A 144179-nucleotide genomic window follows, 5' to 3' on the forward strand; every position below is an offset into this window, starting at 1 on the left:
AGCTAGTATCCTAGGGGTTACACATATCTTTGTTTCCACTGGGATGGGTTCCCCCCTGTTGGCTGGGTTCCCTGATAAGTAAGCGAACACTTAATACAGCGAATGCTGTTTAATAGACAGTTAAATGTCGAAATGGCAAAATCCCGAAGAAACGGAACAGCAATATTTTTCCCAGGGAAGAAAAACACTAGGCTGTTCTTGGAACTTTGCAGTTTCCTCTACTGTGGTGCGATCTCAAAGTTGGTATATTTAAAATGTGTGTGTGTGTGGGGGGGAGCACAGCCCTCCACTTTATTTTGTGTTTGGGTTTTTTTTTACGGACCAGCGATTTTTTTTCTCAGAAAAAAAAATCGCTGTTCTGTTTATTCAGAATTTTGTGTTTTCCATTTTTTTGGGGTCAGTTATATAGCATTCACTATTTTAAGCATTTGATGTTATAATATAGACCCATTGGCTGTGGGTCTGAGCTGTGGGTGGCAGAGCTTGGTGAGTTCTTGTAGTATGTCCCTGTCCACCCTTTAGCACTCTATAATCTCCAGCTCATGTAGCCCCTGGAAGGTTACCCTGGGCCTGAGCACTGTTCTCCTTCTCAGTCTAGGCCTATTGTCAGCAGCAGCATCAGTACTGACCTCAGCATCTACCATATACAGATGTAGCAGAGCTGCAGCAACCCCTAGCATTGCTTTAGTTAAAAATCCCATGTTTGTACTCCACTGGTGCAGAGTATGGGGGTGAAATCAGATTGTTGGATGTATGCAACTTTTCTAGTGCTCGGCTATAGGTACAGCCTGTGTGATTGGCTACCTATGATGCATTCCACATGCCAAGTACATCATTATCAGTGTTTTAATGCCCCAGTTTAAGTGGTACAGGGGTCATCAATAATTTATATATGACTGGCTTTTCCAGACAATTTTTTTAAACAACCTTCCCTGCTAAGCACTGTGGCAGGGCACACAAACCCACGCCACAGATATAAACAATGCTCATCACTCAGTGGGCACACCTCCATAGACGGGTATGTTCAGCAAACATAGTGGCATGCCGTGCAAACATGCTCAAACTAGCTAAAACACATGGCCCAAAGGTAAACAAAGCTTAGCAGTCACTGGACACGCCCCTCTGCTCAGCTTAGTGGTGCAGCATGCAAACAGGCACTACTGAGCTCCAATGTGCTTAAAGAAATACAGACACACCCACTTTTGATGTCAGCTACTGCTTCTGTAGACACCAACATGGTTCTGGGGATACATGGATGTGATCTGCGGGCACGGATACCCATTTTTGCTATTCAGTAACCCCAGCTCTCATTTGCATATAGATCCATGCACCCAGCCAGGAAACCACACTATTCCAGACCCTGCTTCCTTAGCAGCCACAGAAATCTACCATTGTACATACTCCATGCAAGGCTCTATAATACATTATTGTCACATAGTTTATTTTTTTCATTTTTACACTTTTAAATGTTTTCTTTTTGCATAATGGCCATGCCACACAAACATGAGTATTAAAAAAACATTTTACATTATTTTCCATTACTTTTTGGATGCACAGGGCATAGTTCTGCACATATATGTGTCTGCTATTTTTCTGTCCTTCTAACCTGGCTTTTACAGCCTCTATTCACTTTTTTATTTCCTGTACACAGAATTTTTCCATGTACACGTCGGACACCAACACGGGGTCTGCACTAAAGCCTATCTGCTTGCTGGATTGCTCCAACACCCTTATTTGCATGCATTCCTCCTGCTTATGAAGTAATTTGCATGTCACAGACACTTCCGTGTTTGCATGCTCGTGCACGCCCCTCAGCTCCATTTACTGGATCACATGGATGCTTACTTCCATGTAAGCTCTGTGCCATTATGCCTACATGGAAAATGAATCCATGTAGCCTTTTTTGAGCTCCCCCCTTGGTGTCAGAAGCGGCATATCTAATGGCCAGAAAGAACTCCAGTTTCTCTACTTTGACTTTGAGAGGTATAGACAGAAGTGGACTGTTCTTGCTACATGTATAATCTGCAAAAAAACAGGTCAGAAATGAATTTCTAATGTTAAAACTTGCTCAAACTATTTCTTATTTGATAAATATGAAATAAAGCATATAGACTTATAGATTAGTACTAAGCTAACTGCCCTTGCAAGCCCTAGCCAATTATCCCTTGTGGGACTCAAACCCCGCACCTTGTGGTTGTAAGGCAAACACCTTAACCATTAGGCCAGCCTCCCACTCTGAATGATATCAAAATAAGTTGAAATGTCCGATATTGCTAGAATTATTCAAATTACTACAGAAAATGTTTGAAATAAAGTCTGAATTGCTTAAAATGAATAAAATAAGAGAAACAACTGCATTTTCTTGCTAAGCATATACTTTTTCATATTTACTGAGGCTATCCGAGTTATCAGAACTGTATGAAGTGCTCACATGTTTGTGCAGTGTTACAGTAAAGGTATTTCACAAATACAGCCATTTCAGAGCATATTTCACAAAGTATTGTATTTCAAAGAGTTTATTGTGCATTTGAGTGTTATTGCGAGCTGCAAAGGCAACTTATTCATACATAATTACAAGGACCATATTTTCAGTGTGTATTGGTTGGCATGGCTGAACGATTTCAAAAAACAGGCCCACTAGTGTTTGATAATAATATTGCTGAAAACTGGAGAGTGTTTGAGCAGCAGTAAGATATTTTCATACATGCTGCATTTTCTGATAAAATGACTGTACAAAGGCATTTATTCTACTTAATTTAGCTGGATCAGAAGCCACTGAAAGGGAATATTCATTTGTGTATACACCTGGTATCTTTGCAGGATAGGGAGGAAACCATCATATTATTGTACAGGCTGAGTCAAGGGAGGACCGAGAGTGCTTAAAATGTAAATTTAGAGAAATATGTAACCCTCAAACAAATGTCACAATGGAAAAGCACTTATTTTACACAAGGGATCAAAAGCCAGGTGAAACTTTTGCTGCATATATAACTAACTTGGGAAACAAAGCTCAAACATGCAGACTTGGTGATTTAAGGGGTGAGTTAATAAAGAATAGACTTTGTGGTATTGATAATGCTGTGAGAAAGATTTTGCTTTGTGACAGTGATTTAACTTTGAATAATGCCACTGAGATTTGTCAGATATATGAGGTCACAGATAAGCACATCGATATGCTTACAAATGAGAGAGGCATGTTTCCAATAACTTCTAAGCCTCACGTTGATGGTATGCAGCACATGGTTAAAAGAAACAGGCCCAAACACATGTCAGCTATGGGGTTTACCAGAGACTGCTGCAGGTCTCCCCAGAGCTTTCTAGCAAGTTCTTGAAACTGCACAGTCTCAGTGAAAAATAAGAGTGAGTCAGCAAACTCAAAGCATGGGCCCCAACCTAGTTTCATTGTTAACTGTTGTAATTGTGGTAAGAGTCATGAATCTAAAAGAGAAAAATGCTTAGCTTTTGGTCAACAATGCCACAAATGTAATAAATGGAATAATTTCAAAAGATTTTGTAAATCAAAGGACACACATTCTTTTACTAAAAGGGATCATTTTAAGAAATGAGTTGATCAGTTAGACAGTAGTAATGTAGTATCTCCTACTCTTTATGTTAATGGTATGTCAGTGCTTAATGAGACAGTCAGTGCAGTAGATTTATGAGCCAATGTGATGCCCCTGCACTGGCCCAGTAATCAAGGAGCATCATTACTCACCACTGGCAACAGTGGGAGATGTAGTTACCGGGAGGATGACAAGTGCACACACAGTAAAGTACAATTTCCCTTAACAGCACACAGAGATCACAGTCAGTCTGCAGCTGGTTTCTCCCTCTTTCTCCAGATCCCCTATAAGACTCCCACTGGCACAGCTATAGGGTTGAGAACTCAGCTGAGTAGCCAAACCAAGATCACCAGTACCCTCTCTGTCCAACCAGTGCTTCATGCCCCTGCCCAAGTAGCTGATACACAAACTCTTTGAGATTTGATTTATATACAAACACACACACACACACACACACACACACACACACACACACACACACACACACACACACACACACACACACACTCCTGGGAAAGGCTGCCACAGGGTACTAGTTATGCCCTTCTGCCCAGAGTATAAGGTAGTTTCTACTGCCACCAGACACTACTTATCAGCTACTTTAAGGCCCTTAACAAAGGGTGTCCAATCCTACTGTGTAATGTTACTATTAATCCAAATGGTGGTCTGACCAAGAGCAAGGCTATTTAGGAGTGGCCTGTACGGTGTCACCAAATAGTTATGCAAGTACTCTGAAAGCTTAAATATTCTAAAGAGACCAGCCACAGTTAAAAAGTTTAAATATATTTAGTAATAAATAATAAAAGAACAAAACAATACTCAGTAAGTAATCAGTCACATCAGAGTTTAAAATTAAATGAAATATTTATAATATTATTTATAATATTTAAAAACAACATTGCAGGACAGTCTCAAATAAGTAAAGAAATCATGTAAGCTACACTTTACTATATTCTTATCTGAATCTAAAAGAGTTACTATGCCCTAAAAGCTTACTTACAGCAAGGCAAATACAGAAGTGAATAGATATTTCTAGCTGATGTTCTTAGGTCAAAGACAAAATGCAAAATGCCCTGTGTCTCTCTGAGAGAGTTCTTAAATTAATATCAAATATTACTGCAGGGTTAGTTTAGATGACATCCCTTTTTGTCACCTGACTTTAGTTCCCAAATTAAACTTCTTTTATCAAAAACGAACAGAATTTTAGTGTTTATTTATTTATTTATTGACATTTGTTAACCAGGTTAGTCCAATTGGGCCAGTATCCTATTTTCAGTGGTGACCCAAGGAGAAAAGCTCCAGTTACAAACAATTTATAGTTTATAAAATAAAAAAATCACACTCAAGCAGTTACAGTATATAAACATTCACACACCAATCTAGTAAGAATAGTAAATACAACAGATCAAAAAATATAAAGTAAGAAAAATACACATAGCAATATACAAGTAGCAATTGTACAAAAATATACATCAAAATATAAGCTTTCAGTTTTGTGAGGATGAGTTAACAAGGTAAATACCTACTGGATTACTAGGTGAAATAGGGAGAGACTATTATAAATACAAATATGGTGGGAATATGACACAAAAGCATGGTGAAGTTAAGTTGAGTCATGGCAGGGGCAAGTTTTGGTGATAAGCAGGTGAAGTTTAAGTTCTTTTTTTGAAGTGTAATGGATGGATAATGGAGCGTATGTGTATAGGAAGTTTGTTCCAAGCTTGGGCCACAGAGCGTTTATAAAGACGTTTGCCCATGTTTTTCTTTGGTTGGTAGATATCCAAAAGTTGCTGGTTTGAGGTGTGGAGGGTCTGTGATGGGGAATAGGTGGATACCAGGGAGGAGAGAGCTTGGCAGGAAGATGGTTTGTATAATATAGAGTGCATTATTTGAAATTGCGATAGAAGGAGTTGTTGGAGGAGTTCAAGCCATTGTAGAGAGTTAAGTGCAAGGCAGTGGTGTAAGGTGTAAAGAGAGTTCATAATGAATCTAGCTATTTTGTGGTATGTTTGTTAAAGTTTAGTCAAGGTTGTGGAATGAATGTTGGTTCGAACTGGGGCAGCATATAGAAGGGAGAGGAGAAGTAGTGCCTGTGCCAGGGAGAGTCTAGCACTGGAGGTTAGAATTTTTTTGTTGCGAAAAAGCAAGCCTAGTTTCTGGTGAGTTTTTTTATACATTGGAGTATGTGTAGGTTAAACTTAAGTTCATCATCAATAATGACACCTAGGAGCTTATTGTAGGGTTCGGGTTTTAAGATAGTGCTATTGGAGGATGTTATATCAAAGGTTGTTTTATGATGAGAGAGAGAACATGGGAGAAGGAGTAAGAGTTTGATCTTTTTAGGGTTAAGGATAAACAGATTATTAGACAGCCACTTTTCAGTGGATAGAAAGGTATCTTGGATTAGGGTATGGAGTTCTGAGATATTGCTGGAGGTGAAGATGAGAGTTGAGTCATCTGCATATTGGATGAGGGAGGATTGTTTGCAGGATGTGTATAGTTCATTAGTGAAAATGTTAAACAGGAGGGGACCCAAGATAGAACCTTGTGGAACCCCTGATGGGACTGGAATGTATGGAGAACAGGATGAGAGCCATCTGCAGATTGCTGTCTACAAGAGAGGTAGCTGGAGAACCAGGCTAGAGAAGTAGCAGATAGGTTGAGATTAGAAAGTTTAGATAACAGTATGGGGTGGGAGACAGAGTCAAAAGCTTTGTACAGGTAAGAAAGAGACAGGATATGAGATGGTTGTTATCACGGGCCTCAGTGATACTATGAGTAAATAATAGGAGAGCTGTAGCTGTGTTATGGTTGGGCCAGAAACTATGCTGAGTGGAAGTGAGAAGGTTATTTTGGAGGAGATAGTTGAGAAGCTCCAAGTGAATGCATTCTTTGAGTATTTTAAATGGGCCTATAGATAGCTGGATCAGTTGAGTTTCATCCTTTATGCAGAGGAATGGTGAAGAAGGATTTCCAAATGAAAGTAATTGTAACTTCTTGAATTGATCTATTGATAAGAATGGATAAAGGCTAGGCTATAGATTCAGCAGCTAATTTGAGGAAGATAGACGGGAGATTATCTGTAGAAGGAGAGCAGGGTTTAAACTTCAGAAAAAGTATTTTTATGTATGAAGTGGCAACAGGTTGAAAGGAGAAAGGGTTTTTGTTGAGTGGGTTTGGAAGGGTAGGGGGAGTAGTTGTGTTAGAGTTGGAGGGTGAGCGTTTTTGGATTGTGTCACTGAAGTGTTTATTGAGGAGGATAGAGGTTTCCAGATATTTATTTGGGAAAGGGGAGGGGTTGGCAGGGCAACCTGGAGAAAGAATTTTGTTTAGGGCAGACCAGAACTTACGTGGGTTGTATTTGCTATTTAGATGGGCAGAGTTATAGTAGGATTTTTTTGTTCTTATTGATTTGTTTCTTGACAAGATTTCATACTTCTCTGTTATTATGCAGGAGGGGTAGTTCTTTTGTTTTATCCCAGGCTTTCCAAACACTATTTCTTTTGTGCATTAGGGATCTAGTGTCTTTAGAATGCCAGGGAATGTAATTTGGTTTGATTCTAATTCTCCTGGAGGGGGCAAGGAAGTTGAGGGTGCTCAGGAAGATGCTATTAAATTTACTCACTGTGTCATTGAGAGGGATCTGCCAAAGGATGGACCAGTCAATACTAGAGAGTATGGAGTTGAATTGGCTGATATTAAAATTAATGAGTTTACGATAGTTTCCGTAAAGTTGTGATTTTGCTGGTTGGGTAGCATGTCTTAGAATAGTGGTTGGAAGATGATCGCTTATGAAGTCTAGTAGGGTAGTTGGGCTATGGTAGAGGTTGGGGAACTTAGTCAGAATCCAGTTAATAGTAGAGCTGGAAGATGTGGTTTTATGGAAGTGGGTGAGAGATATTATCAGTTGATGGAAACCTTATAGGTTTATACTAACTTGTGGAAAGTCAGTTGTAAGTTTGCACCAATCTATATTGACATCTTCAAGGATGAGGGATTCCTAGTGTATGCTGTAGGAAAACCAGGATAAGATACTTTCTAGGGTGGGATATTATTTCCGGGGGGATGGATATATATGGAAGCTATAGCAAATTTTTTGTGTGGGTTAAGGTGGCAATTTAGGATGATTAGTTCAGCTGGGTGGAAGTCAGGGATAGGGATGGAGACAGGTGAGAGATTTAGGCCATCACAGTAGAGGATGGCTACATCACTTCCTTTTTTGGAAACCTGTCAGAGCGGTAAATGTTACAGACAGGAGGGAGTATTTTGTTGTTAGTGATGTGTGGTTTGTGCCACATTTCAGATAAGGATAGAATGTGAGGGGAGGTATGTGCTATCCAGGTATGTAGCTCAATGATTTTGTTACTGAGGCTTTGAATATTTAGTGAGTAGTTAGGTGTTTGTGTAAAAATGTGCATTGATTGGCAATATGAGGATGGTGTGAAGCATGCAGGGAGGTGGAAGGAGTCTTGTGGGGTATGTCACTGTGGGGAGAGGAGATAGGGCCTGGGTTGGGGTGGACATCACCAGAGAGGAGTATATTATTAGCAAAAAGAGTGAGAGGAGTAAATGGTAAGAGATGGTTGTAAAATTTAGATTTGGATTTGCAGCTGAGTGGGTAGCTCTGAAGTATAGTTAGTTTATGAAGAGAGTTTGTGGTGAAGAAGAGAGATGAGGAAATAATAAAGGAGCAAGTAGTGTGCAGAGTTTCAGAGATGCATGATGTAGGGGTGTACATATAAGGGTGGGAAAGGTGGGAGTGATAAGAGGTTAAAACAGAGAGAAGTATAAGAAGTGGAGTGGTAAAGAAAAGGAGTTGCATATTAGAGAGGGAAGAGACGTTGTGGAATGGGCAGAGTAGTTGAAAGTAGGAAGTGATATATTCCAAAAAGGCTTGTGTAAGGCTGGGAGTGGTTTTAAGTAGGAAGAGTGTTGTGCGTGGATGAATAGACAGGAAGGGGAGGGAATGGAGAATATAAAAGTAATTAAAATAGGGGTGGGTGAGAATGGGGGTAGGGTATGAGAGAGAAGTGAGCCCAAGCACGGCAAGGGTGAATAGAACGGGGCTACACCCATGGATAAATTGAAGAAAAGAATCAGTTAACTAGGCAAGTTTGACAGAGTGGGAGAAGGAGAGGCACAGGGAGGTGTAGAACAGTTCAGAGAGATAGTCTAAGTAAATCTGTAAGAAAGGGCTCAGTAAGATAGAGTACAGAAACAGGAGATGGGCAAAAGGATAGAGAAATGCAGCAGGGACAGTTCAGAGTAGGAGAGACCAGAGAATGAGCAGAGGGGTGCACATCAGACACACAGCAGACAGAGAGCTTTAGGAGAATAAATAGTAGGGGAGTGGGGGAGCAGGGTAGATGAAGAAACAGGGAGCAGCCCGGAGATGTGCAAGAGAATAGCCTACACAGGAGTAACAGTTCAGGTATCAACTAGAGCAGTTAGCAGGACATACTTATACAGTCTCTAAAAATGGAGGGAGGTACTCACAAAGGGACACAACTGCAGGTGGTTCCAGACAGGGTCAATCAGTGGGCTTTGTTAATGTGGAGTTATTGCTAACTTATACAGTTTCTAAAAATGGAGGGATGCACCCACAAAGGGACTTGACTACAGGTGGTTCCAGGCAGGGTCAGTCAGTGGGCATTGTTAATGTGGAGTTATTGCTAACTTATACAGTCTGCAAAAATGGAGGGAGGCACCCACAAAGAGACTTGACAGCAGGTGGTTCCAGATAGGGTCAGTCAGTGGTCTTTGTTGATGTGAAGTTATTGCTAACTTATACAGTCTCTAAAAATGGAGAGAGGCGCCCACAAAGAGACATGACTGCAGGTGGGTCCAGGCATGGTCTGTTAGTGGGCTTTGTTGATGTGGAATTATTGCTAACTTACACAGTCTGTAAAATGGAGGGAGGCACCCACAAAGGGACATGACTGCAGTTGGTTCCAAGCAGGATCAGTCAGTGGGCTTTGTTGATGTGGAGTTATTGCTAACTTAGGTTCATAAGTTCATAGGTAGGTACTAGGCTATCGGCCCAAGGGCCTATGTAAGCCTAGCCAACAAGTTTCCCTGGCTTACGCCACCCAACAAAGTTATTTTCCTGTGCCATTGTCGAGCAGAGACACAGAAGTGATCCCCGGGGTGTATTTCCTATTTCCCACCCACTCATCAAAATTTTTCTTGAAGAGTGCTAATGAAGAACTTTGCTTGATATAGATGGGTAGCCTGCTCCAGAGTATGGGAAGTCTCTGGGACAGGAATCTATCCCTCCAGCATGTCCTGTTTATTGTGGTGACAAGGTTTAGGCCCCTAGAGCATGTAGCTCTGAGGGATTGGTATTTCTTTAGGTGTAGCATGTCCAACAGCTCTGGGTTTGACATGGCTTTATATGTTAGGCAGAGATCACTTCAGAGCAGGTGATATGCTATGGAGTAAAGCTGGAGTTTTTTGAGACGGTCAGTGTAGGGCATTTGTTTGAGGCCAGTAGTCCTCTTTGTGAGGTACTTTTGTGACCTTTCCAGCTGCTGCAGATGTCTTGTGAGGTACATTCCAAAAGGGACATTGTACTCTATAATGGGTCTGAGTGTCGAGTAGAGGGGAACAATTACCTCTTTTTTCCTGGATGAGAACCCTTTTATGATGAGGTGTGCCACGTAGAAGGACTTCCTGACTACTGTGGTGATGTGACTATCAAAAGAGAGACTACTGTCCACCTGGGTCTCAAGGTCTTTTATCACACATTCAGTGTTAAATAGCTTTCTGCCTATGTGTTAGTTCATGGGTACAGAGTTTTTACCAAAGGGGATGACACTGCACTTTTTGGCATTGAGCTTGAGGCCATGGCTTTAACACCAGGCATCTGTCTCAGAGAGGCCCTTCTGTAGGATGTCCACATCATTTGGGGACTTGACTATAGCTTTTAGTTTGCCATCATCTGTGAACTTCATTAGCCAGAGGCCTTCTGTGTTAGCCTGTACTTTAGAGAAGTAGATACCAAGCAGGAGAGGTCCCAGGACGGAACCCTGTGGTACTCCATTTGTCACTGCTTTGAGGTCAGATTTGGAGTCTGCAGCTTTTACAGTGTGGGTTCTGTCAGTGAGCCAGTTGGCAATCCATCTTGTGATGTAGGGATTTATACCTAGTTTTGTGAGTTTAGCTATAATTCCGGCATGGGGGATGATGTTGAAAGCCTTGGCGAGGTCAAGATAGGCTGTGTGAACCACCTTACCCTCATCTATGGCTTTGGTGACTGCCTCAAAGAAGTCAATCAGGTTCAGCAAGCATGATCTGCCTTTCACAAACCTGAACTGGGTGGGATCCAGTGTTTGGAGGTTGCCAATGTCTTTGTTTATGAGTTCCATGATGATACGTTCCATGGCCTTGCAGACCAGGCTCATCACGCTAATAGGTCGATAGTTCCCGGAATCAGTGGTGGCTCCCCCTTTGTGGAGTGGGATAACTGTTTCTGTGCACCATTCAGTGGGCATGAAGCCTGATGCAAGGCTATTATTGAACATGGTGCTTAAGTGGGGAGCCAGTTCGTTCTGAAGTTCATGTAAAACGCAGCCTGGGATGTTGTCCAGTCCAATGAATGCTGTGTTTTTGGCTTTAGAGAGTGTAGCTTTTGCCTGCGTAGTTGTGATTACAGGGACTCCACATTCTTCCTGTATAGAAATGGGCCCATTAGGGGGTGGGGGGGTAAAGTTAGCACTGAACCTATCTGCCAGGATGTTGGCAATATCAGTTGGTTCTGTAATTTTCATGCCGTTGTGCTGTAATTCAGAGCAGATCTGGGTATTGCCATCGAGATTCTTGACATAGCTATAGAATGCTTTATGGCTGTCCTTAGAATTAATGGCGATTTTGTTTTCATAGCTAGATTTGGAGGATCTTATAAGGGATCTCAGCTTCTTACTGAGGCTGACCAGGGATCTCCTCCACTCATGGGATTTTACTCTCTTTTGCAACAGTTTCTCCCTTCTGTTTTACAGTTTGTTTATGGCAGGTGACCACCAGATTGGCTTCCTTTTTTTTGGAGGATAGTGTCTTGGTTCTGTTTGGGATAGCACGATCCATATCCATGCACTCGTGTAAGTGCTTATAGAGTGCATTTGTGTAGGATTCAGCAGTCGTAACTGTATTGTCCATCTGCATGGGTGTTATAAAGTTCACCACTTCTGTCTTAAGAACCATGAAGTTGGCTTTGGAGAAACTGTTTATTGTGGTTTCCTTAATGGGGGGGATGTGGATATCAAGGGTGATTAGCTTATGGTCGGATCGGACCAACGAGGAGTTGACTTCAGGTGTGGACACTGGTCATTCATGTTGGCAATAACTAGGTCTAGGATATTGTTGCCCATGGTGGATGTGTGGATAAGATGATCCAGGGCATTGGGGTTTATGAATTCCAGAAAGCGTTGATGTAAGGAGTTGGTATATGAGTGGTTTTCCCAGTTAATGGTGGGGTAGTTGAAGTCGCCCATTATTAGGGTGTTTGGTTGAACCCTAATATTTTCCAGTACATCAAGAAAAGAGGAGTGGGAATCGTGGGGCATGGTGGGGGATCTGTAGCAAGCTATAATTTGGATTGCAGTTTTGCCCAGAGTTAGTTGCACTTGGATAACTTTGGATGCATTATGCTGAGCAGCTAGCCTGGAGGTGTGGATATCCTTAATGAATATGGAAACACCTCCGCCTTTGGTTTTTCAGTCCAGGTTACATGGCCAAAAAGTGTGGTATGAGTTATAGCCTGGTAGTGCAGGGGTGCTCTCTGGAGCCTTGAATCAGGTCTCAGTCACTGCACAGATATCGATGTTCTCTATTTTAAGGAGTGCCTCGAGTGGGTGCATCTTGAGATTTAGAATTCTAGGATTGAGTAGTATTACCCTCAGTTTTTGCTTGCCTGTTCCTGTTACTGTGGTGAATTTGTCATTTGAACCATGCCTAAAAAAGGCACTACAGGGGCAGCAAGAGTCTTAGCCAGTATCCGGAATCCCAGGGGCGACAGGTGCAGGCCATCTGTGGCAAAGCATCGTGGTCTGTCAACCATGTCATCCCAAGCAGACAGATACTGGATCCCCTTAGAATGACACCAGAAGCTTAGCCAATTGTTGAAGTCAATCATTTTGTCCTTGTACTGTGGTATCATTCTCTGAGATGGCAGAATTCTACTCAGGGCTAGGGTCATATCTGCCTGGGCTACAAGATTGGAGAGCTCTTCCATGTCTCTTTTCATGTAGTCCAGGGCAGTATGTCTCAGGTCATTCACACCAACATGGACAATGACAGAGTCATATTTGCACTTGTTGTGGAGTGACCTGAGTGCGTGGGTTATGTGGTGGATCCTGGCACCCAACAGGCAGCTGACAGTAACCTTCTCCTTGTTTAGCCTGGTGAGTGGGACATCAGTGTGCCTGACTATAGAGTCACTTATAACTTGTGTGCTGGGTATGTTGTTTTGCCTTATTGACTGTGATTGAGTGGCACACTGAGTCTGTAGTCTATGTGTAATTTGGGTTGTGTTGGAGGATGGAAGTTGCTTGCGTTTCTTCTTTGGATGTCTCTGTTGCTTAGACAGATTATTATTGAAAGCCTCTGCAAATGTTTTGTGGTAGCATGTGTGGATTTTGGTGGTGTAGATTTAGTGAGACTATGTGATGAGTGTGGTGTGGTCCAAATGTTTACCTTCTCCTCATGACTGTCAAGTTCAGTCTTGGTTGGAGAGAGCTTTACCTCCAGTTTGGCTAGATAAGTGCATCTCTGACAGGTTGTAGTGTTGGGGGTGGTAGGAGGAGAGGGTTGTCTGTGTACATGAGGTAATTTCTACATTGCCTCAAGATGCCCAGATTAATCAGATAGACAGGAGAGAACACTCGGAGCTGACCCTTGGACATGCCTGAATAAAAAAACTATTTTCCCCTAGATAGGTGAGGAAAGTGAGTACAAGAGCTGTTTTTCTCTAAGCAAGTGAGAAACGTATGTACAAAAACTGTTTTCCTCTAGGTAATGAGGAAGGCTGAGTACTATAGTAATTAATAGCTTATTTAGTGCTTAGAAGTTCTTAACAAGTGCTGGGCACGATAAAGCAAATTTAAGTGCTAAAACTAAGAATCTGCATATGCACTAGATGAGTTACAGGACAGAAACAAATGCAAATGCAGGCTTTCAAATCAGAAAGATGAGAGAGACTTATATAGTTTCTAAAATGGAGAGAGGCATCCTCAAAGGGTCTGATTGCAGGTGGTTCCAGGCAGGATCGGACAGTGGGCTTTGTTGCAGTGGAGTTATTGCTAACTTATACAGTCTCTAAAATTGGAGGGAGGCACCCACAAAGGGATTTTACTGCAGGTGGTTCCAGGCAGAGTCAGTCAGTGGGCTTTGTGGATGTCGAGATTGCTAACTTATACAGTTTGTAAAAATGGAGGGAGGCACCCACAAAGGGACTTAACTGCAGGTGGTTCCAGACAGAGTCAGTCAGTCGGCTTTATTAATATGCAGTTATAGCTAACTCATACAGTCTCTAAAAATGGAGGGAGGCACCCACAAAGGGACTTGACTGCAGGTGGTTCCAGGCAGGGGCGGTCAATGGACTTTATTGATGTGGAGTTATTGCTAACCTGAGTTGGCCACAGCATGTTATGGGACTGCCTGTTGATTGAGGGGATAGAGTGAGGAAAATGTGAAAAATACATATTTCTTAGAAGTTTGCAGATCCTGAAAGTCATAAAACAATAAAACACTTCTACATCTCAAACCTAGTAATTACTTCTCTTTCAAGACTATACAAAAAAAAACTCTAGCTCTTGACATTGTGTCTGCTATTGCACTGAATCCTAGAGATAACATCTCTTTTATTATGTGGTTATGAAACAATTTAATTTGAACTATTTTCTCTGAATTTTTTTCAAGTTAACCTCCTGTGTTCCACTTTCCATTAAACGTATACATCTAAACTGTCACAATAGTGCAGGTACATTCCTATAAAACAGGGCATGCTGTGGTTACATTTTAACTCAGTATTTTACACACACTTCTATATAAATCATATCAATATTCACAAATGACATAGAATTATTTACAAAATTCTAGACATCTAGGCTGGCAGTATTTCCCTTTGCCACACAGTTTGTAAAAATGGAGGGAGGCACCCGCAAAGGGACTTGACTGAAGGTGGTTCCAGGCACGGTTGGTCAGTGGGCTTTGCTGATGTGGCATTATTGCTGATTTATACAGTCTCTAAAAATGGAGGGAGGCACCCACAAAAGGATTTGACTGCAGGTGGTTCCAGACAGGGTCAGTCAGTGGGCTTTGTTGCTGTGGAGTTATTGTTAACTTATACAGTCTCTAAAATGGAGGGAGGCTCCCGCAAAGGGACTTGACTGAAGGTGGTTCCAGGCAGGGTCAGTCAGTGGGCTTTGTTGATGTGGAGTTATTGCTAACTTATACAGTCTGTAAAAATGGAGGGAGACACCCACAAAGGGACTTGACTAAAGGTGGTTCCAGGCAAGGTTGGTCAGTGGGGTTTTTTGATGTGGAGTTACTGCTAACTTATACATTCTCTAAAAATAGAGGGAGGCACCAACAAAGGGATTTGAGTACAGGTGGTTCCAGGCAGGGTCAGTCAGTGGGCTTTGTTAATGTGGATTTATTGCTAACTTATAGAGTCTCTATAAATGGAGGGAGGCACCCACAAAGAGACTTAACTGCAGGAGGTTTCAGGCAGGGTTGGTCATTGGTCTTTTTTGATCTGGAGTTATTGCTATTTTATTCAGTCTCTAAAAATGGAGGGAGGCACCCAAAAAGAGACTTGACTGCAGGTGGTTTCAGTGCAGGGTCGGTTAGTGGGTTTTGTTGGTGTGGAGTTATTGCTAACTTATACAGTCTCTAAAATTGGAGAGAGGCACCCACAAAGGGACTTGACTGCAGGTGGTTCCAGACAGGGTCGGTCAGTGGGCTTTGTTGATGTGGTGTTATTGTAACTTATACAGTCTCTAAAAATGGAGGGAGGCACCCACAAAGGGACTTTACTGCAGGTGGTTCCAGACAGAGTCATTCAGTGGGCTTTGCTGATTTGGAGTTATTGCTAACTTATACAGTCTCTAAAAATGGAGGGAGGCACCAACAAATTGACTTGACTGCAGGTGGTTCCAGGCAGGGTTGGTCAGTGGGCTTTGCTGATGGGGAGTTATTGCTAACTTATAAAGTCTCTAAAAATGGAGGGAGGCACCTACAAAGCGACTTGACTGCAGGTTGTTCCAGGCTGGGTTGACCAGTGGACTTTGTTGCTGTGGAGTTATTGCTAACCTGTGTTGGCCAAAACATGTTACGGGACTGCTTGTTGACTTGAGGTGATAGAGAGAGGAAAAATGTAAAAAATACATAACTCTTAGATGTTTTCAGATCCTGGAAGTCATAAAACACTAAAACACTTCTACATCTCAAACCTAGTAATTGCTTCTCTTTCAAGACAATACAAAACCATTTTTAGCTGTAGACATTGTGCTGCCACTGCACTGAAACTGAGAGATAACATCTCTTTTATTATGTGGTTATGAAACAATTTAATTTGAACTATTTTCTCTGAATACATTTTAACTTAACCTCCTGTGTTCCACTTTCCATTAAAAGTATACATCTGAACTGTTACAATAGTGCAGGTAAATTCCTGCTCTATTCCAACAAGACATGCTGTGGTTACATTTTAGCTCAGTACCTTACACACACTTCTGTATAAATCATAGAAACAGCAAGAAATAACTGGCAAATACACACCAAAGCATCCCAAAAATGAAGTCCTTGTAGTAAAATGGAAAAATAAGACGCTGATGGCTGTAGTATCCAAAAAGGCCTTTACTAGTGCAGAAACACAAGCACTTTCACAAACGAGCTTCTTCAGGTGTACTTCAAGCACTACAGATACACACCTTTTATACTATCAAACATATCATATGACCTTAATCCTTAATTACAATATTTAAAAACACATGACATGCTTAAAATGAGGAATAAAAAACTCCAGTACGTAGCTATAAAAATGCTACATTAATACTTTTAATACATATATCAAAAACTAAAAACAACATATCAACAGACAAAAAGCAAAAAACTATCTTTTCAATGGCCTTCTTCTTAATCTAGGTCGTAAGGGGATACATCCATTGAGACCATGCCCTTCTGTACTCCTCAACTTAGTGATCCACACTGCTTCTAAGTTTTCAGTCCTATTATGAATGTCACCTTGCCTTAAGCTCTCTTGAATTAAACTAATAACTCTGAAGCTAAAAACATGTGTCTGATCAGTATTAGTGACATGTTTGGCAAGTGCATTGGTGGTGCTACCTTTCCTGATGTTGTAAATGTGTTCACTAATACGTTCTCTAAGATGTCTATCCATCTTGCCAACGTAAAACATAAAGCATGTCTTACAGCTGGCAAGATAAACAACATGTCTGGTGTCGCAGGTAGCGGAAACATGAAAAAAATATTCCTTCCCTTGATCAGGGTGATTAAAAGACAGACTACTGTCTATATATCCGCACCAGTTGCAGGATCCACACTGGCTGGTGCCAGAGTGTTCTCTACCTAGTACATTCTCCCTGGGATAGCATAATCGCCACTTGATGGATCTATCATTCCTAAAGCTAATCCTGGGGACAGTGTCAATGATGTCAGCTATGCTACTATCTGTCAACAAAACCTGCCAATGTTTCTTAATAATCTCAGTCTATCTATTAACATCAGATGTGTATTTCAAACACATTCTAAGTGGATTACTTGTAAGAGCTCCCTTGGGCTTATCTGTGTGATGTCTCCTCTGAGAGAAGTAAGGCGTTGCTTCTCTACCTCGCTTCTGGACAGCCACAGGTACGTGTTGTGTTAAGATCTTATCATCATAGCCTCGCTCTCTTAAATAGCCAGTGACTTTGCTTAATTCACAGTCAAAATCTACTTCTCTGACACTAAGTCTAGAGGCCCTCATAACTTGATTAGTGACAACATTCCTAAAAATATGAGGGGGGTGTGCACTATTGCGATGTAGGAGATGATTGACATGGCAATCCTTCCTGTGTAATTTCGTATAGACTGACCCTGTCTCATCTCTAACAACAGCCACATCTAAAAAGTCCAACTCCTCATAGGACATCCTATGCGTAAAATGTAAAAAAGTTGTGGACTCATTAATAGATGATAAAAAACTACAAAGACTGTCTTCATCTCCATCCCATAAAATAAAGACATTGTCCACAAACCTACGGTAAAATAGAATGTACTGTGTAAAAGGGCCTTTAAAAACGTGATCCTCTTCCCAGACTACCATGACTGCATTGGCGTAGCTATTGGCACAGGATGTGCCCATAGCCACGCCATTGCACTGTCTGAAGAACTGATGTCCAGAAAGGAAAATATCGTGTTCCAAAACTAGCTCTAAGAGAACAATCAATAAATCAACTAGTTCTACATTATAAGATGCATAATCACTCAAAAACTGCCGCACTAAACTAACCCCAGCTCCATTGGGTATCACAGTGAATATAGAGACTACATCAAGGCTGACAAACATAAAACCACGGTCTACACCTTTGGATAAAAAATCGTATAGATCCCTTAGGAAATGTTCAGTATCCCTAAGCACATGCTGTATGTCATTCAAAAGTGGTCTCAGATATGTATTAAAAGTATTAATGTAGCATTTTTATAGCTACGTACTAGAGATTTTTATTCCTCATTTTAAGCATGTCATGTGTTTTTAAATATTGTGATTAAGGATTAAGGTCATGTGATATGTTTGATAGTATAAAAGGTGTGTATCTGTAGTGCTTGAAGTACACCTGAAGAAGCTCGTTTGTGAAAGCGCTTGTGTTTCTGCACTAGTAAAGGCCTTTTTGGATACTACAGCCAACAGCATCTTATTTTTCCATTTTACTACAAGGACTTCATTTTTGTGATGCTTTGGTGTGTATTTGCCAGTTATTTCTTGCTGTTTCTAGTTCATCTTTGTTTTCTGGCATTTACATGCAGATGGCTGAAGAGATCACATAATTGGATTCTTCTGTTTTCCTGACACATTCTGATACTGGTAACTTGAGACTGCAACATTATCTGTTGAATGTTTCTGCAACTGTAAATCCCTTGGTCAATTGCAATGACACACCAATGTATGTGAGGGATGACAATTTTGATGTAATTGCATTAAAAACAAAGTTATTTAATCTTGAGAAGGAGTTGTATAAGCTTAAGAGAAGTCGATATCAGAAATATCACCTTGAAGTTTGCCTGTCTGAACAAATTATACCTCGTGGGTTACGCATTTTGAAAATGCCATCATTCCATAATGGTGATGCACTCCTGTTAATGGAGTGGCAAAAGCTGAATTTAAACAGTAGCTTCGAATACTTACGTCTACTTATATCAGCAGCAGAGAGGGAGATGGCAAATTTAACTAGTAACATCAACAAAATGTACAATGAACTGATAAAGCAATTTTCTGTCGACACCATTGACTATCATATAGAGGACATGTTAAATTTGCTCACTCTTCATGACAGTAAGCTGCAAAAGATGAAAATCGCCAAGATATTGAGGGACAGAGCCGATTTTTGCACTGGGAACATCTTCACCTGGCCCAGAGATGAGAGCATGCAGGCAGGACCACATTTGCGGAGCACAGGGATGACTGAGGGAGCAGCAACATCGTCTGCAGGGTTGTCGGAGGTTCCTATGACATCAGGAGGAGATAATGGAGGTGAACTTGATTCAGCGACGATAGAGGCAGCAGATTTCCCTGTTGCTGCCGCAGTAGATGTGCTGCCATTGGCAGGAGAGTCCAATGGGGCTTTGGTCACTGCCAAACCGGTGAGCTCATCTTCGAGAGATGTGGTGACGAGGAGAAAGACTTTCACAGTCACAGTGCAAGTGCACAGTCATGGATTAGATTCCCTAGATGCTTTCGATAAGGAATCTAGCAATTTTTTACAAAAGCACCATATAACATTCCCTTTACCTATGAAAGAGAACACACAGAGGAGAGACCAGTCGAGAGGCAGGAGCCAGACAAGGGGAAAACGGAAGTGGGACAGTGCGTCGAGTAACCAGCTAAGTATAAAAAAAGTGTTTTTGAACACACAGAGGGATTGATTTTTAATTTATCTAGTGTTTCTTTAACGTTGCATCAATTGGCAGTCCTTGAGAAGGGACTGTCTTTCATACCCATGAGCCGTTCTTGTTTTGCTGATGTAATTCTAGACATAAAGACGTTTACAAGGAATTTAACACTGAAACTGATGTATAAGGGGAATGAATGTTGTGCTAGTACAAATGTATTTGTTAGACCTAGTTCTTTCATTCCCAATGTTAACCCTATTGTCAATGCTTTTGAGAAATTATGCATCAGGGATATATATGATGCATGTACGACTATAGATACCCACTCCAGAAGAAACGGATATTCCAATTTGAGTAAACAGGAAATTAAAGCTTTAAAGGAATTGGAGAATGATCAGTGTCTTGTTTTCAGACCAGCTGACAAAGGTGGACTCATTGTTGTACTTGATAAATGGTGGTATGAGAAGAAAATGTTGGACAGTCTAACAGATAGCTTATTTTATGAAGAGTTAACCCTTCTACAAGTGAATAGTCATATAGAAAAAGTTATGGGATGTATTAAATCTCTTTTTCAACAATGTTTGATTGACAGGAAGTTGTTTGATTATTTTTTGACTGCTAAACCACTGATACCTATTTTACAAGGTCTACCCAAGGTGCACAAATCCCGTCTAGATCCACCTATGAGACCTATTGTCTCAGGTAGGGGATGGTGCACTGAGTCCATTTCTATATTCATTGAGAAACATCTGAGACCACTTTTGAATGACATACAGCATGTGCTTAGGGATACTGAACATTTCCTAAGGGATATATACGATTTTTTATCCAAAGGTGTAGACCGTGGTTTTATGTTTGTCAGCCTTGATGTAGTCTCTTTATTCACTGTGATACCCAATGGAGCTGGGGTTAGTTTAGTGCGGCAGTTTTTGAGTGATTATGCATCTTATAATGTAGAACTAGTTGATTTATTGATTGTTCTTTTAGAGCTAGTTTTGGAACACAATATTTTCCCTTTTGGACATCAGTTTTTCAGACAGTGCAATGGCGTGGCTATGGGCACATCCTGTGCCAATAGCTACGCCAATGCAGTCATGGTAGTCTGGGAAGAGGATCACATTTTTAAAGGCCCTTTTACACAGTACATTCGATTTTACCGTAGGTTTGTGGACGATGTCTTTATTTTATGGGAGGGAGATGAAGACAGTCTTTGTAGTTTTTTATCATCTATTAATGAGTCCACAACTTTTTTACATTTTACGCATAGGATGTCCTATGAGGAGTTGGACTTTTTAGATGTGGCTGTTGTTAGAGATGAGACAGGGTCAGTCTATACAAAATTACACAGGAAGGATTGCCATGTCAATCATCTACATCGCAATAGTGCACACCCCCCTCATATTTTTAGGAATGTTGTCACTAATCAAGTTATGAGGGCCTCTAGACTTAGTGTCAGAGAAGTAGATTTTGACTGTGAATTAAGCAAAGTCACTGGCTATTTAAGAGAACGAGGCTATGATGATAAGATCTTAACACAACACGTACCTGTGGCTGTCCAGAAGCGAGGTAGAGAAGCAACGCCTTACTTCTCTCAGAGGAGACATCACACAGATAAGCCCAAAGGGAGCTCTTACAAGTAATCCACTTAGAATGTGTTTGAAATACACATCTGATGTTAATAGATAGACTGAGATTATTAAGAAACATTGGCAGGTTTTGTTGACAGATAGTAGCATAGCTGACATCACTTGACACTGTCCCCAGGATTAGCTTTAGGAATGATAGATCCATCAAGAGGCGATTATGCTATCCCAGGGAGAATGTACTAGGTAGAGAACACTCTGGCACCAGCCAGTGTGGATCCTGCAACTGGTGCGATATATAGACAGTAGTCTGTCTTTTAATCACCCTGATCAAGGGAAGGAATATCTTTTTCATGTTTCCGCTACCTGCGACACCAGACATGTTGTTTATCTTGCCAGCTGTAAGACATGCTTTATGTTTTACGTTGGCAAGACGGATAGACATCTTAGAGAACGTATTAGGGAACACATTTACAACATCAGGAAAGGTAGCACCACCAATGCACTTGCCAAACATGTCACTAATACTGATCAGACACATGTTTTTAGCTTCAGAGTTATTAGTTTAATTCAAGAGAGCTTAAGGCAAGGTGACAGTCATAATAGGACTGAAAACTTAGAAGCAGTGTGGATCACTAAGTTGAGGAGTACAGAAGGGCATGGTCTCAATGAATGTATCCCCTTAAGATCTAGATTAAGAAGAAGGCCATTGAAAAGATAGTTTTTTGCTTTTTGTCTGTTGATATGTTGTTTTTAGTTTTTGATATATGTATTAAAAGTATTAATGTAGCATTTTTATAGCTACATACTGGAGTTTTTTATTCCTCATTTTAAGCATGTCATGTGTTTTTAAATATTGTAATTAAGGATTAAGGTCATGTGATATGTTTGATAGTATAAAAGGTGTGTATCTGTAGTGCTTGAAGTACACCTGAAGAAGCTCGTTTGTGAAAGCGCTTGTGTTTCTGCACTAGTAAAGGCCTTTTTGGATACTACAGCCATCAGCGTCTTATTTTTCTGTATAAATCATATCAATATTCACAAATGACTTAGAATTATTTATAAAATTCCAGACATCTGGGATGGAAGTATTTCCCCTTGTCACACAGTCTGCAAAAATGGAGGAATGCATCCACAAAGGGACTTGAATACAGGTCATTCCAGGCAGATTGGGTCAGTGGGCTTTGTTGACGTGGAGTTATTGCTAACTTATACAGTCTGTAAAAATGGAGGGAGGCACCCACAAAGAGACTTGACTGCAGGTAGTTCCAGGAAGGGTTGGTCAGTGGGCTTTGTTGATGTGGGGTTATTGCTAATTTATACAGTCTCTAAAAATGAAGGGAGGCACCCACAAAGGGACTTGACTGCAGGTTGTTCCAGGCAGGGTCGGTCAGTGGGCTTTGTTGATGTGGAGTTATTGCTAACTTATGCAGTCTCTAAAATGAAGGGAGGCACCCACAAAGGGACTTGCCTAAAGATGGTTCCAGGCAGGGTTAGTCAGTGGGCTTTGTTGATGGGGATGTATTGCTAACTTATAGAGACTCTAAAAATGGAGGGAGGTACCCACAAAGAGACTTAACTGCAGGAGGTTCCAGGCAGGGTTGTTTCATGGGCTTTTTTGATCTGGAGTTACTGCTAACTTATTCAGTCTGTAAAAATGGAGGGAGGCGCCCAAAAAGAGACTTGACTGCAGGTGGTTTCAGACAGGGTCAGTTAGTGGGCTTTGTTGCTATGGAGTTATTGCTAACTTATACAGTCTCTAAATATGGAGATAGTCACCCACAAAGGGACTTTACTGTAGGTGGTTCCAGGCAGGATCATTCAGTCGGCTTTGCTGATATGGAGTTATTGCTAACTTATGCAGTCTCTAAAAATGGGAGGGAGGCACCCATAAAGGGACTTGACTGCAGGTGGTTTCAGACAGGGTTGACCAGTGGACTTTGTTGATTTGGAGTTATTGCTAACCTGTGTTGGCCAAAGCATGTTATGGGACTGCTTGTTGATTGAGGTGATAGAGAGAGGAAAATGTGAAAAGTACATATCTCTTAGATGTCTGCAGATCCTGGAAGTCATGAAACAATAAAACACTTCTACATCTCAAACCTAATAATTACTTCTCTTTCAAGACAATACAAAATTCTTTCTAGCTGTAGACATTGTGTCTGCTACTGCACTAAAACTGAGAGATAACAGCTCTTTTATTATGTGGTTATGAGACAATTTAATTTGAACAATTTTCTCTGATTTTTCTACAAGTTAACCTCCCGTGTTCCAGTTTCCATTAAACATATACATCTAAACTGTCACAATAGTGCAGGTAAATTCCTGTTCTATTCCAAAAAGACATGCCGTGGTTACATTTAACTCAGTACCTTACACACACTTCTTTATAAATCATATTGGGCTGGATTCACGAAGACTTGCATGGAGTCTAAGAGTAGAGTAAGACTCCAGATAGCCAATATGTCTGCCGAGCGATCCAGGAACAGCCGGCAGGGGCATGCATGACAGCTCCTAAAACGACTCTTGCACGGAAAGTGTTAGGTTATGCAAATTACCTCATTTGCTGCTGAAATCTATGCAAATGAGGTAAATTTGTGATCCAGGAAACACTAACCTGTCAAGTAAGAGTAGTGTTATTTGCAGAAATGTATTCCGTTGGTAACTGAGTACCATTCTGCAAATAGCAAAACGGAACTATGACAGCTCCAAATAAAGGATGCATCCAGTTGAGGAAGCATGCCAATGGCCAAATATAAGGCCATTGGCATTATTATGTGTTGCAAAATAATAAAAAACAATTTTTCCCCCAATCTTCAATGTTTAAGTGTAGCGCAGCACCATGCAAACGTGCAGCGCTCTAAAAACCAGAAAAAAAAAATCCAAAAATAGGCATTTTATTAAATATATTCATCTGCCATGCAGGTGAATGGCAGGCTGAAGACAACATGGCTACTGAGTAGTGGTTGCTAAGGGGGGAAGCTCAGTCTGAGAGATGTAACCAAGCATTAGTAGGCAATCCTATGCAAATGAGTATAAGGATAGTGAATCCCAATTTTCCCTGCCATGTGAACCATGTCCCTAGAGTGTAAGAGTAGGATTAGGGGAGTAACAGAGTAGAAGATAGGTGACATCATGAGGGGGGTATGTATCAAAGACTGTAAGCTTATTGAAGCAGAGTGGCATGTGTTTGCTGTGAGTTACTCAAGACTGGAAGAGACGTGTCTACAGTTGTCTGAACTGAAACCCAGAAACCGAAGGTGTACGTCATGGCTATCACTAAAGTTTCTTGCAAAGATGCTTACACTGTGTGCGCGCGTGCACACCTGTAAACCCGTCTAAGCCTGTGTGTGCAGATGTGCACCCGCCTAAGCCTGTGTAAGCCTATGTAAGGCTGTGTGCATGCGTGTGAGCTCATCTTTGCTTGTTTGTGCTTCACTGCCCCCTGTGGAAACAGAAATGGAAAAGGAAGGAAAAGAAGTAGTAGGAAGTTAACCAAGGAGAACTAGCAGAGCTGCCAAGTGAAATCAATCAGAATCAGCCAATTACACAGGCAGTACACTAGCCCATCCCAGCCCAGCATTTAAAACTCTGCAAACAACATTCATCCATGTTTTTTTCTCAGAAACACTGCAACATTGCAGTCTACAAAGAGAAGTGAAAACTTAAAAAGCTTAACTGAGACAAAAAAATGTTAGGGGCTGCCATTGCTATTATAAGGCAACATGTGCAAGATGCTGAGGGTGGTGCCATTGCAAATGCTGCTGAGCAACCCACAGTGAGGAGACGGAGAAGAGTGTACAGACCCAGGGTAGCCTACCAGGGTCTACATGAGCTGGAGATAGTAGAGCGCTATAGAGTGGATAGAGACCTCCTGCAGCAAATTGTTGAGCTGTGCAGGCCACGCCTCACACATAGAACCAACAGAGGGGGAACCCATCCCAGTGGAAACCGAGGTATGTGTTGGCCTAAGAATACTAGCAACAGTTACCTTCCAGAGACCAACTGGTGATATGATGGGGATTTCACAGGCATCAGCATCCAGGGTACTGCACCAGTTCCTGAATGCCATGTCAGCACATGTCGGTGATCATGTATATTTCCCCAATTCCCGTGAGGTATTGGCCAGCAATATGCTTCTCTTCCAGCAAATAGCGGAATACCCTGAGGTAGTGGATGCAATTGACTGCATGCATATACACATCAAAGCACCAGCCGGTGAGCAGGGTAGGGCCTACATCGACCGCAAGGGTTTCCACTCCATCAACTGGCAGGTCATGTGCGATGCCCAGGGCATAATACTGAATGTGTGTGCTGGCTGCCCTGAAGCTACCACGATTCCCATATCTGGCATCTGATGCAGCTGTACCAGACATTTGCCAATGGGGACATCCCTGACGGTCACCTAGTGGGGGATGCTGGATACACACTGGAGCCGTGGCTGATGACACCCATCAGAAATGCACACACACACCTGAACAAGAACTCCATAATGAGGCACACGCACAAACACGAAATGTAATTGAGTGTGTGTTTGGGATGCTCAAGTCACGGTTCCGGTGCCTGGACACATCTGGTGGAGCCTTGCAGTACTCACCAACTACATGTACCCAAATTGTCATGGTATGTGCCATGCTACACAATATGATCCTGTGAAAACATCCGCAGCAGGAACAACATGGGGCAGGGTCACACAGCCCCCCACCATTGCCAAGGCCTGCACAGGCACAGCATGACTCAGAGGAGGAACAACCTGAGCCTGCCCCAGTAGGCAGAAGGAGGCATGCCCAGTATGCCTTGGCCTTGGCAAAGAGGCAATGCATAGCACATACACTGGCTCAGTAGGAACCCTGGAAATTATACCTCTCTCTGACTCGCACATAAAATAAAAGGGATGCCTAACTTGACACTACCTGTTTCCAAACATGTATAGGGAGTGTAGTATGTGCATCCGACATAGGTAGACCTGCAGCACCACCTGAGGCATGATTGCCATGTTTTAAGCAATATAAAGCAGTGCTAAGCAGCATTTACCAATATTTAGTATATGTAAACACAATTGCCCATGTTATCTAGCGCAATGTTGGGCAATGTTGGGCAATGTTGGGCAAGGTTGGGCAAAGTCGTGCAAAGTTGAGCAAAGTCAGGTAAACATGTTCATATTTGCTTTACTGTTCCTTAAGCAGTCTGATCTGCCCAGCATGAAAATAAAAAGCAGTGACAAGGCTCGAATCCAGGATACTGTGCACTATAGTCACAGTACTGAACCACTAAGCCATGATAGCATTTCAGTGGCACAGACACAGCAGGACAATTGTACACTAATACAAACACAAAGAAATGCTGTATCATGCCCCTAAAGAGCCTTTTGGGTAACCTCCCCCACAGGCCTATGCAGACAGAGAACATCAGGCCAGGCGGTGTGATGTGGGTTGTGTAGGCTATGAAGTCGCAATCTAATATATGTGACATTGGACGCTAGGATCTGTAGCACGGTAGTATACCTCAAGCCAGTATAATAGGCAACGGTACAGACTGAAATGGTGTACCATACATAGCAGTGCAGGTATAGCAAGTGTGTATAAGTGTCAGGTGAAACCCTCATCCTATGTACACCCACAGTAACAATCAGGTGTGCCCCTGGGTAGAAATGTACAAAGAATAGCTGCCCCCCCCCGTATGTAGAAATGTTGATAAGTCTATGCAAAGTGTCTCATGGAAGCCCTGCAGGCACAACATGATCCCTGTTGATCTATGACACAAAGGTGAGCCCTGCTATAAAAATACAACTTGATTTGCCATACACATATAGTATAAATGCCTATACTGGGCGTGCTCACACACTCCAACAAATGTAGTGGATTTCATTCAGAATCACACTGAAAGGTCCTACTGGGCATGCCCACACACTTAAAGAAATGAAGCAAATGTCAGGCAGCAACATACTGAAAGTTCATACTGGGCATGCTCACACACTTAGGCTAAATACGGATGTGATAATAAGGGATCTATGGACATATGTGGATAGTCATCTCTACTTCCAGAAACACATTCACAAAGTGGTCAGAAAATCATGCTATGTGTTCACACAAACTGCCAAGGTCTGCGCATGTAGGTCAAAGGAGGCTCCCACTACTTAGCGGTCATCAGACCCATCAGAGACAACCACAACACATTTGCAATGAATCTGACTAGGCATGTTCGGCAGCCAGAAAGACCACTGAAGTACCTTAACAAGAGGATTACTGGCCTCAAATAGTTGCCCCATGCAACAAGACTGAATGTAACCCAATCTCTATTCTGTTGCATACTGTCTACTCAGGAGATCTCTGCCCAACAGACAGGTCCATGTCATGGCTACACTCAGATCTGTTCTGAGTTACAGCTCAATCGCACTAAATATACAGACCCAACTGATATTGCCAGCATCCTGGCAGATAGGATCAGTGTTAACTTTACCCCCCTCTCACCCATGAAAGTGCACATCTCTATAATGGAAGACTGCAAAGTTGCTGTCATCAAAGCTGCACAGGTAAATAACACTCTCCAAAGTCAGTATCACAGCAGCCATGGGACCAAATAACATCCCAGGCTGTGTAGTATCTACTTCCCTGAAGTAAAATTTAACATGGAAGATCTGTGGCTACTGAAGTTTCCAGATGACTGCAAACTAGGAGCCATAATTGTAAACACTAAAGATGTTGACATCCTACAAAAGGGCCTCACTGAGACAGATGACTGTTGTCAAAGCCATGGGCTCTAGCTCAATGCCAAAAGGTGCATTGTCATCCCCTTTGTTAAAAACTCTGTAGCCAAGAACTACAACATAGGTGGTAGTATATTTCACACTGAAAATGTGACAAGAGACCTTGGGTCACAGATGGACAGTGGACACAACTGTAATAATCACATTTCCACAGTAGTCAGGAAACCCGACTATGTGGCACACCTCATCACAAAATGTGTCTCATGCAGAATAGAAGAGGACATTGTTCCCCTCTACTCATCACTCACTAGAACTATAATAGAGTACTACGCCACTTTTCCTATGTACCTCACAAGACAACCACAACAACTGGAAAGCCTGCAGCAATACCACACAAAGAGCATTAGTGGCCTGAAATACATGCCATACACAGACCATCTCAAAATGCTCCATCCATACTCCCTTGCATATCGCCTACTCAGAGGTGTTCACTGCCTAATATACAAAGCTATGTCAAACACAGAGCTGTTGGACATGCTCCACGTAAAACACTCACAATCCTTCTGACCTTTGGACCCAAAACCATGAGTGAAATACAAAAGGAAGGGGTGTACCCATTTACCTTATGGATACCCACCCCTTCAGGTTAGTGGCACTGCATGGGGCCTTGGAGACCATGCAAGTGCAACTAACATTGGGCAAAGCTGCTCATCAGATTGTAGCCTGCTGCAGATCATGTAACTTGTCTCAGGAACCTCACTCAGTATTCCTGAGAACAGTGGAAAATACAAAGGTCCTGCCAAACACCATTATATGAGGAGATTACAACTACCCAAACATTGAGTGGGAGAATTACTTGTGTACAACATCCTTTGCCCAGTGTTTCCTAGAGTTGAAAAACTCTAACACCCTGGAAGAGCTGGTCACCACGCCCACTAGAGGTGACAACATACTGGACATAATCATCACCAACATGGGGTACCAGTGTTCCACAACAGAGATAAACCTCTCGCTGGTAATATCAGATCATAAAGTAATCACACTGGACATCCACATCCTGCCCCCCCCACCCAGTCAATGAAACCACTGTGAAGACATATTCCAAAGCAAACTGCACACTTCCCAAGACCAAAGTGGAACGTTCCAAAGACCTCTTGCTATAGGATAATGGTATACAATCTGCCAAATCATTTACAAGTGCATCCTATGAGCATCTACAGGGATGCGTGGAATGAGACAACACAAATAAATCCAAGATGCACTCATCCAAAAATAAGACAACAATCAGGTGGTTGTTGCCCATAAATAAGCTAGACAACAGAAGGAGGAAACAAACACATGATCAAGCCAACTTCACTAAAGGAAAGGCATCACTGATCATTATTAGGAAGAAACAATGATCACTCATAAAATAATCCAAGGACTGTTTCTAAAGACAAATAGCCAAGGAATGTAAGAATAACAACCACATAGCCTTTGGTAGCTATACCAGACATGTAGGTGTCAATTTCCAAATATGCTGTCAGCTACTGAGAAATGGAAAGAAATACACTGAACCAACTTTCATTGCTCACATCCAGGGGGAGAAGTTCAATGTAAACCCCCCCCCCCCCATCACCCACAAATGGCCCTGTGTCCATCACAGAAGGATGCTGAGACCCAGATGTCATGGACATGCAGGTATAGACAGCCCTCTCCAAAGCTAAGAACACAGCATCAATGGGACTGGATGGTGTCCCAAGCTACGTCTTACACTAGGAAAAAAAGGAACTACACCCTCACCTACATCCATTGTCCAGACTCAAGCATACCACAGGCAATGTACCCAAAGAATGGCATACACTAACAGTCATCCAGTTCCACAAAGGGGGTGCCACAACAGAACCTGGAAACCATTGCCCTATATGTCTACTCAGCCTGGTCTACAAAGCTATGGAGCAAATTGTTATGGAACCCATAAACAGAGACATTGGAGACCTCCAAACACTGGACTCTAAACATCTTTGCCTTGTTAAAGGCAGATCCTGTCTCCTACACCTAGTTGACATATTTCAAACAGTTACCAAGGACATAGATGGAGGTGAAAGTAGTCCACACAACCCACCTGGACCTCACTAAGGACTTTCTACACCATTCCCCACTCTGTCATCATGGACAAGTGTACCAGCTTGAACATTAACAGCTATGTCACATGATGGGTGGCCAAGTGGCTCACAGATCAAACACACATGTTTAGAGTTGCGGGTGCTATGTCCAACTCTAAGCCAGTCACAAATGACATCCCACAGGTCTTGGTCATGGGACCCCACCTGTAGATACTGCTCAGAGGTACAGGCAAGCATGGGAGTTGTATGGCTGAACAGGTTTGCAGATGACTGCTAACTGTGGTCCATAATCGACTGTACGGCTGACACAGATATCCTCCAGAAGTGTCTTACAGAGACGATACCTGGTGTGAAAACAGTGCCCTCAAGCTGAATGCCAATGAATGCATAGTCATCCCCTTTGAGTAAAACAATGTGCACACAAATTACCACATAGGTGGTAATCCAGTATGTACGGAGAAAGTCATTATGGCCCTGGGGACACAGGTAGATCGCAAACTCCCCTTTGATGGTCACATGGCCAAAGTGTTTAGACATTCCTTCTATGTAGCCCACCTAATGTCACCTAATGTAACCCACTTTGTATAGTCTGATGATGTCACCATCCTACAAATATAACTGTGGAAAGGAGAACTCACAGTAATGTGCATAACACGTCATGTAAATGCGTACTCCTGTATTATCATAAAGTAGTTAGCTAGGGGTTTGAATCCTGCACTTGACAAGTGTGTGTGTTTGTGTGTAATTACCTTGGAGAGGAGCAACCGTTTTGTAGAGTAGTAGAACACCATACAAGTGGTATACTTATCTTTGTCAAGTCTGATGATGTCACCATCCTACAAATATACCTGTGGAAAAAAGACCTCCCAGTAATGTGTATAACGCGTCATGTTAATGCGTACTCCTCTAGTATCATGAAGTAGTTAGATAGGAGTTTGAATCCTGCAGTTGGTGAGTGTGTGTGCTCTATGTGTGTGACACTGTTGGTCAATGTGTTGTGGGTTTTGCTTTTACTAGTATGACATATCAGTATGCATTGCACATGTGAGGTAGCTGAGTGGCAAATGCATATACGTACATGTTACCTCAATTATTGCATGTGTGGGAACCCTGCTTTATTCAAGAACACAGCTGTCATCTCTGCCAGACTGTGCTGCTGCTTCCCAGACCTTAGGTCACATCTGTATGCTTGTGACAAGGCCAGCCACTGCAGTGACCCTGGCCTAGGTCATCTGTGTTACACACACTCATTATGGTTTCTATTGAATTGTGTGAGTGAGGGTTTATGGCTGAGGTATATGTCAGACCTGTTCAAACGCAGCAAAGTCTATCAATGATGACTATTCATTATAGGTGTACAACAACCTTTGTGGATATGCATGCAGACCCCTTATTGCTTATGTGATCCACCGAGGGATTTCAAAATACCTTAGGAAATGTGATTATCAAAGGAGAGATGACGTAACACTAGGTTGCATGTACACATCGTTACTGTTCATCATGTTGGTGGCTACTACCTATGTGGTACTGTGGGGATACTATGTTCCGTAAAGGTGGATGACTATGCTTAGTTTGGCTTATAGCTTTACAGCATGGGTTTGACAACAGGTATCTGTCTGTATGATACCCTTGTGGAGGATGTGTGTGTCACCTGGAGAATGCATTATAGGCCACAGTATGCATTACCAGACATGAACGGACATATCCCTACTGTGATTGCTTGTACCTAAGAGAGCTATATGCCAAACAGGAGTGGTCTCAGTAATGGGTGCAGGTGAATACCACTGGTTACTGGCATAGTATAGTACCTGAAGGATCCAAATGTTGCTGTGTGTCCTACATCTGTGTGTCAGTTGTCAAGACATCATCTAATGATTGGTTATGGTCAGGCTGTTGAAGTTATGCATACTACCAGAATACAAAACAATGACAGATAGTAACAGTATCACTCACAGCACAGTGTCAAACCATATCATACACACATGTGTAGTACAATGCATACTGGCCACCACTAGAAACTATGGAGTGTTACTGTGTAATACAAAGCATGTCACCCTGCCCATGTGTCCACTATGCACATACATGCAGACAGTGCACCTCCACCATGTTCACAACTGTACACCTGCAAATCTGTGCTACACACATCCCACACATACTGTCCACTCTCTAAACATGCTGCCAATACTGCACACATCAGCCAAGTGGCACGTGGGTGGACAATACACTATTGAAACTAACACTGGTGTAAACAGCACTACAATGACAATCATAGCTTTAATGCATCATGCCTGTTCAGCTACACCTTCAAGCATATCATTACACTCTACCGCTGACAACATGCTAACATTTCTATACTGCTATAAAGACACCCTGTGCATCAGCACCATGGTAGCCTGTTCCTGCATCAATGTTACAGATGACAGGAGATGGCACAGGTTTCATCATATGCACAGGGTGTGTTGTTGGTTTGCCAGAGGCCTATAGTGAGCCATCCAATCGACATGTATCTGTGTGTGTGTGTGTGTGTCTGCATGCACACAGTTCCACCATGTCGCTGCCATATATGGGTATTTGTGGGACAGCCAGAGACTGTACCTGCGAGGCTTTACAGATCACCGTCTCTGGCCATTGATAGGGTACCTGTGCCTGGCAGGGGTGCTACTGACACTATCAGGTACTAAGCCAGACTGGGTACTATCCCCAGAGATAGATGGATGTACATAGGGCCCAGGTCCCTACTGGGACTGTCCAGAGCAATGTGCACGTGGTCTTCTAGGACGTTCTATAGACAGCCCACCCCAACATTGCTGGGGCTGGTAGTGGCACTACAGGAGTGGCTGTGGCTTGAGGGATGTCCGCAGCGACTGCCAGCTGCTGATGTTGCTGGCATACGTCCACGTCGATGACTCAACCATCCCGCACTGTCCTGACACATGGACATGACATTGTGGAGGACATCGAATGTCTCTCCCCAACGTCTATCAGTGACCTCAGTGTAATTATGGATGGCACCAGCTAGGTCACAGATACTGTCAATTATGGCGGTGTTATGTGCCCTCTGTGCCCTTAGTCCCTGTCTGGTGTACCGTTCCATATGTGCCTCCATGACAGCCTGGAACATGCGTGAGGTTGAAAGACCTGTGGCACATCTGCAAGTGGCATGATGAGCAGCAATGCTCTGACGAGAACCCCTGGACATCTGCCTATGTGGTACCCTTCCAGACATCTGGGTATGGCTACTGTGTCGGGATGCATGTGCCATGGATACCACACTGTCCTGGCCAATGCCGACTGTACGCTGTCCCTCTACTAAGGGTATTGGTGATGGATGTATTGGCAGTATGACTGTGTGCATGGATGGGGTGGACACTTGTGTACTGTTGATTGGTGGCCCAACGACAGACCCTGGCAAACATGCCTGTGCCTCAACACACCTATCATCATTATCATTATTTTGCTCAGTGACATCACTTTCCCTGCTGCAGTGAACCAGCCCAAAGTCAGCACCTGTGAGAGGAAGATAGGAAACACACTTTACGACCTGTACATGATGTCGGCACACATGCACGCATGCACACACGAACACATGAACACATGCACACATGAACACATGCACACATGTACACATGCACACATGCACAGATGAACACATGCACACATGCACACATGAACACATGCACACATGCACACATGCACACATGAACACATGAATACATGCACATGAATGCACTCCTCACTAAAACAGACACACACACATACACACACACACACACACACACACACACACACACACACACACACACACACACACACACACACACACACACCACCAGCAATCCAGAACTTACTCAATAGTGGGTGATGGTGGGGTACAGTATCACAAGGCAAACAGTTATATCACACGTGTCAGCATGCAGGACTTGTGTTGCTCAACAGCATGCAGTGCGGGTGTAGACAGCCCTTGCTAATAACAGTTTACATGGCTTTGATGCATGTGTGTTGTTGCTTAGTGATTGACCTCACCCTAGAATGCAATGTGTACATAGACACAACATTGCTGTGTAAGTATTAAAAGCTCTGCAATGTCCTGTGCACCATCACTCACAGGTATACATACCATGGCTGGATGTGTATCTGTGTGTCACATAGATATCCATTTCTGATTAGAGCATCTGTGTCTTAGCAGATAAATGTGGACACAAGGTTTAGCACATGCATGCTACTTATACACACAGGATGAGTGGTGCATGTATACCTGATGGAATACCATTGCTCATCATAGCCATTGTACAGTGGTTATGTTGAGTGTAGGACATATTGTGGCCATGCCAGTGCCAGCCATGACATGGCATGCTATAACACAACTGCAACATTAAACATCACACATATACAGTGTGTGTCATATGACCTATACACTCAATAGCATTACAAGACATATATGTGTCACTTTGTACAAAAGGTGATTGCTATGCATATTGTGTATCGGTCCATATGTTTGCACACACACAACATTGAGGTGCATAGCAGTTAATGCTATGAGTAGTACTGTGGTCACTGTAACTGGATGGGGTGTAGTACCATGAGCCATCATCATGCAGTATCATGTGGTCACTCAAGGCTACTAATGTGTGCCAGACTGGCACATAACATGCTGTACCAGAACTGCTGTACCATGAGTACATTCACCATTTCACAGCCAGTTGTTACATGGGTTTGTATGGTGCCCAATAGGGGGCATTGCCTAACATGAATGCATTATGTGTTGAAGAGTGTTGCACAGCCACATGAGAGGCATCTGCCCCTCAGGTATATTATGTGTGTTGTGCGGATGACATTTGGGATACTGGAGTATGATCTTACAGCGGGTGTCTGAGTATGTCATGTGTAGAATGTGAACGTGTACTGCGTATGACAAAGTTGTGTATGTTGTGTGCATGTGTATTGCCTCTGCCTATCCAATGTCCACTACAGTGTTGCCACAATTGTGTGGGATGTTCTTTTAGGCAGCTACCCACGTTACTGGGATGGGCATAGTCTCACAGCAAACATGCACACATGCATTATGCATAGGTGTGTTAAATGTACATCGCCTACAGCCCACCTATGACATGCACATTTAATTAGCAATATTAAATGTAGAACACACTCACCAGCATGGGTCTGCTGCCTTGCTGTCACACCAGAGGGACCTACAAGGATATGAGACAGTTTGTCAGTGGCAACAACTGTGGCATTGCTACTGTGTGTCTGCAACCTTACAGTAGTATAATGGTTGACAGTCACAGGCCCACAGATTACATTCCTAATTATTAGTATTGCACAACACTAGGCACCACATCCTCTAACTGCACAGTACACATCTCACATGAGCATGCTCTACCAATAGAGGTAACAGTAGTCTACAGCTATGCCATGTTACCTGCATGCTCTGTGTCAACTTGCTGGGTGGCTCCGGCCTCCATGATGATACATTTTACTTGTTGTTGTTGTTGGCCAGGAGCCACCTGGCTGAGGCGCAGCTCCTCCACTCTGGTGAGGGCGGGATGGATGGCTACCCCACCGCCTGTGGCAAGCTGTTGTCTACAGATATCTGACGCATGTTGCCAGACATGTTTAATTAAATCACTGCAGTGATGGCGTACCTGCTCATATAAAAATAAGAAAGCTGTGATGAAAAAATGGCCGCTCAAGCTACTAAGGAAATATATTTTATTTGGTGAAGTGCTTTTCATTTGCCTACTTTGGCAAACTTCTTCAGACAGTATCACATGATAAAACACAAACTTATATACACGTTGAAAGTAGCAATTATAACAAGCTGTTCCTAATTAACATAAATTAAATAATGAGCCAGCATTTAAAATATTAAATATATTCAAGGTATCAAAAGATAAAACCACATAATAAAATAAAATAAATAGTAACCAACAATAACCCTAAATAATAATGGGCGCTATAAAATGATGGGATCTTTATGTGCACACCATAATAAGAACGTTAGTGCTTAAATATATACCCCAAACAATCATCTTTTCAAACTCAACAATTTAAGAATACTGGAAATTGAACAGTGTTCATTCAACCCAGGATAATGATATGCATTTAACCTTATTTGCCACAGTAACTCGTGTTCCTCCAGCCTAAGGTGTGTTGGACCACCACTAATGTCATGACTAATCTGGTCAATGACCATAAACTTAAAAGAATGTTCAGGACAGAAAGATACATGCTTAGCTAACGCATTATCTAACTTCACCTTTTTTATAGCATAAATATGTTCGTACATGCGATCACGGAGTCTACGCTCCGTCTTGCCCACATAAAAGGCTGAACAATTCTGGCATAGAGCTAAATAAACTATCATAGTTGAATTACAATTAGCTCTACACTTTAAATTGAACTGTCTATTATGTATACTAAACCTATTAGATTCAATAATATATTTACAATAATTGCACGCCTGACATTTATACTTGCCTAAAGTCCTTGGCAGCAATCCTCATTGATACTCAAACATTGTTTTTAAATTTTTTCTTAATAATGTTCCAACATATAATGCTGTCATTATTGAACGTAGTGATAAATCTAGGCCTTTGTATAATATCCTGAGTAACAGTGTGCTGACCCGTTAAATATGGGTCAGCGTTTATGTCTACAATCTGGTAATGTGAGTTCCTGACTTGAAGTAATGGTCTATAAAATTTATTACTTTGTTTATTCGTTACCTCACTTATAAGCTCATCCAGCATTGTCACAGGGTAGCTACGAAGTAAGAACATGTTCCTGAGTAATTCACATTCATTGAAAAAGTCAGGATCATGACTCACTATCCAGGAAGCCCTAACAAGTTGTCCCTTAACAACAGCTCTTTTCTGAAAGGAGGGGTGACAGCTTGTGTAATGTAAAAAAGAGTTGGAAAAAGTAGCTTTCCTATGAATTTTGGCTATATAACAGGACAAATTCAAGTCTTTAGGAAGCCAAATGTCCAGATAGGCAATACCATCATAACTAAATGTAAAGGTAAAGTCCAAAAACTCAGTGGTGTTGTTTTATATATATATATATATATATATATATATATATATATACATACATATATATATATATATATATATATATATATATATATATATATATATATATATATATATATATATATATATATATATATATATATATATATATATATATATATATATATATATATATATATATATATATATATATACATACACACACACATACATATAAACATCCATTGGTGTACATGTATACATACATATAGGCACATATACAGTCCACCTTTCATGGTGGGGATATCAATTATGCAAAGGTTGTGTAGTATACAGTTATGTCATAATATTGCACAGTGTTGTGCAGAATGCATTGAAGGTGGTCTCAGCCTGTGTAGCTTTAGCAGGCCTCACTGGCTGCAACACTGCAAACCTGATGAATCATACCCACAGCGTTTAACCACCACGTCATATAACAGCACTGTAGGCTGTCTTGTTTGCCACACACTACAACTTACATAGAAATATGCACATAACAACCTTCAACAACATATATATGTCCACCCTTCACAAACAGTTGCAGTATGTCCCTTGCTCTATGCACATGTACAGATGCTAATATATCTCACACAGACAGATCTCTCCATATGTGTGTGCCATACACACACAAGGTCAACACTGTTGTAGATTCATGTACCTCATGGCTGACCTGTTGGGTCTTGCTGCTACATGAATAGGTGTCACATGTGAGCACACAGTAATATTAGAGGGTGTATATATAGCTGCAAATGCTAGATTAGCATACTAGCCTGGTACAGCTGTTGCCAATGCTAAGCTACACATTAATATGACTATCATGCATTTGTTACTCTGTCACATCCATGTTTATATAACCATATGCGCTACTTCCACAAACAGACATTGTACACACTACTGTACAGAACACAGATAACATGGATCAGATGTTTGACATTTAATGCTGAACTACATATGTCACAGTCATATCCCACTGCACACAGCTACACACTGATTTCTCCATGCCAGTAGTTATGCAGGGCATCTGTGCATAGATACGTACTGCTGCCACATATGGATGATTCAAACTATGTAGAGTATGCTTCATAAACATCTACTACATGCCAGTAAATACATAGCTGTTACATACCTTTCCTTTGTATGTGTTCGTATTTGTCATTTTCGTGTGTATTGTAATAACTTTTATTTTTATAGCTTATGATTTTTTTCAAGATATATATTTTTTCAATATAATTATTTTTTTCTTTTCACTATATTATTTATTTTTCAATATTATGTTTTTGCAATATGTTTTTCTTTTCAATATATTTTTTTCAGTATTTTTTTTCAATATATTTATTTTTCAATATGATTTTTTTCAATATATTTTTCTTTTCAATATATATTCTTTTGGTTTTTCTTTTTTTTTCAATATATTACTTTTTCTTTCAATATATTGTTTGTTAATCTTTTTCTTTTTTACTGCTGCTGTTGTCTGCATCCATCCGTCTCTCTATCTCTCTCTCTCTCTCTCTCTCTCCCTCCGTATTTGCAATGAAATGATTACATGTGTGGACAGCAAGTACAGCCTGCTTTTATAGGTATCTGCACATGTGCATGTGATGGCCTCTGCACCAATTGGTGGCAATCATTTGGTAATTGCATGCAGCCTGCTGTGTGGTACTTGCAGTACTCAATGTCATAGCAACCCAATGCTATAAATTGCTAAGTCAGGTAGGCATAGCCCCTTCAGCTTTCCAAAGTGGGGACCATGCTTGTTTGCTGTGGACACCGTTGTGTAAGTCAGAAGGTTGGTATACTTCTTGTATCTGAAGCTAGGGGTGTAGCCAGTGATTTGAATGTTGTACTCAGACCTGAATGTTGCCACTTCTAGTACACAGTTGACAGTGTAGAATTGTACTCACCCCTACAAATGCTAACACAAGATACATGGGAGTATGTAGTTTCTTTTCTACTTATACAATTAGCTGCCATATATACGTAGCTATTGAGATGTTTTCATTTGGCACATGAACTGTTTGGGAACTGCTGTACTGTGGATATTAATGTACTCACTTCTGCACAGTTTGTGCTTTTTCTTTTGTTGACATTATCAGAGGATGCTCATGAAAACTGGACAATTCCAGTACTGAGTATGCCTACCTACATCCTTGCTGTACCTTGAACACACAGGTATTTTGTACATTTGGGTGGGGATTGTCCTGCTATGATACTGTGTGGGGGTTGTAAAGTGCTGCTATAACATTATTTACTGCTAGAATGTCTGGTTCTGTTATCACAGTCATGTAATGCAATTCCACAACAACTGCTGGTAAAGTTCCACAGAACAGGTTTTGTGTTATGGCATTCCTATCTTTCCTTTACATTCACTCAGTCTGATGCATGATATATATTTCAGCAACAACCTGCTGTATATCTACTGCTGCTTAGTGGTACTTCATGCAGTCTAGTGTGTCCGGGGTTCAAGACTGACAGTGGTGTTTTATTTTGCTGCTGAGCAGAACAAGGCCCCTCATATCTAGGGTGACTAAGGCACTTTTACGCAGTTGTAAGCGGGTTTGTGCGAGTTTGCGTGGGTTTGCATGATGCTTAGCAATACTTAGCTAATCGCACACAAGCGCACACTCCCGCAAACCCACTAAATACTGCTTAAAAGTGCTTACTCCTGCTAACCCCCACGCTCATTTCTTTCAAAGAAAAGAAAATGGGGAGATAGGAAAGTGGTGAAAAACGGGCACAAAGAGGGAAAGTCAGTAGGGAAAACAGCTTGGATGTGCAAGATTGGTGTAGGGAAGGTCCATAGCTGCCCATTTCTTTAACATCAACAGCTGTGCATATACTAGTAATTTGGAGGGAAATTTGAAACCTTCCACCCCTGAGACAGGGGTGAGGACAGGGAAGTATGTTGTACTGCCAATTAAATTCCAGTTTATGTGTCCAGCGGACATTTGTGCAAAATGGGCAGCTATGTATGGGGGGTAATTTTTTTGTGGGAGCAGATTGCCCATTTTTTTTCTTTTCAGGTGAGAGTGGAATGTGGGGTAGGGGAAGTAGGTATATTTTGGCAGGTAGGTTGGGGAGGTAAACAGACAAGACAAACAAGATGCATACAGGGGTGGAATATGACACATGGGGTGGGTGAACACCATTGACGGGGAAGGATGTTTGGAAATCGCAAGCCCATGAGCCCACAGATGGCAACAGTGAAACTGAAATCCCCAACCATGGGCAGTCACCACTGCACCTTCACAGCCCGGAGGGTGGCCTTTGCTGGGGGCTGCGTAGGAGGGGCAGGTTCACCCATGAGTCACACCACTCTTGCCTTGAGCTGGCATAGAGGATCAGCGACTGAACGCTCAATCTCCCTACACACCACATCCCAGACCGTTCGGAGGGTGATAGGTGGCCCTCCTCTGGCCACGCTTGCAAGGAGGGATGAGCCCCATCTTCTGCAGTGCTTCCACCCGAAAGTAGCACAGGGCCAATGGAGGAGGAGGTCCCGGGCTGGGCACTGGACCTGCTGGTGCCAGGTGCTATCGCCAGCTGATGTGGGACAGGTGGGTCCACTGGGACCGGCCTTCCCATATGTTCTATGTTTAGGAGGATTTAATGACAATATGGGTTGGTAACATCCAACAGCATTCCAAATTAGTTGTAATGGCATACAGTAATATTCCCATTAACCCAACACACCAGAGTTCCAGCAGTTGAACAGCAAGCATAACACATGCATATATAAAACAACAGTGGACATTCCAACAGCATGCAGGATTGATTGGTGGCAACAGGCCACCAAGATTGTGGTGTTTGAACAGGACACATGCATCAAAGTAAATGCAGATATTTATAAATCAATAGGACATATGTCCCAACAAATGTTTTGAGAATACACATACCCATTGAGGTGTGGAATTGCATTGTTTATGCACATACAGTAGGGTGTTAAAAGATACCTCCATTAACAACTTATATGTGCTTATAGTTTACACTACATTCCTACTTACTGCAGGTATATATTCCCTACATGTATTATTACACTAGGCAATGTCCATTAAGTTGTGAACTGGGTTTTGCTAGTTCCTTATATACCTGACCTGTATCTGACATACAAACTGTCCAGGATGCAGATGTTACTGCTACGTATTTATATATTTTATTTATATTTATATGTCTACATATCTGGATGTGTTCAGGTGACATTATCAGTTATATTTTAACAGCCCCCTACATTTCTAGCAGCACACTGACATTTCTGGTGAACACAATAACAAGCTACTCATGTGCCAGATTTATCTATATATGCCAGCCATGAAACAACAGTTGAGGACTGTATATATGCTTAACAGATACTGGCACTCCCTTCATCCACTTTCTAAGGGCCTACCCAAATGTGGGTTGACAACGCTTAATACAACACTACTATTTCTATACTGCAAGAGTACATCAACATTTCGAAGAAAGTGACACGGACACACTACAGGAGTTATACCTTTATTAATTACATTACACACTTTTCTAGTGGCTCTCTCATTTATTTGATATTACAGTGCATGCAGACAACTTATTCAAGATGTATTATACCTTCATTTATGGTTTATGACACTCTTTTCCAGGCTCTCTCACTTATTTTATGGAACAATACATGCAGAGAAATAATTCAGGACTTATTATACCTTTATTAATGGGTTACAACACTCTTTTTCAGGCTCTCTCACTTATTTTACATAACAGTACATGCAGAGAGATTATTCAAGCCTTATTATACCTTTATTATAGGGCTACGACACTTTTTGTCAGGCTCTCTCACTTATTTTATATAACAATACATGCAGAATAATTACTAACCTGCCTGGTGGCACAGCCTCAGCAGCCTATCTGTATATGCTTGCTGATTCACAGCACGGACACCTGCAGCTGTGAAGTAAGTGAAGTGATATTGAGACATATACCTATCCATACTATCGACTACACTAGCAATTTTTACATACTTCATTCCATGGCTACCTACACAGTAGTGGGGCATTTTCCATCCCACGAGCCTCTGTATCCATTGGTTCAGTTGGTCCTGCTTGCATCTTTTCAGGTCTGCATGGTGGTGTCTGACCTGCTCACCAGTCTGAAGGATGCCTGTGGCACTGGTGAGTTCATGTGCGAGACGGTTCCAGGCTTCTGCTTTGCATTCCGTGCCCAGGAACTGGCCCTGCAGGAGTCTAGCATCATGATGATGGACGAGGAGTGAAACCATCACTTTTGATTCTTCAGTGCCCCACCATTGCACTCAAAAGTGAGAGCGTTCACCAACACCAGCCATTGCTGCCTGCAGATAGGAGCTACAACCAGTTATGGCAAGTATTCCCACCTATGGAGCTTAAATATGCCTCATTTCTCACATTTATTTATGATTAGCCGGATTTGAAAATTCTCAGCTGAGTGCACACCTGCGTAGCACTGGGTAAACTTTGATTAATATGTATATGTGTGTTGACAGTCCATGAACATCAAATGCTGTCACGGCTTAGTGGTTCAGTACTGTGATTATGATGCACACTATCCTGGGTTCGAGGCCTGTCATTGCTTTTTATTTTACTACTAGCCTGACCGGCTAGGAGGTGTGGCCCAACGTTGCACTAGTTAGAGCGGTGCGCAGCTCCGTACAAACGTATTTTGTTTGCACTATTTGGAGTGATGCGCAGCTCTGCGCAAAGCTATTGCGCTAGTTAAAGCACTGCTTAGCTATGAGCAATTATTCTTAAATATGCTTAATATTGGTAAACTTTGCTTGGCAGTGCTTCACACTGCTTAAGATACATTACTTATGAATTTATCAGTATGCATGACCATTTCACCTTTTTATATATATATATATATATAACATATTGTTTACTACTACATAGGCAATTTCAATGCATTTTACTAATATTTAAAAGGTAAATGTCAGGAATTATTTTTATGCACAGATTTACTACAGAAAATGGGAAGGGGGGACTAGAACTGAGAATGCCTCCTCTTTGTGCGAAGGCTCTACCACTACGCTATTGCTATTTGGCTTAATTTGCATATAAGTAGTTTATTATTCTCTTTGATGTCTGAACTGCTAACTGTAGCTAAGCAATGGGCAAAACCGCACACACACGCGCAAATACGGGCAGCTATATCGGGAATGAGAAAAAAAAGGTTTTCCATTTTATTATATTTGTACACGGGTTTGGAATGTGGGGGAGTGTAGTGTTGGAGATATACACATTTGAGCGGACTCGCTCATGTCTAGTGACATTTACAGTTTAGGCACGTGCAGGGGCATGGATATTTGGACTGCTCGGCAGTCTGACATGCCCCCTGCACTCTTGCATGCTCCGTGTTAGCCTTAGAGTTGAGTCAGCGCGCCCTCATGCATATGCATGACGCGCTGATGTCATACTCTTAGACTGCAGTGTCCGAGTAAGACTTAGTTAGTCTTACATGGAAGATTAGTGAATCCGGGCCATCAATACTCACAAATGACATAGAATTATTTACAAAATTCCAGACATCTGTGCTGGCAGTACTTCCCTCTGTCACACAGTGTGTAAAAATGGAGGAAGGCACCCACAAAGGGACTTGACTCCAGGTGGTTCTAGGCAGGGTCGGTCAGTGGACTTTGTTGATGTGGAGTTATTCCTAACTTATACAGTCTGTAAAAATGGAGGGAGGCACCCACAAAGGAACTTGACTGCAGGTGATTCCAGGCAGGGTCGGTCAGTGGGCTTTGTTGATGTGGAGTCATTGCTAACTTATACAGGCTCTAAAATAAAGGGAGGCACCCACAAAGGGACTTGACTGAAGGTGGTTCCAGGCAGGGTTGGTCAGTGGGGTTTGTTGAGGTGGAGTCATTGCTAACTTATACAGTCTCTAAAAATAGAGGGAGGCACCCACAAAGGTACTTGACTGCAGGTGTTTCCAGGCATGGTCAGTTAATGGGCTTTGTTTATGTGGATTTATTGCTAACTTATAGTTTCTAAAAATGGAGGGATGCACCCACAAATGGACTTAACTGCAGGAGGTTCCAGGCAGGGTTGGTCAGTGGACTTATTTGATCTGGAGTTATTGCTAACATATTCAGTCTCTAAAAATGGAGGGAGGCACCCACAAAGAGACTTGACTGCAGGTGGTTTCAGGCAGGGTTGGTTAGTGGGCTTTGCTTGTGTGAAGTTATTGCTAACTTATACAGTGTCTAAAAATGGAGAGAGTTACCCACAAAGCGACTTGACTGCAGATGGTTCCAGACAGGGTCGGTCAGTGGGCTTTGTTGATGTGGAGATTGCTAACTTATACAGTCTCTAAAAATAAAGGGAGGCACCCACAATGGGACTTGACTGCAGGTGGTTCCAGAGAGGATTGGTCAGTGGGCTTTGTTGATGTGGCGTTATTGCTAACTTATACAGTCTTTATATAATTGGAGGGAGGCACCCACAAAGGAACTTTACTGCAGATGGTTCCAGGAAGGGTCGGTCAGTGGGCTTTGCTGATGTGGAGTTATTGCTAACTTATACAGTCTCTAAAAATGGAGGGAGGCACCCACAAAGAGACTTGACTACAGGTGGTTTCATGCATTGTTGGTCAGTGGGCTTTGTTGCCGTGGCATTATTGATAACTTATACAGTTTCTAAAAATGGTGGGAGTCACCCACAAAGGGACTTTACTGCAGGTGGTTTCAGGCAGTGTCAGTCAGTGGGCTTTGTGGATGTTGAGAATGCTAACTTATACAGTCTCTAAAAATGGAGGGAGGTACCCACAAAGGGACTTGACTGCAGGTGGTTCTAGGCAGGGTCGGTCAGTGGGCTTTGTTGATGTGCTGTTATTGCTAACTTATACAGTCTGTAAAAATGGAGGGAGGCACCCACAAAGGAACTTGGCTGCAGGTGATTCCAGGCAGGGTCGGTCAGTGGGCTTTGTTGATGTGGAGTCATTGCTAACTTATACAGTCTCTAAAATAAAGGGAGGCACCCACAATGGGACTTGACTGAAGGTGGTTCTAGGCAGGGTTGGTCAGGAGGTTTGTTGAGGTGGAGTCATTGCTAACTTATACAGTCTCTAAAAATAGAGGAAGGCACCCACAAAGGGACTTGACTGCAGGTGGTTCTAGGCAAGGTCAGTCAGTGGGCTTTGTTGATGTGGAGTTATTGCTAACTTATACAGTCTGTAAAAATGTAGGGAGGCACCCACAGAGGGACTTGACTGCAGGTGATTCCAGGCAGGGTCGATCAGTGGGCTTTGTTGATGTGGAGTCATTGCTAACTTATACAGTCTCTAAAATAAAGGGAGGCACCTACAATGGGACTTGACTGCAGGAGGTTCCAGGCAGGGTTGGTCAGTGGACTTATTTGATCTGGAGTTATTGCTAACATATTCAGTTTCTAAAAAATGGAGGGAGACACCCACAAAGAGACTTGACTGCAGTTGGTTTCAGGCAGGGTTGGTTAGTGGGCTTTGTTTGTGTGAAGTTATTGCTAACTTATACAGTGTCTAAAAATGGAGAGAGGCACCCACAAAGCGACTTGACTGCAAATGGTTTCAGACAGGGTCGGTCAGTGGGCTTTGTTGATGTGGAGATTGCTACCTTATACAGTCTCTAAAAATAAAGGGAGGCACCCACAATGGGACTTGACTGCAGGTGGTTCCAGACAGGATTGGTCAGTGGGCTTTGTTGATGTGGCGTTATTGCTAACTTATATAGTCTCTATATAGTCTCTAAAACTGGAGGGAGGCACCCACAAAGGAACTTTATTGCAGGCGGTTCCAGGAAGGGTCGGTCAGTTGGCTTTGCTGATGTGGATTTATTGCTAACTTATACAGTCTGTAAAAATGAAGGGAGGCACCCACAAAGGGACTTGACTGCAGGTGATTCCAGGCAGGGTCGGTCAGTGGGCTTTGTTGATGTGAAGTCATTGCTAACTTATACAGTCTCTAAAATAAAGGGAGGCACCCACAAAGGGACTTGACTGAAGGTGGTTCCAGGCAGGGTTGGTCAGTGGGGTTTGTTGAGGTGGAGTCATTGCTAACTTATACATTCTCTAAAAATAGAGGGAGGCACCCACAAAGGGACTTGACTGCAGGTGTTTCCAGGCAGGGTCAGTCAGTGGGCTTTGTTGATGTGGATTTATTGATAACTTATAGAGTCTCTAAAAATGGAGGGAGGCACCCACAAATGGACTTAACTGCAGGATGTTCCAGGCAGGGTTGGTCAGTGGACTTATTTGATCTGGAGATATTGCTAACATATTCAGTTTCTAAAAATGTAGGGAGACACCCACAAAGAGACTTGACTGCAGTTGGTTTCAGGCAGGGTCGGTTAGTTGGCTTTGTTTGTGTGAAGTTATTGCTAACTTATACAGTCTCTAAAAATGGAGAGAGGCACCCACAAAGCGACTTGACTGCAGATGGTTCCAGACAGGGTCGGTCAGTGGGCTTTGTTGATGTGGAGATTGCTAACTTATACAGTCTCTATAAATGGAGGGAGGCACCCGCAAAGAGACTTGACTACAGGTGGTTTCCTGCATTGTTGGCCAGTGGGCTTTGTTGCTGTGGTGTTATTGCTAACTTATACAGTTTCTAAAAATGGTGGGAGTCACCCACAAAGAGACTTTACTGCAGGTGGTTTCAGGCAGGGTCAGTCAGTGAGCTTTGTTGCTGTGGAGATATTGCTAAGTTATACGGGCTCTAAAATTGGAGGGAGGCACCCACAAAGGGACGTTATTGCAGGTGGTTTCAGGCAGGGTCAGTCAGTGGGCTTTGTGGATGTTGAGAATGCTAACTTATACAATCTCTAAAAATGGAGGGAGGTACCCACAAAGGGACTTGACTTCAGGTGGTTCCAGACAGGGTTGGTCAGTGGGTTTTGTTGATGTGGTGTTATTGCTAACTTATACAGTCTCTTAAAATGGAGGAAGGTGCACACAAAGGGACTTGACTGCAGATGGTTCCAAGCAGGGTCGGTCAGTGGGTTTTGTTGATGTGGCATTATTGCTAACTTTTACAGTCTCTAAAAATGGAGGAAGGCACACACAAAGGGACTTGACTGCAGTTGTTTCCAGGCAAGGTCGGTCAGTGGGCTTTGTTGATGTGGAGGTTGTTGTTGTTGTATCTTTCAACTTTTCCCTGTTAGGGGTTGCCACAGTGGAACTCCAGTCCGCTAATGATTGGCAGTAGATTTTTACGTACCGACTTGCCAGGCCTGATGCACAACCTTCAATGTAGGTATGCCCATTCATGCATGTCTCCACACAGAAAACGCTTTAGCTGAGAATCGAACAGGACAATGTCTTACTGTGAGGTGACAACGCTACCGCAGCACCACATTGCTAACTTTTACAGTCTCTAAAAATGGAGGGTGGCACCCACAAAAGGTCTTGACTGCAGGTGTTTCCAGTCAGAGTCGGTCAGTGGACTTTGTTGATGTGGAGTTATTACTAATCTGTGTTGGCCACAGCACGTTATGGGACCAATTGTTGATTGTGGGGATAGAGAGAGGAAAATGCGAAAAATACATATCTCTGAGATGTTTGCAGATCCTGGAAGTCATAAATCAATAAAACACTTCTACATCTCAAACCTAGTAATTACTTCTCTTTCAAGACCATACAATAAAACATCTAGCTCTAGTCATTGTGTCTGCTACTGCACTGTAACTGAGAGATAACATCTCTTTTATTATGTGGCTATGAAACAATTTAATTTTAACTATTTTCTCTGAAATTTTTCAAGTTAACCTCCTGTGTTCCAGTTTCCATTAAACATGTACATCTAAACTGTCACAATAGTGCAGGTACATTCCTGTTCTATTCCAACAGGACATGCTGTGGTTACAGTTTTAGCTCAGTACTTTACACATACGTCTGTATAAATCATATCAATATTCACAAATGGCAAAAAATTATTTACAAAAATCCAATCTAACACATGCTGCCAATACTGCACACATCAGCCAAGTGGCACGTGGGACGACAATACACTATTGGAACTAACACTGGCTAAACAACACTACAATGACAATCATAGCTTTAATGCATCATGCCTGCTCAGCTGCACTTTCAAGCATATCATTACACTCTACCGCTGACAACATGCTAACATTGCTATACTGCTATAAAGACACCCTATGCATCAGCACCATGGTAACCTTTTCCTGCATCGATGTTACAGATGACAGGAGGTGGCACAGGTTTCATCATATGCACACGGTGTGTTGTTGGTTTGCCAGAGGCCTACAGTGAGCCATCCAATCAACATGTATGTGTGTGTGTGTGTGTGTGTGTGTGTGTGTGTGTGTGTGTGTGTGTGTGTATGTGTGTGTGAGGGGCAAGTAAACTGCTATGGGCCAATGTTGATGTAATGTGTGTAGGTATGTGTTAGCCCTAGGTGTCTGGATTATGTGTGTGTGTGTCTGCATGCACACAGTTCCACCATGTGGCTGCCATATACGGGTATTTGTGGGACAGCCAGAGACTGTACCTGAGAGGCTTTACAGATTACCGTTTCTGGCCACGGATATGGTACCTGTGCCAGGCAGGGGTGCTACTGACACTATCAGGTACTAAGCCAGACTGGGTACTATCCTCAGAGGTAGATGGATGTACACTGGACCCAGGTCCCTGCTGGGACTGTCCAGAGCCACTTGCACGTGGTCTTCTAGGACGTTCTATAGACAGCCCACCTCCAACATTGCTGGGGCTGGTAGAGGCACTATGGGAGCGGCTGTGGCTTGAAGGACGTCCATGGTGACTGCCAGCTGCTGATGTTGCTGGCATACATCCATGTCGATGACTCAACCGTCCTGCACTGTCCTGACATGACATTGCGGAGGGCATCTCATGTCTAATGTCTCTCCCCAACGTCTATCAGTGACCTCAGTGTAATTATGGATGGCACCAGCTAGATCACGGATACTGCCAATTACGGTGGTGTTATGTGCCCTCTGTGCCCTTAGTTCCTGTCTAGTGTACCGTTCCATATGTGCCTGTGCCTCCATGACAGCCTGGAACATGCATGAGGTTGTAAGACCTGTGGCACATCTGCCAGTGGCATGATGAGCAGCAGTGCTCTGATGAGAACCCCTGGATATCTGCCTATATGGTACACTTCCAGACATGTGGGTATGGCCACTGTGTCGGGATGCATGTGCCATGGATACCACACTGTCCTGGACAATGCTGACTGTACACTGTCCCTCAGCTAAGGGCATTGGTGATGGATGTATTGGCAGTATGACTGTGTGCATGGATGGGGTGGACACTTATATACTGTTGATTGGTAGCCCAACGACAGACCCTGGCAAACATGCCTGTGCCTCAACACACCAATCATCATTATCACTATTTTGCTCAGTGACATCACTTTCCCTGCTGCAGTGAAACAGTCCAAAGTCAGCACCTCTGAGAGGAAGACAGGAAACACTTTACGACCTGTACATGATGTCGGCACACATGCACACATGCACACATGAACACATGAACACATGCACATATACACACATGAACACATGAACACATGAACACATGCACACATGCACACATGAACACATGCACACATGCACATGAATGCACTCCTCACTAAAACAGACACACACACACACACACACACACACACACACACACACACACACACACACACACAAACACACACACACACCACCAGCAATCCAGAATGTACTCAATAGCGGGTGATGGTGGGGTACAGTATCACAAGGCAAACAGTTATATCACACATGTCAGCATGCAGGACGTGTGTTGCTCAACAGTATGCAGTGCGGGTGTAGACAGCCCTTGCTAATAACAGTATACATGGCTTTGATGCATGTGTGTTGTTGTTCAGTGATTGGCCTCACCCTGGAATGCAATCTGTACATAGACACAACATTGCTGTGTAAGTATTAAAAGCTCTGCAATATCCTGTACACCATCACTCACAGGTATACATACCATGGCTGGATGTGTATCTGTATGTCACATAGATATCAATTTCTGATTAGAACATCTATGTCTTAGCAGATAAATGTGGACACAAGGTTTAGCACATGCATGCTATGTATACACACAGGATGAGTGGTGCATGTATACCTGATGGAATACCATTGCTCAACATAGCCATTGTACAGTGGTTATGTTGAGTGTAGGACATATTGTGGCCATGTCAATGCCAGCCATGACATGGTATGCTACAACACAACTGCAATATTAAACATCACACATACACAGTTTGTGTCATGTGACCTATACACTCATTAGCATTACAAGATATATATGTGTCACTTTCTACAAAAGGTGATTGCTATGCGTATTGTGTATCGGTCCATATGTTTGCACACACACAACATTGAGGTGAATAGCAGTTAATGTTATGTGTAGTACTGTGGTCACTGTAACTGGATGGGGTGTAGTACCATGAGTCATCATCATGCAGCATCATGTGGTCACTCAAGGCTGCTAATGTGTTACAGACTGTCACATACCATGCTGTACCAGAACTGCTGTACCATGGCTACATTCACCATTTCACAACCAGTTGTTACATGGGTTTGTATGGTGCCCAATAGGGGGCATTGCCTAACATGAATGTGTTATGTGTTGAAGAGTGTCGCCCAACCACATGAGAGGCATCTGCCCCTCAGGTATATTATGTATGCTGTGCAGATGACATTTGGGATACTGGAGTGTGACCTTACAGCTGGTGTCTGAATATGCCATGTGTAGCATGTGAACGTGTACTGCGTATGACAAAGTTGTGTATGTTGTGTGCATGTGTATTGCCTCTGCCTATTCAATCTCCACTACAGTGTTGCCACAATTGTGTGGGATGCTCTGTGTATTGTATGTGTTTTAGGCAGCTACACACGTTACTGGGATGTGCATAGTCTCACAGCAAACATGCACACATGCATTATGCGTAAGTGTGTTACATGCACATGGCCTACAGCTCACCAATGACATGCACATTTAATTAGCAATATTAAATGTAGAACACACTCACCAGCATGAGTCTGCTGCCTTGCTGTCACACCAGAGGGACCTGCAAGTATGTGAGACAGTTTGTCAGTGGCAACAACTGTGGCATTGCTACTGTGTGTCTGCAGTCTTACAGTAGTACAACGGTTGACGGTCACAGGCCTACAGATTACATTCCTAATTATTAGTATTGCACAACACTAGGCACCACATCCTCTAACTACACAGTACACATCTCACATGAGCATGCTCTACCAATAGAGGTAACAGTAGTCTACAGCTATGCCATGTTACCTGCATGCTCCATGTCAACTTGCTGGGTGGCTCAGGCCTCCATGATGATACATGTTACTTGTTGTTGTTGTTGTTGGCCAAGAGCCACCTGGCTCAGGCGCAGCTCCTCCACTCTGGTGAGGGGGGATGGATGGCTACCCCACCACCTGTGGCAAGCTGATGTCTACAGATATCTGACGCACACTGCCGGACATGTCTAATTAAATCACTGCAGTGATGGCGTACCTGCTCATATGTCCAGTTATGCATGCCTATGTCATTTACCCTACGGACAAGATCTTACCACAGTGCAGTCCGCTCATGCTGGTCCTGGCTGGTTCTGGAGAACAGCAGGGCATAGTGTTGCACCAGGCTTGTTGTTATCTGTTCCTCCTCTGCCATGCTGTAGGTGGGGTTATGATGATGGGCCATTACCCTGGAAGACAATGAAACAATATGTGTGAGCAAGTCATGTGGCACACAACATTCTAAAGTACAGATATCAAATAACTGCCATATATAGCAACCTATTGCCTGTCAGAGGATACACACTTTCAATACCACATATCAGTGCTCAGCCCACAACTACCTGACAGTGCCTGGCACACTCTATATATCAAACCATGTTTTGCACAGCAAAAAAGATAAACCAGTATGTAAGACTATACAACAGTACATGGCACACTGTACGTGACACAATGCACCACCTAGCCACAGGAGGTATATATCAAAATAATGCATCAGGAAATACGTATTCCATTGCAATGATTGTAAAGTCCAGTTACAGTATTACCAGTATACCACACTAGTCATTGATGGCAACCCCCTGCTTATCATATGTGCACATTCATTAATATAGGTGGCATACTGCTGTACCAGACTATACATGTTGCTAGATACGCACTTATATCCTGTAACACACATATGACCGAGGCCATGGTACAGGCATACCCACACACACATCAGACATACATACCAGACACAAAGGTATGGCAACCCAGATGACCTTTACCTGTGTACCATACAGTACGGTGTGTCAGTAGTTACAAAGCCTTATGCCTGAGGTATGTAATCTGTGAGGACTACAGGGAACACACAAAACAGTAGTTCCAAGAAATGTAGACATACACCATACTGTGCTGTGTAGGCATACAGCTTCATGTAGTACTACAGTTCAAACATGAGTTGGATTCACCAGCAGTAACACTCAATAAGCATACATGTACTGCTTTAGCCTACAATGGGCCACCCCAGTCAACACCAAGGGACTACATCAGACCATATGGCATACTGATTTTTCTGCCTAGCAATTGCATACACATCTTTTGCTGGGATCACAGCTAGAACACATAACACCATGACAGAAACAGTTTCCCACTAAGCTATCACACATATACAGAACTCTGACACATTCACTAACACATTCACCATCACACTCAGTCAACCTCAAATAGCAATTATAGCAACAAGTACATGTGGGTATGTATTGCTTCATAGGTAGGTAATAGGCTATTGGCCCTAGGGCCTATAGAAGTCTAGACATATGCTACCCTGGCCTTTGACACACAGGTAAGTACGTTTCATGTGGTCCTGTCAAGCAGAGGCACAGAGGTGATTCCTGGGGTGTATTTCCTATCTCCCATACAATCATCAGGATTATTTATCAAGAACACAATGGCAAACACTTTGAATTAGGCAACCGCTGACAACACCAACAGCGAAGGATGGTTTCCTGTTACTGTAAACCACTACACGTGTTGAAAGATGTTTTTTCTTCGTAAAAAATAGTGCACCGATGAAAAAAGCACTTTTATTTACACAGCTGAAATAAATAAAATAAGTAAATGTAAAACGCTACAAGCGTTTTTCATTCCGAACAATGTCAGAACTTCTTCAGTCAACAGCCAAGACTACTACAACTTGTGTTTAAATATACGTTACATAAGTCAGTGCAGGTGCTTAACATCAAATTACTAACATTAAATCCAATGATTTAAAAAGACAGTAGCCCTCGTTCCTATTTATGCATAAAAATAACAGGTTAAAATGTAAAAACATATATATACATACAAAAACTTATTCTATAATACTTGAACATTGTATAATATTTACCAAATATAAGACATACATGTAATGGTGAAGTATAAAATGTAAGGAATATACAAAGCGTTCCATGACAAGTGCAACAACTAAATATTCCTGTTACATGTGAGTTTTTCCTATGGGTAGTTTGTTTTAGAATAAGATGAATTAATTAGTAGACATTATGTCCAAATAAACTAAATAGTTTATACTACCGCTCTTTAATTATTCCAGCTGAAATATAAATTCATTAGTCTTTAAATGGTACTTACAACCAAAAAATTACCTTAATAGATTTTTAATCTTTAAAACACATACAATTGAACAAAGTTCATTTAAACCTAGCTCTCTGCAAGCAGCTAAACGTAAAAAAAATGTATAAAATATAAAAGTGTAAGGAATGTACAAAGCGTTCCGTGGCAAGTGCAACAACTAGATATTCCTGTTATATATGAATTCTTCCTGTGGGTAGTTTGTTTTAGAATAAGATAAGAGTTAATTAATAGACATTATGTCCAAATAAACTAAATGGTTAATACTACCACTCTTTAATTATTCCATCTTAAATATAAGTTCATTAGTCTTTAAATAGTACTTGCAACCAAAAAATTACCTTAATAGATTTTTAATCTTTAAAACACATGCAGTTGAACAAAGTTCATTTAAACCTGGCTCTCTGCAAGCAGCTAAACGTAGTTGCCAGGTTAATTCATTTTTCTCAAGTTCCAATTTCAAATAATTATCGTTCACAAAATTATGTTCTACTGAAGACTTATTAATTTGACTAATAACCATAAACTTAAATGTATGACCCAGATTTTCAGCACAGTGTCTAGCCAAGGCGTTTTCGTTTTTATTTCTTACTATTGCATAGGTATGTTCGTAGATCCTATCACGCAAATGCCTATCTGTCTTGCCCACATAGAATGATGGGCATTGCATACACTGTGCCAAATAAACAATAGACCTAGAGTTGCAGTTGTATGATTCCTTGACATAGTAACTTTCTTTCCTAATAATAAACTTATCTGATGTTTCTATATAACTGCAGTAATTGCATGCACCACATTTCTTAGTGCCCCCTTTGGTTTTCATGGCTTTAGACTTAGTTTCAAGAAGTTTTTTCATGTTAATACCCCTTCTATAAGATATTACTGGGATGAAGTTTAAAATTTTTGAAAGATCCTTGTCTAAAGATAAATAACACCAATATTTCCTCACTATCTTCCCTATGTCCAGTGCCTTTGGGCAATAGGTGAATGTGAAAGCAATCATAAAATTCTGATTGGTGTTAGGTCTATCCACAAGACTCTGGTCTACACTACTAGTCATGTCAAGGTTTGTGTTGTTAACACAATCTTCACAGTCATTGACCGTATTTAACGTATTTGTTCCTAGGTCACTACCCAAAATTGGTTTGTATATCCCCTTCTCTCTTTTGTCAACCACTTCTTGAAAAATGTTGTCCAAAAATGAAGCAGGATAACCCCTACTGGAGAACATGTGGTATAAAAAGTCACATTCCTTTTCAAATTCCTCATTTAGTGTAACCATCCTCGCTGCCCTGACCAATTGTCCTTTCACCACAGATTTCTTTTGGTGGCGAGGATGCATGCTGGTGAAGTGGAGGAAACTGTTAGAATATGTGTCTTTTCTAAAAATTCTAGCCGTATATCTATCCTTATTTTTACTCAACTCAACATCCAGGAAATTGATAGTGGTTTCTTGAAAGTTTTTTTGTAAACTTTAAAAATGTTGTAGTTGAGTTAAAATAATTCACTAGTTGGTCTGCTTCTTCTTTGTTTCCTTTACATATTTTTTAAAATAAAGTCCACTAGTTTGGCACATGGGTATGTTATTGATTGTCTTGCATCCACCAGTGCTCTCAGTGGTGGATTCAATAGGTTTTTGTGTAGCTTCGGATCCCAAATATTTTTGGGATCCTTGGGGCCAACATTGTTAGATAAGTATGTTGTTTCATATTTATCAGACCATCTGTATATAAGTCACACGTAAGTATGGAAAATCAAATCCTTAAGGACTCTTGGTCCTTTTTGGAATGTATGCAGTCCACAGTTTTTGATAACACAGTGAATTTCCTAACTGTTGATGTATGTGATTTATACTCATGCATTCCACACAACCTAGGGATAGAATGGGTAGTTGATTTCATTAGGTCTAAGGGGGCAAATGATAATGAAAGTAACTTAGTGGAGCAACTTCTTGACATCATCTTGAAAAATAACTTTGTTTTATTTGAAAACAAGTTATTTATACAAAAAATCGGAGTAGCAATGGGCTCACCAGTGGGCTCAAGTTTTGCGAACTTGGTAATGGCCCACTGGGAGAACAATTACATTCTTAACAGCCATTGGGCTAACAGCATGGTTAGTTATAGAAGATTCCTGGATGATATTTTTATCATCCTTAAAAGAAAAAAAGAAGAAGAAGACCAACTAGTGAATTATTTTAACTCAACTACAACATTTTTAAAGTTTACAAAAAACTTTCAAGAAACCACTATAAATTTCCTGGATGTTGAGCAGCGTTTAACCACCACATGTCATATAACAGCACTGTATGCTGTCTTGTTTGCCACACACTACAACCTACATAGAAATATGCACATAACAACCTTCAACAACATATATATGTCCACCCTTCACAAACAGTTGCAGTATGTCCCTTGCTCTATGCACATGTACAGATGCTAATATATCTCACACAGACAGATCTCTCCATATGTGTGTGCCATACACACACAAGGTCAACACTGTTGTAGATTCATGTACCTCACGGCTGACCTGTTGGGCCTTACTGCAACATGAACAGGTGTCACATGTGAGCACACAGTAATATTAGAGGGTGTATATATAGCTGCAAATGCTAAATTAGCATACTAGCCTGTACAGCTGTTGTCAGTGCTAAGCTACACATTAATATGACTATCATGCATTTGTTACTCTGTCACATCCATGTTTATATAACCGTATGCGCTACTCCCGCAAACAGACATTGTACACACTATTGTACAGAACACCGATAACATGGATCAGATGTTTGACATTTAATGCTGAACGACATATGTCACAGTCATATCCCACTGCACACAGCTACACACTGATTTCTCCATGCTAGTAGTTATGCAGGGCATCTGTGCATAGATATGTACTGCTGCTACATATGGATGATTCAAACTATGTAGAGTACTCTTCATAAACATCTACTACATGCCAGTAAATACATAGCTGTTACATACCTTTCCTTTGTATGTGTTCATATTTGTCAGTTTCATGTGTATTGTAATAACTTTTATTTTTATAGCTTATGATTTTTTCAATATATATATTTTTTTCAATATAATTATTTTTTTCTTTTCAATATATTATTTATTTTTCAATATTATTTTTTTCAATATATTTTTCTTTTCAATATATATTTTTTCAATATATTTTTTTTCAATATATTCTTTTAGTTTTTCTTTTTTTTTCCAATATATTACTTTTACTTTCAATATATTTTTTGTTGATCTTTTTTCTTTTTTCCTGCTGCTGTTGTCTGTGTCTGTCCATCTCTCTCTCTCTCTCTCTCTCTCTCTCTCTCTCCCTCCCTCCGTACTTGCAATGAAATGAGTGCATGTGAGGACAGCAAGTAGAGCCTGCTTTTATAGGTATCTGCACATGTGCATGTGATGGCCTCTGCACCAATTGGTGGCCACCATTTGACAATTGCATGCAGCCTGCTGTGTGGTACTTGCAGTACTCACTGTCATAGCAACCCAATGCTATAAATTGCTAAGTCAGGTAGGCGTAGCCCTTTCAGCTTTCCAAAGTGGGGACCGTGCTTGTTTGCTCTGGACACCGTTGTGTAAGTCAGAAGGTTGATATATTTCTCATAACTGTTGCGAGCGGTGTAGCCAGTGATTTGAATGTTGTACTCAGGCCTGAATGTTGCCACTTCCAGTACACAGTTGACAGTGTATAATTGTACTCACCCCTAAAAATGCTAACTCAAGATACATGGGAGTATGTAGTTTTTTTTCTACTTATACAATTAGCTGCCATACATACGTAGTTATTGAGATGTTTTCATTTGGTACCTGAACTGTTTGGGGACTGCTGTACTGTGGATATTAATGCATTCACTTCTGCACAGTTTGTGCTTTTTGTTTTGTTGACATTATCACAGGATGCTCATGAAAACTGGACAATTCCAGTACTGAGTATGCCTACCTACATCCTTGCTGTACCTTGAACACACAGGTATTTTGTACATTTGGGTGGGGATTGTCCTGCTATGATACTGTGTGGGGGTTGTAAAGTGCTGCTGTAACATTATTTACTGCTAGAATGTCTGGTTCTGTTATCATAGTCATGTAATGCAATTCCACAACAACTGCTGGTAAAGTTCCACAGAAAAGGTTTTGTGTTATGGCATTCCTATCTTTCCTTTATATTCACTCATTCTGATGCATGATATATATATTTCAGCAACAACCTGATGTATATTTACTGTGGTTTAGTGGTACTTCATGCAGTCTAGTGTGTCCAAGGTCCAGGGTACGAGACTGACAGTGGTGTTTTATTTTGCTGCTGAGCAGAACAAGGCCCCTCATATTCAGGGTGACTAAGGCACTTTTAAGCAGTTGTAAGCAGGTTTGTGTGGGTTTGCACAATGCTTAGCAATACTTAGCTAAGCGCACACAAGGACACACTCCCGCAAACCCGCTAAATACTGCATAAAAGTGCTTACTCCCGCTAACTCCCGCGCTCATTTCTTTGAAAGAAAAGAAAATGGGAAGATAGGAATGTGGTGAAAAAGGGGCACAAAGAGGGAAAGACAGTAGGGAAAACAGCTTGGGATGTGCAGGATGGGTGTAGGGAAGTTCCATAGCTGCCCATTTCTTTAACAGCAACAGCTGTGCATATACTAGTAATTTGGAGGGAAATTTGAAACCTTCCACCCCTGAGGGGTGAGGACAACGATGTATGTTGTACTGCCAATTAAATTTCAGTTTATGTGTTCAGCGGACATTTGTGCAAAATGGGCAACTATGTATGGGGGTGTAATTTTTTGTGGGAGCAGATTGCCCTTTTTTTTTTTTTCAGGTGAGAGTGGAATGTGGGGTAGGGGAAGTAGGTATATTTTGGCAGGTAGATTGGGGAGGTAAACAGACAAGACAAACAAGATGCATACAGGGGTGGAATATGACACATGGGGTGGGTGAACACCGTTGACGGGGAAGGATGTTTGAAAATTGCAAGCCCATGTGCCCACGGATGGCAACAGTGGAACTGAGATCCCCACCCATGGGCAGTCACCACTGCACCTTCACAGCCCGGAGGGTGGCTGTGCTGGTGGCTGCGTAGGAGGGGCAGGCTCACCCATGAGTCACACCACTCTTGCCTCGAGCTGGCGTAGAGGAGCAGTGACTAAAAGCTCGATCTCCCTATGCACCACAGCATGGACCATTCAGAGGGTAATAGGTAGCCCTCCTTCAGCCACGCTTGCAGGGGGGTGAGCCCCATCCCCTGCAGTGCTTCCACCCAAAGGTGGCACTGGTCCAATGGAGGAGGAGGTCCCAGGCTGGGCACCGGACCTGCTGGTGCCTGGTGCCAGGTGCCATCGCCAGCTAAGGTGGGACAGGTGGGTCCACTGGGTACGGCCTTCCCATATGTTCTATGTTTAGGAGGATTTAATGACAATATGGGTTGGTAGCAGCCAACAGCATTCCAAATTAGTTGTAACAGCATGCAGTAATATTCCCATTAACCCAACACACCAGAGTTCCAACAGTTGAGCAGCAAGCATAACACATGCATATATAGAACAACAGTGGACATTCCAACAGCATGCAGGATTGATTGGTTGCAACAGGCCACCAAGATTGTGGTGTTTGAACAGGGCACATGCATCAAAGTAAATGTGGATATTTATAAATCAATAGGACACATGTCCCAATAAATGTTTTGAGATTACACATACCCATTGAGGTGTGGAATTGCATTGTTTATGCACATACAGTAGGGTGTAAAAAGATACCTCCATTAACAACTTATATGTACTTATAGTTTACACTACATTCCTATTGACTGCAGGTATATATCCCCTACATGTATTATTACACTAGACAATGTCCATTAAGTTGTGAACTGGGTTTTGCTAGTTCCTTATATACCTGACCTGTATCTGACATACAAACTGTCCAGGATACAGATGTTACTGCTACGTATTTATATATTTTATTTATATTTGTCTACATATCTGGATGTGTTCAGGTGACATTATCAGTTATATTTTAACAGCCTCCTACATTTCTAGCAGCACACTGACATTTCTGGGGAACACAATAACAAGCTACTCATGTGCCAGATTTACCTATACATGCCAGCCATGAAACAACAGTTGAGGATTGTATATATGCTTAACAGATACTGGCACTCCCTTCATCCACTTTCTATGGGCCTACCCAAGTGCGGGTTGACAGCGCTTAATACAACACTACTATTTCTATGCTGCAAGAGTACATCAACATTTCGAAGAAAGTGACACGGACACACTACAGGAGTTATACCTTTATTAATTATGTTACACATTTTTCTAGTGGCGCTCTCATTTATTTGATATTACAGTGCATGCAGACGACTTATTCAAGATGTATTATACCTTCATTTATGGTTTACGACACTCTTTTTCAGGCTCTCTTTCTTATTTTATATAACAATACATGCAGAGAAATAATTCAGGACTTATTATACCTTTATTAATGGGTTACAACACTCTTTTTCAGGCTCTCTCACTTATTTTACATAACAGTACATGCAGAGAGGTTATTCAAGCCTTATTATACCTTTATTATTGGGCTACGACACGTTTTGTCAGGCTCTCTCACTTATTTTATATAACAATACATGCAAAATAATTACTAACCTGCCTGGTGGCGCAGCCTTAGCAGCCTATCAGCATAGGCTTGCTGATTCGCAGCACGGACACTTGCAGCTGTGAAGTAAATGAAGTGATATTGAGACATATACCTATCCATACTATCGACTACACTAGCAATTTTTACATACTTCATTCCATAGCTACCTACACAGTAGTGGGGCATTTTCCATCCCACGTACCTCCTGTATCCATTGGTTCAGTTGGTCCTGCTTGCGTCTCTTCAGGTCTGCATGGTGGTGTCTGACCTGCTCACCAGTCTTAGGGATGCCTGTGGCACTGGTGAGTTCATGTGCAAGATGGTTCCAGGCTTCCACTTTGTATTCTGTGCCCTGGAATTGGCCCAGCAGGAGTCTAGCATCATGATGATGGATGAGGAGCCAAACCATCACTTTTGACTCCTCAATGCCCCACCGTTGCACTCGAAAGTGAGAGCCCTCTACAACACCAGCCATTGTTGCCTGCAGATGGGTGCTGCAACCAGTTATGGCAAGTATTCCCACCTATGGAGCTTAAATATGCCTCATTTCCCACACTTATTTATGATTGGCCGGATTTGAAAATTCTCAGCTGAGTGCACACCTGCTTAACACTGGGTAAACTTTGATTAATATGTATATGTGTGTTAACAGTCCATGATCATCAAATGCTGTCATGGCTTAGTGGTTTAGTACTGTGATTATGGTGCACACTATCCCGGGTTCGAGGCCTGTCATTGCTTTTTATTTTACTACTGGCCTGACCGGCTAGGAGGTGTGGCTGTCTTTAGCTGACTTTGCTCAACTTTGCCCAACATTGCTCTAAGTTTACCAACGTTGCCCGATGTTGCCCAACATTGCACTAGTTAGCGCGGTGCGCAGTTCCATGCAAACGTATTTTGTTTGCGCTAGTTGTGCGATGCGCAGCTCCACGCAAAGCTATTGCGCTAGTTAAAGTACTGCTTAGCTATGAGCAGTTATACATAAATATGCTTAATACTGGTAAACTTTGCTTAGCAGTGCTTCACTCTGCTTAAGATACATTACTTATGAATTTATCAGTATGCATGACCATTTCACCTTCTGATATATATATATATATATATATATATATATATATATATATTATATATATCTATAATATCGTTTACTACTACATAGGCCATTTCAATGCATTTTACTAATATTTAAAAGGTAAATGTCAGGAATAATTTTTATGCACAGATTTACTACAGAAAATGGGAAGGGGGTACTCGAACCGGGAATGCCTCCTCTTTGTGCGAAGGCTCTACCACTATACTTTTGCTATGTGGCTTAATTTGCATATAAGTAGTTTATTATCCTCTTTGATGTCTGAACTGCTAACTGTAGCTAAGCAATGGGCACACATGTGCAAATACAGGCAGCTATATTGGGAATGAGAAAAAAAAAGGTTTTCCATTTTATTATATTTGTACACGGGTTTGGAATGTGGGGGAGTGTAGTGTAGGAGATATACACATTTGAGCAGACTCGCTCATGTCTGGTGACATTTGCAGTTTAGGCACTTGCAGGGGCGTGGATATTTGGACTGCTCGGCAGTCTGACACACCCCCTGCACTCTTGCACGCTCCGTGTTAGCCTTAGAGTTGAGTCAGCATGCCCTCATGCATATGCATGACGCGATGACATCATACTCTTAGACTGCAGTCTCCGAGTAAGACTTAGTTAGTCTTACACGGAGGATTAGTGAATCCCGGCCATCGATATTCACAAATGACATAGAATTATTTACAAAATTCCAGACATCTGGGCTGGCAGTACTTCCCTTTGTCACAGAGTTTGTAAAAATGGAGGAAGGCACCCACAAAGGCACTTGACTGCAGGTGGTTCCATGCAGGGTCGGTCAGTGGGCTTTGTTGATGTGGCTTTATTGCTAACTTATCCAATCTCTAAAAATGGAGGGAGGCACCCACAAAGGGACTTGACTGCGGGTGGTTCCAGGCAGGGTTGGTCAGTGGGCTTTGTTGATGTGGAGTTATTGCTAATTTATGCAGTCTCTAAAAATGGAGGGAGGCACCCACAAAGGGACTTGACTGCATGTGGTTCTAGTCAGGGTCGGTCAGTGGGCTTTGTTGATGTGGAGTTATTGCTAACTTATACAGTCTGTAAAAATGGAGGGAGGCACCCACAAAGGGACTTGACTGCAAGTGATTCCAGCCAGGGTTGGCCAGTTGGCTTTGTTGATGTGGAGTCATTGCTAACTTATACAGTCTCTAAAATAAAGGGAGGCACCCAGAAAGGGACTTGACTGAAGGTGGTTACAGGCAGGGTTGGTCAGTGGGGTTTGTTGAGGTGGTGTCATTGCTATCTTATACATTCTCTAAAAATAGAGGGAGGCGCCCACAAAGGGACTTGTCTGCAGGTGGTTCCAGGCATGGTCAGTCAGTGGGCTTTGTTGATGTGGATTTATTGCCAACTTATAGAGTCTCTAAAAATGGAAGGAGGCACCCACAAACGGACTTAACTGCAGGAGGTTCCAGGCAGGGTTGGTCAGTGGACTTATTTGATCTGGAGTTATTGCTAACATATTCAGTCTCTAAAAATGGAGGGAGGCACCCACAAAGAGACTTGACTGCAGGTGGTTTCAGGCAGGCTCGGTTAGTGGGCTTTGTTGATGTAGAGATTGCCAACTTATACAGTCTCTAAAAATAAAGGGCGGCACCCACAATGGGACTTGACTGCAGGTGGTTCCAGACAAGATTGGTCAGTGGGCTTTGTTGATGTGGTGTTATTGCTAACTTATATAGTCTTTATATAGACTCTAAAATAGGAGGGAGGCACCCACAAAGGAACTTTACTGCAGGTGGTTCCAGGAATGGTCGGTCAGTGGGCTTTGCTGATGTGGAGTTATTGCTAACTTATACAGTCTCTAAAAATGGATGGAGGGACCCACAAAGAGACTTGACTACAAGTAGTTTCATGCATTGTTGGTCAGTGGGCTTTGTTGCTGTGGTGTTACTGCTAACTTATACAGTTACTAAAAATGGTGGGAGTCACCCACAAAGGGACCTGACTGCAGGTGATTTCAGGCAGGGTCAGCCAGTGAGCTTTGTTGCTGTGGAGATATTGCTAAGTTATACAGTCTCTAAAACTGGAGGGAGGCACCCACAAAGGGACTTTACTGCAGGTGGTTTCAGGCAGGGTCAGTCAGTGGGCTTTGTGGATGTTGAGAATACTAACTTATACAGTCTCTAAAAATGGAGGGAGGTACCCACAAAGGGACTTGACTGCAGATGGTTCCAAGCAGGGTAGGTCAGTCGGTTTTGTTGATGTAGCATTATTTCTAACTTATACAGTCTCTAAAAATGGAGGAAGGCACCCACAAAGGGACTTGACTGCAGGTGGTTTCAGGCAGGGTTGGTCAGTGGGCTTTGTTGATGAGGAGTTATTGCTAATTTACACAGTCTCTAAAAATGGAGGGAGGCACCCACAAAGGAACTTTACTGCAGGTGGTTCCAAGTCAGTGGGCTTTGTTGATGTGGATTTATTGCTAACTTATAGAGTCTCTAAAAATGGAGGGAGGCACCCACAAAGGAACTTTACTGCAGGTGGTTCCAGGAATGGTCGATCAGTGGGCTTTGCTGATGTGGAGTTATTGCTAACTTATACAGTCTCTAAAAATGGATGGAGGCACCCACAAAGAGACTTGACTACAGGTGGTTTCATGCATTGTTGGTCAGTGGGCTTTGTTGCTGTGGCGTTACTGCTAACTTATACAGTTACTAAAAATGGTGGGAGTCACCCACAAAGGGACCTGACTGCAGGTGATTTCAGGCAGGGTCAGCCAGTGAGCTTTGTTGCTGTGGAGATATTGCTAAGTTATACAGTCTCTAAAATTGGAGGGAGGCACCCACAAAGGGACTTTACTGCAGGTGGTTTCAGGCAGGGTCAGTCAGTGGGCTTTGTGGATGTTGAGAATACTAACTTATACAGTCTCTAAAAATGGAGGGAGGTACCCACAAAGGGACTTGACTGCAGATGGTTCCAAGCAGGGTAGGTCAGTGGGTTTTGTTGATGTAGCATTATTGCTAACTTATACAGTCTCTAAAAATGGAGGAAGGCACCCACAAAGGGACTTGACTGCAGGTGGTTTCAGGCAGGGTTGGTCAGTGGGCTTTGTTGATGAGGAGTTATTGCTAATTTACACAGTCTCTAAAAATGGAGGGAGGCACCCACAAAGGAACTTTACTGCAGGTGGTTCCAGGCATGGTCAGTCAGTGGGCTTTGTTGATGTGGATTTATTGCTAACTTATAGAGGCTCTAAAAATGGAGGGAGGCACCCACAAAGTAACTTTACTGCAGTTGGTTCCAGGAAGGATCGGTCAGTAGGCTTTGCTGATGTGGAGTTATTGCTAACTTATACAGTCTCTAAAAATGGAGGGAGGCACCCACAAAGAGACTTGACTACAGGTGGTTTCATGCATTGTTGGTCAGTGGGCTTTGTTGCTGTGGCATTATTGCTAACTTATACAGTTTCTAAAAATGGTGGGAGTCACCCACAAAGGGACTTGACTGCAGGTGGTTTCAGGCAGGGTCAGTCAGTGAGCTTTGCTGATGTGGAGTTATTGCTAACTTATACACTCTCTAAAAATGGAAGGAGGCACCCGCAAAGAGACTTGACTAAAGGTGGTTTCATGCATTGTTCGTCAGTGGGCTTTGTTGCTGTGGCATTATTGCTAACTTATACAGTTTCTAAAAATGGTGGGAGTCACTCACAAAGGGACTTGACTGCAGGTGGTTTCAGGCAGGGTCAGTCAGTGAGCTTTGTTGCTGTGGAGATATTGTTAAGTTATACAGTCTCTAAAATTGGAGGGAGGCACTCACAAAGGGACTTTACTGCAGGTGGTTTCAGGCAGGGTCAGTCAGTGGGCTTTGTGGATGTTGAGAATGCTAACTTATACAGTCTCTAAAAATGGAGGGAGGTACCCACAAAGGGACTTGACTTCAGGTGGTTCCATACAGGGTCGGTCAGTGGGTTATGTTGATGTGGTGTTATTGCTAACTTATACAGTCTTTTAAAATGGAGGAAGGCACACACAAAGGGACTTGACTGCAGATGGTTCCAAGCAGGGTCGGTCAGTGAGTTTTGTTGATATGGCATTATTGCTAACTTATACAGTCTCTAAAAGTGGAGGAAGGCACACACAAAGGGTCTTGACTGCAGGTGTTTCCAGTTAGGTTCAGTCAGTGGACTTTGTTGATGTGGAGTTATTACTAACCTGTGTTGGCCAAAGCACGTTATGGGACCGATTGTTGATTTAGGGGATAGAGAGAGGAAAAAATGCGAAAAATACATATCTCTGAGATGTTTGCAGATCCTGGAAGTCATAAATCAATAAAACACTTCTACATCTCAAGCCTAGTAATTACTTCTCTTTCAAAATCATACAATAAAACTTCTAGCTCTAGTCATTGTGTCTGCTACTGCACTGTAACTGAGATAACATCTCTTTTATTATGTGGTTATGAAACAATTTAATTTGAACTATTTTCTCTGAAATTTTTTCAAGTTAACCTCCTGTGTTCCAGTTTCCATTAAACATATACATCTAAACTGTCACAGTAGTGCAGGTACATTCCTGTTGTATTCCAACAGGACATGTTGTGGTTACATTTTTAGCTCAGTACTTTACACACACTTGTGTATAAATCATATCAATATTCACAAATGACATAGAATTATTTACAAAAATCCAGACATCTGGGCTGGCAGTTTTTCTCTTTGTCGCACTTTGTCCTCCTAAAAACTCAAGCTATATTCTCAAGTGACTCTTGAGAAACATTGGTGGAGAGGGTTGGGCCTATCTGAGTTCCCATGTGTATTGGCATTGCTAACTCCACTGCAGTGCTGCACTGTCATATCATATGCTTGCAGCTCTAGGCTGCACCTTATTAACTTGGCATTTTGTTGACTGGCTCTATGTAGCTGTGTTGTGTTCTGCAACTACAGAGAATTTCCTTCCATACAGATAAGGCTGAAATTTTTGTAGTGCCCACACTATGGCTAGACATTCCTTTTCTACATCTGCATAACATTCCTCCCTGTGGTGGAACCTATGACTGAGATATACCACTGGGTGCTCTTCTTCCTCTGAGGAACCTGGCTGAGTACATCCCCCACCCCTTGGTTTGAAGCATCCACCTGCACAGCAAATTCTTTGCTGTAATCTGGACTGGCTAACACAGGATGTCTTCCCAAAGCTCCTTTAAGCTTCTAGACTGCCTGGTCATATGCTGGGGTCCACACTACCTTATCTGGCTTGTTTTACTTTGTGAGGTCTGTGAGGGGAGCAGTAATGGTACTATAATTGGGGTCAAACTTTCTGTAGTACCCTGCTGTCACTAAGAATGCCCTCACCTGCTTTTTGATAACAGGGGCAGGCCATGCCTTAATGGCTTCCACTTTGGCAGGCTCTGGCCTCATCTTATCTCTCCCCACTCCATGTTCCAGGTATGAGACCTCTGCCATATCCACCAGAAAATGACTGGGCTTAATGGACACCCCTGCCCTCTGTAGTCTGTCCAGCACCTCCCTGACATGCTGATGGTGCTCTTGCCAGGAATAGCTGTATATAGCAATATCATCTAGTTAAGCAAGGGCAAAATCTCCTGCTCCTGCTAGGATATGATCTACCAGCCTCTGAAAAGTCACTGGGGCATTTTTTATTCCAAAGGGTATATTTGTGAACTCATGCAAGCCAAAAGGAGCCACAAAGGCTTACCTCTCTCTAGCACTGGGAATCAAGGGCACCTGCCAGTAACCCTTGGTAAGATCAATAGTGGTAAGATACTTAGCCCCATCCAGCTGTTCTAGGATTTCATCTGTCCGAGGCATGGAGTAAGCAGCTGACTCAGTGTGACTATTTAATTTCCTGCAGTTCACACAGAACCTGGTGATACCAAATTTCTTTAGTACCAGCACCACTGGAGAGGCCCAGGGACTGCTGGATTCTGGATTACCCCTAATTCCAATATTTCCTGTATCTCCTCCCTCAGAGTCTGTTTGACCCTCTCAGGTACCCTATATGGGTTTGGGTATGCTGAATAAGCCTTTGGGGTCCCATATTCACATGGTGTTGCACAAGGTGGGTCTACCCTGGTTTTGAAGTGAACATATCCCCAAACTCCTGTAACCCTGCTCAGAATTCTTAACCTGGGTAGGGGATAGCTGCTGAGATATTGCTATACCTTCCACTTAGGTGTCAGTCCAAGCCTCACTGAGGAGATCAATCAGCAGATCTCCCTCAGACTCCTCCTGTCATCCACTGGAAATACTCAACACAAAGGCCTCAATATCATGGTAAGATTTTATTATATTAACATGGTACAATTTATGCCCTCCCTGCTGAAAAGCAGTTCTACCATGTAACTAACATCACTGACCTTTTTCACCATCTTGAAAGGTCCCTTTCAAGCTGCCTGCAGCTTGTTGTGTCTGACAGGAATGAGAACCATTACCTGCTGCTCTACAGCATACTCTCTGGCTCGTGAATTCCTGTCATACCAGAGCTTTTTCTGCTGTTGGGCTCCTGCCAGGTTATTCCTGGCCAAGCCCATGGGTTCCCTGAGCTTTGTCCTGAGGTTTAGTAAATATGCCACAGTAGACTCCTTGTGGGGTACACACTCACCCTCCCACTCGTCTCAAATCAAATCTAGAGGGCCCCTCACCCTATGCCCATACAGCAACTTGAAGAGTGAAAAACTTGTGGATTCCTGGGGAACATCTCTGTAAGCAAACAACAGATGGGGTAGATATTTCTCCCACTTCCTCTTAAACTGACCTGCAAATGTCCACAGCATGGTCTTGAGTGTAGAGTTTAATTACTCAACAAGACCATTAGTCTGGGGATGGTAGGGGTGGTCTTTAGGTGCTTCACCCCACAGTACTTCCACAGACAAGCCAGCACATCTGACGTGAAATTGGTACTTTTGTCAGTCAGTATTTCTTTTGGAAAACCTACCCTGCTGAAAATTTCTAACAAAGTATTTCCCACCTTTTCTGCCTCAATGGAGGCAATGCCACTGCCTCAGGGTATCTGGTAGCATAATCTACTACCACTAGGATATACTTCTTCCCTGTGGAACTTGGGGTACTCAGAGGCCCCAAAATATCCAAAGCTACCTTCTGGCTCCTCAATCACAAGCAAAGGCATTAAAGGAGCTTTTATCTTGTCTCCTGCCTTGCCTACCTTTTAACACTGCTCACAGGTCCTTCGGTACCCTGTTACATCTCTAGAAATCCCAGGTCAATAAATGTTCTGCATAATACGTCTCTTGGTATGCTTTATGCCAATATGACCTGCAAAGGGAATATCATGGGCTATGGTTGGGTGTGCCAGATGTTAGGCTGTGGGCACTACTAACTGCTGTATTCTTTCACCCCTAGTCATCCCTCAGAGGTCCACTCTTCATACAGTAACCCTTTGTCCCAGTATATAGATTCTCCTTTCCCTTGAGAATCAGGTGCTTCACTGGCTATCTTCCTCAGGCCTTGTAATGCTGGCTCTGAGAGCTGAACCTGTCTCAACTCTCTCTTTGTAACCCTTCCCAGCTCCCCTTTCACAGGAATTCTGACATGCTTTGATAGTGGTGCCTCATTGTCAGCCTGGGTACAACTACTCACCTCTGCACTTGCAATCACTCTGCCCAAGGGAACATCAGTACTCACAAGCAGCTGTGGCTCACTTTCAGTCTCACTGCTACTGGGTAGCTCCCTCCCTGAAGAAACCACCTCATGAGTCCTGGCTAAAAGTGTGTGGTCTGTCTGGGTCTCCCCTGGGCTACCAGAGCCACATGCTTGTCTCCAAGCCCGACTGCATGTAACTGCATGCACACAAGGTACTGCATTAGTAAAATCATTCCCTATCAGGACATCTGCAGGGGTATCCAAAAACATACCTACCTGTTTGCTTCCCTTTCCACCCTCCCAGTCAAGGTGAACCCTAGCCAAAGGTGTTTGGAATGGGGTCCCTCCTAAAGCTCTGACTGGAGTAGACTGTCCAAGCAAGTAGTGCTCCTATTTAACCATTGCAGGCTTCACAATGGTTAGGTCAGGGACTGTGTCTCTCTTAGCAGTGACCTCTTTCATATCTGCTAAGATAGGATATAAACTCTTGTGGTAGTTTGATACCCTTGTTGTTTCGAGACAACTTACTGCTGGCATTTTGTCATTCCCAATTACTGGCTATCCCACCTTTTGTTCACCACCTTGCCTCCGTGGACATCTATATGCCACATGGCCCCACTGGTTGCATTTAAAACATTTAACCCTTGGTCTAGGATGTGTACCTGGAATAATGGCTTCCCCTGCTACTGTTCAACTCTGTTGCAGATGTCTGCGCTGCCCACCACGGGTTCTCTTAGACCCATGAGCAGCACTAGGTGTCCCGTTCATGTGCAGTGATGCCCAACTTGCTAGGTATAGGTCTCCCTTCTTCCCCAACTCATCTGCAGTATTGCATTGCCTATCAGCTAACCAGATTCTCATGTCCTCAGGCAAAGTGCTAAGAGCTTGTTCCTTCACCAAAATGTCTGCCAGCCCTTCAAAAGGGGTAACCTGAAATCCACTCACTCACCTATGGAAATAAGTGGCTTAGTTCAGCAATACATTTGCACACACTTTAATCTGCCTTGTGTCTATGCTCACACATTTTTTTCCTATAAGCTTCAGGTATTAACTTAAAGCAGTCTCAAAGACAGTTTTTTTATAGTATTATAATTTAAGCAATAATGTATCAGACAATTTAGAAATAGCAGTTACAGCTTTACCATGGAGTAAGGGGGTCAGGAACCGTACCCAGAGCCCTTGGTCAACATTAGACTGTTTACATACCCTTTCAAACATATGAATGAAACTATCAAAATTATCCCCCTCTGTAAATTGTGGAAGAAATTTACTGATCTTTCTTGCTTCTGGGGTTAAGTTACTCCCTTCCCCATTACCTCAATGACCCTGGTGAAGAGTCAGCATCTCCTTTTCATTTTGCTCTGCCTCTCATTCCTCTCAGCTTCCAGACATTGTGGCTTCTCTGCTGCTTCTACTTCTAAACGCTTGGCCTCCAGTTCAAATCTCTTTAACTCCAGATGGATTTTTAAGTTCTCTGTGGAAAGATTGAACTGTCCATTTTCTGAGAGTGGTACATCTCCAAGGCCAGCTTTGTTGTCCTCCTGACTGCTAGTCTGTGATACAGCTGTGCCCAAAGCTACAATCATTTCTGCCTTAGTCAGGTTGGCATGTACCAGTCCTTTAGCCTGGCACATCTCAGCCTTCTTGTCAGCTTGACATACTCCTCTGCTGACATGCTTGCCTGCTCTCCCTGACTAACTAGGCTAACAAAAAACAAAAAAAAAATAATAATTCTTATATGAAACTCTGAATGTTCACTGTGTGCAGATTGAGAGTGCAAACGCCTTCCTTAGTGACCACTGTTTACAGGCTACAGGAATTCAATATCCACACCACTGAATGCTAATATGTAGATCACCAATACAAGCCAATTAATGTGTGATGTGGATAATCACACTCCTGCACTGGCCCAGTAGTCAAGGAGCCTCAATCCTCACCATTGGCAGCAGTGGGGGATGTACACACTGGGAGAATGATGAATACAAACACAGTAAAGTACAATTTCCCTTAAGAGCACACAGAGATCACATTCAGTCTGGTGCTGGTTTCTCTGTCTTTCTCCAGATACCCAATAAGACTCCCCACTGGCATAACTATAGGGTTGAGATCTCAGCTGAGTGGCCATAAAAGATCTCCAGTACCTTCTCTTTCCAACTAGACTTCATGTCCCTGCCCAAGTAGTTGACACACAAACCTTTTGAGATTTGATTTATATAAAAGCACACAACACGCACACACTCCTGGGAAAGGCTGATACAGGTTTACTAGTTATACCCCCTTCTGCTCAGACTATAAGGTAGTTTCCACTGCCACCAGCCACTACTTATTAGCTACTTTAAGGCCCTTAACAAAGAGTGTCCAGTCCTACTGTGTAATGTTACTATTAATCCAAATGGTAGTCTGACCAAAAGCAAGGCTATTTAGGAGTGGCCTGTACAGTGTCATCAAATAGATATGCAAGTACTTTAAGAGATTAAATATCTCTAAACAGACCAACTACAGTTAAAAGGTTTAAATATATTTAATACTAAACAATAAAAGACAATACTCAGTAAGTAATCAGTTACATCAGAGTTCAAAATCACAAGAAATATTTAAAACAACATTGCAGGACAGCCTCAAATAAATAAATAAATAAAGCATCAAAGCTACACTTTACTATATTCCTATCTAAATCTAAAAGAGTTACTATGCCCTAAAAACTTACTTACAGCAAGGCAAGTGCAGAAGTGAGTGGATATTTCCAGCTGATGTTGTTAAGTTAAAGACAAAATACAAAATGCCTTGTCTCTCTCTGAGAGTATTCTTAAATTAATATCAACTATTACTGCTGGGTTAGCTTGCTTGACATCACCTTTTGTCACCTGACTTCAGTTCCCAAACAAAACCCACTTTGTCAGAAACTAACATAATTTTAGCATCTCCCTTTGGAAAATGCATATCTCTCAGATGTTTGCAGATCTTAGAAGTCATAAAACAATAAAACATTTCTACATCTCAAACGTAGTAATTACTTCTCTTTTAAGACAATACAAAAAAATTCTAGCTCTAGACATTGTGTCTGCTACTGCACTGAAAATGAGAGATAACATCTCTTTTATTACGTGGTTATGAAACAATTTAATTTCAACAATTTTCTCTGAGTATTTTTCAAGTTAACCTCCTGTGTTCTAGTTTCCATTAAACATATACAGCTAAACAGTCACAATAGCACAGGTACATTCCTGTTCTATTCCAATAGGGCATGCTGTGGTTACATTTTAGCTAAGTACTTTGCACATACTTCTGTATAAATCATATCACTTTTCAAAAATGACAGAATTCTTTACAAAATTCCAGACAGTTGGGCTGGCAATATTTCCCTTTGTCATAGCCAAGAATGAAGCATTTTGTACTGTTCGGATAAATGGCAAACCCACAGATCTCAAAGTTGATACTGGCTCAAAGTGTAATGTTATGTCTGCAGAAATATTTGCTAGAGTATGTGCTGGTAAAAGGCTTGATTTGGCAAAGTGTGTGAAGCTTGCTGCATATAGTGGTGAAGAGATTCAAACCCAAGGTTCAGTATTGCTTTCATGTTAATCTGTGGGTAGAAGTTATGACTTATAATTTTATGTGGTCAGAAGGCATGTCCAGTCACTATTAGGCCTCAGAGATATTTTGAAAATGGGACTGCTTTCATTTAACAAGAAAGTTCACCATGTTAGCTTAAAAGACCACTGCTCCAATTTTACCCAGCATATTTTTTCCTACCTATGCTGATCTTTTTGAAGATAAACTAGGCAAGCTTCCAGATGTGTACTCCATGAAGTTAGACCCAGATGTCAGTCCAGTTATCAGGTCAGCCAGAAAATTTTCAATAGCCATGCAGGCTAGAGTCAATGCTGAACTAGATAAAATGGTGCAACAAGTGTGATTTGTCCAGTTAGTGAACCAACTGAGTGGGTATCTTCCATGGTGATAGCTCATAAGGAAAGCTCAGATGGCATCAGAATAAGTACTGACCCACAAGATTTGAACAAGGAACTGAAAAGACCTCATCATCTGATGCACACAGCTGAAGAAGTTGCAGCCTTGGTGCTAAATGCCACTGTTTTTTCTGTGTTAGATGCAAATAGTTAATTTTGGCAAATTTTGCTTGACAAGAAATCTTTGTTGCTGACTACTTTCAGTACTTCGTTTGGAAGGTACAGCTTTCTGAGAATTGGGATAAATTCTGCAAGTGAAGTCTTTCGACGTGCAATGGAAACATTTTTTGTAGGTATCCTTGTGCTATTATAGTAGACAACATATTGCTAGGAGGTAATGGTGAAGCTGAGCATGACAGAAAACTCAGAAAAGTTCTGGAACGAGCACGTCAAGTGAATCTTAAGCTCAACCCACAGAAGTACAAATTCAGGCTATGAAAAGTCACTTACATTGGACATTTGTTCACCATTTCAGGTTTACGGCTGGACCCCTTTATTAAACAGCCATTCTCAGGATGCCAGCTCCAGACAATGTTCAAGCCCTGCAACGTTTTCTTGGTTAACTACCTAGGCAAGTTCATTCCAGGCTTGAGTCAAATACCCACACCACTGAGAGGGCTAACACATAAAGATGTACAGTATCTTGGTCTTGGTTAGGACAGCACCAGAGGGCATTTGATGTCCTAAAACAGAGAATTGCCAGTCCAACTACTCTCAGATACTATGACACCCACAAGCCAGTTACTCTTTCATGTGATGCTTTGAAATTTGGTCTTGGTGCAGTCATTCTACATGAGGACCAAGTTGTTGCTTATGCATTCAGAACTCTTACCCAAGCTGAAATGCAGTATGCTGAGATAGAGAAAGAACTTTTGGCAATTGTGTTTGCATGTTCCAAGTTCCATGATTATGTGTACAGTAGACATATCCAGATCAAAACAGATCATCAACCTCTAGTTACTATTTTGAGAAAGCCTAAGCTCCAGCCAGATTGCAACACATGATGTTGAGATTGCAAAAGTACAATTTCAATCTTGTCTACAAGAAAGGCAAACTTCTTTATTTTGCTGATACATTATCCAGATTACCCAGAAGTGCCACTGAGCAGCATGACAATGAGCAATTTGATTTTAAAGTCATGGAAGTGAGAACTTTTTTCGTCCATATGTCTTGATGAGCTCAGAGATCATACAGCCACAGATCCAGTTTTACAAAAGTTCACCCACTTTCTCAGGGAAGGATGGCCATCAAAGTAATCTAGTGTGCCTCCAGAAGTGCAACCTTATTTTCCATGCAGAGATGATATTTTAGCTGACAATGGTATCATCATGAAAGATGATAAAGTTATTGTTCCCAAGTCTTTGCAACAAGAGTACATTACTATCCTACATCAAGATCACCCAGGAGCAGACTCTACCAAAAGAAGGGTGAGAGGACCAATATTTTGGTCTTTTATGTCAGAAGATATTGAGAGAGTACTTTCATCTTGTTCTGTCTGTAATAGTACAAAGCCACATCAACAGAAAGAACCACTTCAGCTGAACCAGATTCCTGAACTACCTCGGTCGACAGTAGCCACAGATATTTTTGAGTGGAGTGGTCAACATTACTTGGTGTTAGTAGACTTATACTCCAATTGGTTCGAGATTGACCTACTTCCCAATCTAGCATCCAGTACTGTCATTAGTAAGATGAAGCATCATTTTTCAGTGCATGGATCTCCACACAAAGTTATTTCTGAAAATGGCACGCAGTTTACAAGCCAACAATTCAAAAGATTTGCCAAAGAGTAGGACTTTACTCATGTCATGAGTAGCCCAGAGAATCCTCAATCAAATGTTTTGGTAGAACGTGCAGTTCAAAGTGCAAAGCAGTTACTAGAAAAGTCAAAATGAGGCAATAAGTGATATTTTCCTGAATCTCTTGACTCTCAGAAACATTCCTCGTGATAAATATCTTGGTTCACCTGCTCAGAGACTTCTGTCGAGACAAACAAGAACCACATTACCCATCAGTAGTCACTTGTTGGTTCCATGTGTCAAGAACAACAGGTCAGTGAAAGCCAATCTGTTGAAGAAGCATTTAATTTAGAAGTCCTACTATGATAAGACCAGCAAACTGCTCAATCCATTATGAGAGGAGAAGTGGTAATGATGCAAATGTCCAAAGGCTATGATCAGATGGTGTCATGAAGAATATTTGCTCAGAGCTGAGATTGTACATTGCGGAATCACAAGGAGCAGACATTACGCAGAATTGGAAGCATTTGATACTTGTGTCCGAGCCTATACCACAGCACATAGCCTGTGAGAAAGACTCTTTATCTTAGAGTGAGTTGTCCGGTGTTCCAGTTCCAGAAGAAGTTCCAGAGAACATTTCCATTCCTGTGATGAATCCTAAAGTTCCTGAGATGAGCTGTTCATCGAAACCTGTCACTGTTGCTAAACCCAGTCCTGATTGTTATGTTACGAAATTTGGTGATATCACCAGACCATATTCCACATATATAACAACTATGACATGAACATTATGTTTTGTTTCTAACGTCTATATTGATGCATGTTTAACTGTAATGTTATTTTGATAAAGGGCAATCTTTTCTTTAAGAGGGAGGATGCAGATCAGTGTGCATATCTCTTAAAGAAACTTCCTGTGGGCATGTGCTAAGCGTATTGATTACTGAGCACATTCAGGGACAAAGTGCCATTTTGTAGTAAGCTGTTGAGATGTAAGCATGTATGTGTGTAAGCTCTATTTGTCAATCGGCTCATTTATATTTACTGATGCTGCTTTCCATCCTGATGTGTTTCTATACAATAAAGCATCTTAAACAAATTACCCCACCTGCTTGTCTTCCATGGATTAGGGGACGAGCGACACTGTTGAAATGTGATTAAAAAAAATTGATATATATGATACATAAAACACAGGATCAAATAGGTTACTTTAACCTGGCAAAGTGCAAAGTATTAATAATGTTTTAGGAGTATCGGGAGTATTGTGGTTGTTGGTAAAGGAACATATGAGACAACTTCATTTGGGATGAGAAGTGGGGCTACTATGGAAACTGAATATAATAAAGGTATTTTTTTATCCTTTGTTGACCTGGGTAATCCATTAGGCAAGTGGCCTCCTTTCAGGGAAAACCCAAAGTGATATTTATACTATTATGGGAAATTTGGCCAGAGCATCAGGGGAACATTCCCTAACCATATTTGTAGGTACCAAGTGATCTTTTACATCCACCTGAGCTACCCCCAAGTCAAGCAGATGTGATCTCAATTTAATGTCTTGTTCAAATGATGACACACTCAGAAGAGCAGTGCCTACTAATGCTGCACTACAGGGTTAACAATCCAATTACTTGGAGTGGGACTAGAATCACAGACTTTTGGCCTTCCAGCATAAAAGGCAAATATGCTTACCTGTTCCACCATTGACACACTGACAGCGTCATAGTTCATGGTTTATTATTGCAGATATGATAGAAATTAGGGTTTATCAAGAAAAATGTATTGCAGACAGCAGACATTTATAATCTTTCATATGATTAACCACTAATAAATGGCTATGCTCAAAAAACCATATTAATGAAATATAAAATTCAGCAGGGGTACTTTCTAAGTACATTACTCTTTGGATTGAAAATGTATTTTGTTGTATTAATCTAAAACAGAGTAAAATTGGTATTGCAATTGAAATTTACAGTCATTTTTAACTTATGTTGAAGATATAATTTTATATGTGGAAAGTGCTGAAAGACTGAAATAAATCAAGATAGTGGTACAATATATATCAATGAAGCTAGGGCTGAGAATCAGTTCAAGTAAAAGTGAAGGAGTTATATATGATGGCATTTTAAAAGTAATGCCTTTCTGTTCAAAACGTTTTCAATTTTAGGATTTGGTTTTGGGATAATTAAAAGTCAGTGGGAAGATATTTTGACTAAGATGCAAGCTAGAGCACAAAAATGTAGAGTGCTTCCTGTGTAATATGACAAAAAGTTGATGTTAAGTTATATTTATATTTATATTTTATGTATATTTAACAGAGTTGTGGTTACATTAGGAAACTATATTCCATAACAAAGGAAATATTGTATCAAGATGAGATAAATGGCAGATAAAGAATGATAAATGCACTATTGCATTATTATGCTGTTTTCCTAAATGCATTTGCAAAGATTAGTAGCAATATTTGTCAGCAATACTTAGGAAAGTACTGTACAATGAAAAGTAAATGGAAATATTGTGAAAGGCTGATTTTTTTTTCAAAAATGTTAAAAAGATACAGACATGCATAATTTCTTTTAAAAAGTCAAAAACTAGGAAATAACAGTATGCTTTGTTTCACTGGAAACTTTAAAGTGGACAAAACAAGTGTTATATAAATATATCCTGAGTCAGGATGGGAAATTTTGGAAAAGAATGCAGATTTGTCAAAAAAACATCACTTGTCAAGAAATCATTTTTATAGGTTACCACATAAAAAGTTAGCAAGCGAAAAAGGCTCAAACCTAGAAGAACACCCGAAACCCAATGGTACCTTAACGCAAATAAAAAGTTAGCCTCTAAAGCTGGAATGTTATACGAATAATATAAGGAAAGATTATTTTCATGTGGAAATCTAGAAGCAATTGAGTGTATCTCTTTTAGAATGTGAGGAGGTGAATATTTTTGGCAAGCTTTTACTAAATTATAAACATTGTCTCAAGTACTGATAGATGATATAGATGTACATTTGTTGTATTATGGGATTAAGGAGGGAAAATTATATTCTGATTATATCATATTCTGTTGGATGTTTACATTCTGGAAAATTTGGATAAGGATATATAAGGAAGTAGTTCACAAAAAGTTATGGAATGTTGAATAACTGTTTTCTGGCATCACCTCTATTTATGAAGAAATATTATAATCTGTAATAAAGTTATTAAATAATCAGTGTTATGTATCAACAGAAAAAGCTACATGCTCATTTCAGGATTTCTGAGGAATCAATAGATAAGATTAGACAATATTTCAGGGAGAAATGTGCTAATGTATTTTCTGTGGCTAAAAATATATTGCTGAAAGGATACTCTAGACTGAGGTGTATGAGGTGTGAGTAAATGTGTGTGAAAGAAGACAGGGTACTATATTTGTGAAGTGCTGCTATAATAAATGGTAGATATGTGTTTTGTAAAGTACTGGTGGCAGCCACATACTTTTCAGTCTTCTCTTAAATGAGAGTGTGCACAATGTGGGGGGGGGGGGTGCAGACATAAGCTTTTATGTACAAAAGGTAGACAAGGACATGTTTGGTTTGAGGTCTGACTGCGAGACAATCACAGTCACTGATGAAGAAGGGACTGAGAGTGAGGAAGGAAAAATGAAGAACAAGTATGAAATTATGTTATTGCACTGGAGCATGATAGTTACCTACGTGAAAATGTGTACAATGGTGAAATGAGCATTACTGATGCTACTGTGCAGATGCAAAATGTGCATTTACAGAAACATAGTGATGCATGACAATACATTTAAAGTAGAAGTGTAGAATCATATAAGTACTGAGTGATGCAGGAAAAGGACATGGAGATGGGGATGGCACAGGAGAAGGATTTATTGGGAAACAAATCAGAAGAAGAAAATTGTTGGATATAAGCAACAAAAAGTAAAGGGAAATTTAACTTTAGACTTGTTAAATGTGAACAGTATAAAAAATAGGAGGTTAATGATGTATAACAGGTGAAATTGAAGGCAGGCATGATTTATCTAGGAGTTGTTAGAAGCTTGAAGATAAACGAAAGGAACAAGAAGCCAACTTTATAACACCTACACTGTGGCTACATACATTGAACTTGGTAACCCCACCTTTTTATCCCACTAGTAAGTATCGCTTCTATCCCTGTTGCTACCTGTACTCTTATTTGTTGCTTTTTTATTATTCTCTCTCCTACTATTCTCTGTCACTGCTCTCCCCTTCAGAATACTATCTAAACTGACTCACTCCTGTTCTTCTGTAGTCTGTCTTACTATTTCCTAAAATTTTGCTTATCTCTCTCTAGAATTTGTTAATGCACCCTTATCAACCAAATTTATTTTTGCCATCCACACCTTAAACTTCCAGTCTTTCAGCAACCCGTGTAATAATTAAATAACCACCTCACCTGTACCTCACCAGTTAATCCCCTTCTTTGTACTTCCCTCTGAAAGTTAAAATCTTTTCCACCATCTTAGTGTGATGTAGCTCCTCTATTAGGCACTCTTTCAAGATCTGTACCTTAATTTACAGTCACTACAGCCTTTCTTCTATCTCAAATAATTTCATCTCCTTTTTTGTGTATACTATTTCCCTCTCTTCCATCATCCTCTCTCTCTCTCTCTCTCTCTCTTTCTTTCTGTCCCTCTCTGCTTCATTCATATTCATGATAGTGTTTTAAGTTCCTTTGATAGCTTTTTTGTTCTTATATTCCAAATTATTTTCTTCTGAGACGCCCGTGTAATATCTGACACAGAAATAGTCCCAGCCAGTGAACCATACATAATTTGCTACTTACTGACTTTTTCCCTTATGTTTCTTCTATAAAAATCTGCCATCTGCTAATTAACAGAAATATTCTAATCTTTGACACTATTTCAGGTCTTACCCTATATCCTTTAATTTCCCTACCACACACTTAACAGATACATTACCAGATCTGGATAAACTGCAACCAAAACGCTACCTTTGCCTATATTGTTGGTGACTCAGATATAAAAATGAACTATTTTATTTTATTTGACATTTGTTGACCGGGATAGTCCGACTGGATACATGTCCATTTTCAGTGGTGCCCCAGGGAGAAAAGCTCCAAGGTAAGCAGTTAAGTTTAAGATACAATATTTACAGTAGTTACATACCTAAACAAGCAGTTAAGTTTAAGATACAATATTTACAGAGGTTACATACCTAAACAAGTTATAGAAGTTCCAGGGTTAGAGATAATCCCGAGAGTAGGCTAGGATTAAGTAACACAGGTAAACTAAAATACTGATTTTTAACTCATTCAGTTAAGATTACAGATGCAATATTTACAGTGGTTACATACCTAAACAAGCAGTTAAGTTTAAGATACAATATTTACAGAGGTTACATAGCTAAAGAAGTTATAGAAGTTCCAGATTTAGAGATATTCCCTAGAGTAGGTCAGGATTAAGTAACACAGGTAAGCTAAAATACTGTTTTTAACTCATTCAGTTAAGATTACAGATATGATATTTACAATGGTTACATACCTAAATTAGTTATACAAGTTCCTAGGTTAGAGATAATCCCGAGTGTAGGTCAAGATTAAGTGACACAGGTAGGCTAAATTACTGTTTTGAACTCATTCTAGAGGAGAGTTAGTCAGGTTTGCTACATTCACATAGCCAGTTTAGTGTCAAATGTTGTTTGAGTCTAGTCTTAAATTGACTCAGGGTGGTAAGTAAAGTAATATCAGCTGGGAGAGAGTTCCAGGATCTGCCTATAGAGTTGGCGATGAGAGAGTCACCGGCAGAGTTATTAGTTTTGATAGTCTGAACTAGTGGTCTATTAGAAGATCGAAGAGGTCTGGGATTGTTATAGGGGGTGATAATATTTTTAAGAGCAAGAGTATTATCCAGATTGTAAAGGATTTTATAGGCAATAATCAGTAGGTCATTCTGGATCAAGCTGGGTAATTCACGCCATCCAAGCTGGTTTAGGGTGATACAATGATGTATCCTATAAGGCAGCCCAGTGGCAAATCTGGGAATGTGGTTTGTAGCAAACAGAGAGTTTGTTAAGGACAGACTTGTTTAGATTAGGTAGTAAAGGGGATGCATACAGAAGAGTTGAAAGTAGGTGAGAGCGAGCTATGGCAAATCTAGCAGGAGTGGTGAAGAAGGCTTTTATCCTATAAAGTGACCCTAGTTTTTTGTTGATGGTCTTGATGGATTGATTAACATGTTGGTCGAATTTAAGATTATTATCTATGATAACACCTAGTAGTTTTGTAGAGGCGTCTGGGGAGATTATTGTGCAATTATTAGATTTTATGGTAAAGGTGAATGCAGTAGACCTGTGTGTTGGTGAGAAAAGCAACATTTTTGTTTTTTTTTGGATTTAGGATCAGACGACGACCGGAAAGCCAATTTTTTCAATTGTGTTGAAGATGGTCTATGTAGCTGACCATAGCTCTGTTGGAGATGTGGCTGAGCAGATCAGGGTGGAGTTGTCAGTGTATTGGATACAGCTGACTTTTGGGATAACAGTACAAAGGTCATTAATGAAGATGGAGAACAGAAGGGGCCCTTGTATAGAACCCTGAGGTACACCAAGGGTGTTGGGTAGGAGTTTAGAGAGTTTGTTTTGCCAAAGGACAGCTGGCTGTCTATCATTCAGATATGATTGGAACCATTGAAGGGCTTTAGTATCCAGGCAGAATGTTTTCAGGGTGTGGATTAGAAGTTGGTGATCGATCATATCAAATGCCTTGGAGAGATCCAAGAAGAGGGCAGAGGATATGTTACTATTGTTGCGATTAAGGTTTATGGTGTTGGAGAAGGCTAGGAGGGCTGAAGTAGTGCTGTGGTGAGGTCAGAAGTCTGCCATGAGGTTATTCTGAATTAGGTGGTGCAGCATTTGTCTATGGATACATTTTCCATAATGTTTGCAAGTGGGGATAATATAGCTATTGACCTATAACTGGACAGTAGAGCTACCTCCTTTGTGAAGTGGGATTACATAGGATATTTTCCAGATGGTGGGGATTTTGGCTTCTGCTTTAGTTTGATTGATTAGTATCAAGATGTGGTAAGCAATGGCATCGGCTGTTTTTTTGAAGATACTCGGCAGGGATTTGATCAGCGGAGAATGTAGTTGGTTTTAATTTTTTGATCAAGGTATGGATAAGTGAAGTGGCAACTGGTAGGAATCTAAATGTGAGTTGGTTTCTAGGGGTGGTATCCTTAGGGCCAGGGGAGTTGGGAGGTAGTTGGCTAGCTAGGGCTTGAATTATCCAGTAAAGAATTGGTTAAAACTGTCGGAGACTTCCTCAGAAGGTTTATCAATGGTGGCTGCAGGGATTGGAGTGGAAGTTTGTCCAGGATGTAATAGTTTATTTAAACCTGCCCAGAACGTTTGAGGGTTATTTTGATTTATTTCCTGTAGATTATAGTAGTAGTTTTTTGTCTTGTAAAATGGATTTTTAGTGTCATTCCTTGATTGCCTATATTTAATGTGATCTTGGGGGTCTTTAGTAGTTCGCCATAATGCCCATGCCTTATTTCTAAGGGTGATATTTAGTTTAGACTCTTTGGATAGCCATGGTGCAGTTTTTGCCTTTGTTCTTATTGAGCGAACGGGTGCATGAGAGTCAAGGATCTCTAGGAATTTGTTGTTAAAGTAGCAACTGCTTCCTCTAAGGGGAGGTGTCTTAGAATAAACCATTTACATGAGTTTAGCTCTTGTTGGAATTTGTCGGGGTTAAAGTATTTTTTGTTTCTTACAGTTCTGAGTAATGCTTGTTGGGGGTTGATGGCTTTGTGCTTAATTATATAGGTGAGAACATGATTGCTTAGGTCATCAGGGAGGATCCCAGAGGTATACAATTGGGGATGACTATTTATAAGTACCCAATCAAGTATGTTTTCTTTTTGGTTATGTTTACCTATCCTGGTGGGGGTTGTTATGATTTGTGAAAATGCATGCAGGTTAACATGGGTGGTTGGGGAATCTGAGGAACAGGTGTTCTAGTCTATGTTAAGGTCTCCGAGTAGTAGGATTTCTTGGGGGTAGTGACATGTTAGCCAGTGAAGGGTATCTTCAAGTGTAGCTATATTATTTCCTGGGGGAATGTACATACAGATGATATTGATACATTTATTTTTATTAAGTTGCAATTTGGTGGCAAGGATCTCTGAGTTGTTAATTTGAGGTGGTTGTATAGCTTCAGTGGTGACATTCAATGCAGATTTATAGGGAACAGCTACTCCTCAACCCTTTCCTGGAAGCACGATCCAGCCTGTATATGTTATACCCAGGTGGTAACACTTCATTGTCTGTAGTGTTAGGTTTTAACCAGGTTTCAGATAAACAGAGAATCTCAGGGGAGTGGATAGCTAGTAGTGCATGGAGTTCATGCACCTTGTTGTTAATACTTCTAATGTTAAGGTGACAGTCAAGGAGAGAGCTAGTTGGCCTATTAATTGTAGGTTTATAACTTGGATTGCAAGTAGAGGGGGTAGGTTTAACCAAACTAAACTAGTAAAACAACTAAAATGGACTCAGATGACTTATGCTGAGAGAAGATGCACTGCAGACTGCAGGGTCTCAGATTCTGCCAAAGTGAGTCTTTTTCGAATCACAGAAAACTCATTTAACCATCTTTGGCCTCCCTACACACACACACACACACACACACACACACACACACACACACACACACACACACACACACACACACACACACACACACACACACACACACACACGGTGCACTTTAGAGAACCAGACTAACCCCTGCCACATTGCCAAAACACACATAACCATACACACATGAACACATGGACACACACTTGAAATAACCAACATTTAGCAAAATAAAACACTATTATCATGTTATATTTTGCCAAAGCTTATGTGAAAACATTATAGCACATAAGTAATGTTTTAAATACCTAACATTTTCAATCTTACTTGGGTCTTCCCTGGTGTAAGGTTAGAACCAGATAGTTGATTCACTTCAGTAGCCTTCTACATTTTATAGGTGTATCTGGTTATGTACATTAATCATTCTGTTTACTACAATGAGTATGAACTGGTGTCAGGATAATATTCTTAAACAAAAGAAACATCTTTTTATGTCTCAGTCTGTCAACACAGATAAATGCATGGATTTGGTTAAATCTGACATTATTCATTACATAAAAAAATATTTAATTGCTCTCTGTCAGTTATCAGTACTCTAAATATGCAGATAGACTGACTTAATTGCTCTTTGTCAGTTATTAGTACTCTAAATATGCAGATAGCCTTTGTCCAACCATGAATATCCCATGGAACAGGTGCCTATAATGTTGTTGTTCTTCTTTAGGCTTTTCCCCGTTAAGGGGCACCACAGTGGAACTCCAGTCCGCTAATGATTGGCATTAGATTTTTTTTATGGGTGCCGAGGTACCAGCTCGACTCCCAACCTTCAACAAAGGCACATCCATTCTATGCATGTCTTTTGAATGCCACTCGACTGCGGGGAGGACATGCAGTCTCTAGATAGAAGGCACTCCAGCAGAAAATCGAATGGGAGAACCTCTTGCTGTGAGGCAGCAATGCTACCGCTGCACCACCATGGCTTGCAGCCTTTAAAAACATGGACAAGCACCTTTTGTGTCATACAGGTCAATGCTGTTTTTTTTTTAAGTTTATTATATAATGTGTGCTGTCATGTTTGGGTATTCTCACCTAATTCAGTTGTTCCAAAGTACTGGGTACTGAGTAGTACAGGCTTTCATTTTTAATCAAGACTGTATGATTTCCTGACAACAGCATAACTTTTTGACAAGAAGCACCACATGCATAATTTCTGGATTTTCTGCTAGTTAATACATTATGTGTGCAGAGATATATCTGTTTATATTTCTGACTGAATATCCCAAAGTTCTTCAAGACTTCTAGGAACTCATAGGTCAATATCTTGTAGTTTAGTACAAAGAATAAGTTCAACAAGTTGCTAATAAGCTTTATCTTTTAATCCAGACTTTGATTTCTTCACTTTGCATTTTCCATTTGTGTGACACTTAGCAAGACATTGTCTGTGGAGTTCCCACTGAAACTATGTCTCAGCCTGATTAATAAAACAGATATGAGTAATCAGCTTGTCTCTTCTTAACCTGGAAGGATTTCCAGAAATGCATATTATGACTATCCAGGCAAGTGTCTCTGCTGCATGAAATACTACTAACTTTAACACTAGGCATATACTAGCCTCCTTCTACCACTTTCAGAAAAGTTATGCATCTATCTTAAAATATACCAGTATGAAAAAATGGCAGCTAAGAAATGCAAACAGTGAGTCAGCAAACACTGTAACCATGTAGGAGGGGGGGTTATAAATGTCTTTGGAAAGGACTGAAAGCCAGTGGTTCAGAAACTACCCTTGTTTACGGTAGGCAACTTAATAATGTAGCTTATCTTCAGCTACACAGAGCTTTAATTTTATGATGATTTCTTTGTCTGACTGCAAATGTTCTCATGAACTCATACTGTTTTAATAAATCATTATTAAACTATTTTCGATAATCTGAAAAGAAGTACCAAGCAAAAAAATCAAAAAGCAACAAAACAAACCTGTGACAATAGCACTTTAACAGGACCATGGTATCAGCTTAATGAGTAATGGTACCCTTTATTCAGAAAAAAGATTAACGAAGGATTCAAAACATCATGTAATAAGTGAATGATCATTGTATTCTAGCATTACAGCTTTAAGTATTTGCTGTATGCACTGACCCTAGTGAGTCAACAGTCTATGGAGTGTCAAATATAAGGCAAAAGAGGAGTATTTTATGATTATTGGCTAGTATATGAAATTGCAATTCATGGATCTAAATGTATAACTAACATGGTCTCATACAGAAAACTAATTACTTGGCCTGTTTATTCAGCTAAGCTGTGCTCTGGAATAGAATCCCAATCCATGTTAGGCAGAGCCCCTCACTGACTCTCTTCAAGAGAAATCTTGACGAGTGGATGGGAAATCGTAAATTTACCCCTGGGATCACTTCAATGGCCCTGCTAGACAGAGGCACAGGAAACTAATTTAAAAGGGAGGCGAAAGCCAGCACATTCTGGCTAGGCTTATAAATGCCCTTGGGCAGATAGCCTAGTACCTACCTATGAAGCTATGAACCTATATACAGGTGCTCTGTTGGGTGTGAATACATATCCTGTGTAATTACAGTGCTGCTCATGCTTTGTTTTAGAATAATGACTGGTACCATTGATTAAAGAAAAAGATTAGAAGTTTCATGTATTTCTTTCCTGCTGACTGATAATGAGTGTTATTGTTGTTGTTTGTCTTTCGGCATTTTCCCGGTAAGGGGTCGCCACAGCGGAACTCCAGTCCACTAATGATTGGCAGTAGATTTTTTTTACGAAACACCAAGGTGCCAGCTCGATGCCCAACCTTTAATGAGGGCACATCCATTTATGCACGCATGTCTTTCGAACACTAGCCAACCATGGGGAGGACATGCAGACTCCAAACAGAAGGCACTCCCAAGCCAAGCCGAGAATAGAACAGGAGAACCTCTTGCTGTGAGGTAACAACACTACCACCGTACCACTGTGGAAGTTTATAAATCAGTAGTGAAACATGACAGGTAATACATGGAAAGATTTACAGCAATATACATATGAATCCAGCCCCCTTCTGCTTGCCACTTGATCAGCATTTGCACATGACTTCAACCCTTCACTTTAGAGTGCTATGCCCACATGGTGGCTTGACAGAGCTTTTTTTTGGGCTGAGCAACACTAGGTCGCATGATTTACCTAGCCATCTATGTGTTTGCTACTTACATCACCTAGATCTGATTCCATGGGGTAGATCCCACTATCCCTGCAATGAGTGAGGCTGCCTGATTGTTTAGCAGGGCTAAAATGGGGGGATGTAAAGGATCCCTGTTAGTCAGACTCCTCCTCTTGGACCAGTCTACCGTAGATGACCCCACCATGAGCATAAAGCTCCAGAAAACATAGCTCTAATACTTATCAGGGCACACAGACCCTTGCACCATGATAAGGTCTTGATCTCAGGAGGGGATCATGAGTCAGTGAATGACAGTGGATAAGATCAGGAGAGTGACCAGTAGATGAGTGCATGAGCAGCAGTACTGCAGACATAGCCCTAATCAGCCTATGTTCCTCTTTTCATCAATGGACATGAGCTTTGGGCAGTAACTGAAAAAATGAGATCACACATAACTGTATCACAGATTAGGTTACTCTGTAGGGTAGCTAGGCTCACTGTTCATAACACACTGCAAAGTCTGTCAATACAGAAGGACCCTGGAGTAGATCCATTCCTCTTTTGTGTCAAAAGGTGTCAGATGAGGTGGTCTGGGCATCTTGTGATAATGTGCTCTAAGTACCTCACATACGAGGACTCTATGGGGTAAATCTAGGACAAGTTGGATGGATTATATCTTTCAGTTTTTTTTGATAATACCAGTTCATTTCATAAGATGAGCTGGAGACTGTTGTCTCAGGTTCAGCTGGCTATCATTGTAACCCTTGCAACAACAAGTGGTTTAGAAAATAGGTAAAGGGACAGAGGTAAGACTCAGGGACCAGTCAGAGTGTTTTTAGCTCCCATGCATATGTTTAAATGTAACAAACTTACACTGTTGATGTCAGTGACTTAGTTTGTTATAGTTGATGAACAATTTGCATGATATATTGTTAGTTGTTTTCTTTAGTTTCATCATTTTGTATTTTGTAACCTCACTTTTTATTCATATTGTATATATCTATACCTGTATCTATATCTCTGTCTATCTGCCTGTCTATATATAAACCAACACACTGTGTATAAAATCAGCCACTTAAGAATGAAATCAAAATAAGTTTATTTGAAGAAGACTTGTTTCACTGGTGATCCACAGCTTCATCAGTACGTCTGATATAAATTCACTTGAAAGCAAATCAATAGTAAAAGAGCATCATATAATCAAATGTATACACCAACCAATTCACCGGCACATAAAAGTGGGCAGAAAAGGGACTCATTACATCAATGGTAATGTCTATATGGGGAGCTACAAGTTTTTTTAGAGTGACTATAACTAATGTGGGCAGATATATATTCACTGAAAGCCCATTTGGTTTATCCAGTATAAAAAAACAACACAAGTACAATGTAGCAAATAAATAGTATTTTTTTGTGCGTGTGTGTGTGTGTGTGTGTGTGTGTGTGTGTGTGTGTGTGTGTGTGTGTCACAAGTAATAGAACAGTAAATATCAAAGTAGTTGTTGAATTTCCTGTCTTAAAAATTAGGTTGCCAAAATGTAACCCCACAAACTACATTTTCTACAGGATTTATAGCCATTCTGTCTATAAAACAAAATGGACTGATGTTTATAAATATTCACAGATTTAAAATGGGAGAAATATTGAGACAAATATCTGCCCCTTCTATAACTAAACTCACATTTGTGTCCCAAAATGGCTAACATAAGATGTGCACAGAAAACATTCCAATGTTTATTAATAACGTTAATCACAGCACCAATACTTGTTCAATACATGAGAGCAGATCTTTGTTTTATCTGGATTTTTGTTGTCACTACTATGATAGTTAAGTAAATCATTCTTGTTCATTAATGATACTTAATTTAGGTACTGAAACAATTTATGTTCATTATAACCCAGATATCTAAATCAACATTTCAGACTGACAAGGTTTGTTCACAAACCTCATTCCTATCACATATCCTTTTAGGCTTCATGAACTAAGTTTTAGGAATACAGTGGATAAAGTGTCCTAGGTGACAACTATCAGTTAAACATATTCTTGGCATGTTGTTTACTATAAAGTGATGCTGTTAAAGTACCATCATTCATTTTAGTGATCTGCACATCCAAAAAATGATTTTATGTAAATCTATATTTACAGAACAATTCATGCCAAATTCATTATAACTCTAAGAAATCCAAAGCATCATTCATCTTATTATTAGTGCCCTTCCATACCTTCCAACAGTCATTCAGCTAATGACGCCAAATGTCTATAATGTGAAAGAATATATTTAATTGGTCATCATAAATATAAACATGCTCTAAAATAACATGAATAAGTCGATGTAGATGGATGCAACAGCCACATCCACCACAGTTCCCCTCATTTAAAAAAAACTGTCATCATAATAAAACAGTCTCATTCAATAGCAGTTTGGTGAGCTGGACAATAAAATAATTATCTTTAAAAGTGCATAGATCAGCCCTCTCTAACCAATAGCTTAATGATGTCAATTCACCTGTATGGGGAATACTTATATACAAAGAATTTTAATCAAGTGAGCACAAAAGACATTTCTTTTCAACCCAAGTATCTGAAATTAACTGTATAAAATTAGTGGTGTCTTTAATTCAAGATCAAACCAGGAACAAAAGTCGTTATGAACATTCTTCCAAAAATTCAAAACACTTTTTTTTTCTTTTGTGGACATTTAAAACAAACAAATAGATGGCTGAATTTTGTATTGCCGATTTACTAAATAAGAAAAGAAAAATAATGGATTGTTTTCCCTGCATTTAAATGTAACGTTATAACTGTGGTTGATGTAATGAGTGCAATGAGTGCATTATCCACCCTCTTTTGTGCCTCAGTGAATTAATTGGTATATAGATTTGATCATATAATGTTTAAATTAATTGGTATATACATTTGATCATATAATGTTTTTTTATTATTTATTTGCTTTTCAGAGGAATTAAATCAGATGCACTGAAGAAACTGTGAGTTATCAGTGAAACTAGTCTACTTTGAATGCATTTATTTTGATTTAATTTGTAAGTGGCTGATTTTATATTCTGTGCGCTATTTTTTTAATATTATTGTAAAGCTCAGCAAAAATCTGGTTTGTGGCTTAAAATTGCTCGGGGATTATCCCACTTTCCTGGTTAACAAATAAATAAAACAATAAATGTATAAATATATGTGGTATTTTGCTTATAAATTAACCTCCCTGTAAATACCAAGTATTTATAAAGTACGTATATTTGTTTTTGTTAAAAAATAGTTTAAACAACTCATCTGTTGAGATAGCGCTCCCACCAACCCACAGAAAAAAGTCAGATTTAAACTCTGCAGATCTCTCTCCCTCCTCTTCCCCTAGACAACCGCCAACTTTCAATATCTCAGTCTGCTCCCTCATTATAACTTTCACTCTGTGAGAATGAACAGACAGATAGACAGATGCATGCGAACACACACAAATGTGCATGCAAGTTCAGCATTTTCAATAGGTGGAATACAATTTGTAGGAGCACTCTGTGTTTGTTACTGATAATGTAGGATTAGGGTTTGAATGGACTCTAATTTTTAAATGTCCTCACTTTTTAAATTATGAATTAAATGGAGTATGAATGACTTATTGCAATGATTTTTTCCACTTCTGTTTAAAGCCTCCTTAAATTCTCCACATGAATTTGGCAATGTGCACCATTTATTTTATTCGTTTTAGTTTGTTTACCTAGGTAGGTCTTTAATCTTGTGCATTACAACACCTTTCAGTATTTTATAGTCTTATTCATTTTGTTTAAGGTAAGCAATATGAAGTCTTTAGCTGTATGCTGAGAATTACTAGTCTCATACATGGAAGGTTGGTATGAGCCATGTGGTTTTCAGGCCTATGACTAGTAATGCCTTTCCCAATAGTATAAGAGTGATATGGATTTCACCCTTGCACGTAACACCCCCTTTCCCATTTTCATAAAGTAGATGCAACTTTTAGCCTTCTGTCTAATATCATCCTTTCTTGTTTTGTAAATTTGATGCTATAAACTACAAGGCCTATAGCTATATTCCTTCAAATATCTGTACATATTAACAAGGCTCACAATAGCCAATAATCCAAGAAAACTGTAAATCAAAAGTCCTGGCCATATTCATCTAGGAGAAAGCCATGTTTTTATTATAGAAAGTAATATACAATGTCATAGTATAATTAAATCAGTAAAATCTATATAGTAATCCCTGTCAGTGCATTCCATATAAAGAGTGCAAATCACTCATAAACAAGTTCCATGCACTAATGTTGACTACCTTGTAGTGCTTAATTCACATGATGATGATGACTAGAGCCCTTCATCTAGCATGTGGAAATGGTAGCTGAAAATCCTACTCCTCTGAGAGAGGTGAGCCAGCAAAAATAATAATCCCTATCACTGCAACTGACCGCTCAAGGATGAGGATTGCTAATCAAACCCTGGTCACTTGAGTTACAGTCCAGGTTCCATCTTTCTGTGAAACAGAACAAAATTTTGAGGCAAAAAGAAAGATGTCTCTGAACATTAAGGGCAGCTGAGAACTTTGTTATGATAGCTTCTTAATAACTTATGGTGTCCCTGTAGGTAAAAAAGCAGGAAGCAATACTTGGTCTCAAAGTATCATGATACACAAGAAGAGGAAGACCACTGATCAGGGAAGGAGCTATCAGAAGGCTATATCTGGGACTAATACTATGAGGGAAGCAGTCATTGCTGAGACTGATGTTACAAGAAGGAAAATAGAAACCCAGAGAGAAAGGATATTAAAGTACAGTGAGGATGTGAGCTAAAAGGGCAAAAAATAATATAAAATATTAAAGGATTCATCTAGCAGGTATTGTTATTTGAAGAGTGCAGCCTGAAGAAAGTTTAGTGTTGCCATCTGGGAGTACAATGTAGAGAGATAGGCAAGCAGTCAGGATGTTGTAATAGAGCTGAATAACTTATATCAAGTTCTAATAATGCATTGTAAGAGAAGCTTGCATCTGAAGATGTAACTTTTAAGGCAGGAGGGACCTACTTTCTTAACCTTCTACAGTCTCACAACTACTCCTGCAACTATCACATCCCCGATACCCATTTTTAAGCAGGTTTTGGTTAACAGCCTCATAGACTACAGTCTTACTAACCTGAGGCAAGGCTTACCTGCAAGCTGTTGTTTCACCTTTTAGATTGCTTAATTTGGGAAAAGACTTCAGTGCTCAGCTCTACCTGCTCCGTTCACCCTTGCTGCACTCGGGCTCTCTCCACCCTCTTTCTAGACCTCTGAAAGGCCTTTGATATGGTCAAGCACAAATTACTCATCTACTCTCTGAAATCTATTCCCTGGACGACCATACTATACAGTGGTTCCTATCCTACCTGAGTGGTAGACAACAGGCTGTATTATGGCAGGGCAAACTGTCTGTCCTGCTACCTCTCACCCTTGGGGTTCCTCAGGGCTCTATTTTAGGTCCTCTACTCTTTTCTGTCTTCATCAATAACCTTCACATTGCCATCCCAGAAGCAACCTGCATCCAATATGCTAACAATTCTACCCTGATCTGAACAGCCTCCTCCCCGTCAGCCCTGCAAACCTTAACCCAGAATACATTTAACACAGTTGAAAATTGGCTCTCATCTTGAATCCTAACAAAACCAAACTGCTACTCTTTACCCCCACTAGTAGGTCCACTTCATTTTCCTTTTCTATAATATCAAACAATGATACCTCTATTTCCCCAGACAGCCATACTAAGCGCCTAGGGGTAATAGTAGATAATAATCTCAAATTCGATTTGCATGTCAATAAAACTATCAAAACCATTAATAAGAAACTTGTCTCATTATATAGAAATAAACCTTTTCTAACCCCATTAGCTAGGACTGCAATTGCCCGCTCTGATCTGCTCTCTACCCTTCTATATGCTTCCCCTATACTCTCCAACCTAAACAAATTGGAACTTAGCAAGTTCTCTCGCTGTTACAACCATATTATCAGATTCGCCACCATGTCTACATATAAGACACATCACTGTCAAAACCTCAATCTCCTAGGGTGGCTAAAATTACCAAACTTACCTCAGTTCAATCTGCTAATAGTAGCGCACAATATTCTTAACCAACCTGAAAATACCCCCACTCTTAAAAATATCATAAAAGCATATAGTAACTCCAGGCCGCTATGCTCATCCAATAAGTTGTTGGTCCGAACACACAAAGCTAATAAATCAACTGGTGACTCCCTATTTGCCAACTTTGTTGGCAAAACTTGGAATTCACTTCCAGCTAATCTTACCCTTGAACCCTCTCTAAGTCTCTTCAAAAAAGGCCTCAAACAGTATCTTAAAATTCACTGGCTCTGTCCCTGTACCAACCCTGATTAATCTCCATATCTACTTCCATATTTAAACAGTACTATATTAATTTCTTGCTCACAAATGCTTGCTGTAACCTTCTTGTTTTGTATATTATGTTAGACTGTGTATCTTATGAGTCCCTTCATGAGGGCCACACTTTACATACTTTGTAAATAATAACTGTTTGTTGTAATGTAGTTGTTTTGTAGTCTATGACACTCTGTTAATCTTGTGAGTCCCTCTTTAGGGCCACACTTTACTCACTTTGTAAATATACTTGGCTCGTATGTGTGATGTTTATCTGCGTAATTGGAGCTTTTCTCCGTGGGCCTCCACTGAAAATGGACATGTATCAAGTTGGACTATCCCGGTCAACAAATGTAAACAAAATAAATAATAAATAAATAAAGGACCTATCCTCAGTGGCAAAGTTTGTCTTAATGTTAATGTGATTAATATGATTATTACTGTGGGAGAACACCTTCATACCTCAAAACCTTTTAGTGTAAGAAATGTGGACAGAGCCAACAGCTATGGGAGGACAAAAGCCCACAAATAGGGACAGATTTTAAATATTGGTCTTATAAACATAGAAGTTGCTAGAATAACAGGAATTGTGTTAACATGCATTTTCTGAAGGATATGAAGTCTGATACTCAAATGTATGTCATTATGTAATGACTTCAATCCTCAGTGATTTGTCAGCAAGTCACAAATTTTATGAGGAAGGACCAAAGATATGAGGCATACATCTGGACAGTTCTGAGGTTTGGGCACATTACAGTGCTACTCTTTTACCATCATAACGAACAATAAGAAGCTAAAAATCAGGTTCAGTGAAATAACAGAAACTAGGCTATACAAGGAATTATCCACCTTAACCATCATAGCTCTGTTGAATTAATAGCTATGAAAGCAGCTAGGGGGACCCTTTACCAAACCATGATCACTGAAATTACTCAGATGGAAATGTTGACTGAAAAAGTCTAAATATTCCAGCGACATGAACAAAAAACTAATTCAGTACATTCCTCATTGTTTACACATGATCAGTGAACAAGCACAACTCATCGCTGTATTTTCAGCTAAGTCCATTCTGATCCGAAGGAAACATGCCATCTGGATGAGATATTCAATGGCTTAATGGCCAGCAAACTGTTTATTTATTTATTTATGAGTCTTTCCTTAATCATAGCAAAAAAGGCATGTGAAGCTTAAAATGAAAGGCAGAGGATGCAAAGAGCCAATGAAATGGAAAACGCCAGATGTTAGAATTATAATCATTGGGAGGTGAAGCACTGAAACAAATACTAGTGCCCAGAAAACTGATCTCTCTGAAAACTTGAGGAAGCATATGTAAAGCTTATCATTCTCAGAATAGCAAGTTGGAAGGGCTTCAAATAAAGATCTGTCTTGCTTCTAAGATACTCTAGAGAAAATGAAATATGAGGTCACAAATCATGTTTAATTCCAACAAGTTATTCACTCAGTATTGCATTTTGTTGTGTTCATTGAAATAGAAAGGTATCCCAATGGCTTCAGTGGTGAGAATAAAAATTTGTTTTCAAAATTTGATAATGACAAAAGGAACACCATGCTGTCCTTAGAAGGATGTCCCTCAGCTAGTGTTTCAACTTCAAAAGTTACTGCCAGTGACTTGTTTAGCAAGATATAGAAGCACTTTAATGGATGCTACAGGATTACACTGGCATTGTAGCAACATTACCACAATTCTCAGAAAGAAGACATTCCAAAGAAATTTGAGACATATTTAAAAAATGTAATTAAGGGCAGGATAGAGTAGGCTTTATTAAAAAATATTATGGAGTTTTGTACAAAGCACCATTGGATTTAATGTAATTGATATTAGACAATGCTTTGATCTTGGAACAATAACTCAAACAAACAATTATCTCTAGGTGAAACAAGTTAGAAAAATATAAATATGCCAAGAAATATTCTTCTTTTCATTACAAAATAAGAGAAGTTAAGTTAAAATGTCTAAGGGATTCTACAATCTACAAAAAAAGAATAGGATTTGACATGGAATGCCAGTCATGAAAAGAAGATTAAGTATTTTGAATCTAAACTTCTCAACAGCAGTATGCCACAAGTGCTGAAATAATAGTTCTGATGCAAACCAGTGCCAGTAGGATAAAAGCACTTTCTTCAAATAAGCAAACAACTCAGAGGACAGATAAAGTCTACCAAAGCCAAATTTGAGGTAAGTTTGGCCTCCCAGCCCGAGGACAACCACACAGCATTATTTACCTATGTCTGCAACCTCAAAGGCAATGCACAATTGTGTACAGGGCTCATTATAAATGGAGCCACCTATACTGTGCCAGAACATATAGCAAACCTCCAGGCTGATAAATTCAGCTCCCACTTTACCCCTCTCTCCACCTCAACTTTCCATCAGGAAATATCATCAAATATAACTCTCCCTACTATCACTAGAGAACAGGTCCTTAATGCTCTATCTAATACCAAGAACACTGTATCAATGGGCCCAGACAATATGCCAGGATGCCTTCTAAATACATAACATGAAACATGACCTATCAGGGCCTCTGGAATTACTATTTAACTGTAACCTCCAAGCAGGCTTCATGTTTCATGAATGGAGAAAGACAACAGTCATCCCTCTGCACAAAGGTGGGCCATCTATAGACCCTGGAAACTACAGACCCATAAGTCTCACTAGTCTTATATGTAAAGTCATGGAAAGAATTATCATGGAGATGATCAATAGAGGTATAGTAAACCTCCAGACACTGGACCCAACCCAGTTTGGTTCGTCAAGGGCAGAAAATGCCTACTCAACCTGGCGGACATCTTTGAGATGGTCACCAAAGCAATGGATGAGGCAAAAATCATTCACACTGCTTACCTTAATCTGGGCAAGGCATTTGACACAATATCACACTTGGGCATTGTTTGCAAACTCTAGAGGTTAGGTACAAACCCATATGTCACGCAGTGGATAGCCAACTGGCTCACAGACAGAACCCAGGAAGTTAGAACTGGGGAGTCCACCTCTACAAACAGGCTAGTCACAAGTGAAGTTCCTCAGGGATCAGTCCTTGGACCGCTCCTTTTTGGCATTTACTTTTCAAAAGTCAAGGCCAATGTCAATGGTCTCTGTCTGACTAAATTTGCAGATGATTGCAAATTAGGAGCTGTCATTGAATCTCACACTGACACAAATGTTCTCCAGGAGGGGCTGACACAGACAAACAGCTGGTGTCAGAACCATGGACTAAAACTAAATGCCAAGAAATGCATAATAGTATTCTTTGGGAAGTCATCTATCCCTAGTAACTATCATATTGACAACACACCTCTTAGAGTTGACCCAGTAGTCAAGGACTTAGGGACACACATAGATAGTAATCTAGCCTTTGACAATCGTGTCTACAGTGGTAAGAAAATCATTCTATGTTGCACAACTTATAAACAAAGGTGTGGTATCTAAGTCCAAGGAAGTCATTGTTTCACTGTATTCGGCATTCATCAGACCTATCATTGAGTACAATTCCCCCTTTGGTATGTACCTAACCAGGTATATCCAACAATTGGAACCTCCACAGAGGTTCCTCACTAAAAGAATACAGGGTGTAAGTAAAATGTCCTATGCAGACAGCCTCAAGGCCTTATGCATGTATTCTGTCTCCTACAGGCTTTTGAGGGGAGATCTATGCCTGGCATACAGACATACCTCTCAGCCTCTTAGAGCAAGACATCTGGACAAAGTCACAAATAATGGGGAGACAAAGGCCCAAAAATAAGAACACTTTTTAAATATTGCTCTTACAAACGTAGAAAGTTGATAGGATAACAGGTTTTGCATTACCATGAATTTTCTGAAGCATATGAGGTCTGAAAATCAAATGTCTGCTATTATTTTCTGACTTTAGTCCACAAGGATTTGCCAGTGATTTATCAGAAAACTACACTTTTATGAGAAACAGACCAAAAAATATGAATCAGAAATCTGGACATTCTGTGAAAATCTGGACAGTTGAGAGTTATGCATAGAGGGCATTGTCAGACCCAACTCTGATGGACCTCCTGCATATACACAAAACAAATAGCACCAGAATTACCCATTTTGAAGACTTAAACCTTGCCTGCGATATAAATAGAACCTGTTGGAGAGATAGGTATGTATCCCACAGACTACCCCGTCTATGGAACAGGCTCCCCAGCCATGTGAAGCAGAGTTCCTCCTTAATCCATTTCAAGTGCAACTTGGACAATTGGATGGGAAACCAGAAATTCATCCCTGGTTTGGCACCTATGTCTCTAATGGACACAAGTAACCTGTAAATGGTTCATCTCCCAGGCCCATGTTTACACTTATCAAGGGTATCAGAACTTGTCAGAGATTTGGGATACATGGCTAGGCTTAAATAAGGCCCTTGTGGTCATTAGCTAGTAAACACCTATGAATCAATGTCATTGATGATAACTGCAATTACAAATTCCATCAAAATAATAAAATTGTAATATTTAAACAAAATACAGTCAAGAAAAGCAATGTGGTGACAACAAATAAAAATAATTCTGAACAAGCCCCCAGATGCTTATCATGATTTGCAAGTAGCAATGAATGTGATTGTAATGTAATTATACTAGACACAGCAGAAGGACAAATTAAACCAAAAGAAGAACAGTAGCAAAAAACAAAATACCTAAGTGGTTTTAAAAATTAATAACTGTGGCATAGTAGTATTTGCAATACACACAATCTGATGTTTGATATGTAACATCTTACAATATGTGTTAAGTGAAATACAGTTATCAATATCCAATAAAGGTTTTAATTTTTTCTGCTTCCAGCTCTACATGTAGGGAGGTAATTTTTGTTCTTTTCTGTGTTACATAAAATGTGAGTTTAAAATTAGCTTCATAGGTAGTTACTGGCCATGCAGTCCGTGAGATTATTGAGGAACTTACACTGTTAAGTCACTTATTCAGAGCCACAAAAAAAGCAAATTGAGGAATTCAAACCCTGGACAACAAGAAGCAGCTGATTCACAGCAATTAGCCATAAACATCTGAGTTCACTGGCAGATTTAATGTTAATACGGAAAACAACTTAAATGAAAATAGGGCTAATCTGTGAAAACTCTCTGCTTTTATGCTGATATATAATACAAGTGTTATAAACTTTGAAAAGTGTTAGAACAGGTGCTGGTGCATTTGCCACAACATGATAGGATTAGATATGAAAATAAATTAGCTTGGTAGAAAATACAAGGTTGGGAAAATTGTAAAACAATGAAAATACAATTATTTGCAATGCTAATAGACGAAATGTATTCTGCTGATACAATGCTTGCAACATTATCAGATAAAAACACTTCACCTATGACTTGCTGACATTCAACTTGGCAAGGTGTCAACTCAAAAAGTTCAACTTACTGGGCACTCAGCATGTTTAAAAATAATTAAACAAATAGTGTTTATTGCAGAAGTGCTAGTACCCTGCTCCCCACCTAAACTTGCACATACAAACTCCATGGTGATTCAAACAATGCAGAAAGAATAAACTCCAAAAGCAAAATAAATCACTACTGATACATGCATAGAAACTGCACCGACAGTGATTTCTAGTAGAAAACCATGATCAAGCACTTCAATACCAGGGAGCTGAACTTAAACACAGAGAACCTGATCCACTGTACATTCAACAAGGTGACAGGAATCCAATAAAAATCATGTTAAATTTGAAAAGAAATGCTATAGCTGCCTACAAGAGATACATTTACAATTGCTTACAAGATATGTATGAACAGGACAGCACTGCTAAAGAAGAGGTAGGGTTTTTCAGGTTCAGTACCTGTGGTGGAAAATAGCATATGCTTTGACAAAGATCTATAGGAGACCAGCTCCATGACATAGTGAGATGAAGCCCTGACTGTGACCTACACGACCTGAGATCTGGAAGTGGTTTGATCACTGGAGGACCCAAGGAAGGTAGGGTTGGAAGGAGCTTCATTTTGCTGTCTAACACATGCCAGGAGGGAGGCATGGGACTTTTGTCTGCAGTTTGGCTCTCCCCTATCGATGATGGAATGAAACAATTGCAAGACATTTTGCTGTTAAAAATCAACATTAGAGGGTAGGGCTGGAGCAAACTGACATTATATGTGATGATGCATATGATACCACCATGTCTACCCAGTTAGAGCATCCCAGAAAATACCCCATAAATATACAAGACAGAGTGTATGATTCTACTAGAAGCTCTGCCATGTGTTTCTCTGTTCCATCACCTTCCCAACCTATCTACTGTATAACCAACATTGTCCCAGCCATTGACTGGGTGGCACACAAGGTGAGCAAAGAACAAAGACACAATAAAAATGGAGAATTTGAAACAATACAAATGAAAAACAGATATAATCAAAATTTTTAAACAATGAGAAAATGAAAATTAGTAAAATTTCTTTACTAGAATGATAATAAACCCCCCCAACAAGATGGAATCTCAGTGACCTCTGAAAGAAGGTGGAGTGTTCCTCACAAGCCCAAATCTATTATGGTAGCCTATTCCAGAGCAGGGGAAGAAGGTATGAGAAAGATATTTAACCTAATGTTTCCTGCTATGTCTCTGGAATGGCTAGCAGCTTCACACAAAATAGATGTAGCTGCTTTTTTGGGACATACTGCACAACAGCTGTTTTAGAACACAGAGCATGTAGGGAATTAAAGACAGAATGCGCCACTTATAAATATAATTTCGGGACATTACTATGATTTCATTATAATTTTCTAATGCATCGAAAATAAATCCTATATTAAGATTATATGCATAAGACTCTAAATAAGACAATCTAACAGCATTATAATTGATATTGTAATTAGAAATTGAAATTGATTAGCTTGAGAGCAGGCTCTGCAAGTGTTTGCACCCCTGATGACATTAAGTCTCTTGGTAAGTGAACAAGTGAGTTATAACAAATAAAAAAAAAAGTCAAGTTTCAAAGAATGCTTCTTCTTCAGGAATTTTTCTTGATGGAGCTTTATTTGGATAACTGCTTTTGTCAATCAATTTCATTAGATTCAATACAATATGAGAAAGGGAGGGGAGTTGCATTTGTTACAACTGGCTTTAAAATAGGACTTTCCTTATTGGAAAGAGTGGATGAATTCTAGTAGATGAAAAAAATTGCCTGCTTTGCACGTGGGTTAGTGAGTGGCTAGGTTTCTTTTAGTTACTACACAATGGGAAAGCCATACCCCATCCCTTATTTCCATTTACAGACAATGAGTTTACAATATTTCTGCCATTTTAACATGACAGTCATCTGATCACCTCCAAACCATATTCCCTAGTAGCCATTCCTCAGATGCTATTCCTAGATGTATAATTTCTTAGAAGATATCCCTTAGTACGCTATAGTTTGACAATATATTGGCTGTATACATTCAAGTTATCTTCTTCTGCATAAACACTGACAAATTCTATTTCATGTATTGTAGCGAGCTTAGATTGTTGCCTTACATATTCTGCTTTTGTAAATAATTTTTTTGTTGATAGACAGGCAAACTAAGGTTTCAGACAAGTGTGTCTTAGTCTGCTTTTATGGGTCTAGAGGCAGTGTTGAGTTCAGTAATTCTCTCCTTAAGAGTAACTTCAGCTGTTTCTTAGCATGATCGCCTACATAGGGCAGAATGATGGGAGCAGTGCTTACTTAGCAGCACAAATCACTACTAGTTCTTTTAAATGGTCACTGATTAGCACATGGCTCCACTCTGATAATTGCAGCAGTCTGCAAGCAGCTTTCTTGCTATTCTGGTTCCCTAAAGAAGCAAAGTTTTGCTTGGGGATTGCAACTCAAAACAAAAATGCTGTCCAATAAATTAAATAGTTAAGCATGTAGTATCAGATTTTTCATTGCATAATTTTCATGACATGGTCAAGGTGTTAATCCTACAAAACCTTTGAGATCTTTGGCTAACAGATGTTACAGACACAGAATTCAAAATCCCTTTTTGGTTTGGTCTTGAAAACAGTCTTACTCTGATGTGTTTGCTGCAGGAGACAATCCCCCGGATTCACTAGCCTGCCATGCAGGACTAAACTAGTCTTGCACATAAGCGGCAGTTTAAGAGGAGGAAGGCAGTGCACCATGCATAATAATGAAGGCACGACACCGGAGCTCCAAATCCTACACTGAGCATGGACAAGTGCAGGGGGCGTGTCTGAGAGCAGAGCTCTCAGAATAAACACTCCCATGCAAAGTAAAACAGAAGAAAGTGTAAATAAATGAGTGAAACCGCTCATAGGTGTCCGCATATCTCCACCAACAGTCCCCATGTGTTCAACAGCAACAGTACATTGAAATAAAATGAAGAAACACTTGTATTTATTTTTTTAAACCGCTAGTACAGCTAACTGCAGGTGCGTGGGTTTGCCCATCGTTTAGCTACAGTTAAAGCAGCTGAAAAGGCTGAAGAGAATAAGAAGGAATATATAAGCAAATGAAACAGCACCGCAACAGTGTAGTGGTTAGAGCATCCGCCTACTGAGCAGACATTCCAGGTTCAAGTCCCACTGCAGCACATATCCTTTTCCATGTGAAAACTGTAGATGAACAGATATTTCCATCCTTATGCCATATAACCTACATAATAACATTTAAATGTGAACTGGAGTACTGCATGAAATGCACATGTGACGTGTCAGTGTCATAATGAATAAGGCACTAGTAGGCAGGTTTAAGCACAGATAAGCAGTAGTAAGCATGTCTAAGTGTGTTTGTGTGGGGGTAAGCATTGCCTACACAGATTAAGCAAAGTAGAAGCTAACTGAGTGTAAGAAACTGCAACCGGAGGTTAGCAGTGCTTACCATCACGCAAACCCACCTACAACTGCTTTAAAGTGTCTTAATCACTCTAGATCCAACGGCCCATGTTCTGCCCAGCAACAAAATAAACTGCCTTTGCAAGGATCAAGCTCAGGACCTTGTACACTATAATCACAGTAGTTAACCACTAAGCCATCAAAACAATAAATATGCATGAGTTATCAGCAAATTAATTCTCACCACAGGAAAATCAAACCAAACATGTGAACTGAATCTATGTACAGTGTGAAGTGATATAACCTGCTACATAACATAAATATGTGAACTTGAGTACTGCAGTAAGGCCAGATGTGAGGTGTTATTGCAATAAAGTGTTGAAGTTCCCAGGAACCCATAAAGCGTACGTACACATGAATCAAGGATACAAGACACATATATAATATGTAATGAAGAAAACATCAATGCCAAAAGGCAAATATCATGCAAATCAAATAGGAAGCACTGCCAAACGTTGCACAGCACTGCTACCCAGACTACTGGCAGGATACTACCAGTGGGAGAAACAGTGTCAACCTGCAAAGTCTAATCTTAAACAAATGCATGTTCATCCCTAGCGGGACAACCGCAATCATTCTGCTAAAAGAGTCCTCGGTGTAACATACCATGCCTTACAGGTAAGCAAAGAATGATATGTATGTTCCTGGACTGAATGTGAGGGAACCCGAAGATCCATGGGGTGAGACATCTTACATGATGGGTCCCGAGAAGTGGAGAGTGGGCAATGTGTAGTGGTGTGGTGAGATTCGGATGGAACCTGTAGGAAGGATGATTGATGTGGAAGAGGGAGGGGGTGGAGGGAATGATGGGTAAAACATTATGGGCTGAGGCGTGCCAGGGTTTGACAGACCCATTCTAACGGGACCACCCGATGGATGTAAGCAAGAAAGGAGGGGGGGAAACAGGAAGGTAACTGAGACATACCATTTACCATGGCAAAGCACGTAATGAGTAATATGTATTTTGCATAACCCATGGAATAACACACACACATATATATATATATATATATATATATATATATATATATATATATATATATATAAAAAACCTAATAGGCAAAGATGCTGGCAATCAAACCACAGACTGTTTATTACAATTTAGTGCTTTCGTCAAGCATTCACCACAAGACTTCTTCAGAATAAAAGAAATAATTATCCAAATCCATTTAAATAAAAAACAGCTGAAATCACATGCTCAAAATGTGATATAACATTGGTTAAAATCCCTTCAAACCAAAACGTCACAGTGCTCATGAATAAACATATTGTAAATAATATTAACCTAGAGTTCATGTAAATGCTTGGGTAGACAAACTAAAAGGGTCAACCCCCCCCCCCACTTGTATGATAAAATAAAAATACAGATGCTTGCACTTATCAAGGACAATATAAAACATTTCTATCTTATAATGTTTGTAGCTCTACACTAAACATGAAATTTAGACTTCAGTTTAAGATAACTCAAAATTGACAATGTTTCATTTAACCCAGGCTTATTTGTAGCATTGCTATTTAAATGGATTCGGATAATTATTTATTTTATTCTGAAGAAATCTTGTGGCAAATGCCTGACGAAAGCGCTAAATTGTAATAAACAGTGTGTGGTATGATTGCCAGCGTCTTTGACTATTACTTCTTGGTGTTTCTCTATTGGTGTTAGCGATATATATATATATATATATATATATATATAACCTGGAGTACTGCTGCCACAAAAGAACATATACATATATATATATATATATATATATATATATATATATATGACCTGGAGTACTGCTGCCACAAAAGAACATATACATATATATATATATATATATATATATATATATATATAAAACCTAGAGTACTGCAGGAAATGCACATGTAAGGTGTCAGTATCATCATGCATAAAGCAGTAGTTAGATTAAGCAGCAAGAAGCAGTAGTAAGCATATGTTAGCACTAGTAAGCGAGTTTATGGCCATACATCCACATGTCATTAGATATATACAGCAATGTGTATATATATATATATATATATATATATATATATATATATATATAGATATGTATATATATATATATATATATATATATATATATATATATATATATATATATATATATATGCAGAGATATACATATATATAAATATATATATATATATATCTATCTATATATATATATATATATATATATATATATATATTTATATGTGTGTGTGTGTGTGTGTGTGTGTGTGCGTAGATATATACAGATATATACCTATGATAGGAAACAGCACCCAAGAATGACATATGTTCACAGGCTATGCCAATGGAGGTGAGGGGCCCAAGCAAGAAACGTGTAACATGTAGCATGACCCCCCCCAGCCAGACAGAGGAAACATACAAACAAACCCACAAACAATGTAAACAGTCCATTGCTTCTCAGACCACAGGCAGGATCCAACCGGGGGGGGGGGCACAGTGGACCCGAGAAATCTAATCTTGGAACAGAGACAGGAGTGTCCCTTGTGGGACACCCCAAAAATTGTCATAATATGGGAGGAAGCCAGCGCGATGACATATCAAGGCGGGGTGTGTACATACCCGGAATACAAGTGTGGGAAAGCCTGATGACCCATGGGTTGAGACAACATGCGAAATGGGTCCCGTAAAGTATAGAGTGGGCAGTGTGTAGTGGTGTGTTCAGACCCAACCTACACCCAGAGTAAGGATGAGTGCTGTAGAGGAGGTGCGAGTGGGGGAACTATGGATAGCTAGTTATGGGTCTAGGTGTGCAGGTGTTTGCTGGAGTGGGTCTATACGGACAGCCACAGAGATGTAAGCAATAGTGTTCATTGGGTAGAGGCACCGCACAACAAGCAGCCTCACCAGCTACGAGTCCCACTGCAGCAAAGTCTAATTTACATGGCAAAGAATGGAATAACCAGATGTAGATGCATATATGTAGAGGTATGAGTGTGTATATCTACCCATAGATACATGGAGATATACCTCTCCCCTCCGTAGTACAAATGTATACATATAGAGACAGAATACATATAAATACCCATATATGGATATATACATATCTAGACACCCATACATCCATATGTCATTAGATATATATATATATATACAGCAATATATAAATATATATGTATATAGTTATGTATATATATATATATATATATATATATGTGTGTGTGTGTGTGTGTGTGTGTGTGTGTGTGTAAATATACACATGTATATAGCTAGGATACGATATAGCAGTTATGAATTACATATGTTCACAAGCCATGCAAATGGGGGTGAGGGGTCCAATCAACAAATGTGTAACACATAGCATCAACCACCCCCCCCCCGCTAGACCAGTGAAACATGCAGACACACAATAAAAGTAAACACATCACTGCTTCCTGGACTATAGGCAGGATATTACCAGTGGGAGAGACCTACCAAGTCTAATCTTGAAACAATGACATGTATGCCCCTTGTGGGACACCCAAAAATTAAATGAAATTTGGGTTTCCTGCCATTACACTGATGTCTAATGGCAGGCCATGCATGTTCCAAGTTTACTAGGTAGGGGAAGCCTGATGATCCATGGGGCGGGACAACATACGTGATGGGTCCCAAGAAGTGGGGAGCGGGTAGAGTGTACTGGTGTGGCCAGACCCGACCTGCACCTGGAGTAAGGAAGAGTGCTGAAGAGGATGTGCAGTTTGGGAACTATGGGTATGAAATTATGGGCCTAGCTGTGCAGGTGTTGGCTGGAGTGGGTCTATGGGGACCGCCCCAGGGATGTAAGCAATAGTGTGCATTGGCTAGGGCCACCGCCTAATGGGCAGCCACTCCCGCTACTAGTCCCACTGCAGCACACTCTATTGTACATGGCAAAGAACAGAATAACCAGATGTACATGTACAACTGTAGAGGTGTGTGTCTATATATATATATATATATATATATATATATATATATATATATATATATATATATATATATATATATACCCATACCTACATGGAGTGAAACCTCCCCCTCTCTGTAGTACAAATGTGTAAATACAGAGACAGAATATAATTAAACACCCACATATAGATATATACATATGCAGACACCCATACATCCATATGTTGTTAAACATATATATATATATATATATATATATATATATATATATATATATATATATATATATATATATATATATATATATATATATATATATATATATATATATATATATATGCATAAATATTCATATATATATATATATATATATATATCTATATGTATATAGATATGTAGAAATATATATGTATATATGTGTGTAAACATACACATATATATATAGCTAGGATATTCATTGATTTATTTATTTAATTTACATCTGTTAACCGGGTAAGTCTGGCTGAGTTTTTGGCTCACCGGGAAGAAAAGCTCTTCAGGACTAGAAAACAATTTATTAAACAGTAGTATACAGCAGATATATATATATATATATATATATATATATATATATCTAGATCTATATATATATATATATATATATATATATAGATCTATATATATTGATATATCTAAATATAATACAGCAGTTAAGAATTACATATGTACATAGGCCATCCCAATGGGGGTGAGGGGTCCAAACAACAACACGTAGCATCAACCCCCCCCCGCTAGACAGGTGAAGCATACAAACACACGATACAAGTAAACACACCACTGCTTCCCAGACCACAGACAGGATACTACCAGTGGGAGAGACCTGGCAAGTCTAATCATGAAACAAAGACATCAATGTCCCTTGTGAGACACCTCAAAAATTGATGATGATCAGAGTCAGTCCCTGTGACGATTTATCTAACCAGGCCATTTACGTACACGGACCAGTAGGTTGGGCAAGCCTGATGACCCATGGGTTGAGACAACGTATGGCATGGGTCCAAAACGTGGAGAGAGGGCAGTGTGTAGTGGTGTGGTTAGACCCCACCTGCACCCACAGTAAGGATGAGTGTTGTAGAGGAGGGGCAGGTGGGGGAATTATGGGTATGCAATTATGGGCCTAGGTGTGCAGGTGTTGGCTGGCACAGTTGTATTCGGACCACCCCGGGGATGTAAGTAATATTGTGAATTGGGCAGAGCTTCCGCCCATACCTCTCAACCTCTAACAGCAAAACCACTGGACAGAACCTAAACCGTTGGGGGGACAAATAGGAACAGAAATTACATATTCCACTTATAAACTTAGAAAGCTGATAGAATAATAGGTTTTGCATTAGCGTGACTCGTCTGAAGGATGTGGAGTCTTAAACCCAAATACTTGTCTGTAGTTAATAACTTCAGTTCCCAGGTATTTGCCAGACAGGTGTAGATTGTAAGAGGAACACACAAATATTATGAAGCAAACTCTGGACAGTCTGCAGATTCTGTACAGTCGACAGGTATGCTTATGCCTAATGGGCAGCCATTCCTGATATGGGTCCCACCACAGCACAGTCAAGTTTACATGGCAAAGTACGGTATAACCATATGTGTTGTTGCATAACCCACTACACAACACCTACGAACACATGGTCACAACACCCCACTGTAGGCATGTAAGTCAATCTAATTGGCATCACAAGGTAGTATTGTAGTCCTCACCCCCACCCAGGGGTGTGAGTGTCCAACGCAAACACCAAACGCAGTGTATATGCACAGCTGTTGTCATAGACAACATGGCCAACTGTGGACCTAACCTGCAGCCGTCCTGCACATCCCTGTATAATTCCCCTACTAACTACCCCCTCTGTGCCCTATGCACACCATGTACCTATCAGCCCCTGTTCCATTTCTATTAATGGTTATGGTTGCACATAGGTCACACCCTCTTCCCCCACTATATTGCCAGTATCTGGAACTCCAACCCACATGTAGTATCACAGCAGTCCCACAGGACACATGTAACTAACACATGAAGGAACACCACAAGCACACCTGGAGCAGCACAGGCTCACCACCTTGCAAACCCCCCCCCCACCTCACACTCTATACAACTACATCAACTAGTGATACTGACACCTCTTGTCCTGCTTCACATACAAATCCCAACATCCAACAAACCTTCCCTATTGCTCCCCATCCAGTTATACCTACAGGCTACTACACAGTTACAATGTCACCCCCACTACCTACCTACCTACTTCTTAGCTATTCCCCTCTACTGTACCACACAGGTATGGAATAACCACACCTACCCCGAATACCTGTATGTAACCTATCCAGACCTGTGAAACAGGAATCCAACTTCACCTTAAACTAACCTTTGTCAACAGTCATACCTGACATGTAAACCTGATCTAAGTATGGATAATACTGACATTTTAATGTAAACTAAACATGAAGAATGAGAGACATAGCTATGTTATGTCTGTTACCTTCCATGAATGTGAACACCTCAGTATTAATTGGAATAAGTAGCTGGGGTCAACATGGAGTTCTACACCCCAGGCCACCGCTGACAATGGACAAGCATACCGTCCGATTGTCCGGGTTGACAAATGTGAACAAAATGCATGATGTTGCGCATGTGTATGCAGGAACAAGTGGGTGTAAGCCTGTTTGGCAGCCAGTATGCGATTACCACACTGGTGAAGCAATGTAGAGGCTAACTCAGTGCAAGACATCGCAACCAGATGTCAGTAATACTGTGCTTCACACAAACAAGTGCATACCCACCTACAAATGTTCTACAGTGCCTTAGTCACTCTGTAGCCAACAGCTGTCGTTGTAGCCTTTAACAAAATAATCAACACTGCCAGGTTGCAAACCACTGACCCTGCACACTATAATCAACATGAATTCCACTAAGCCATGGCAGATACACATTCAGCTGCTGTGATCACAAGCACATCATCCAGCACAGTCATCCAACAGTATAGGAAATGTATATAAGTGTGCAGATTAATACCAGAACAGGTGTCCATTGCTCAACCATAGTATTATGAGCAGTCTATGTGTAGCACAGAACAGTGCCTGTCAAATCATACTGTGAGAACAGTAGTCCTGCATAATACCAAAGGGAATAATGATATACGGTGCACACCGTGGGGGACGTGAGCATGCTTCATGCACAGTATGTCACACCTGGGGCATTGGTTCCGTGGAACCGGGAGATGAGGCTGGTCAGGTCTGTGAGAAAACCACTGCGACACAATACCCTGGTAGGATGCTACCAGTGGGAGAAACACTGTAGACCAGCTAGGTGTACTCTTGGCACAACAACAGGTCCATCTCTGGCGGGATGAACCAACAGTTGTGGGTCACATCGATGTCACCAGCAGTATCGGAGGAGGATCAAGGGAAGGCTTATACATACATCAAGTAAACGGATGAAGAGCCTGCAGACACTTGGGTGGGGACAGTATACTGAGATGTACCAAGATGTGCAGAGAGGGAAATGTGTGGAGGTGTGGTATGGCAGGGCTAGGAACTGGGGAATTGATGGATGCTGTGTATGTGGAGCTCGGGGGCCGGGGGAAGGGAACATGGGTATGTCATTATGGTAGACATAATGCAAACGAAGCAGAACAGCAATAGTGTAGTGGCCAGAGCATTCGCCTAATGTGCACGCATTGCCAGGTTGAGTTCCACTGCAGCACATCCTATTTTATAGGTTCATAGGTTCATACTAGGCTATCTGCCCTAGGGCATTTATAAGCCTAGCCAGAGTGTGTTTGGCTTTCGCCACCCATTTTAAATTAATTTTGATATGCCCTTTTTTGAGGTTAGTATACTGTGCCTCTGTCTAACAGTGACACAGAAGTGATACCCAGGATAAACCTACGATCTCCCATCCACTCATCAAGATTCCTCTTGAAGAGAGTCAATGAAGGACTCTGCCTAACCTGGACTAGGATTTTACTCCAGAGTGAAGGGAGCCTCTGGGTTATGAATCTGTCCCTCCAGCATGTCCTATTTATTTCAGTGCTGAGGTTCAAGTCTCTCAACGAGCTCGATGGGATTTGGATTTTCTGAGGTGCAGCATGTCCATTAATTCCGGGTTGGACATGGCTTTATACGTCAGGCACAGATCGCCTCTGAGCAGGCGGTATGCCACTGAGTAGAGCTGGAGTTTCTTTAACCGGGCAGCATATGGCATCTGTTTAAGCCCTTTGATCCTCTTGGTGAGGTACTTTTGGGGTCTTTCCAGTTGCTGCAGGTGTCTGGTAAGGTACATCCCAAAAGGGGCATTGTACTCAATTATGGGCCTGATGAGGGATGAGTAAAGAGGCACGATGACCTCCTCGATCTAGATTTTCCATGTGAAATCCATATGTTAACATAATTGTGCTGTATCACCTACTAAATTAAATTTATATTTACACAGGAGTGCTGCCTGAAATGTACATGTGAATTATTATAATGACTAAGGCACTAGTAAGCATGTGTAAGTGCATAACAGCAGTAGTACGTATGGATAAGCAGGTGTAAGTGTGTTTATGTGTATTTGCATGGGGGTAAGCATTGCCTACATAGATTGAGCTAAGTAGATGCTAGCTGAGTGTAAGGAAACGCAACCAGGGGTTAGCATTCCTTAGCTCTGCGCAAACCTGCGCACACCCGCGTACAACCGCTCAGATGTCCCTAACTCACTCTGTATCGGACAGCCGGTGTTCTGCCCTGAAACAAAATATACAGCCTCTGCAAGGCCCACACCCAGGACCCTTCACATCATACACCATTTACCAGTAAACCATGGCAGATGTATATAACCACTCATTTCACATACATATCATCCAGCACAATCAGTCAACCGCACAGGAAATGTAGTAATAATACCATACAACCTCTTAATGCATGTATCTCAGACATAGTGTGCCATAATGTGGGTACATATAGGGATACTGTCATATCTTGCTTTAATACAATGAAAACGTTGCAAGGTACACAGTTATATGCAGTAGAACACATATATTGAAGGAGATGATACGTCTGAAACACATACGTGTTGGCATGAATGACTGACCTCAGTCCTAAGGTCATCCATGTCAATTGCCAAGAGAATGAGGTACAGGCCACATATATAGGCTGAACATGCAAGGACATATGGACAGATATACATCTGTAAATGTAGACAGATAGACAGCTATAGGTATATATATATATATATATATATATATATATATATATATATATATATATATATGTGTGTGTGTATGAATGACTCACAAATAACCATATAACAGCAATCGTATATAGATAGATTAATATGTTCAGTGTATATATATCCATATATATATATATATATATATATATATATATATATATATATATATATATATATATATATATATATATATATATCTTTATACATACACACATATATATATGAATACATATACATAGCTAGAGCTATATCAGTGTCCATTTCTATCCCTCTATATATGGGGGTTTCACATATATACTTGTGCAGATATATATATATATATATATATATATATATATATATATATATATATATATATATATACCACAACACAGCTACAATGCTCCAACAGTAATCCAAGTCACCTGTACATGTCAGGGCAATATCTGTAACATATCATGCAGATAGGCCATTATACCACAGGGAATGTACTATGTTGAAGGGGTACACATTACAACGGTACAGATATGCACACACATCCATACATTGACAATCATGTGCAGGTATATATATAAATCGGTATGTATATATATATATATATATATATATATATATATATATATATATATATATATATATATATATATATATATATATATATATATATATATATATACATATATATATATATATAAGATATATGGGATATATGGGTACCTACACATATACACAGACAAAGGGTATTAGAAGCCATACATATGTAGAAGTAGTGTGGACATACTGGGTGCAATATATATCCCTAGCCACAAGCCCTGTAACTGGTACCTGTGACATGTGTGGTGTGGCAACCAGCCCCACAAAGGGGATACATACATTGCACATATACCCACTCACAATTCAAAGGACACGACACGACACACAGGTATGTATACACAGACAACCTTTATTTGTGTACCATACAATAATGCATGCCATTACTGACAACACATAGATGTTGATGTATGTCACCAGTGATGGATGCAAGGCCCACACAAAACAGTAGATGCAGACAGTGTGGATATATAACATACTATGGTGTCCAGGCAAGGCCCTTCAATTCGTACAACAGTAGAAAAAGTATTTGCCTGCACGATACGTAACAATCAACAATATCAGATGTAGTTCAGCAGCCTCCAATTACACCCTGTAGTATAGCCCTAGGGGACATTCATTACTTGTGGTAATGTCAATGTACCTGTCACATGTATGGACCCTGACCAACAAATGTTGTGGGAGTCCATGTTATGACTGCGATGATAGTAGGAATGCTAGCAGTAATTAATGATAGGCCATTACCTAACAACCCCTAACCGTATTGCAGCAGGACAAATCCTGCCATATGTGTGGAAGACAAAGGCAGGAACACAGGGCCATACTCGAAATATTGATGTTACGCACCCTGGAACATGCTGGTGTTACAGGATGTGTTGCAACATAACTTTATGCAGGAATAAGACATCAGGGGCACAAATGGATATCGCCATGTACTACTAGCATGCAACACACACACTACCAGTGTAATATCCGACACAGGACCTGTGTGGTGGATAGACAACACATGATAGGCATACCTCTGTCCAGCTACAGGATAGGCCCACAGTAGTGAGCTATGCAGACAGACTGCAGTCCAAGGTAAACTAGTATGTACACACACCCTGTAACACCAGTACTATGCAAAGCATTACACCACTCTACTCACAGTCTGTCTGTATGTCCTGATCCTCCTACATATATGCGGCTGCCTTGAGTGTGCAGGTTCTCCTGTAAGAGGTATTACTACCTGCTGTCTGTAACATTGATGCCCATACACAGGAATGATGTCTATCACACAGGGAATGTATAGGCAATACGCCCACATGATGTAGGAATTCATGGTGGGTGGTTGCCATGACAGTGGTAATTCGAAGTACTACACATGTGTACTCAGATATATCTATGGCTATCTGGATAAGTACATGTCCATATAGTCCCACCATATGACCAATAGCTGGTATATTAATAGACATTTGCTACTGTCATTGGGATTGTTGTTACAAACATGGTGTGTGTGTGTGGAAGGTGAAATCTGCTAATAAAATGTGTGCCATTGGCTACTGACAGACATCCTAAGGTTATGTTGGTACAGTATCTGCATATATAGCAGGCTTGACAGCCATGTCACAGCACAGGGTAGGATACACCTGTGTGACAGTACATAACCACAACCAATGTGAACACAGCCACATTTGGTACACTAGCATAATAGTACAGTATATGGACTATCTGTCCTACACCATCCTAATATGTGCCACTCACAGAATGACCCTACATATACTGGGCTGCTACATAGTCTGGTCTGATGACTGTGTGTGGTATGGGACATGTGTGTGTATGGCCCTACAAACATGTAAGGTAAGATGGTACTATACAGTGGGGCAGCATGTAACATCAGATAGAAGGGAAGCTGCTAGAACAATGACATCTACCACAGTCTGTACACAGGCCATAGTACATATTAACAATACACACACTGCTAACATTCACCATCACTACACAAACATCAGTACTGTACAAACATCCACAGAATGTCCAGGTTACGGCATTAAATGTAACCCCTACTGTACATGACATGTGTAGCACTCTGATATATCACTGGCTTGTTATCACATATGATGACACTATTTATGGTGTACAGCACATGTGTACCACTTCATGCATGACATATGTACAAAGGCTGACAGAGGTGTGGCTGACAGCACATACACAGGGCCAGTATAGACATGTTGCTGTGATACCTTTATTAATCTACCATTGTAACGGGGTTTGTTGCAACATATGTCCAATGAGGGATATGCAGTCAGTAACTGTCACGGCCTTCACCATCAACAGACTGCAATCCTCACACTACCTTTGGCATTCCACAGATAGATGCATCGTGGCTAACACATGAAACCAAAGGCACAACACTGTCCTGTCTGCAGATGACCCTGCAGATGGGGATTCCTGATATACATGGAACTGACATGGCAGGTATTGTGACATGTACGACAGGCATATCCAGACAAACACTGTTAATCCAAAATTACTCCATATGCAGTATAGCAGCACTTACAGTCTGTAGTCACATCAGGCACATCCCCCTCCTGTTTGTTGCCCTCTTTCCACAGTGTATGTTGTTAGAGGTAAATCCCCAACCCATCTGAAATGCTGTTTACCAAACGACAGTTCTAGCTCCTGCTCACAGTGACAGACAAGGGCCAACAGCACCAGGATATTCCCAGGCATTGAAGTGCGTTTCCATGCAATTGGCTATGGGAATGTTACCACACATGTTCCACATGCAATCGGCCAGGGAAGGGCTGCAATTCATGCAGAGGCCATCAGCTGATCATGAGCATCACTTAAAATACACATGCTGCTGCTTCCACATTTGCCAGAGAGGGAGTGGGGGAGGCAGACAGAGGTGAATACATGTCAGGGAAGGGTAAAACTGACGCATGTTTGTGTCACACAACTACCAGCACAGGGTATCGAACCCCAGACAGCTATGTAGTGCTATCACAGTTCGATGCTGTTATTGGATGCACCACATGGGTGATCTAGTGGGGAAGCATTCAGAACATATATGTGATGGTGAATGACATCTGCAACAGGGTTATGGTAGATATACAGTAGGTGACGTACATGTGCTTGTCTGCATGAACAGGTGCCAGAATCAGCACAGGCAAACTCACACAGGGACGCACACACATTAACACACTTGGCACAGCTAGGAGTGCAACTCATCACTAGTGGGATTGCCACAACACATCAATGTGCAGGGAACACATGCCCCACATGGGTCATACAGAGGTCGTATGGGCAGTGAGTATGAGGGGGTGTCAGACATCACGTGGCATGCTTCACTGTGCCCTGGGGGGAGTAGTGCACGTGGATGTGGACATACGCATCATACAACACACACATGAACACACAGGGTGCCAGTTCAGACATGCATGGGTGAATGTCTGCATGGGTGTGTGGTGGCCAACAGTGCAGGCAGGCTATACAAGGGTAGGCAATGGGTATACATTGGCATCAGGCCATATGACAATGGTCTGCATTGTGACACAGGCCTGTAGCTTCTGCATTTGCCCACACAGGTGGGTATTGCATCCGTCATCCAGTCACCTGTGTGACTATTGTGTGTGGCCAATGCTGTGCATCACTTGCCATGTATGTGTTCCCTAGTCCATGACATGGATGGTGTCTAGGATGTGCACACCTCCCACATGCATGTACAGTGAAATGTGGAACTGTACCTGGGGTGCCTGGCCCATGCTCTGAACACAGCTTATCATCAGATGTGCCAGTCTTGCCCACCTGTGGCAGGGACTGGTACTAGTCACCAGATTTACCCTGCATCTACATTGATAGCATGCTAACAACATTTCCTGATGTCAGTGTCATCTGTCCATACAGGCATGTTGTCAGGCATAGTATGTCCATTGTGAGTCACATGTGAAGGCACAGTGGGGTTGCTGTGATTGGCTGGCATTGATGTCAAATGTATGGGTATGACTTTGCATCCCAGCCTCTCAGCTATTTATATCTGTTACCCTGTATGGCTGACATTGTAATATAGTAGGGCCACCATAAATGAAATTAGCAAAACCCCTCCACATTGCCCACACTCACAACCACCTCTGCACAAGATACAAGTTACAACCACACACGCACCTGTCATGTCTGGGAGTAGAACCCCTACCTAACTACACTATAGCACTACCCAGTTATAGTACGAGCCACTGATATTACTGAAGTGTATCTTCCCCAAAGTTGTATTTCACAATTAATGACACCAGCAGGACTACCAAAGTAGGGCATTTGTAATGCACTGCAAGTGAGTAGTCTGTAATGCATTGCTCCATTCACAGACACTGAAACACACACAAAACATCCAGAAGTGGCATGGATGGAGATGGAACACTACCACCATTCTAAATCACACTACAGCAGTAAGCAGTTACAGGACACACTACGGTGATTACTGGGCTATCACTTTCCCAGAGGTGTATTACTAGGTGAGTGACATCAGCAGAATTGTCAAAGTTGAGTATTTGTATTGTATGGAGTGTGAGTGCCTAAAAAGCATTGTTCTCTACTCAGTCAGACACACACACACACACACACACACACACACACACACACACACACACACACACACACACACTCACACACACACACAGTTGCCAGGTCTGGGGTTTGAAAACCTATCTAACTAGTATATCACACTACAACAGTACACAGTTACAGAACATGCTATGTTGATTACTGGGCTATCACTTTCCCAGAGGTGTATTACTAGGTGAGTGACATCAGCAGCCTTGCCAAAGTAGGGTATTTGTATTGTGAGAAGCCTAAAAAGGATTGCTCTCGACTCAGTCAGGCAAACACACACACACACACACACACACACACACACACACACACACACACGCACACTTGCCAGGTCTGGGGTTCGAACATCTACCTAACTAGTATATCACACTACAGCAGTGCACAGTTACAGAACATGCTACGGTGATTACTGTGCAATCATTTTCCCAGAGGTGTATAACTAGGTGAGTGACATCAGCAGCCTTGCCAAAGTAGAGTACTTGTATTGTACGGAGTGTGAGTAGCCTAAAAAGCATTGCTCTCTACTCAGTCACACACACACACACACACACACACACACACACACACACACACACACACTTGCCAGGTCTGGGGTTCCGAACATATCCCTAATTAGTTTATCACACTACAGCAGTACACAGTTACAGAACATGCTATGGCAATTACTGGGCTATCACTTTCCCAGAGGTATACTTCTAGGTGAGTGACATCAGCAGCCTTGCCAAAGTTGAATATATGTATTGTACGGAGTATGAGTAGCCTAACAAGCATTTCCCTCTACACATTCAGAGACAGATAGGCACACATACAAACACACACTCACACTATTGACAGGTCTGGGGTTAGTACTAGTACTAGTACCTAACTACTCTGTCACTACAGCAGTATGTAGTTATGGGACGCGCCATGCATATTACTGAGCTATAGCTCTCCCAAAGGTGTAATTCACATTGGATGACCTCAGCAGACTTGTCATACTACTGCAGTGTATGCATGGGCCATACCCCATTCATGTAGGGGTTGACATACCACATGCGGGCACACACTGGGTCATATGTCACAGGTACGTGTCTACAGCTACTAGATGGCTACTTCCTTGTACAGTCTTGTTGCACAGCTGGCACATGCACCACATAGTCTGTCATGCTGACAGGTACTGCTGGCTAGTATCCGCAGTGGGTTACATCCGCACAACATGGGTTGGGGCCCTTTTGCTGTGTGCTGGTTGGGACAGGCCCACATGGCTCCTTGTCACGATCACCCTCTTCCACACATCTATGTCCGTGTACCTGTGGCTTATTATAGTGTGTTGTCCTTACATATTTGTCTGCATTCCTATCCACTGTGTGTGCAAGGCAGAAGTGATGCATACTGACATGTGTCCGCACTGAGAACTGCCACATCCAGATATGTCTGGTCCACTGGTGTTTGCAGACATGGCCTTCATGAGTTTAAGTGTTTGAGCATGCCCAGTATGACCTCTCAGTATGTTGTTGACTGACATTGCCTTCATTTTTCTAAGTGTGTGAGCATGCCCAGTATGGCCATCTGTGTTGCATGTGTGGATCACGTCCAGGTAGTTTGCACTGTGGTGCTGACCTTTGTGTTGTATACCAACAGGTAGCATGCTGTGTCTGCATGGGTATCCATCGGTCATTTGCCATTGACTGTTGCTACATTTCTGCTTAGCAGGGGGGACACCTGACTGTTTCTACTGTTCTACACAGGAGTTGGGGGGCACACCTGACTGTTACTTTAAGTGTACGTTGGATGGGGGGCACACCTGACACTTGTACGCATTTGCTAAGACTGTACTGGTATGTCAGGTACTCCATTTCAGTCTGTAGTCTTACCTATCCTGCTGTCTAGAGGCTTACCAGTGTACTACAGATCCTAGCTTTGTTTACCTACATATTAGTTTCTGACTTCCTAGCCTTCACAACTTACATCAGACTGCCTGGCCTGCTACGGTCTGTCTGTGTAGGCCTGGGGGAGGGGTTACCCATAGGGCAAATGCAGAGGTCACAGTACAGCATTTCTTTGTGTTAGTCTTCACCTGTCCTGCTGGCTGAGACTGTTGTTGGATATGTGATCCTTCCTGACTGGCATGTGTGGCTCTTATGGACACCCATATCGCTCAGGCCATTTCATGCAGTGGGTTTTGTCACCCTGTGCAGTACTGGCTATTATGATGACTCCAGTATGTGTTACAGATCTCATGATGCCACTATGGGTGTCTACTGTCTGCTGCCTTGACATCCGGCCACCCAATTCCCTTACATGTTCACATCCATACCATGGCTGCAGGTACAACCACATTCTACTCCATTTGACAATTGGTAGGTTGATTGACTTACCTTGAGGGTGTGCCAGACTTGAGTTTGGTGCTGGAGGGCTGCCTATGTCAGATGCACATAGTACACTCCCTATACTTGGTTGGGCATAGATGGTGTCATGTTTGACATCCCTTTTACTGTCTGCGATTCAGAGAGAGGTGTCATTCCCTGGGCCCCTACTGTGTCAGTGCATATGCTATATGTTGCCTCTTTGCCAAGGTCAGGGCATACTGGGCATGCCCCCTTCTGCCTACTGGAGCAGGTCAGGTTGTTCCTCCTTCAAGTCACTCTGTGCCTGTACAGGCCTTGTCATTGGTGGGGGGCTGTGTGGCCCTGCCCCATGCTGTTCCTCCTGCAGCTGTTTCCACTGGATCATATTGTGTAGCATAGCACATACCATAACAATTTGGGTACATGTAGCTGGTGAATACTGAAGGGCTCCACCGGATGTGTCCAGACACTGGAACCATGACCTCAGCATCCCAAACACATGCTCTGTTATATGTCTGGCCTGTGCGTCTGCCTCATTATGGCATTGTTGTTCAGGTGTGTGTGCGTTTCTGAGGGGTGTCATCAGCCATGGCTCCACTGGGTACCCAGCATCCACCACCAGGTGACTGTAGGGGATGTCCACACTGGCAAACCTGTGGTACAGCTGCATCAGTTGCCATATGTGTGAATCGTCATAGCTTCCAGGGCAGCCAGCACACACATTCAGTATAATGCCCTGCGCATCACATACGACCAGGCAGTTGATAGAGGGGATGTCCCTGCAGTTGATGTAGGCCCTACCCTGCTCACCGGGTGGTGCTTTGATGCATATGTGCGTACAGTCTATAGCACCCACTACGCCAGGGTATAGCTATTTGGTGGAAGAGATGCATATTACGGGTCAACACCTAACGTGTGTGGATACGTGCTCACTGGCATGTGCTGACATGGCATCCAGGAACTGGTGGAATACTCTGGATGCTGATGCCTGTGAGATGCTCATGTTATCCCCAGTTGTGGTTTGGGAGGTACCTGTGGCTAGTATACCTAGTCCTACACATAATTTGGTATCCACTGGGATGGGTTCCCCTCGGCCAGTGTGGTGTGTCAGATGTGGCCTGCACAGCTCAACGATTTGCTGTAGGAAGCCTCTGTCCACCCTATAGTGCTCCACTATCTCCAGCTCATGTAGCCCCTGGTGGGTTACCTTGGGTCTGTACTCTCTTCTCTGTCTCCTCACTGTGGGTTGTTCAGCAGCATTGACATCTTCACCACCCTCAGCCTTTTACACATGTTGTTCTTTGTTGCCTGATGCAGTTCTTCTCATTTTGTTGGTTTGTTATTAAAATTTCCCCACTTGTATACACCGGTGGCGTAGATTGTGGAAAAACCAGGGGGGTAGGTGTTTATAGTGGTGTTCTGGGCTGGGCTGGTCTGCTGCCTGTGTAATTAGCTGATTCTGATACATATCACCTGGCAGCTCAGCTAGTTCTCCTTGATTACCTTCCTACTGCAGTTTTCCCTTCCTATTGCCTCCCTGTTTAAGCCTATGTGCACGTCACACACGCAGAGTGCTCATATTCATAGATTCATAGATTGGTACTAGGCTAACTGCCCTTGCAAGCCATTTTAAGCCTAGCCAATTATCCCCTGTGAGATTCATACCCTGTACCTTGTGTTTGTAAGCCAAACACCTTAGCCATTAGGCCACCCTTCTAACCCCACAGAGCTGCTATTTCCTGGTTTAACTTTGTATTTCTTCCTGTGAAACCTGGTGTGCAGCACGAACACCCGCTTGCACTTTGTAAGGAGTGCTAGGCAGTTTGGACACACCTCCAGCTTAGCTGTGCTAAGCTAGGAGCAGTCTCAAACCACAGGGCTCCAATCCACTTACAGTATGCCTGACACACCCGCCCATGATGTCACCTATCTCCTAGTCTTGCACCCAGCTATTTTTACTCTTACAGTCTTGGGACCTGCCTCACACCCTGGGGAAATCTGGGATTCAGTATCTTTCCCCTCACTTGCATAGGATTGTCTGCTAATGCATAGTTACATGTCCCACACTGGGCCTCCCCCCTTAGCAACCATTACTCACTGGCCAGGTTGTCTTATGCCTGTCACTGACTTGCATGGCTGAATACTGTTTTTAGTTAGAATGCTTATTTTAGGTTTATTTTATTATTTTCCCCCGATCCGGTATCCGTGTTGCTGCCCTATGCTTAACCAGGTGAGCTTGGTGAAAGGAAAATTGAAAGTTGTTTAATTTTTTTTTTTTTACAGTTTGCAATGCCAATGGCCTTCTACTTGGACATTGGCATGCGTTTTGTAGATTGTAGAACTGTACTCGGTTACTAACCGAGTACATTTCTGCACACTGACTTGTCCTGCACGGACAGCTGCCAGCTTCCTGGATCACATATTACCCTCATTTGCATGGTTTTTACCTGCAAATGAGGGTAATTCACATACAGGAGCACAGTCCATGCAGGATTAGCCCAACAGCTCACATGTACGTCCCGGGAGCTCGTTTCTGGATTGCACGTCGGCCATATTGCCAAAAATAGCTCTTAAAACTAATCCTACACGCTATAAAGGGCTTCGTAAATCCGGGGGAATGAATTTCAATTTCTCAGTTGTGAAAGTACAAAAATTGCTTTGCTTGAGACCTGTTTTTTGCTGTTTTGGGGGAGCTTCTTCTTTCCCTACTGTTGCTCGACCATGGAATTTGTATATTTAAGTTCAAAAGGTGTGGAGGTGCTGAAAAATTGTTTTGAGATCTGTAATTAGAATAAATGTTATTTGAGGTTTGCTAACGTGTTACCAAGCTTTTGATTTTTCACAATTTTGCATACACGATCTTAATAATAGACGCCTTGAAAATATTCCCTTCTTTGATCTGTGTGGTGCATTCCTGATAATATTAGCATTGATGTTTGTATATGGAATGTGACAAAAACATTTTCGAAAGACTTGCTTTTTCCTGGGTCACAACTCCATCCATCCATCCTCAACCCCTTTTTCCCATTTTTGCACATGGGGTCGGAATGTCAATCATCTTGAGCCAGGCTTTACACTAACGGGTGGCTAGCCCTGCCATGGTGGTTCATTCATACCACTCACCTGCACACACACTCTCACCTACTGTGAGTATAGAAAGCAAGTGGCTGTTATTACAGAAAGTCCAGCCCTAGATGAATACATTCTAAAGAAGAATGAGGTGCTCGTGGTCACAGAGTGGATGATAGATCCCTCGATGGGAATTTGTGGTTGCCAGGAAAACAAAAGATTCAGATTTTTTTCATGTTGACAATTTAAAAACAAGGAGACACATTTTTTTCTTTGATGTAGGTTGAGAATATGGACTAAGAACTGCGATGTTAAATGAGTAGCTGTAAACAGCTCAACAGGAAGAATAGCGCTAGATCTGAGATGGAGGGGTAATACAGACATACTAACTAGCAGGGTAACATTTCATGATCCTAAGGTCGTGTGTTTCTTTTTTGAGGGAGAAGTAAATATGACTGAACATACTGCATACATTAATGTTGAAATGTGAGTAAGATTTGGAGAAGATAAATATGACATAAACTCAGGATGGAAAAGGTTCAGGTGCTAGCAGTGGGAAAGCAGCTTGCACTGAACTTTCACTACTTAGTGTGGTCCTTGGTAACATAGGTCTTATTCATCTACTGGTATGTTTTCCTGCACATCATGGACTGTGATTTTTGTGTTCTAGGAGACTCGGATCATATATTATGGCCTCTGTATTTTGATGCTAAATGCATGACAACATTGGGGCCTTCAGATATCACATACTTCAATGCTTTCAGCCTTGAGGTTTGAGAATAACAATAATATAATTCTCTTCTTAAAAAATGTCTATTGGATGGTCTTAATGTCATTTGTAACCACCACCCCTCTCATCCATGATTATTCTCTCCTTCCTTGCTTTGTTATAAACATACTAAAAAGGAAGTAATCTTCCTTTCATTCTCAGAAAATAATGCACTGCATTTTAATTTAGCTAACTACTGTATAATGGAAATAAACCCAGCTCAGATATAAAGTAAACCAAAAATAAAATAGGATGAACCAAACCACTGCAGGCAGCAAATAAAAAAGAATTCTGTTTAATGGTAAGCGCTTTCCCAGCACATCAAGCTGCTTTTGGTTTACTTTTGTTCAGTTGTTGGTTGAACCAATTATCTACACCACATTCCTGCATTCAGATATAAAGTAATTATATTGTATATAGTATTAACAAATGTTTGTTGCCACTATTATTTTATGTGTTTTACAGTGCCATATCTAACAGCTGTTGAGAACTTTCCCTTAAATATGATACAGGAGTTAGAAAACAAATATATCCTTTATGTCTTTGTCTAAAGGCAGCCTGGTGCTTCTCACCAAAGCAGTCGGAGCAGTTCTGCTTGTTCTGTTAGAAAGCTATCTGAAAAGAATGCCACAGCAATCAGCAGATGGTTAGTCACTTGGCCCCACTGAGTCCAGACAGCATACATACCTATGTGGCTGGCACTGCTACAGTAGCTGAGTCAGGGAAAATAAAAACAAGAGCCATGCAGCTTGTGACGCACTTTAAATAGCATGACCTATATCAACAGTAAAGTAATGTTTGTTTTAGTTACCATTCGACCAGAAGTCAGGGCCTCATAGTCACTTCCAGAAGCCATTCCAAACTCAGCTGTGAATACAATGTGATGTCAGTCTTTATATTTATGCTGCCGCACAGGCATTATTAATTTATAGTGCTATGTCTTATAAAACCAACTTCCAGGTCTGAATATAAGAATGAGTTTTTAGGGCTGCACCCAAGTACCAGTGTGCAGTTCACTGCAAGCTGAGATATATTTTGAAGAATGAGCTTCAAGATCACAGCTCACTTGTGATGTAAACATGCCGAGAATATTTATAGGTTTCCATCAATCTTCTTGATGAAGAAAGAAGTTAAAACTTAATTTCCTACCTATTAATTTTATTGTGCATAACACATAAGTGCAGGCATTCTTACACTGGTATTCTGATTTAGTATGACTAAAGTAACTGTAAGTATGTCCTCCTCTGCAGAATCAGTGCAAAACAATGCACATCTTGAATATTCCATCACCCACTTACCAGTTAGCTGTAAAAGCTTATCAGTATGTTGGCGTGTGACATCTTTTATCACATTAGGACAATTTTGCAGGTTACAATTTAGGGAAATGGAACCTAAACCTGGTCAGCAAATGTCTGTAGAACCACAGTGCATCATTGAAATAACATTGATATAGTCCCACTTTATTCAAACAATAACTGAGATATCATTATTCTTGTTTGTTTCTTTTTGTTCTGCACATACACAGTGCTAAAATAAAAAAAAACAGTGGCCCAATTTAGCTGGCTTCATGTACCAATGCTTGTAGCCCTAACTGCAGACCAGATGGTCTGGGATCAATTAATGACCTGAGCAGTGGACAAGGAAGCCAGAGAGAGCAGTATTGGGTGACTGGTGTTGGATCACCCATTGGAAGGAGAGGGAGGAAGGTTGTTTGACTCACAACACTGGTAACACCTGTTGAAGGCAGTGAAAAAAATATGTAAGTTAAGCTTGCTTACATTTTAAGCAATAACATTTTCCAGACATACTAGGAAAAGCCACACAGCAAAATACCAATAATAGTCTGCACTTACCTTGGAAGTGGTCTGTGAGCTATTATAACTGTAACACAAGTAGGTACTGCATCAGTCTCACATAAGAACCATAAAGCAATGGCTTGCACTGTAGTAGATGATGTGTGTACAAGTATGTTTATTTTAAAAGGCACCTTTCATTGTCATCCATGTTTCAGTGGAATGCACACTGAGTTGCTATGGAAGTAACAGGGATAGGGGAGTAAAAAGAAAAAAAAAAACGAATGGGTGTGTGAATGATGAACCTTCCCAGGAATCAGGGTAAAGGGAAATGAATGGTCAGTAACAATGAGAAAAAGAATGGGGAAGGAAATAAAGTTTGTCATGGAATCATCCTTGGTATTTGCACAGTACAGCTTCCTACTCATAAAGACACGTCAACATGACCATTTAATAACAGCCACATACTAAGTTACAGCAGCGCTCATCATTGTTTGTAAGGTTCAGAAATAACTTTCCAGCTATGGGTATTAAGATAACTTTCAAATGTAGCACACCGAGCATCTTAAAGTTATCTTCACTGGCCTTCTGTATTTTTAGATAGAGAAGTATCACCTTGTTCTCCTATCTGCATATGAGAAGTCTTTAAATGCCTATGAGTCTGTGTGCCTGAAAGATCTAGTTAATGAACATTTAATGCTCACAGTACAAATCCATTGAGTATATGCTTACCAAAAACCATCTACCAGGAAAATTTAAAAGGGAAAATGAAAAAAGTTTTCTGTTAAGATAAGCACATAAGATATTTTTTTAAAACTATGAGCTAATGTTTGATAATCTTCCAAATTCAACCATCGATGCTCTAAATAAAAGTGATGAGCATAAGAGCTTAAGAAAACAAAATTGTTTTCTGCAACATGTCAAATACTCCTAGAAGCTTGATATTTTATGCCCAGTGTCAGTACAGCACCATTCTGTGCCTGATATATATCTTCTTTATGATAATTTTCACTGGACAAAGTTTAAGCTTTTGGGACATCACCTGCAATGGTGCAAGCAAGGGAATGCTTTTGCTGGTCCGCTTTTAATATCTTTTTATTGCTTTCATAACGTATGCGTCTAATGTTTTTTTCTGTACTGCTAAGTGCTAGAAATCTGGTAGCCGATTATTTTCTGTTGCTATGATAGCCTCGTTATCCAACCAGCAAACATATATTACCACTGAAAAGGCTGCAGCCATTCTGCATGATGGTGGTTCTCTAATTAAGCTGATTACTTTAAACCCGATACTTCTTTCAGGGCTTTTTTAGCTGAACTAGAATTCTGGTTTTCTATGATAAACTGCAGACTTCAGCTAGTTGTCCTACTTTAAGATGTCATGACAAGGACAGTAATTTCACAGTGTTGAAATGTTTTTCTGCAGAAGTAGCACACAAAGTAAAAGTAGAAACTGTGACAGAAAATATAGGGATACACAGCTGGAAAAGAATGAAGTTTGTGATATTTCTAACCATTACAGAACAACTTATATTACAGCATTTGAATTTACAATCTATAATGGATTGTTTATCATGTTTTTTATCATCATGTATAGTAGTATTTTATAGTTTTTGGTTTATTTTAAGTGTATATGATTTAAAAAAAATGGGTTGGTTGTGTTCGCACAGATACCCCACCTCACTTTAATTGATTGAAGGTGCATTTGTTATTTAAATGTTTGGCGCCTTTTTACTGTGTTTTCTTGCCTCTGAGGAAGCTACTTTGTATTGGTAGCGAAAACGCTGTTTTTTACTTAAAATAAAAGTGCGTTCAGGTTTGTTGGCTCTTGTGGATTGTTTGGCACTTCAACGTTTGTGTTTTTCTACAGTTTGTGGTCTGTCTTCTTGCAATTTTTTCTAGTATTACAGAACAACTGTAATAAGCATCTCAAAAACAAAGGTATTCCTTAAACTCAAGAAGTTTATTAGGTCCCCTTCATAGAATAACATGTGGAGAGTCATAATTTATAATCATCACTGTGAGAAAGAGAGAAAGAAACAAAGAAAGGAATAATAACACATATTAACAATCATTTTGACGAGTAATTCCATAATATGATATGCACTCTTTCCTGGATTACACAGAAATTTCCTTCTTCACAGTTTAGGAAAACCTAGACATGAAGGAACTTGAACATAGTAATACCTGGGATATGACTAGCCAAACAAAGGTGTGGACATTGGCTGTAACTGATGGTTACTCAGTAATGTGACACTTTGAATCCATGTACAAAATAGGAAAAGGGGATTGATGTCAATGCCAACAAATTTCAGAGAACCGAGTGGCACTTGCACCAGGTAAAATGTATAGACTATCTTCTCTGAGATTTTATCAGTCCTTAGGATAAGCTGGGATACAATATACAGACTGTTGTAATTCAGCTTATAACCTGCTATCCAGCCAGTTTACAAGTAGGTTTCATATATACATTAAAACAGACAGCACATTAACGTGTTTGATAATAAACCACAGAAGGCTATACTGTAAAATTTTAAAAAGTTCTATATGGACTCTGCAAATAAGTTTTCAATTACATTAATATATGCTAATTACCTTAGCCAGCCTTCCATAAAAAAATTTATATGTATATATATATATATATATATATATATATATATATGTATCTACATCTTCTTCTTCTTTCGGCTTTCCCCAGTTACGGGTTGCCACAGTGGATCACCTGTCTGCTCATGATTGTCAGTGGAGTTTTTTACAGTGTTGAGTTGCCAGCCTGGCACCCAACCTTCCAGAGAAGGAACACACATACACACACTCATGCTTAGGGCCACTTTAGAGTGTCCAATCCAACTACAGTATGTCTTTGGGATGTGGGAGGAAACTGAAGCACCTGGAGGAAACCAACATGACCACAGGGAGGACATGCAGACACTGCACAGAAGGTACCTTAGCCAAGGATCGAACTGGAGAACCTCTTGCTGTGAGGCAACAGCATATATATATATATATAAAACCCATAAGCAGTTACTGTGGTACAAAAAGTTACTTAATGAAAATTCACTACAGTCACATTCTAGAGATCAGCATATCTTAACATGTCATGTAATACAAAGAGTAACAAGAAATATGAGATGATTTATTTGAACTTATTCATACTTTTTCAGGTTTAAAGAAAAATATATCATAACAAACTATACAATCAGCAAAGGTACTTACACGTCATCATTTTTGGTATAATCGTACTGTTAGCTTAGCAGATTGGATTAAAGGTAATAAGCTGCAAATGACCTTCAGTAACCTTAGATTTGATGCTCTCAGTCTTGATTTTTCTACAGTATGACTCTGTACCAGTAATTTAACCAGTCAGTGCACTCTGGTTATCCATGAAACAATTTTCTCTAGTACATTTACCTGGTTATCAAAATGAACACAGACACACACACACACACACACACACACACACACACACACACACACACACACACATATATATATATATATATATATATATATATATATATATAGTTGTTTACTGATTTATTAGGAAAGCATACTGAAAGGGAAAAAAATGGAAAGAAGCCCTGAAACCTGAAAGGAATTACTTTGATGAAAAAAATGACTCAGAAGGCACTCATCATGTAATCTGTAAGCTGACACAGCTGCACTTGTATTATACTGTAAGGCATCGTGTAAAACTACATGTGGTTCAGCTTTAAACTGTTTCATGTCATCAGAATAAAGACCACATTTTTCAGTTCTGCATATCACTAAACAGCAGAAATCTGTGCTAAAAAATTTCCTATCCCACTTTCACAGAGTGGCTTTGCCCCACAGTACTTTACTAGTACAACCAACTTTAAAGTTAAGATACTTGAAGGAACAGGGAATTTCCCTAGCAGTAGTATTATACCACGATATACTACATCTCTCTGCAGACTGTTCAGATACTCTAGTACTAGTGATCATGTGTCCAACATTTGTACATGCATCCTATATCTTTATTAAAAAAAGTACACTTAACATGCTAGAGATCCCAATAAGCTGCCATCAGTGGTAAATAAAACACAAAAGGCCCTATTTAGAGACTATATATTATAATCCATGTAATTTCATTTCATCTGACAGGCACGGATCACCCATGCTTTACCTAGGATAAGCCATTTCTATCAAGCTTACAAAAATTATATGAGACCTTGTCAGGTAGTCTAAATGAGGATATGCTGATTTACTAAAAGCATTTAACCCTGTCAACCCCACAGGCACCAAGTCATTGTTTTAAATCACAGCTGGCATCCTGTGATTCTGATCACAAAATACATTTGCTGCATTACCATCTGGCAACAGTAGAGATCTGAATGAACACTAATAATAAAAAGAAATAAATATGGGATTCTGAAGCCAGGGACATTTCCAAGAACTGGTGCAATCATCTTATTTTTATTTTCTGTATCAGTGACATTACAAAAGATGCAAACATGACTGCCTCCTCACAGAGAGTCCTACATTTGTCATTGCAATATGTGTAAAACTTAACAAATATCCCAGTTCTGCATGTTAGCAGTCACTGCAATGTGCAACATCACTCAGAGGTTACATGAGAATTTCCCCTGAAGAAAAACACTCATAACTGTTGAAAAGTATAAGCATATGGGGTTCAGGTAATCCCAAATGAAACTATTCCTGTCAGTGCTGAGCAGCAGTCTCCTGAAACAGCTTAACAAAGGGCAGAACTGTCATCTTCTCTTTGGACATGCTACCAGTTCAACTGTGCCTTAAATGTTGCATCTTGCTTTTCAGGTTACACTGTAAAAATAGTAAAAGACTCCTTCATAGCCAATATACCGTTGGCAGAATGGTTTCATGGATGAAGATGATCATATCTGAAAGGTTCTAGGTGTCTTAGAACAGAGATTCAAGGACTGTACTGTATAATAGCGACATTCAAAGATGTTCTAGGTATGAAGAGCAGAAGAGCAGTACAAACAAACCTTGTAACATCTTAAAGAAAAAATAGAGTAAGGAATGCAGTCACATGAGATGTCATCCCTTCTTGAAGTACACTTTCATAAGACCCAAAGATGGAAGCATTGTCTTGTCCATAAAGAAATGAGACAGACAAACTGTGTATCTTAGGAACTTGTATTTGATATGCAGTATTCCTTTAACTGCAGATGGAATAAGGAAATGGTCTTTAATAAGAGGAAGAGAAATTCTACATTGCAGTCCTACTGCTATGCACCCACCATAGTAGATGTATGTATGCATGTATGTATGTTCTTCTTACTCATAGATACATATGTAAACTGGTAGTAGGTAGCCACAACATAGGAAATAGCAATATAAGGTAAATAATGAATATATATTTTTGCCAGGTTTATACTACAGATAATAATGATTAGAGAATGGTATCAGGACCAAAGATTAGTGAGGAGATAATGGTATCAGGACCAAAGATTAGTGAGGAGATAATGGTATCAGGACCAAAGATTAGTGAGGAGATAATGGTATCAGGACCAAAGATTAGTGAGGAGATAATGGTATCAGGACCAAAGATTAGTGAGGAGATAATGGTATCAGGACCAAAGATTAGTGAGGAGATAATGGTATCAGGACCAAAGATTAGTGAGGAGATAATGGTATCAGGACCAAAGATTAGTGAGGAGATAATGGTATCAGGACCAAAGATTAGTGAGGAGATAATGGTATCAGGACCAAAGATTAGTGAGGGGATAATGGTATCAGGACCAAAGATTAGTGAGGAGATAATGGTATCAGGACCAAAGATTAGTGAGGAGATAATGGTATCAGGACCAAAGATTAGTGAGGAGATAATGGTATCAGGACCAAAGATTAGTGAGGAGATAATGGTATCAGGACCAAAGATTAGAGAGGAGATAATGGTATCAGGACCAAAGATTAGTGAGGAGATAATGGTATCAGGACCAAAGATTAGTGAGGAGATAATGGTATCAGGACCAAAGATTAGTGAGGAGATAATGGTATCAGGACCAAAGATTAGTGAGGAGATAATGGTATCAGGACCAAAGATTAGTGAGGAGATAATGGTATCAGGACCAAAGATTAGTGAGGAGATAATGGTATCAGGACCAAAGATTAGTGAGGAGATAATGGTATCAGGACCAAAGATTAGTGAGGAGATAATGGTATCAGGACCAAAGATTAGTGAGGAGATAATGGTATCAGGACCAAAGATTAGTGAGGAGATAATGGTATCAGGACCAAAGATTAGTGAGGAGATAATGGTATCAGGACCAAAGATTAGTGAGGAGATAATGGTATCAGGACCAAAGATTAGTGAGGAGATAATGGTATCAGGACCAAAGATTAGTGAGGATATAATGGTATCAGGACCAAAGATTAGTGAGGAGATAATGGTATCAGGACCAAAGATTAGTGAGGAGATAATTGTAGTCACTTTTATGGATCAAATGTGATCCCTTTCCCCAAGTAGATATGTGTAAGACAAAACAGATGTTGACTCTGGCAGATCCTACTTGTTCCCCATTCCTAAGTACTACCTGCTTTTACTTATGTCCCATATCTAGTATATTTCATGTCCTACATTTTAGGAACTGATAATTACATATAGTCACTGTTATAATATACCAATAACCGACAACATCGGTGTAGTATATTGAAGATTTACCCATGGTTGGTGTGGTGTAATCATGAAGCTGAAGCCCAAGGGATTAAGCAAAGACAACCATGGGTAAATCTTCAGTATACCACACCAATCAGTTATTCCTATTATACATTGACATTGTTTAAGAAAAAAATGACTTCCTTTTCTTAAATAATGTCATTGTATGATGGCTCCATTGTGTTCTTCCACTTTCTGAGGATATTCTGCTGCTTTTTTTGATGTACTGCACATGTGCATGGGACTTTCATTCCCACTCTTATGCAGTACATCAGTGCTGTGTGATGGGTGCTGTATACAGGAAGCAATGGAGAAAAGATCTCTGTTGCTGTTTTTTTTTAAGATACCAGGACACTTCGAAGGTACGGGAGAGAAGGGACATAGACAATAAAAGGGTAATCAGGTATGTTTCTCTAGTTTTTCATAACATACCTGATTATTTTTTATTTTAGTCTGTCCCATCTCTCTTGTTGGTTTCACGTGTCTGATTTTGCAACTTTATGTATTTATTTATTTTTAAGGGACCAGACCTTTTTCCATTGGTATATGCTCGGATTTACAACAGGCACACTGGCTGGGATGACCAATCAGCGTGCTCTTTTTGGAATGTTAATGGCGAGTCATTGTATAATATGGAATATTATGTTCAGGTTGATGATCATAACCTGTTTATTATGAGTCTGAGACTTGGATGCCAAGAAATTCACCTTGAGAGTGAAGCTCAAGAGGTGAATCTTGGCATCCATGTCAAGAACACATAATAAAGGGTTATGATTGGAGACCCTTTTATAATTCTTTGTAGTGCATGGAGCTTTATCAACAATATCTACTACTAGTTACAGAAAAAAATGTGATGTGTTGAGCTGGCTTTCAATGGTGCAAAGCACTTAGTCAGACTATGAGCCAGGTGTTTCTGGTATAGGCTATAGCTCAGAGACGAGACATCAGGCTGGCAGGTGGAAGGAAGACCCTAGCCATCTTATGAGTGCAAAGTGCACTGAGGTAGCTCCCTATGGCCCATCCAACTTTAACATAAATTAAGCATAAAGGGGCAGGACATAGGGCAAGGAAAAAAAACAAGGGTGATGGGACTACTCCTGACACTCAACTATATACCTTCAGGCTAAGAGAAGTATGAATCCATAAGTAGTGCCCTCAGTCCTGAAGGAATGGATGGATCAAAGAGCATGGTGGGAGGGAGACAAAATGCCCAGGTGTGCTGATCAAACAAATGTCAAATGCAAATTGTTTTGAGACTCTGCTCTAACACTATGCAAAGCACTATAGGTTCATAGGTTCACAGGTTCATACTAGGCTATCTGCCCAAGGGCATTTATAAACCTAGCCAGAATGTGTTTGGCTTTCGCCACCCATTTTAAATTTATTTTGCTATGCCCTTTTTCGAGGTTAGTATATTGTGCCTCTGTCTAACAGTGACACAGAAGTGATACCCGGGGTAAACCTATGATCTCCCATCCAGTCATCAAGATTCCTCTTGAAGAGAGTCAATGAGGGACTCTGCCTAACCTGGACTGGGATTTTATTCCAGAGTGAAGGGAGCCTCTGGGTTATGAATCTGTCCCTCCAGCATGTCCTATTTATTTCAGTGCTGAGGTTCAAGTCTCTCGAGCACGTAGCTCGACGGGATTTGGATTTTCTGAGGTGCAGCATGTCCATTAATTCCGGGTTGGACATGGCTTTATACGTCAGGCACAGATCACCTCTGAACAGGCGGTATGCCACTGAGTAGAGCTGGAGTTTCTTTAACCGGGCAGCATATGGCATCTGTTTGAGCCCTTTGATCCTCTTGGTGAGGTACTTTTGGGGTCTTTCTAGTTGCTGCAGGTGTCTGGTAAGGTACATCCCAAAAGGGGCATTGTACTCAATTATGGGCCTGATGAGGGATGAGTAAAGAGGCACGATGACCTCCCCTGATCTAGATGTGAATCCTTTTATGATTAGGTGGGCTATATAAAATGTTTTTCTAACCACTTTGGCCACGTGGTTGTCAAATGAGAGATTGCTATCAACTTGGGTCCCCAGGTCCCTAATTACTTCTTCTGTACTTAATGGATTACCACCTATGTGGTAATTTGTGGGCACTTTGTTTTTGCCAAAGGGGATGACTATACACTTTTTGGCATTTAGCTTGAGGCCATGGCTCTGGCACCAGTTGTCTGTTTCTATGAGGCCTTTTTGGAGGATGCTTGTGTCAACTGGAGAGTCGATTATGGCGCCCAGTTTGCAGTCATCTGTGAACTTGGTCAGCCACAGTCCTTCCATGTTGGCCTGTACCTCCGAGAAATATATACCGAACAAGAGAGGCCCCAGGACTGAGCCTTGTGGGACACCACTTGTAACTGGTTTGGAGTCTGACATGGCTCCAGCAATTCTAACCATGTGGGTTCTGTCCTTGAGCCAGTTTGCAATCCATCTAGTGACATAGGGTTTATATTTAAGCTGGTGAGCTTATCTATAATGCCCGAGTGGGGTATTGTATCGAAGGCTTTTGCGAGGTCCAGGTAGGCTGTGTGGACCACCTTCCCCTCGTCAATGGCCTTGGTGACTGTTTCAAAGAAATCAACCAGGTTTAAGAGGCAGGATCTGCCCTTAACAAAGCCGAACTGGGTAGGATCCAGTGTCTGTAGGTCCCCAATATCTTTATTTATGAGGTCCATGATGATCCTTTCCATAGCTTTGCAGACCAAGCTAGTCAGGCTTATGGGGCGATAGTTTCCAGGATCTGTTGAGGCACCACCTTTATGGAGAGGGACCACTGTTGCTGTACGCCACTCTTTGGGTACATATCCTGTAGTAAGGCTGAGATTGAACAGTAGTTTTATGTTTGGGTTTAGTTCTTCTTGGAGTTCATGTAGAACGCAGCCCGGGACACCGTCTGGTCCCATTGATGCTGTGTTTTTTGCTTTGGAGAGGGCGGCTCTTACCTGAGCATCTGAGATGTCAGGGGGCAGCACTCTGCTGGGATAGATATTTGCCCTTTTAGTGGGGAGGGGGGGAGAAGTTTGTGCTGAACCTGTCAGCTAGGATGTTGGCAATGTCTGTGGGTTCAGTGTATTTTTTGTCATTTTGGACTAATTCTGAGCATATCTGGGAATTACCACCCAGGTTCCTAACATAACTAAAGAAAGCCTTGTGATTATCCTTAGTGTCCTGTGCAATTTTTCTCTCGAAGCTGGCCTTAGACAATTTTATGAGTGCCCGTAGTTTTTTGATAATACTGATCAGTGATGCCTTCCCTTTTTGGGATTTTGCTCTATCATTTAGTAGCTTCCTCCTTCTATTGTATAGTTTGTTTAAGGCTGGGGTCCACCAGACAGGACGTCTGCCTTTGGAGGATTGGGTATTGGTTTTATTTGGGATCGCATGATCCATGCATTCCTGAAGGTGTTCATAGAATGCGTTTATAAAGGATTCTGCGGTCTGGGCCATATTTTCCACAGGCTCGGGGGCTTTGAAGGATTACACCTCGGTTTTGAGGAGTGTGAAATTTGCTTTAGAGAAGTTTTTCACTGTGGTTTTCTGGGCAGGGGGTGGAGTCGGGATGTGAATATCCAGTGAGATTAGTTTATGGTCTGATCTTACCAGTGAGGGATACACTTCTGGTCTGGAGCATAGAGTCCCCATGTTGGTGATGATCAGGTCCAGTATGTTTTCCCATCTTGTGGGAGTGGTAACAAGTTGTTCCATAGCATTTGAGTTTATAAATTCTAGGAACCTTTGGGCTAGGGTGTTGGAGCTAGAGTAATTCTCCCAGTCTATGTTTGGGTAGTTGAAGTCGCCCAATATAATGGTGTTTGGAGAGACTTTCATATTTTCCAGTGTTTTCAGGAAGGCCGAGTGGGGTTCCTGGGTTTGGGAGGGTGGTCTGTAGCAGGCTATAAACAGGAAGGCAGTTTTACCCACTGTTAGTTGCACATGGATAGTCTCTGATGCTTCGTGCTTTGCCACCAACCTGGAGGTGTGGGTATCTTTGATGAATATCGATACTCCCCCTCCTTTTGTGGTTCAGTCCAAGTTTTGGGGCCGAAAAGCATGGTATGAGGTATAACCTGGTAGTGCTGGGGTGCTCTCGGGAGCCCTGAACCAGGTTTCTGTTACTGCACAGATATCGATGTTCTCCATGCTAAGGAGAGTTTAGAGTGCGTTCATCTTGAGGTTTAGACTTCTGGCGTTGAGTAGCATTACTCTTAGTTTCTTATCCCTTGTGATACCTATGGAGGTGGGTTTGTCTTTTGAGCCTTACCTAAAAAAGGCACAATGGGGGTAGCAAGAGCCTTTGCCAATATCCGAAAGCCCAGGGGTGACAGAAGCAAGCCGTCCCTAGCGAAGCATCGTGGCTTGTCGAGATACATGTAGACAGAATAATCTTATGAATATACAGTTAAAATGGTTGAATGCAGAACTGAGGTATACAACATTAAGGAAGTAAGTTATAAAGAGATAACAAATAAAATAAAAATAGAAGCAAATAACATCTATAATCAGCATAATTAGAAATAAAGTGTCAGATACTGAGTTTGGTTATAGATGCAAGAAGTTCAAATCTGCCAACTCTTTGCAGGTCAGAAGCATTTTGTGAAAGTGTATAAAATGAAATAAGGCAAGTTGTCAAGATTTACGTCACTGAGTTCACAGATGAAATGAAAACTGAATATATTGTGTGTACAATAGAAATTCATAACCAAATCTCTGCAAGAAAGAAAGAAAGAGCTGCTAAGTCAAATATGATTCAAGACTACAAATGATATTTTTGATGTTATTTCAAGTACTAGGCTCCTAATGTTTGGGAATATAGGAAGTAGCAGCAAGAACACAGTGACCAGTATGTCACTGAAGAGTCTAATGAGCAAAAGGTAAATATGAAATGTAGTACTCTGCTGAGGATACAACAGATGTACGCTGATATTTTTTACCAGATTTGGTTGTTTATCAGAACACTGTGTTAAGAGTTCTACACAGGAAGTACCAGTAATGCATTCACCAAGGACAGCATTTGTATTACTTACATAAAGCAATGACCGTGAACAGGAAAGAAATAAGAGTCTGCATGATTGTTAAACAAGCTGAGCTAACTGAATGGGCAAAAAACACATCTCAACTTTAACATAAGACAGTTTAAAGATAAGTGCACACACTCAAGATCTTCACAAATTTGTTTAAAAGGGATAACAGGATACTCCAAATTGTTGAAGAGGTTTTGTAAAAATGATTAACAATTGTTGAGCTAAACCATCACAAATAGATGGTCAGCCCAAATGTCTGCACCATTTAAAGAAATATTACTGCATTATCCATAACGAGGTGAGATTTCTTCTTTCATTGTCTGCTGCTTAAAGCAGATAAAGTCATTATTCTTGGTCCAAAGACAAAATCAATGCTTTAAACGATATAGGAATAATATTTTTTGTTTAGTTAAATGTAAAGAAAGAGTGAGAGATAGTTTATATGGAGACATCTCTGCAGCTTTTCATAGCAAGTTTTCAAAAACAAGTGCACGTGGTATTTCGGGTCTTTCTTGAAAAAAGGTGGAGAAGACTTGTTCCATTGCAAAACATTTTTTGTTGAACGTAGACTTTTACATCCTGAGGCCACAAGGCTGAAAGACAAGTAATGATTGTTTTATTAATATCCTGAAAAACATTTTCTTAAGACATGATTAGCAATCCAGGAAGTAGGCAGGCGTCAGTGCAGGAAAAGTATAACCTGCAGAAATGTATTTGGTTACTAACTGAATACATTTCTGCAAATTACAAAACGGAGGCATGACAGCTTGAAGGAAAGCATGTATTCAATGTAGCAGGCATGCCAATGGTCAAATATACGGCCATTGGCATGAGAAATAGTTGCAGATTTATAAAAAACAAGTTTTTTTTTTTGGCCGATCTCAGCCGTTTAAGCGTAGGACATTGGTGCACAAACAGGATCGCCCCGAAAATAAGAAAAAAAGGGGGAAATAAGCTTTTAAACCCAAATCAGCATTTTGCCGTAATAGTCAATGACATGCATAAGACAACAATACCAGGGAATAGTGGTTGCTAAGGAGGAAGGCTCAGTGTGAGTGTGGTAACTATGAATTAGCATTCTGTTTTATGCAGATCAGGGGATTGATATTGAATCACAGATTTCCTCTCAGTGTTATCTTACACCCAACCATGTAGGTGCAGCAACAACATTATATAAGTCTAATAGGTGGATGACCTTATAAGGGGGAGTGCCATGCATGCTGTAAGCTTACTGGAGCTCTGTGGCTCGTGTTTGTGCTAAGCTAAGCAGAACAAAGGAAGGGTGTGTGTCTGAGGTTGCCTAGCAGCGTTTACACTGCCTAATGGGTGTGCGCGCCGTGCACCGGGTTTTAAACAAACAAAAAAAAAAACAGGAAATAGCAGCTCTGTTCACATCTGAGCACTGGGTATGTGCAGCGCGCCTCAGGGGTTAAATGGGAAGGCAATGGGAAAGGAAAACAGCAGTAGGAAGGCAATCAAGGAAAACTAGCATAACTGGCAGGTGAAATGTATCAGAATCAGCCAATTACACATAGAACAGACTAGCACACTACTATAAACTATGCAAACACCTTCCAGTCTGTTTTTTCCCAAAAACTCTATACCACCAGTGTACACAGACGTGGAAATTTTACATGACAAAACTATCAAAATATTAGGGGCTGCTGTTGCTCTCATACATCAATATGTATAAGAAGCTGAGGATGGTGAGGATGTGAATGCTGATGACCAACCCTCAGTGAGGAAGAGGAGAAGAGTGTACTGACCCTGGGTAACCTACCAGGGGCTACAAGAGCTGGAGATAGAGCACTATAGGGTGGACAGGGACATTTTACATCAAATTGTTGAGCTGTGCCTGCCATGCCTCACACACAGAACCAACAGAGGGGAACCCATCCCAGTGGATACTAAGGTATGTGTAGGCTTAAGAATACTAGCCGCATGCGCATACACATCAAAGCACCACCTGGTGAGCTGGGTAGGGTCTACATAAACCACAAGGGCTTCCCCTACATCAACTTCCAGGTCATGTGCGATGCCCTGGGCATTATCTTGAATGTGTGTGCTGGCAGCCCTGGAAGCTATTATGACTCCCACATCTGGCATATGACACAGCTGTACCAGTCATTTGCCAGTGGGGACATCCAATATGGCCACCTAGTGGGGGATGCTGGCTAAGCAATTGAGCCGTAGCTGATGACACCCCCTAGAAATGCACACACACCTGAACAAGAACTCCATAATGAGGCACACGCACAAACCAGAATCATAATAGAGCATGTGTTGGGGATGCTCAAGTCACGGTTCCTCTGCCTGGACATATCTGGTGGAGCCTTGCAGTATTCTCCAGCTACATGTACACAAATTTTCATAGTATATGCCATGCTGCACAATATGATCCTGCGGAAGCAGCGGAAGCAGGAACAGCACGGGGCAAGGCCACATGGCCCCCACCATTGCCAAGACCATCACTGGCACAGACTGACTTGGAGGAGGAATTACCTGAGCCTCCCCATGTAGGCAGAAGGAGTCATGCCCAGTATGCACAGGCCTTGGCAAAGAGGCAACTCATAGCACATATACAGACATGGTAGGGACCCAGGGAATGACACCTCTCTGACTCGTGCATACAGTAAAAGGGATGCCAAACATGACACTACCTGTACTTTACCATGTATAGGGAGTGTACTATGTGCATCCAACATAGTCTGCCCTCCAGCACCATTCTCAATACTGGCACAGTGACAAGGTACGTCATTCTTCCTATCAATTACTGAATGGAGTAGTATGTTCTGATAGTTGTATCTATGGTATGGATGCAAGCATGCGAGGGAATCTGATGCTGAATGGGATGGCAGCAGATAGTGGACACCTATATGGGCATCATGAAATCCATAACAAATACTGGTGTCAACATACTAGGCAGTACTAGACAAGGTGACAAATCACACTGCAGTACATGTGGTGGCCCAAATGTGTATCCATACGACACACACATGCATGGCAGTGAGGCTCATACACCCACAACCAGCCTCAGCCAACAAGACAGGTGTAGATGACCATAATGAAAGGCTTGGCTAAGGCCTCCAATTTATGGCAATGGTGAACAGCTTCCCTCCAGACCTACACAGACAGACTACAACAGGTCTGGCAGTTGTTTGTTAGTTCTGAAGGGTAAGAAGTCTGAAACTGAAATGTAGGTCAATAAAACCTAAGATCTGTACTCTGCTGATATGCCTCCAGTCTGCATGATAGGTCAGATTGCAAAATGAAATGGAAGCAGAGTACGTGAAATACCAGTACAGTCATCGCAAATGTTTAAAGTTGGCAGGTGTGCCCCCCCCAATCCTATGTAGAAATGCAGTAACATGTAAGTGTGAAGAGTAATATCAGTGGAGCACAGTATACCCGAGCTGGCAGAATCTACAGGATAGATTGTTGCATGTGTACAAAATGCAGGGGTCAGTGTGTTAGGTTGTTGTGTGTTCAGTAGTGTCTGGAAGTGGTCAGCATGTAGGCATGGAGGGTTGTGTCTTAGTGGCCTGTGGGCAGTACTGTGGTTGACAGGGCCATGTTCTGACTACTGCAGTGCTGACCACAATGCCTCTCAGCAATTCCCTTGTCAGCAGTCATCCATACTCACTGTCCAGATGTCAATAACTGTTACCATCTGAAAGATGGACATGCCATGAATGTGGGCCCATACCTACACACAGTACACAGGTGGAAGTACCCTAGGCAGAGTACATAAAATGTAACTGTCATCTGCACACAACTTTGGAATTGTACATACAGGTTAGCAGCACATTAGTTGTCTGTGTAGTATGGAATGCTGATGTAGTCTGGCCAATCCCTGGCAGACCACAAAAGACACAGTTATGAAGTAATGAGAGACTGACGATGTCCCTGCACAAGACAGTATAAGGGGAATGTCCCAGGTATATCTGTGAGTCAGCTGCAAGTAGCTTTCATATTACACATGCACTGAGCTCACACCACCATCAGCCAAAGGTTTATCACAGGTCATATTCTTGCTGTTGGGAATGAATGCAACATGACCCCACTTCTGTATGGGAATACCCACAGAATGCAGCATGTTGAAGAGGTGTCCCATGCAGGTGTGTCCCTAGCTGTAAGCAGCACCCTGCCTGCATCCAGACCAATGGATTAATATGGGCAGGAGCTATTGCCATTAACACCTCCCATACTTACCCTGTCACCCCAGGGGAATCCACTGGCTAGCAGACTGGGAATGTAGGAGTGACATAATTCACTGGCCTGCTTCAGATGGCCTGCATCGCTACCAAATGGCCTACAGTCCTCTGTCAAAGGCCTGTGCCTCACCTGTAGTGCCAATGTCATGGGGTCCCAACTAACAACCGAACACAGTCAACAGAATACAAATGCAAGGCCATGTTGACGAATCCTAGTAGCATGCCCACCATGTCCTACAGCATGAACTGTGGACTAATCCATAAATACCACTGGGATAAAGGGCCAGCTATAGGGATACCTCTCAGATATCACTCGCATAATGTTAGGAAGAGGATAGAATAACAGAATGGGGGTTTAGAAGCATGGACGTCATGGAGTGTGTGAAGTCTGAAACTCTGATGTGTGCCCATACTTCCTCTGCCTGCAAACCCAGAAATGGGTGGCTACAAACCTGCTTGTAAATGACAATCTGAAGGGGAACTGACCAGATATATGAGCCCTGCCTCTGGATAAACTGGGTGAATCTGTACAGCTGAGAGGTATGGCCACAATAGGATATGGCCATTCTGTTAAGTTGATATATGTCCAAGAAGGGGATCCTCAGCCACCATAGTGCCAAGGTTTTGGACCATTTACACAGACCCATCAGCAAGTGTCTGCAGCTACCCCTCCAGAATGGCATGAGTGTGCAAGAATTTGTAGGCTGTGGACCACACTGCTGGATACAGTTTCATTCATCTTGCATTTCCCAGGAAATAACTGTGAGCAAATAATTATATATGTCAGTAGTTGATGACAGAATGCATCACAGTGTAAAACAGTACATATGTTTGAATATATCTGCTAACACCAACCATGTAACACAAGCAGCACCGGCAACAATAATTACAGTATCCCAATATCTGTTGCCCATTGCGACTCCATATTGTCAACATATCTACAGATATCCTGCAGAAACAGGTTGCTAGCTGTAGGTGTAGAACACCAAATCCTGGACTGGAGTACAACCCTACCTGGAATGGATTCACACCCTCAATCCAGAAGGTCATACTGGGCATGCTCCTACACTTAGATAAATGAAGCCCATATCTGACAACACAGTGGACTATACATATCTGCCATTCGCAGATGTCTGTGCACATACACCAAATTGAACACCATTCATGCTTCACACACACATTGGATAGGAATACTCATACATATCCAAGGCCAACACACTATAATATGGCAAACATACACACACAGAGATGTGGGGAAGAGAGAGACATACAGTGACAGAGAGAATTCCATTATGAGGCCTGTCTCACCCACCTCACATCCAATTGGCCAATATCACATGAAGTGGTGATGTCAATCACTGCAGACATTTCTTTTGGTAGCCCTCAGCCCTATAGTGTCTGTGGTGCTTGTGATAACTGTATAACACTATAGTACAAATCAGTATTCATCGAGCATTTGTTTACTCGGTTCTGTCAAATTTAAAGTTGTGTGTGACTGAGTGTGTGTGTGTGTGTGTGTGTGTGTGTGTGTGTGTGTGTGTGTGTGTGTGTGTGTGTGTGTGTGTTTCCAGAGGAATGATTTATGGCCCATACACACTGCACTTCCCATTGCCCATGTTAGCACTTCTGCTGATGTCAGTCACCTTGAACTAATCCTCTGGCCAAATCTCAGCCCTATAAGCTACATGGTGCTCACAATGCATGTGTAATACTGTAGTGTAGCAAATTAGTTAGGTAGGAGTTCTAATCCCAGGCATGGTGTTAAAGTGTGTGTGTGTGTGTGTGTGTGTGTGTGTGTGTGTGTGTGTGTGTGTGTGTGTGTGTGTGTGTGTGTGTGTGAGTGGAGATGAATTATTTTGAGGCCATTCACACTTACTACACCTCCTATTGCCCTACTTTAGCATGCTTGCTGATGTCAGTCACCTTCCCGGCCCTATAAGCTATGTGGCACTTGCGAGAACTGCATAATACTGTAGTGTAGCAAACTAGTTAGGTAGGAGTTCTAATCCCAGACACGGCAACTGTGAAACTGTGTGTGTTTAAGTGAGGGAGTGTGTGTGTCTTTAATGATACCTGATGTTATGGACATTCACACTTACTACTCTCCCCTCATCCCTCCTTTAGCACTGCTGCTGATGTTACTCCCCTTCAAAGATACCTTTGGACAGCTTTCTAACAGGTCAGCTCTGTGGCACTTGTGATAACTGTGTAATACTATAGTGTCACATACAAGTTAGGTAGGAGTTCTAATCCCAAATTAGCAACTGAGAAACTGTGTTTGTTTGTGTAAGAGAGTGTGTGTGTCTTTGATAATACCTGATTTTATGGACATTCACATTTACTACTCTCCCCTTGCCCCTCCTTTACCACTGCTGATGTCACTCAGCTACAAAGATACATTGGCACACCTCTCCAACATGTAAGCTCCATGGTGTGTTCCATAAATGCAGAAAAAATGTAATAGCAATAACTACATAGGTATGGGTTTAAATCTCATCCATGGCAAGTGTTTGTGTGTGTGCATATGTATGTCCATACCTCAAGGATTTTGGCCCCGCTTACACCCAGTATACTTCTCAGTGCCTGACTTTAGCAGTCCTGCAGATATCATCCACCTTAGAAGTACCTGTTGCCAAACCTAGGTCAGTGGTGCATGTCGTAGATGCGTAACATGATTCTTTGAAAAGATTGTTAGATAGAGGTTTGAACCTCACCCCTGGTAAATGTAAATGTGTGTGTAGGGTAAAATATTTTTTGGGATCTCTCACCCACTACATCACCCAATGCCAGTATTTACAAGGGATGGTGATGTTCCTCGCCTTAGAAGTACCTTAGGACAACATCCATTCTATATGCTCCATGGCATGTGTGATAAATACGGTACACTGTAGTAGCAATACATAGCTGGAGAGGGGTTTGAATCTCAGGACTGGCAAGTGCGTGCATGTCATCAGTATCCTGTGTGGGGGTTGCTATGATTGTGCAATAACAGAATCCATTGTAGAGTGGGTTTTGCTACATTATTATGTTGAGGACCTAATATATGTTGCAATGTCCACATTACAAGACCAATAGATGTCAAACACTAGAGATGTTGGTCAAGATAATTCACAGCCCTAAATGTGACAATATGGATTAGTGAACAATATAGGCAACCCTTCTATTACTCAGAGAACACTCTCTACCCATGCATCATACACAAACACACTTGGCTAGGCAACAACCACTATATTGTTAGTTCTCCTGGATATTGCCTCCCAGATAGTAACCATGGTGTGATAGCAGTGGACTACATGCCTGTTGACCACAACAGCACCACTGACATCAGAAAGTACTTTGATGTGTTATATCTCCTGACTGAGTGTGTGTTATCCAGCATGGCACCCTGATCCATACCCTCAGTAGCCAAATAAATGTGTACAGTGGCCCTTTTGCCATGTTCCCCACTGGACACCTGCAACAACTGTTGAGTCTGCAGATGTACCCCACAAAGGGAATACCATGCCTTATACACATGCCCTGTATGGACAGATGCCACTAACTCCACTGAATGCCCGTATCATACTGTCAATGTAGGTGTAATCATAACCTCAGTTGCATAGTCAGGTCTCACCACATGAGGTCAGGAATGCTACATCAGAAGATACCAGTCTGTCCAAACAACATGCCCCAGGGACCTCAAGTACATTTCCACACATCAAAGAACATGCATGTGGGACATGTGCACAACCCAGACACTGTCCATGTTATGGAATATAGATCACATACATGGGAAGCAGTGCACATCACTGGCCACTCACAATAGAAACCCAGATGAGTGGATGGTGAATACAATAACCACCCTTGGGGACCACTCCAGGGACTACACCCCTGAGCCACACTGGGGACTATTGTCATGTAGCCTGATGCCAAGGTATTCCCTTGGCTTAGCCTTGTAGAGCATTCAGGCCCATTCACCTACTACACACCTGTGAAGCAATGAACCTATGGATCTCAGTACTGGCAAGTGTGTTTGTGTGTGTGTGTGTGTGTGTGTGTGTGTGTGTGTGTGTGTGTGTGTGTGTGTGTGTGTGTGTGTGTGAGTGTGTGTGTGCATGTGTGTGTGTGCATTTGTCTGTGGGGATGAATGATTTTGAGGCCATTCACACTCACTACACCTCCCATTGCCCTACATTAGCACGCCTGCTGATTTCAGTCACCCTGCAATAACCCTTTGGCCAAGTCTCAGTCCTATAAGTTCTGTGGCACTTGTGATAACTGTGTAATACTGTAGTGTAGTAAACTAGTTAGGTA

The sequence above is a fragment of the Protopterus annectens genome, chromosome 17.part0, assembly GCF_019279795.1.
Source record: "Protopterus annectens isolate FY-2018-M chromosome 17.part0, PAN1.0, whole genome shotgun sequence".
In the NCBI taxonomy this organism is placed as follows: domain Eukaryota; kingdom Metazoa; phylum Chordata; order Ceratodontiformes; family Protopteridae; genus Protopterus; species Protopterus annectens.